Source organism: Barbus barbus (genome assembly GCF_936440315.1).
Source record: "Barbus barbus genome assembly, chromosome: 24".
NCBI classification, from domain to species: Eukaryota; Metazoa; Chordata; class Actinopteri; order Cypriniformes; family Cyprinidae; genus Barbus; species Barbus barbus.
In genome coordinates, this window is record NC_136752.1 from 29,125,371 (window position 1) to 29,250,370 (window position 125,000).

General features: G+C 34.1%; 3 protein-coding genes across 6 annotated transcripts in view; 2 read left to right on the forward strand and 1 right to left on the reverse strand.

The window, feature by feature from the left end:
- The first annotated feature begins 21,881 nt into the window (after positions 1-21,881).
- Positions 21,882-89,588, forward strand: fig4a (FIG4 phosphoinositide 5-phosphatase a). 4 transcript variants are annotated; one of them, XM_079375305.1, is made up of 24 exons: positions 21,882-21,977; positions 23,551-23,655; positions 25,987-26,085; positions 26,958-27,081; positions 30,440-30,596; positions 33,424-33,474; positions 35,029-35,171; positions 36,136-36,264; positions 39,144-39,244; positions 41,991-42,153; positions 48,573-48,670; positions 52,029-52,162; positions 53,012-53,128; positions 54,600-54,645; positions 56,709-56,857; positions 56,932-57,098; positions 65,586-65,724; positions 67,817-67,875; positions 68,520-68,667; positions 68,774-68,857; positions 69,159-69,354; positions 76,227-76,321; positions 79,221-79,298; positions 89,103-89,586. In XM_079375305.1, the coding sequence occupies exons 2-24, from the start codon at positions 23,593-23,595 to the stop codon at positions 89,278-89,280; spliced, it is 2,718 nt and encodes a 905-aa protein (XP_079231431.1). In that variant the 5' UTR covers positions 21,882-21,977; positions 23,551-23,592; the 3' UTR covers positions 89,281-89,586. The 4 variants fall into 4 exon arrangements, with proteins under 4 accessions (XP_079231431.1, XP_079231433.1, XP_079231434.1 ...); XM_079375307.1 differs by having other exon boundaries at positions 21,904-21,977; positions 69,162-69,354; positions 89,103-89,588; XM_079375308.1 differs by having other exon boundaries at positions 21,904-21,977; positions 23,568-23,655; positions 69,162-69,354; positions 89,103-89,588.
- A 9,064-nt stretch (positions 89,589-98,652) lies between these two features.
- Positions 98,653-99,651, forward strand: LOC306843697 (G-protein coupled receptor 6-like; the record flags this gene model as incomplete). Its single annotated transcript, XM_079375321.1, has 1 exon — positions 98,653-99,651. The coding sequence occupies one exon, from the start codon at positions 98,653-98,655 to the stop codon at positions 99,649-99,651; it is 999 nt and encodes a 332-aa protein (XP_079231447.1).
- A 10,473-nt stretch (positions 99,652-110,124) lies between these two features.
- The window catches only part of wasf1 (WASP family member 1), a 61,589-nt gene continuing 46,713 nt past the window's right edge, over positions 110,125-125,000 (reverse strand). Inside the window, exons 6-10 of the mRNA XM_079375851.1 lie at positions 118,334-118,390; positions 116,095-116,252; positions 112,810-112,977; positions 111,303-111,856; positions 110,125-110,877 (exon numbers count right to left, since the gene is read on the reverse strand). Of these exons, the coding sequence (XP_079231977.1) occupies positions 110,720-110,877; positions 111,303-111,856; positions 112,810-112,977; positions 116,095-116,252; positions 118,334-118,390 (1,095 nt within the window). The 3' untranslated portion in view covers positions 110,125-110,719. The remainder of the gene's footprint in view (positions 110,878-111,302; positions 111,857-112,809; positions 112,978-116,094; positions 116,253-118,333; positions 118,391-125,000) is intronic.

The window sequence follows — 125,000 nt, forward strand, 5'->3', positions numbered from 1 at the left end:
TTTTCACAGCCTTCTTTGATCATATTTACCAAGGCTGATATTTTTGGCCATGACTGTATATATGTATGTAATATCTCCAAAGTGCATTCACATCAAGCCAGTATTTGTTGTTATGAATTTAATTTATGCTTGCTTATTTTAAAAAATGCATTAATGAAGTAAAAAATTTACAATTTACAATTATTTGTCCATTTCAAGCGAAAAGAAAAACATTCAGATATAATAAAGATATGTCAGAATGAAAAACAAAAATCCTAAAAAAAGTTCTCAAATAGGAATCCTTTTCCTGAAGAAAAGTAATACATATCTTTATTCAAAAAAGATGAAACATTATAAGAAATTGTAAATATAAAAATTTGATCATGATTCATCCTGAGAGGTGATTCGCTCTGAATCATTACTCTCTCTTGGTTTTTTATTGCCTGCGTTTATTTATACAACACATGAAAAGAGAGAGAGAGAGAGACAGAGAGAGGTGGGCATCCAGAGCCTCACCCTCAGATAAGAGTGGGCTAAAGTCCGACCGCCGAACAAACACTGAACCAGTGGACGAGAGAAACGCTGATAAGATCTGAACACACACACACACACAGCAGGTCTGATTCATGTTGGTTAGATCAGTGTTTCTGCAACTGGCAGTTCATGAGTTGTTGACATGCTATTAATGAATTAAATCTGTACAGTAAAAAAATTTAATTAAATAATACATAATTTATTACTATAATAACTATATATTTGATATATTAAAACATACAATTTAACATTAATATTAAATGTTTATAATTATAATAAATGTATATTAAATTAAATCATTTTTATATAATATAATATTATTATTATTATTATAGAAATCATATTTATAATAAATATTTAATTGATAATAAATAAAATATTTATGCATTAATAATAAATGTTTAAAATATTTATTAAATATAAAATAAAAAATGTTAAATCCTTACTAAAAAAAAGATTGTATTTCACTCAAAAACTTAAAATATGAATATTATGATGATGAAAAAGGCAGAATGAAGAGATTTTTCTGAAGTGTTGTTTACTTGCACAAAACTCACCACTATAAAGCGTTTTGTGGACGGTTCCCAGAGTGTTGCTATGCGGTTGCTAGGGTGTTCTGGTTTTGAGCTCAGATTCCTCCTTCATTGTGCGTCTGTGGGATTTTTCCATTAGTTCAGTGGTGAAAATGTTGTTAGAGGTTTCATTCATCACTATCAGCGCTAGTACTAGTAGCTCTTAATAGTCATTTAGATCGGTGCATTAAATGTAATATGCAATAGGTGTCAGTCTGTGCATTATGTCTGGGCTAATATTAAATAATGTGGTGATAAAAAATGGAAATTGATTTAGTAGGCTCGACTAACCATCAGTACAGAGTTATGGGTGAAGAGAACGAGGTCGAGAAGATATTTATTGCTGTTATTAGTGCTATCGCAGTTGTGACACGTCGTCATAATCAGGTTTTGTGTGGTTTCACTTCAGTGGTTTTGTGCTAATAGCGAGGGCCTCATGACCTCTGACCAGCTCCAGTTATACAAAACCACTAATAAAAACGTCAAAAAAACACTGTATATCCATAAATATGTTCAACTTTATGCTGTATTTTGATCCAGTGGAGCCTAATTCTGGCCTTGATGATGTAATAAAATCATCACATGACTGAAGTTGAGTTCTCAGTCATATTTCCTTCACATATTAATAAATAATAATAAATGAGTCACTGGTTGTCATTCAATAAGACAAAAAATTATATATAAATAATAATAATAATAATAAAAATGACAAACAAACACACCACAAAATAACTAAAAAAAAAAATATGTAATTAAATTAAAGTGAATAAATATTAAATACTAAATATAGTATCAATAATACAAATTATTCAAAATAATTAAACTGAAACAGAAATGAAAAATGAAGAAAACATATATATTTAAAAAAAGACCAAAAAACCCCACTACAAAATTACTAAAACTTAAAATGAAACTGAAAATATAAAAAAACTAACTAATAAATATTAATGCATATATAAATATTACACAGAGATATAAATTAAAGTAATAATAAATGAATAAATATTAAATACTAAATATTTTATTTGAAAATAAAAATGAACAAAAAATAATAAAAAGATTAATAGACATACAGTATTTAAAAAATAAATGAATGAAAATGTCAAAAACACACTACACAATACTAAAACTTAAAATAAAAAAAGTATTAAATAAATATGAATAAATATGAAAAATAAATTCATAGTAAATCCATAAATATATTTAAAAAAAACTATAATAGTATATTATCGATACTAAAATAACATGGTTTATGGACGCACACACAATGAGAGGAAATAATAGCACAGAGGAGTGTCTCAATTCAGCAGGTCATACCTCCTGATAAGTGAGGAAATATTGCTGCTTGTCGAGGATCCATGCGGTTGAAACGCCCACACACGCGCACACACACACACACACACAGACACACACACACACACACCGTCAACAATCATACGTGTCATAATAAGAGGCTTGTGGAGGATCCTCTGAACAATAAGGGTTTCACAGACTGGGCTCTTATCAGTCTGAGCTCTTATCCAGTCTGTCTCTGTTAGTCTAAACCCCCTTGAGCTCCGCCGGACCCCTTATCATCTCAGGTCCGGCTGATGTCAAGCTCCTGCTGATAGAGCCGGGGCCCGCTGAGCTGTGGGACTCGCCAAACGAACCCAAACCAGCGTCCAGATAACTTTTAATATGTATATATGTATTATGTACAGTATATATATTTACTATTACATAATATCTATAATTCTATTGTCTGTGATCATGCTTCTGAATTTCTTGAGTTGCATCCTCCGAATCTCTCTGATTATGTTGTCTCAAGTTTCAATGTTGTTGATTCTGATTTCATTTCTAAACTTGTTTTGTCAATGAACTCAACTATTTGTATACTGGATCCTTTCAAGTCACCTTTATTTATATAGCGCTTTTAACAATACAGATTGTGTCAAAGCACTTAACAGTATCAGATTGGAGGATAGAGTGTCAGTAATGTATAAAAATAAGATTAAACACTCAATTTTCAGTTAAAGGCATTTCATTATTGAATTCCGAGATGTCATTGTCTAGATCAGTTTAGTTTAAACAGTATGTGCGAAATCAAATTGATGATAATCGCTAGAAATCAAGTGTCCCCAACTGAGCGAGCCAGAGACGACAGCGGCAAGGAACCAAAGCTCCCTCTGTGACAGAATGGAGAAACCGGGCTCAGTCGGGGGGCCAGTTCTCCTCTGGACAGGATATTATTGTTTATTTATTGTTTTAATTAAAATTTTAAATGTATTATATTTCTATTTCATATTGTTGCAATTTCTAACAATAATAGTATTATATAGTTAGGTATTTTATTATATTTTTTGTTATTTTGTTTTATTTTTATTGTATTTTTAGTCGAGGTCTTCATATGTCCCGGGGCTCATCCAGGTGTCCGGCCTCTGCCGACGATCAGGGAGACATCATCTTCTGGCACTGATCCACCATCTGATCCGGACACGGACTGAGAAACAGAATAAGAAAGAAACAGACAAATATTAGCGTAGATGCCATTCTTGATGTAACGAGTACATCATGTGTTATGAGGAGTGTTCCCGGTTCAGGTTGATCTAATTAATGCAGCCTAACAATCCTGATGCTGCGCTCCATTTTCCGGGCTGCTCTCTTTAAGGTGCGAGCGTGCTCATTATACCACGGAGTCGGACTGTTTTCTTTGATCTTCCTTAAGCGTAAAGGAGCAACTGTATCTAAAGTGCTAGAAAAGAGAGAGTCCATAGTTTCTGTTACATCATCAAGTTTTTCTGCGCTGTTGGATATGCTGAGGAATTGAGATAAATCAGGAAGCAGTCTTTTGTGGTAGAGGTGATGGTCCTACCATACTTGTAACAAGGAGTATAATTTACAGTTTTAGCTATATGGAGTTTACACAAGACTAGATAATGATCTGAGATATCATCGCTTTGCTGCAGAATTTCAACACCACTGACATCAATTCCATGTGACAGTATTAAATCTAGAGTATGATTTCGACAATGAGTAGGTCCTGAAACGTGTCGTCTAACCCCAATAGAGTTCAGAATGTCTATGAATGCTGATCCTAATGCTTCTTTTTCATTATCGACATGGATATTAAAATCACCAACAATTAAGACTTTATCTGCAGCCAGTACTAACTCAGATAGAAAATCAGCAAATTCTTTAATTCTTTCTGCCCTGGTGGCCTGTATACAGTAACCAGTACAAACATCACAGGGGATTTATCACTAACACGTGTTTCTCTAGATAATGTTATACGCAGCACCATAACTTCAAATGAGTTATACTTAAAGCCTGCCCTCTGAGAAATACTGAGAATATTGCTATAAATTGTAGCAACACCTCCCCCTTTACCTTTTGGACGTGGCTCATTTTTATAGCCGTAATCTTGGGGGGTAGACTCATTTAAAGTAATGTATTCATCTGGTTTTAGCCATGTTTCTGTCAAACAGGGCAGATCTAGGTTATGATCATTGATCAAATCATTTACAAAAAGTGCTTTTGTAGAAAGGGACCTGATATTCAGTAAGCCAAGCTTTATCAATTGTTTCTCTGTATTGTAAACATTTTTTATTTGTTGAACATCAATTAGATTGTTACTCTTAATTTGGTTTGGACGTTTTCTGTATTTTCTAGTTCGGGGAACAGACACCGTCTCTATAGTGTGATATTTGGGTGAAAGAGTCTCTATGTGCTGAGAATTAACTGACTTCTGTGATGTGAGGCGGCTAGCAGACGGTCGGTTTAGCCTTATGAACTCTAAGACTATGTGCCATATTTCTAGAGAGAAGAGCGGCACCACCCCAGGAGGGATGAACACCATCTCTTTTCAACAGGTCAGGTCTGCCCCAAAAACTCGTCCATTTGTCTATAAAGTCTATGTTATTCTGCGGGCACCACTTAGACATCCAGCCATTAAATGACAGCAGTCTGCTATGAATCTCATCACCCCGGTAAACAGGGAGGGGGCCAGAGCATATTACAGTGTCTGACATCGTACTTGCAAGTTCACACACTTCTTTAACATTATTTTTAGTGATCTCCGACTGGCGAAGTCGAACATCATTAGCGCTGATGTGAACAATCTTACTGAGTTTACGTTTAGCATTAGCCAGCAATTTTAAATTTGCCAAGATGTTAGGCGCTCTGGCTCCCGGTAAACATTGGACTATGTTGGCTGGTGTCTCTTATTTTCACGTTCCGTACAATAAAATTGCCAATTACTAGAGCACTTTCATCAGGTTTCTCAATGGGTGCGTCACTGAGTGGGGAGAACCTGTTTGATGTTTTGATCGGGAACGGAAGAACGGTGTTTTGACCCACGACTATGCCGCCTCACAGTCACCCAGTTGCCCTGATGCATGGGCTCTAATGCTGGAACCGAACAATGTACATGACTTGCTGAGCTAGTCGCATCCAAAGCCGTATCTACAGCCCTCACATTCTTACTGTCCTCAGTTAAAGTTTGGATGCACGTCTCTAGTTCTAAAATCTTCTCTGTCAGCCTAACTATATCCCTGCATTTATCACATGTGAATCCCTCATCGCCGACAGAGAGAGATAAACTATACATGTGACATGAAGTGCAAATAACAAGAGAAGGAGAAGCCATTACTCACCGTGATAGAGGAATGATTTACTTACCACTGTTGTTTGATGAACTCGTGAGTTCAAACTGAGTGAGAGAGAGATTAAACGGAGCGAGAAAAAATAAACCAATAATAGGCGCGAATAGAAACGCGAGTGGAAACACGAATGACAAGCTAACTGGCTAACGCGTCGCAGTTTTAGATTAAAAGCGAACGATCCAATTAGTCAGATTAGTAGCGAACGATCCAATTAGTCAGATTAGTTTGATAAATAATATCAGAAAAATGGAGGGAATTAAGTTATATTTTATCACTTTAAACAACAGAGAGTGATAGTAAAATTCAACAGAAAGCGAAGCAACACAGAGCTACAATCGCAAACCTCTCAGCAAACCTCTCAGCAGAACGGCAGACAGGAGCAATCAAGCCATCCTTTCCCTACTACTGTATTGAAAAACTGTTTGTCTGTTATTGTACCCCACATCACTGCCATTGTCAGTGCCTCACTCAGTGAAGAGATAGTTTCTCCTGCTTTAAAAATGGCAGCAGTTACACCGGTTCTAAAAAAGTCTGGGAGTGATATTGCTGAGATGTCCAATAATCGGCCAATTTACCATTCCTGGCAAAAGTCCTTGAGCGTGTGGTTCTTAGCCAACTCCAAACTCATCTTTACATTAATAGCCTACTAGAGACTTTTCAATCTGGGTTTAGGTCTGGACACAGTACGGAGACTCTAGTTAGGGTCTTGATTGACCTTCTCGTTTATAGCCGATTCTAGGACTTGTGGCATTTTGGTTCGGTTAGATCTTAGTGCTGCATTCGATACAATATGTCACAGCATATTACTGGACAGACTACATAGATGGATTGGTCTATCTGGAACTGTGTTGAACTGGTTTAAATCTTATCTTTCAGAATGTTCTCAGTTTGTTTCCCTGGGTACTAATAGATCTCAGACTGTGCCTTTGTGTCAGGGTGTCCCTCAGGGTTCAGTTCTGGGTCCTGTTTTATTTCGCGTTTACATGCTGCCACCTGGGCAGATTATTCAGAAGTATGGCCTGGGCTATCATTCTATGACTTGGTCACTCTTTCCACTCCTTCTCACTCTGCTGGTTGTCTCTCTTTGTATCAGCCTTGTTGTGAATTAAAAACCATAGGGGGAGGGCTTTTTCCTATAACGCGCCTAAGTTATGGAATGCATTACCTGCGTTTATTAGGAATGCTGCTTCCTTGGATTGTTTTAAGAAACCTCTTAAGACGCGTCTTTTCAGTAAAGCTTTTAATTTATGATTTATTACGGTGATTCTATTTTTGATATTATGTAGTTTTGGTGGATTTGTTATTTGTTTGTACATGTTGTAGCGCTCTGAGTTTAAGAAAGGTGCATTACAAATAAAATGTATTATTCTTATTAATAAATACAAAAGTACATTTAAAATAAAAAGTATTAATTCTCTATACATAATTTAGTCACACAATGCATTGCTGAAATGTCTGCAGAATGTGCATTTGAGCTGCATCATGAATTGAGCTCAGACAGAAATCCAGCTTGAGCAGCCAGATACTTCTGGCCATGACCTGTGTGTGAGTGTGTATGTGTGTGTGTGTGTGTGTGTGTGCGTGAGTGTGTGTGTGTGTTGGTTTGCACTAACAGCTGTGAGTTTGTGTGGGCATAACATTATTCCATTGGTTTATGCAGGTGCAAACTTCCCATCACCAACACACACACACACACACACATGTTTGTTTTTGTGAAAAGTGGGGACATCCCATAGGCGTAATGGTTTTTATACTGTACAAACTGTATGCGCTTTTGCCCTACACCTACCTTACACCTAAACTTAGCCCTCACAGGAGACTGTGCATTTCTACTTTCCCCCCAGAAACCTCACTCTTTATGATTTATAAGCAGTTTGAAAAGTGGGGACATGGGGCACTGTCCTCATAAATCACCTTCTTCTTGTAATACCTGTCTGTGTCATTACATACATAATACAAGTTTATGACCTGATTTGTCACAAAAATGCACACACACACACACACACACACACACACACACAGCCTGAATGAATCAAATGCACCCCTCAAATCCACTCTCAGCTAGATCTGCTGTTCTCTGAATCTCAAAGCTCTCGGATGAACCTCTCTCTCTCTCTCTCTCTCTCTCTCAGTCTCTCTCTCTGTCTCTCTCAGCTCCAGGTGTGTTTTGGCCGATAGCGCAGTGATAAGGAGATCTGTAACAGTGTTTCTGCTGGAGGAGGAAACATGGCCTTGAGCGTCAGGCAGAGAGACAGGAAGGGAGGAAGATTTCTCTCTTTTCGTCTTACTCTCTTTGTCAGACACACACTCCCTAAATATCTCTCGCAGCCGCCACGACCTTGCATGTAAATAATTTTTCAAGAAATGAAAAAAGAAAGGATAAAACGGGCAGAAATCCTCTTTATTTTCCTCTAGAGATTTTCCAAACATTGTGGTCACTTCAGATCAAACTACAGTAAATATAATTGTATAATGCTGTTTTCTCTAACTTGGAAAATATGCATTTCTATCTCGCCACTAAGAAAACTGCTACAGAACAACATTTGAAGATATGCTGTCTTGAAAACTTGAAAATTAGTGATAAACATTCACTTTGAAGCTGAAGAGAAATGAATCAGTAAATTAAGGTTTCTACATTAAATGATTTTTGCATCATTAAAACAGTAAATTATATTATAAAAGTAAATATGCAAATATTGCCTTGCATAGCCTTGTAAATTGTCTGCATTTTGGCTGCAGTATGCTAATCAACAGTAAGGAGGTTAACCAATCACATCACATGGAGCTCTACAATGCTTGATTCTGATTGGTCAATTGCTGAATTCCACTTTAAAAAAATTTAAAGTAATAGTAGGCTATGTCAATGATACTACAATAACACTAGAAAATAACCTAATTAAATCAGAAAGATTTTAAATCAATAATTATACATCATAATAATAAATAAAAAATTTTTTTATAATGAGTTAATAATTAATAATTAGTTAGAAAATACAAACAAGCAAAATATTAAACTTACTAACATGAAATATTAAAATATTAAACTTACTAAAATTAAATGTTTTATATATATAATAAGTATATATATATATTATACTTATTATTATTAATTGTTTTAATAGATTGTTTATTTAAAATACTAAAGAAACAATTTGAAAACACAATATAAGATGCCATTACAGCAAGCTTAAGGCACTAATAAAATAAATAAATAAAAAAAATATAGCAAGGCTCGAAATTGCGCATATGCTCCCATAATTTAATCTGTGAGACTTGTGTAAAATGTGTCACTCAAAGTTTGAACTGAGTCAACAAAGTAATTATTAAATGCATCAGCAATTTTGTCAGCTTTATCAATTATACTTCCTTTAAAATCCAATTCTAAACATTTATTACATGATTTAATGTCTTTCTTTATAAATGTATTAATAGTTTGCCATACCCTTTTACTATTGCCTTTAGCCTCATTTAGAATATTAACAAAAAGCTGTGCCTTAGCCTGCCGTAATGTCTTAACTACCTTATTTCTTAAACTATTAAAAAGAAGTCGATCTTGTTGCAAACCAGATTTTATAGCTTTTTTTAAGGCAATATCACGCTTTTTCATAAGCATCCATACCTGTTCATTAATCCATGGTAAATTATTCTTTCTAGACTTATTTCTGACTAGTTTTGTATATTTATTCCTTACATTTTTTAGCTCCTCAATAAATATTCAATGTGCAGTATCCAGGCTTTCAGAAGATAAAAGTGATTGCCAATCAATTTGTCCAAGCTCTTCATATCCTTTTTTGGTATTCTATATGAATAATTCTGGTTACTCTGATTAGTATTATGATATACAAATCTATTCTTATTCAGCTTCCTAGAAACAAGTATTAAATTGTGATCTGATTTTCCAGTTAAAAGATTAAAAGTTTTAGTAATTCTATCTGGTTTATTAGTAAAGATGAGAGTAAAGTTCGAGAAGTAGCTGTAATTCGTGTAGGGCCCTCAACCAATTGTGTAAAATCATGTCATTTAGTTATTTCCTTCAGTTTCTTTTTGGTAATTTTATCAGACCAGTTAAGATTGAAATCCCCCAAAACAATACTTATCTCAATTTCGTTAAAAAGTTTTCTAAAATGATCATAAAATGAAATATCAGATGAAGGGGGCCTATAAACTGCAACAATTTCATATAGTTAATATCACATGAAGAGATAATATCACAGTTTTTTCCTCCAAAAATCAGCATGATTACAAATGTGATATTGATTTTATGCAACAGTTCAATAAACAAGAAGTTAATTATTAAGAGACTTATGTTTTAGACACCATATGTCCTGTTTTTGTTCTATTTTGAGAACAAAAATAATTCTAAACAAAGCCACAGCAGTGTTTTGCTTCTCTGAGCAACATGATGGGGTTTTTCCTGAATGAATCAACTGTTTAAATGATTCGGTTCAGTCGCAGTGAGTCTCTTATTAACAGTGATTGGTGCCACCTGCTGGCGGTTTTAATTTCACATTCAAAGTATCTTTTCATTTTTTATTTTTTTATTATATTTTCAAATATCGGTATTCAACGTTTTATGTTTATAGTATTAAAACATTATATATGCATGTGTAACTGCAGGTTAAATGCATTCATGTCCTGCATTAAGCAGTGTGTAAATGCCTCTTACACACTTATGGTCACTATTTCCACTCCTCCTCGCTCTCTCTGCTCTGCTGATTGTCTCTCCTTTTATCAGTCTCGTTGTAAATTAAAAACCATGGGAGGGAGGGCTTTTTCTTATAAAGGGCCTAAGCTATGGAATGCATTACCTGTATTCATTAGGAATACTGCTTCCTTAGATGCGTTTTAAGTTTCTTAAAACAATCCTTTTAGTAAAGCTTTTAATTTATGATTATTTACTGTGATTCCATTTTGATATTATGTAGTTTTGGTTGATTTGTTATTTTGTTTGTATATGTTGTAGCGCTTTGAGTTTAAGAAAGGCGCATTATAAATAAAATGTATTATTATTATTATCATCTAAATGCAGAAATTCAAAATTCGATGAATTTTGTTGATACTGATTTAATTTGCTTGATAACAGCCCAAATGTCTTACTATTCTAATTGACTGATTAAATGTAAGAATTTGACTCAAATGATGATGCATAATTTTAGAAAAAAATGGCTTTATTGTAAAATTACCATAAAAGGAAAAGATTGATTTCTATCACTGCTGTGAACTGACCACCACACAGAATATGAATAATATCAAAGTGTTCACGGTAGTCATTATGATCAGCACAATAAGACACTCAGCAAAATATTGTCTAATTATCGTTATCGATAAAATCCTAGAAAATATCGAGATATCATTTTTTGTCAATATTGCACACCCCTAGCTGCCAGCTGTTCCAACACCGCATACACCATCCTAACCCTCGTCAAAGAGGAGCTCTCTCTGTGTTTAACCAAACTCAGATTCATTTAGGTGGTTTACGAAAGAAGTCTGTCAGTGTTCTTTTCATTTTCTCTCTTCGTCAGCCCTTTGCATTTCCCGTGGTAGTTAGCTCCCTGTCACCTGACAGCGGAAAGCAGTGACTGGGTGATTGACAGCTAATACTGACCAATCTAAAATCTGCATTAAAGATAAGAATGTAAAGATGAAATCTGTTAATATATCATTTGTAGTTGTGGTGCTCATTCATTTTTGATGGGTGCTCCTAAATTTTTGCCGGAACTTTTTAAAGTTGGGAGCGCCAGTGCAGTTAATTTCAAGCCCTGTATTTAACTTTCCCTAAATTTCTGGGGAAACTTTGAGTAAACATTTTAGGCCAAAGTGGTTCAGCAAACAAAAAAGCTCAGGAATCCCTGCTGTACATAAACGAAAGAAAGTTCCTATAGCAAATGAACAGCTGTTTAAAAATGATCCTGAGACACTGAAACATTGACTGACATTATAAATGCAGAATAGGGCTCCGTCCCACCCAGCGCTTCAAACACTCGCTGGTGGTCACGCCTCTTCCTCGTCTTCTCATCAGAGGAAAACATCATAAGGAGAGTTTGAGAGCGGAGCTGATAAGAGCCCAGCGCTCCATTAGTCACTCTAATTAGTTTGGAATAGTTTGAGAGTTCAGCTTCACATTGGCCAAACTCCACTGCAGAGTAAACTGACAGAACCAAACACTGCACAGACATCACTGAGTGTGTGTGTGTGTGTGTGTGTGTGTGTGTGTTACAGTGCTGCTTGTAATCTAGTGTGCCATTCACATACAGCTGCTCACTAACTAAACCTCATCAGAGATTAATTCAGAATGCTCGACATAGACAGCAAAAATTTCAAATCACAATTAAATGCAAGTTAATAAAGATTCACACTCCAAAACATATTTATGCCCAAGTTTAAGATTCATGTATCTACACTGCATATAAAATTTCCATGCATTTTAGTTACACAGTTTTAACATAAACTAATACACTTAATGATGCATATGTGTCAGTCATGCATAAATTAAAAAGATTTCCAGAATGAAACAATCATTTCTATATGCATCTATTTGATTTTATTTAAATAATCATTTTGAACATACATTTATTGAAATGGCTTAGAATCATGGTTATTATAGAAAACTATAACTAAAACCATAAAACAATTTTTGTTACTTTAAATAAAATGAACTTCAACTGAAATAAAAAAATATTTTAAAATATTTTAATTCATCTAGCTGCCAAGGCACCATTTCTCATTTTCATTCAAATTATATATATATATATGTATATATATATACAGTATACACACACACATACATACATATACAAATAAAACACAAACCGCAGAGAAAATATAAAAATGATACTAAAATAACACTGAGAATCAGCATAAATATGTTCATTGTGAACATTTGTTCTTTAAAAAGTATGAACATGGTAAAAAAAATATGCCTATTAACTACATTCAGTTAGTTCAAATGTATGAGATTGAAACAAATTCTGTTTATTGACAATCAATATATAAATCCTGGTTATTGTGAATTTGAATCAGTCAGTTTATTAGTACTATTACAGAAAACTGACCTGTTTCATTTATGTATGGCCAATATGCATCAGATTAAGTTAGCCCTATGTTTTGCAACACACAAATATTGAATAAAATAGTCAGTTTATAGTTTATATAAATATAGTTTATATAATTAAGCCATTTCGAGTTATTTTAATTAATATTTAAATATATCAGAATTAATTTTAGTTAGATATTAAACATTTGTTCATCATCTTGGATGGATTTTGCCATTGAGTTTATGTTGAGCGATGCATCTTTTCTCTGAAGGATAGTATGCCAGAGGAAAAGATCTTAGAAACAAGATATCCTGAGTGTGTCTACGCTGCCCACGTAGTTTCTGGAGCACGTGTCCAAGTGTGGCCTTCAAAATTAGACTAATAGTTTACTTAAAAAAAGAAAGTAGGGCACTTGAAAGCATCATTGTAGCACAACGTGCATCACTGATATAATGAGGAAGGAGGAGGACTTTCAAGAGGGTCGCCAGTGTTTACCTGGCCGGTTCAAGACCCGAGCGTGAACCCGCTGAGTCCACAGAGGAAAATAACACACACACACACACACACACACACACACACACACCAACACGAAGAGGATTCTGCTCGCCTCATTTAACATTTTCAGTCTTATAATGAAGGATGGGAAATTTGACTCAGATGCACCAACAATAGTCTTTCCACTGGAAACAGAAGTAGCGTATTACCACAAAACAGTCTGTATCTGTATATCAAAAGTTTGGGGGAAAAAAGAATACTTTATTGATCAAGGATGCATTAAATTGTTCAAAAGTGACAGTAAATACATTTATAATGTTACAAATGGTTTCTATTTCAAATAAATGCTGTTCTTTTGAACTTTCTATTCATCTGTGAATCCTGAAAAATAAAATGTATCACAGTTTCCACAAAAATATTGTGCAGCACAATGTTTTCAGCATTGATAATAATCAGAAATGTGTCTTGAGCAGCAAATCATCATATTAGAATATGAATATCAACTGATAATCATTTGGCTCCAATATATATATTTTATTTGATAAATTCCCAGCCCGACTCGTAAGCGCATGTGGATGGTTTTGTGTTATCTGCTGCGATGCAGTGCTGACCTGCGCAGTGGTCACTGGACATCCATCACAGCTTATCGTTCTAAGTAAACAGCATGACTGCAACACAGCAATACACAGACGTGCAGCCAAAGATCAGCCGGGCTTCAGTGTGATCTGAGGCCTTCGCTTCACTTACTCAATTATTTGGAAATACCAGACTTGACCTACGTGTGACTGACTCAACTCTTTATTCAAAAGAAAGGCTTTTGGCGTCTTTAAGCATCGCAGAAAAACTTTAAAACATTGAAGCCAAACACACTCACATCCAGACGACCAGATCAAAATGATTACTTGTGCTATACTGTTTAACCACAAATAAACTAAATCTATAGAAATATCAGGACAACAAGTTTGTTTGCAACATTATTTCAACTTCCTGACTATTTTTGCAATGCAAGCTTTCAGCATAGATTGTGTTAAAATCCTCTTCACTATTTAAAAGACACTTATAGAGAGCCTGAGTGTTTCATATTAGCATATTCAAATTAGTAATGTCACTTAATATATTTTATTTGATGGAATTATTTTGCTAAACTGTTTCTCGGGAGCTACATATATTTATTGGATACTTGTACTTTGATATAATGTTCATGATTCTTTAAAACATATCTTTAAGGGCTGAGTTTGTTTCTATACTTCAGCTGCACTTATGCACCAAAATTTACAGTTGAACCATTTTTGGTTCCACAAAGAACCATCTCTTTCTTACCTTTTTATAATCTGAAGAACCTTCTTTCGCCACAAAGAAGCTTTTGTGAAACAGAAAGGTTCTTCAGATGTTAAAGATTCTTTATGGAGCCATTTAGTCAAAAATGTTCTTCTATGGCATCGTGAAGCACCTTTATTGTACTGTATCCCACAATGCAATGCACACAAACTGACAAACATTTCCAGTGTCATGAATAAACTAGAAGTTTGTCAACATATTTACATTAATTTCCCCTTAAAACATTTAATTTTCTACTTTTGATTTACTTGATATTGTTTGTATTTCTTCTTTTTTCATTATTACTACAGTTTTTATTTTCTTGCAGCTGCTTTCATATGCATGTAGGTAAACATTATACAGCATTCGATTTATGTAAAGCACTGTTGTGCTACTGTATATAAATAAATTCTTTCTTAGATAAAAATGCAAAAATAAAACTATTTTATGTGCAACAATGTGGCATACTACTATATTTAATGTTGCATACTGTATTCATGCAACTACTTGTTTAAAGCAGCAGAATGCTGTATACTGTGCAGTAAACACAATGCTAGTATTTCATTCTTACTAAAACAGAAAGACAGGGAGCGTCTCATTGTGTTGGTGTGAGTTCAGGCCTCTATCAGGCTGTTTACCGTGTTATCATGGTGTTGTGCTGACTGAAGGACACATCTGACCTCAGCGTCCAGATAGAAGAAGGAGTCTCAGCCAGCAGCGCTCGAAAGCTTACGTAAAACTGAACATCTTGAAATAATCAGCACTGTATAAAACAAAAGCCAAATTTCAATTCAAATGAAATCTTGTCATTTTTATTCTAATCATTTACCATCGTCTCTCTTTCTTTAAGTGGTCAGAGGGAGTTCGGGGGTCTCTGACTTCTTCCCGACCCCTGAGGTGTCTCCATCTCTTTAAGACGTCACATATCAGATAGAGAACGGTCGGACCACCAGCGGAGATCGGCAGGCACCCTAAACCCAAGACACCCGACTATCTCCCAGTTCTCTCCTCTTTCATCTTCTGTCACGAGATCTGCCGCACTTCTGGTTACAAACCAAGCTTAGAACAGACTCTGTATTCTTTATCAACTTCTCACACCGTCTCCATCTTTAGAGTCCTCTTCTTATCGCTTCAAGACTACAGGCACAGTGGAAAGAAAATATCCAAAATACAAATTTAAGTGTTTATTTTATTGCTCTTTATCTATTTGCGTCTAGATTTCAGTATCTTTACAAGTTTTTTTTCCTACACTTCAGCAGCACTTACCAAAACTTACAGTTTTCTTCCTGTCTATATTCAGAAGGTTTTTACTGAGGGGTTTGTCCATGTATCATTCGCCTGATTTTATTCTTGCACTTGATCTACTTGCTTCTATAGATTTCAATTACAGCATCTTTAAAATTAGTTTTTTCCTCCACATCAGCAGCACTTACATACACCAAATTTTACCGGTTTTTACTGAGGGGTTTGTTCAAATATCATAGTTTTATTATTGCACTTTATTTATTTGCGTCTGCAGATTTCAATTACAACACATACAGTCATGGCCAAAAATATCGGCACCCTTGGTAAATATGATCAAAGAAGGCTGTGAAAATTAATCTGCATTGTTAATCCTTTTGATCTTTTATTTAAAAGAATTCACTAAAATCTAACCTTTCAGTGGATAATAAGAATTTAAAATGGGGGAAATATCATTATGAAATAAATGTTTTTCTCTAATACACATTGGCCACAATTAACAGCACCCTTTTATTCAATACTTGTTGAAACCTCCATTTGCCAGTTTAACAGCTCTAGATGTTCTCCTATAATGCCTGATGAGGTTAGAGAACACCTGACAAGAGATCAGAGACCATTCCTTCATCCAGAATCACTCCAGATCCTTCAGATTCACAGCTTCTTCTCTTCTGTTCTCACTCATCTTCTACAGGGTTCAGCTCAGAGGACTGGAATGGCCAGCAGAAGCTTGGTTTTGTGCTCAGTGACCCATTTTTGTGTTGTTTTTGAGGTTTGTGTTTGGATTATTGTACGGTTGGAAGATCCAAATATGGCCCATTATAAGATTTCTAACAGAGTCAGTCAATTATTGATTTTTTATGTGTTGGTATTTGATAGAATCCATGATGCCATGTGTCTGAACAAGATGTCCAGGACCTCCAGCAGAAATATAGGCCCACAACATCAAAAATACAGCAGTATATCTCATTGAACACATGGGGTACTTTTTATCCCTGTGTTCACCAAACCCATCTTGAGTGTTTGCTGCTAAAAAGCTCATTGTTTAGTTTCATCTGACCATAGAAGCCAGTCCCATTTGATGAGCTAGGAGAATTTTTCTTGAAACCCTCCCAAACAACATGTGGTGATGTAGATGCTGTTTGACCATTTTTTTAAAGGTTTTCTGACCCCGAGACTCAATTTTCTGCAATTCTCCAGCTGTGGTCCTTGGAGAGTCTTTAGCCACTCAAACTCTCCTCCTCACCGTGCATTAGGACGATACAGACACACGTCCTCTTCCAGGCAGATTCATAACATTTTCTGTTGATTGGAAATTCTTAATTATTGCCCTGATGGAGGAAATGGGAGTTTTCACTGCTCTAGCTCTTTTCTTAAAGCCACTTCACTAATTCGTGAAGCTTAATTATATTTTGCTGCACTTCAGAAATATATTCTTTGGTTTTTCTCATTGTGATGGATGATTATGGATTATGGATGGATCACATACTTATTGCATTTCAAATTTACATTTCAAACATTACGTTACATTTCAAATTTGCACCTAACATACCTGTACATACTGAATTGTCTGTTTTGTATATTGGGTTTGTGCTATTTTGCATATTGTCTGTTTTGTATATTTGTACATTATTATTATTATTTTATTTTATTATTATTTTTTAAATAATTATTATTATCTTTGTCCTGTCGCTGTCATTCAAATTCGTCGTATGTTACCTGGTAATAAAGCTGATTATGATTTTGATTAAGGGAATTTGGGCTTTGTTTCCCTCCTATTTATATTTCTGTGAAACAGGAAGCCATAGCTGGATAATTTCATGTTCATAATCACCCTGGAGTGATATACTTCAGAGATATTTTACTCATAAGAATTTCTAGGGGTGCCAATAATTGTGTCCAACGTGTATTTGAGAAAAACATTTATTTCATAATGATATTTCCTCCCATTTTAAATTCTTATTATCCAATGAAAGGTTAGATTTTTGTGATTTTTTAAAGAAAAGATCAAAAGGATTAACAATCCAGATTAATTTTCACAGCCTTCTTTGATCATATTTACCAAGGCTTGGCCATGACTGTATCTTTAAAAGCCGGTTTTCTCATATTTAAATTTTTTTCTTCACTTCAGCAGCATTTGCATGCACCAAACTTAAGAGTTTTATTCCTATGTTTATTCTGAATTATTATTATTTTTGACTGTTGACGGTATTTTGTGCTTTATGGAGTGATAAAGAGAGAAATCCAAAATCCCTTCTGTAAAAAACATTTCCTAATGTGCCAAAAAAAATCAAACAAGAAATTTGAACTTGGCTTTATCCATATGTTCAGATTGTACGCAGATTCAGAAATGTATGCAAATTAGCAGATATTTAATTAGATAAAGCCTCATTTCCATATTTAAACAGCATTTCAGAAAACTCACAATACAAACAATGTGTGCAATACTTAATATAATCAGTCAACTGGTGAAGTTATGATTAAATCTGTTAGTACTATAGCATGTATCTCTTCCTCATTTGTGTCTCATTGAGAAGTCTGCACGTCTCCTGCAGGTGTTTGTATTTTGTGGCCCTCGTGTACTTGAGATTATCTTTGATTCTAGTCAAAGCTGTGCCTTGTTGACGTTCACATATGACTTTTATCAAAACCGTCTCAAGGTGACGAGCAAAACCCTCGTATCTCATGCAGAGATGCACATCAAGATCTCAGAAAAACAGTGTTAAGACTCGAACTGTGCTTATATTCACTCAAGACACCGAGTCAGAGATCTCAGTATAAACTTCTTGTAAAATCAAATTATTTGAGCTGCTCTACATCTGTTGATTCATATATACAAGATTAGGATGAGTTTGTTTCATCATCAGACTTGGAGAAATGTAGCATTGCATCAGTGTCTCAGCAATGGATGCTCTGCAGTGAATGGGTGCCGTCAGAATGAGAGTCCAAACAGCTGATAAAAACATCACAATAATCCACACCACTCCAGTCCATCAGTTAACATCTGGAGAAGTAAAAAAGTCTTGATGGATTAGTTTCAGCTTTTGTCTTCTCCAGATGTTAACTGATGGACTGGAGTGGTGTGGATTATTGTGATGTTTTTATCAGCTGTTTGGACTCTCATTCTGACGGCACCCATTCACTGCAGAGCATCCATTGCTGAGACACTGATGCAGAGACACATTTGAATCTGATGAAGAAACAAACTCATCCAGAGTAAATTTTCACCAACTTTTCCTTTAAGTACCATCATGAGTTTTGAAAAACAACTTCTGAGCAATAAACATTTCCACTGGTGACAAAAATCTCGGATCTGGAGTCAGTGTAACGGTGCGGGACAGACAAATCTTTCAGGATGTTTCAGGATGACAGAATGTGTTTGTTTAGCGCAGGAAAACTGTAGGATTCGGAAGAAAGTTAGACAAGGAAACGGAAACATAAAGAGTGATTTTGAAAAGCGATGCAAACGGAGGGACCCTAGCAAGGGTGCGCAGGAGTTTTGGGGCTTTCAGTGGTTTAACAGGACACTTCCCAGAACCCTGGGGTGCCGCCAACACAAACCCCGGGATGCCTGTCTGACCGAGGGAGGGACACAGCGGCGCCACGCCGATTCCCAAGACAACTTATCTCTCCTTCAGTGATAATACTGTCAAAATAACAGCCAGGATACAGCAGAGAGGAACTAGTTAAACCTCTAGTGCGTCCAGGGCCTGTCCATGTTAGACTCTCTGAGGGACAATATGTTTGAACGTGTATCTCATTTTCTCATTCATTCAGTCATTCTCTCCGTCTAAATGTCCATTTAATTTCCCAAAATGTATCAAAAAGCAAACATGCACATCATATTATGTCTGTGTCAATTTTTTGTTGTTGTTGTTGTATTGGCATACACTCACAAACAAGTGAAAATAAAAAAAAAGGAAAAAAAATAAAATAAAAAATAAGGCCATAGTCAGTACACTGAAGAAAAAAAAAATGATAAAATTTTTTTTAGGTAAGTGGTTGCAAACTATTCATTTTAGCTACATTTAATAAGCTTAAAAAAAAATATATATATATATATATATATACTGTATATTTGTCGAAAGTTATATATGTTGTTTTTTAAATGTAGCTAAAATAAAATGATTGCAACCACTTAGCTTAACATTTTTTTTAGTAAATTCAATAAATCATTTTTATCAGTGTATTAAAATTAACTAAATTTTTAAATAAAATTGAATTCAACAAGATATTACAGTTTTTTCAAGTTTTTTCAACACACAAAATGCCTCACATCACAAACACATCTCAAAAGCAAACATTTGCAAACACTTCTGCCATAATATTCATTCCTGTTAGATATTTACGTGGAGAATCGTGTGTTGTGTTTATCAAAAAGTGTTTTATGAAATTGAAAACGGAGTCAAAGGCTGAGAATTAGTGTCTGGTTTTGCAGATTTGGTGTGTGCTTCTGCTGTTTGAGTGACAGCTTTCAGAAACTGTGTGACAAGGAAAGAGTTTGTGTGCAAGCAGCTGAAAAACACTGTAATAGGTACTCTATTGTACAGCTGACAGTAGGCTATAATAGACTACAAAACTAATCAACTGTACTTTACAAACTTGTTATATACGAAAACAAGCCACTGAATATTGAATAAAACTTGCCTTTAAGGGTCAAAAGTGAACTGAACCGCAGTAAAACACAATCAGACTCAATATATACAGTATATGCATGAACACACAGCGATATCTACAGGAAGTGAAGAGCATTGCATCTCAGTTACTGCCTACAAGCATGAAGTCCACACCAACTGTCTATAAAGAGTAAAAACCGCTCTAATATAAGATAATCACACCACGACTGTAAATATAATGACACTGAGAAAGGATTTAGATATGGTATTTTTGAAATAGCTAATATAATGCCATATACTGTAATCATAATGCATATATAACATGGCCTTTTTAAATTTAAAATTGAGCATCTCTACTAAATTCTACGCCCTTCCAAATCATAATAATTAATTATGAAATATGAAGAAGTCAAGCAACAGATTAATGAGTTAATCCACATTTGACACACAGCTTATAGATGTGATTATAATATAAGTCAGACACTGAAGTGAGTTGCTGTTTTGGTCTCTTCTGAGCAAGACTCATTCATTTGTTTGCCACACAGAGACATTTTGCTCAGATCTTTTCATTTTCTTCCGATCTCATTTCCTAAGTGACTTTTCTTTCTGTTTTAAAGATGATTTCTTTGGATTGTTTGATTACTTGAAAGAGAATATAGGAAATATAACAATTAATTTGTGTTTCCTGCTAGCTAAATTTCACACAGGCTAAAGTTAAATACACATATCTCTAAATTCACATTATGTGTCTTCTTAAGGTGAAAAAACATGCTTACTATAGTTAAACCATGGTACGCTCAAATTAACTGTGGTTTTGCTACACTAACCGTAGTTTAAACATGGCATTTGTACTTAAAAACCAAAAACAAACAAACCAAAAACATGGTTTAATGTAATAAAATCATAATTAATTTTCTTAAGGGATTTGTATTTGTATTTTTTCTTTTGATTTTATAAAGTTGGTTTTGTCTTGTACTGTTTAACAAAAAAAAAAAGAAAGACAGAAAGAAAAATGCAATATGCGCTCCTAAATCCTAAGTGTTTTTTCTTCAGAAATGTATAATAATAATAATATATATATTTTTAACAGCAAATCAGAATATTAGACTGATTTCTGAAGGATCATGTGACTGGAGTAAATTCACAGGAATACATTACATTTTAAAATATATTCAAATAGAAAGCAGTTTTTTTAAATAGTAAAATATTCACAATATCACTGCTTTTGCTGTACTTTGGATCAAATAAACGCAGACTTCCTGAGCAGAATAAAAATACATTTCTCTCCTAATAAACACTAGTAGCCTATTTCTTTCGAGAAATTAATATGTAGGTCAACTTGGCAAATATACAAGTCGACAAATGCAGCTGTGCCTGTTTTTATTCTCACTTCCTGGCAGCAGTAGCAGCAGCAGGTGTATTCTTTTTTCAAACGCTTTCTCGCTTGTGTTTTTTGTCCCAGCGCAGGCTCCGTCTCAGTCACATGATACAGTGTAGCGTTTGTACACAAGATTTCCGAACATAGGACTCTCCTGCAGGCGCTCGCTGTGAGTGAGTGATACTTATTTGTTTCTTTCTCGAATTGTGTCAAATATCATCAATGTAATGTAGAAACTGTCTGATTTTAAAACGCGAAGGCCGTAAACAGTCCATATACACCAACATCGTCCTCAGTTTGTCATTCGTTATTAACATTAAAAAACTCCTTATTTTCATATTAGATTGTGTCTGATTACTTCATTTTATATCAATATTTATAAGATGCATTTTTGAAGAACCAACTTTAATTTATTTGTTCAAAGAAGCTGACGTCATTTTTACATTTTTATTTTAAATATCTGAGATTATGAATAATTTATGAATAATATTATTATACACTAAAGTTACCAGTCAAAAGTTTTTGGACAGTAATGTTTTTTTTTTTTTTTTTTTAAAGAATTGTCTTCTGCTCACCAAGCCTGCATTTATTTGATCCAAAATACAGCAAAAGCAGTAATATTGTGATATTTTTACTATTTAAAATAACTGTTTTCTATGTGAATATGTGTTAAAGTGTAATTTATTTCTGTGATCTGCAGCTGTATTTTCAGTGTCACATGATCTTCAGAAATCATTCTAATATTTGCTGCTCAAGAAACATTTCTGATTATTATTAATATTATTATTGCTATCAATATTTAAAATAGTTGAGTACCTTTTTTTTCCAGGATTCTTTGATGAATAGAAAAATCCAAAGATCAGCATTTATCTGAAATAAAAAGCTTTTTTAACATTATACACTATACCATTAAAAAGTTTGGAGTCAGATAGATTTTGTATTGAATTTTTTTTTTTTTTTTATTATAGAAATGAATACATTTATTTAGCAAGGATGCTTTAAATTGATCAAAAGTGATGATAAAGAGACTTATAATGTTACAAAAGGTTTCTATTTCAGATAAATGCTGTTCTTCTGAACTTTCTATTCTTCAAAGAAACCTGAAAAAATTATATTCAGCTGTTTTCAACATAATAATAATAATAATATCTAATAATAATAATAAAAAGAAAAAGGCAAATCAGAATATTATAATGATTTCTGAAGGATCATGTGACTGGAGTAATGATGCTGGAAATACAGCTTTGAAATCACAGGAATAAATTACACTTTGAAATGTATTCAAATGCACAACAGTTATTATAAATAGTAACATATTTCACAATATTACTGTTTTTGCTGTGGTTTGGATCAAATGAACGCAGGCTTGGTGAGCAGAAGAGAAGTTTGACTGGTAGTGTGTTTTATGTAATTATATGTTTTGCTGTTAAAGTATAGTTGATACATGCACCTTACAAGGATTCAGGCTGGAAACTGATCTGAACTTTGGGGGGCAACCATTTAAATATCTTGTGTAGCTTCTAAAGAGCAGACTAAATGAAAAATAAGTCAAAGTAAGATTTGTAAACAAAAATGTAATGTCTATTGTGTTGAATCAAGGCAGTACTACATAAAAACAAATACTTTTTTATGCTTCTAAGCATTTTGCTAATCCTGCAATGGTTGTGTAAAGTTGATCTGTAGTTATAATAGAGAAGTTTTGTCAGATGAGAGTTATGTGATCCCAGCATGTGTTGGATGGATCAGTTGTGTCTGTGTCTCAGCTGATGGATGGATTGAAGCGTCGTCATGCCTGTGAACGCCGCTGTGATTAGAGGAGTTCAGAAGCTGGTGCTTTATGAGACCAGAGCCGTAAGTCACATTTCATTCATTATTCATGGAAGGTTTTGAATTTAAAGCTCTTTTAAATGCAGGGAACAGCATCATGTTCATCAGATCAGCAGCTCGTGCATATTCAAATATGAATATATGCATATATTTCTGACTATATGACTGTGCATTCACTTAGCATCATATAATGTTGTCACAGCGATGTTAATGTCTCTCTGAGCTGCTAGATGGCAGTGTTCATCTGTCATCAAACTCTGTCTGAACTGCAGCGATCACATTAAATCTGGTCTATAGTTTGGTGCAATCTAAATATGTCTTAATAAAAATTAAGAATTGATATTTTTGCACAAAGAAAATCAAGGTTTTTTTTAGCATTATGGCATTACTTTCATGACAATTAACAACTAATTTTCCCAGTAAATTCTCATGACTGTAGCACACAGTATGCAATTCAAAATAGAATAATGAGAGAAAAAAAAAAAGAATATCTGGACACAATATAGTAATAATGAATAACTTTTGTAAGTGAACGTGTGCTAAGTAAGTCTAATCATAATATAAGATCAAATATTTGTAGCTGACAATGAACAACTACAAATAAGCTGATTTATTTACAGTAGAGTTTATATGAATGTACACTACTGGTCATGAGGTTGGAATAATGAAATAAAAAAAATATTGTAAAAATTATTGAAAAAAAGTCTCTTTTGCTCACCAAGGCTACATTTATTTGATCTAAATTCATAAAAAAGTCATGTGACTCTGAAGACTGGAGTAATGATGCTTTGATCACAGCAATTAATTACATTTTAACAGATATCCACATAGAAACACTTATTTTAAATTGTAAAAATATTTCACAATTTTTACTGTATTTACAGTTTTTTTCATTAAATAAATGCAGCTTTGGTGAGCATAAGAGACTTCTTTCAAAGACATTTTTTTTTTTTTATCATATTTTTTTCCAAACTTCTGAGCAGGAAATATATTTTAGATGTTGTTACAAGACACTATTTGTTCCCCACTTCTTAGATCATATTTATTTTATTATTCATTCTTTCATTTAAAATGTAATTAATTAATTTGTATTATTTATTTATCAATTAATTGTAATATTTTAAACATTTTTTGTTGATTATTTATAGATTTACGTAGATATTCATTACATTATTTATAGATTTTTTTCAACAGTGTTTTATTTATTTATAGTGAATGTTTTATTATTTATTTATTTATATTTGTTTGTTTATTTAATAGTCCTGTGGTGTGACAAATGCAACTTTATGAATATTGTCAAATCATTCAAATCTGCTCTGTGAATATGGCTTAGGTTCCTCCTTCTGTGATTTTTGATGAGAAAATGATGCATCTGATCACTTAATAAAGTAGTAGCACACTCTCCTTAACAACACATCATATTCTGCTCAATATTGAGTAATAAAACACTGAATAAAGTGCAGTGTACATCATTTACTGTGAGATGCAGACAGACAGACAGTGCAGTCCAGTGTGAGTCCATTGTGTCTCTTTAATTTCATGCTGTATTTTACAGTCTTTTAAAGCACAGGACAGATCGGGCCGTTTATGAGCGCAGCAGAATACAGACTATAATAACAGAGAACAAGACCAGCTGTCTTTATCCTCCGTGTGTCGATTTCACTGGGAGTCTTTAATGTGTCTTACCTGGAAATCTGTCCAAATAAAGAGCAGAATGCCTCGAACCCTGCTGTTTTTCTTCATATTCGCTCAATAACTCTCAGAAAAATTGTCAAAAACTAGTCCGGTTCGTATTTCACTCCAAAATCAAAATACGGAAGTCAAATAGTTTTCTTCCATAAAGAAAATAAAGGCTGTTAATAAAACACATTTGACCAATCTCAAGGCTGGTTGTGATTTTAAATCTTATTTGCTAATTATTATTATTTTTTTTAATCATATCACAGTAATTACTGTAGAAAAAATGTGAATCACAAGAAAACTTAAGTTCAGACACAATATGGTAATGAATAATGACAATGCGTAATTGTTCACTTTTAAATGGCTTCATTTATTTTCCTTATGCAAATATGAATATAATAATGCTCAGACAACATACAGATTTACCAAATTTTGCCATAAGTTAAATATATTAAGGTTCTGCAGTATATAAATATATTGTGGAAACTTAATTTCCTGTAGAGCTGCTTTGCAACGATTTGTGTCGTAAAAAGCACTTTACAAATAAACTTGAATTGAATTGAATAAATATGGATATCATTTAGTTCTTTCAGTATTGGGGTGTAATGTGACACATCTGAGTCTGAGTGGTTGCTTGTAAAAACAAGTATTTATGGTCTGTTTTGTGTTATTCAGAGGTATTTCCTGGTGGGCAGTAATAATGCTCAAACTAAGAACCGCGTCCTGAAGATCGACCGCACTGAACCACGAGATCTGCTCATTATTGATGATAAGGTGAGCTGCTTACAATCTTCAGAAACGAGTCCACATGAAACCATGTTTGCCATCTGTTTCATTCATTGTGGTGGAAATAACTTTTTAAACCTTTCTGGAATAAAACAAACTAAATTGTATTCCTTGCTGAGAATTTATATATTTGTTTATTTTAGTAGTAATTTTGTTATGTGCTTTTGTCATTTTTATTCATGTTTATTTTTTATATTTTATATCTAGAATTAATTTGTTTATTTTAGTTTTAGTGTTAGTAATTTTGGTATGCACTTTTGTTATTTTAATTGTTTTTATTTCATTTATTCTAGTTTTAGTAATTTGATGTGCTTTTGTCTGTTTAGTTGTAGTTTTTTCTATGTATGTATTTTTTCTATTTCTATGTCGCTTTATAGTTTTAGTAATTCTGTTGTACGATTTTGTCAATTTTATTTATTTTTTATATTTCTATTTAACTTTCATTAATTTTTTTGTACTTTAAGTACTTCTATGTTCTTTTTTTTTATAATTTTGGTCTTTTTCTTGTTTTTAGGTTTAATAAATATTTATTTTATATCAGTTAGTTGGCAACATTTTCTATGTTTCTTTTCTTTCTTTTCTAGGTTTCCTTCTAATATTTTATTTTATTATTATTATATATATATATATTTTTACTGTTTACTCTGGTGGAAATAGCATTTTAAACCTTTATGGAATAAAATGTCTAACTTCTTTGCTTTCTTTATATTTAATTCTAATTTAATCTATTGACAACAAAACAGATTTCTCATTTGATCCCTGAATTTCTACATATAAATTCCTTGTGGATATGTAAAGTTTTGCTTCAGTGTAAATGTGTGTGTTTATTGTATCTGTCTAACTGTGTGTGTTTCTGGCAGCATGTTTACAGTCAGCAGGAAGTGCGGGAGCTGCTGGGCCGTCTGGATCTTGGCAATCGCACTAAGATCGGACAGAAGGGATCCTCCGGTCTTTCCAGAGCCGTTTCTGCCCACGGCATTGTGGGTAAGAGCCTTTTTTCCCCCTGGATTGCTCAAAGTTTCATTTCCTTTGTTTATTCATCTCCTCGTCTGCCTCCGTCTGGTCAGTGAGCTGTGCACTAATGCAATTAGCCGTCATTGTAACGGTGCGGTTTTAGCGCAGGCACGTGTGTTTTCTAAAGGTCAGGTGATCGCTTCTGAAGCGGCTGATGCCCACGCGGTTTACCTGAGATGCCTCGTCGCCATGGAAACCATGCACCGCCCACACGCTGGAGATTTACACCTCAACAATAACACAAAATAACAGCGACTGTGTCTGGAGCGGTCAGTTTTATTTTCTGGAATGAGCTCAGGAGCCTCGTTTGAGTAACGAGCACACAACACTGACACATGACAGTCAGCTCCATTATTAACACAAACCCTTCATTATTAAATATGTGTATGCGTAGTGTGTGTTTTTACTGGTCAGTGTTATTTGAGGATTATTTATATTATATTATAGTATTTTTAATATTTTTAATATTCTATAATATTGAATATTGATATTTTAGTTTTAGTTTGTTTTAATAATTTTATGCGGTTTTGTCATTTTTATTAGATTTAGTTTTTTAATATTTCTATTAAACTAAGATTTTTTATTTATTTTTTTACGATTTTAGGTTTAGCTATTTTGTTATGTGCTTTATAATTTTTTTTTTTTTTTAATAAATCTATTTTTTATTTTTATTTTATTTATTTATTTATTTATTTATTTTTTAATTTCTATTCTGTTTTAGTAATTTGTTATTCTTTGGTAATTAAGTCATTTTGTCATATATAGTAGATTTTTTCAAATATTCCTATTTAGCTTTATTTCACATTTATTTAGTTTTGTCATGTTGTGCTTTTGTCACATTTAAAAAAAACAATCTATTTATATTTATTTCAGTTTTAGTAATTTGTTATTCCGTTGTGATTTTTATTTTTTTATATAGTTTTAGTTTTAAATAGTTTTATGCCTTTTTGTCATTTTTAGTCATTTTTTAATAGTTCTGTCTAGCTTTAATTTGTATTTAGTCCTTTTTAGTAATTTTGTTATTTTTATTTTTTTTATATTTCTGCTTGGCTTTAGATTTATTTCAGTTTTAGTAAAAAAAAAAAAAAAATCGTTTTAGTAATTTTATGTTTTTGTAATTTTTTAAATATTTCTATTTAACTTTAATTTATTTTTATTTCCGTTTTAGTAATTTTATTCATTTGTCAGTTTTATTATAATCTAAATTTATTTCAGTTTTAGTAATTCAAATTGCTTTATTTCAGTAAGTTTTTCATCTAATATTTATATTTTACATAAATTCATGCATTTGCAAGATGCTTTTATCCAGAGCCATAAATGCATTCAAGCTATACATTTGATCACTTCATGCACTCCCTGGGAATCAAATGCATTACTGTTTATGCAATGTTTATTTTGTTTCGGCTGTAATAGTTTTAGTTACCAATTACAGCACTTTTCTGTTTCTCTGGGCTTGTGTTTTCCTGTCTGCACACACTCCTGTTCATCTGAAGCTGCTTGGAATCGTGTCAGACTGAACCTGCAGGTCAGAATCAGCGTCTCCTCACACAATCACGGCCGGCGCTGTGAGAAACTGAGTGATGATGGTCTGAAGGTCATGGCCTACTTCTGCTGACACACATCGGGTCACACCTCACTTTTAGTTGTGTTAGTCACTGAAATTGTGTCTTATGCAACCTCCATACATCTCTAATCACCTTCTGCTGAGGGAGCGGCGTCGTGGAAGTAATCAGAAGTGCAAATTTAGTGCACAAACAAGTAGACCAGAACATTGATGTGTGTCATGTGTTTACGACACACCTGATAGATTCTTCATAAACACCCACGGCGACGGCGTGTTGTTGTGTGTCAGCGGTTGATTATACTCTGAATGCACTTTAAACCTGAAAGAGAATGGAAATATTGCTGTTTACTGCACATTTAAAGTAATAGCTCACTCAAAAATGAACATTTACCGAAAATATCCTCCCCCTTAGGCCATCCGAAATTAGAGTGAGTTTGTTTCTTCATCAGATCTGGAGAAATGTGTCACTGCATCACTGTCTCAGCAATAGAAGTGAATGGGTGCCGTCAGAATGAGAGTCTGATAAAAACATCACAATAATCCACACCACTCCATCCATCAGTTAACATCTGGAGAAGATGGAACAAATCCAGCATTAAGACATTTGTAACTAAAATATGAGTCCATAATCCATAATAACGCTTCCTCCAGTGAAAAAGTCCATCATCTGTTGTCTCTCACATCAAAATCCAGCCACATATTTGTTTAGAGCTGTTTTGGCATCTGTGCAGATTTCTCTCCTGATTCAGACCAGAACACTTTTTCACTGGAGGAAACGTTATTATGGACTATGCTGTATTTTCAGCATCATTTCTCCAGTCTTCAGAGTCACACGATCCTTCAGAAATCAGTCTAATATACTGATTTATAATCAATGTTGGAAACCGTTGTGCTGCTTAATATTGTTTTGGGGACCTGTGATATGTGTTTTAGGATTCTCTGATTAATAAAAAGTTAAAAAGAACAGCATTTATTTAAAGAAAAATTGTGTTACAATATTCAATGCTATTCAAAAGTTTGGGGTCTACATTTTTCTTTTCAAAGAAATTAATACTTTTATTCAGGAGGGATGTGTTTAATGAATAAAAAGTCATAGTAAAGACTTATATTGTTAGAAAAGATTTCTATTTTGAACACATGCTGCTCTTTTTAACTTTGCATTCATCAAACAATCAAAGAAAAAAGTATCACATGTTCCAAAAAACAATATGAAGCAGCACAACAGCTTCAACACTCATAAAAAAGTATTAGTTTAACTATAACAATCCTGGTAAGTGTTTAAACTAATTAAACTAAGATTAATAGCTGCTAATAGCCTAATAGATTTTGGTAATAAACTGAATGTGTTTTAAATTCACCATAACCAGATTTATGTTTATCATCAATAAATCAAAAAAGTTTGTTTCGATCTCATACATTAAATGAGAATATTTAATTTGGCTTGTCCCACATATTTATCCATGCTCACTCTTTTCAGCTAAATAAATGTTCTAGTTTTCATAACGAACAGATTTATGCTGATTTTACGCAATCTAAATAAATGCATGTTGAAAAATAATTATTTAAATAAAATTGAATAGATGCAAATAGTTCATAATAAATCCAGGCCAGGTTTTTATTTTTTTTTTTTTATTTCTCACCATCTTATTAGTCATGGAAGCCGATGGCACTAAATCATAAACAAACAAAGTAATGTAGTTAACTAATGAAACCTCACTGTAAAGCGCAAAAAAACCACATGATTCACTGTCTTCTCTCTTTCAGGTTTCGTGCGGTTTCTGGAGGGTTACTATATCGTGTTGATCACGAAACGTCGTAAAATGGCAGATATCGGCGGCCACTCGATTTATAAGATTGAAGACACGAATATGATCTACATTCCTAATGACTCTGTGAGAGTCACACACCCTGATGAGGCCCGGTGAGTCCGTTTATACATATTTGATAAACACATGTTAACTTTACTCTAATTATTGTTTTTAGTGTGTTCTACAGAGAGTGACCAATTAGATCATTCGGATTTGGTCCCATGAGAGTCTGTGTTCAGAAAGGACTGCTAGTGTACTGCTTACTACATACTAAGCAGGCCTCTAAATGATCAACCTGAAAAAGTTGTTGTCTGATTGATAGTTTAAGAGTTTTTTATCCAGTAAAAGCTCTTTTAGTGTAATTGTAGAAATGCTTCTGGTGTCTTTCTGCTGTCAAATCTTGACTGATTTTGATCAAGTAAAGGTCAGAATAACTGCAGTCATATCTCCAGATGAACTCTTACTGGACTGAAGCAGCTCAGCTTTACTTGATTCTCCATCAATCATTCTCTAGAAAAATCAGTGCGTCTCAAATCTGATCATCAGGATCTTTTGAGGAGCGTTTGTTTCCAGAAGCTTTACTTTCTCTGTTTCTCAGCGGAGGAATGATCTTCACAAGCCTCCAAAACATCTCACATCTTCTGAGGAGTGTTTATTTCTTCATCTAATCAGCATTGCATTGCATTATATAGCCTAGTGGTCGACCGATAAATCACCAAAGCCGATATATTGGCATCGGCCGATAAGTTTTTCTGTTTTGCCGATATGTTCAAGGTGGGACTTTTATTTTGACGCGCCTGATCACACAGTGCTCACATTCTCCCTCTTGTTCGCTGCCGTCGTTCAGTTCTGTCTAATACGGATAGAAGTCTGTCTGATAATCAGATAGAGCAGTTAAACAAAAGAATTAAAATGTATACAAAGTATTATAACGATTGCTTTTATATTAGTGATAGAAAGGCAAACATTATAATACTTTCTCGTTTGTCTTCAGCATTCAGCAAATATGCATTTTTTTCATTTAAACAAATCTTTGAATGACTAATGAACATTTAATTTCACAAACTTAGACAGATCCAGCTGTGAGATGTTATGAAGTGCATTTGTATCCTGCATGATCGCGTGTTCTCTGTGTGACTTTCCGTGCGAATTGAATGCTTTAAACTCGTGTTTTCAAATTATGCTGTGCTTTATGCATTTGCCCACTGTCATATTCATGTCATTTTCACTGTGTGCTGTATGTAAAATGAGTGTTACCTTGGCTTTAGTTGAAAAAATATGATTCCCAATGCACACAAACTTCCCAGAATACTGAGTGCCCTGTTGGTTACAGTGTTTACTTCCTTTGTAATTTATATTTTTATTAAATATTTATTTATTTGTGAAAAATACTTTGTCCTCTAAAGTATAAGTATGTTTATTTTACAAATACATTTTTTTATTAATTTCAAATTTCTTAAATATTAATTAAAATAAGTACAATTATATCGGTTTTATATCGGCCACCCTGCTTTCCAAGATATCGGCTGTAAAAAAACAAAACAATATCGGTCGACCACTAGCAATATATCTTTGGATCATTTCAATCTCATCTTACTAAGACATATAATTGGAGATATACAAGAGTGACCACTGAAATTATGATCATTTAATGTCAGATATACTGTTTTAAAGATCTCATTGATTTACATTACAAGCAGCAGATTTTCATCACTTTTGTCCTTATTACTGTCAGCATCTGCACCAAATTGAGTATTGTTGCTCAGTTTGAGTCTCTAAATAAATTGAGCAGTTTTTTCTTCATATTCTCACGTGTCATAAAAAGCCTGATGAATCCCCCCCAAAAAAAACATAAAAACTTTTTTTATTAGTTTATTTAAAAAATAGTTTGTACATGGTTATAACTGTTACATAAAAAAAATAAAAAATTCTGACTGTTATCTTATATGCCAGGCTTTACAGGGTTAAATAGTTAAAATAGTTTTATCCAGTTATAGTATTATTTTGCATCCAATTTTTTAACATTCAGAATAAATAATGAGTCTTTTGAGGCTCTTTGTATACAGATATCTCACACACAGTATTTTTTGAGCATGCATACTGCAGTAGTAGTGATAGATAGTTAGTATGCTAGTATGCTGTTCAGACTGTTTGTTTCTTCAGGTTTTCCTCACACACCTGCTGCGGTCGGTCACTCTGATCTCTGGATGCAATTCACACGTGTGTGTGTGTGTGTGTGTGTGTGTGTGTGTGTGTGTGACGACAGTGAAGTTTGTTATTCATCACTCCTGATGTGTGTTAGAGCTTTACAGTAACACACAGTACTTTCAGAAGTACAGCCTGTAACCGTTGACTCATATGTAACATGAGACACAGTTTACGTCTTTGTGTCCAATTTCAGTCGTGCGCTTCAGTAACATTGCTTTTCCTTATTACATTGTATCTGAAGAATCTGAGTTGTTTCTTGCAAGCCACTTTGTAGTAAAACAAAAACACCCAGCAAAAAGTACATTATTATCTTGGTTTGAATGTTTTTAAAGTCTCTTCTGCTTACCAAGGCAGCATTCATTTGATCCAAAATACATAAACAATTATGAAATATTATTACAATTTGAAATAAGTGGGTTATATGTGAATATCTTTTAAAATGTATCATGTGACACTGAAGACTGGAGTAATGATGCTGAAAATACAGCTTTGATCTCAGAAATAAATTATACTTTAACAGATATTCACATAGAAAACAGTTATTTAAAATTAAAATAATATTTAACAATTTTTTAAGTATTTCCGAGAGACTTATTTCAACAAAAAAAAATCTCAGTCATTCCAGACTTTGTTAGTGTAGGCCCAATTATTTAATGATTATATCATGAACGAATTCAGACTCGAATGTTTTAATTAGCTGTTTTCTTAAACGCTGAGCATGTTTTTCCACAGATACGTGAGAATCTTCCAGAACGTGGATCTGTCCAGTAACTTCTACTTCAGGTGAGTGAGGATTCTTCATCTGTCTGTCTTGTCGTTTATCTCCGAGCCCTTTAGAAAGCGTCTTGCACTCATATTACTGTGAACTCGAATAACTTCCAGATCATTGTAATGGAAATATCATTTGTTGAGCTCCTCAGATACGCCGCTCATGTGGCCTTATTTGTCCTTTACCCCGTTTCTGTCCACCAATCTGGCCGTACCGTCGTCTTCTCCGTCTCTTGGTTTTAGAAAAGAAGTGTATTAAAGCAGCTGAAGTCATTTCAGTCGAATAATAATACAGATAATCAGACAGCAGTCCTAAAAACAGTTTGAACATTATAAATGTCTGAATGTTGTATTATATTACAAAATATATCAGGTGCCGTTAATTGAAGAGAAAGATTTGACAGACATTTGACCAAAAAATCTTGAAAATTGATACACATGCTTTTTAAACTTTTTTTGTGAGAACTTTAATCTCAGACTTTAATGAGACATTCATTTTATTATTTATATATATATATATATATATAACTCTGACTTCTGATATGTGTGTGTGTGTGTGTGTGTGTGTGTGTGTGTATCATTAATATTGCTAATATTTCTATTATAGTTTTCATTATTTAATTGATTTTCTTTCTTCTGTCTTTTTTTACTTTTAAATGTCTATATAGTTTTCTATATTAGTTTTAATTTTAATTCATTAAACGAGAAAGCTAACTGAAAATGAGAAAATGCTTGGTAAATAGCTGAAATAAAATAAGTTTAAGGTTAAAGTTTATTTCAGTTGTCATTTATTTTGTTTACAAATTCTTTTTAAAAAAATGTTTATGGTTGGAGTAAAAAAAAAGTGTGTGTGTGTAGAATAAGGTATAAAATTGTCAAAAATATGAAAAATAAATAAATTGCTGTAATATGCATTGGATTTTTAATGTACTTTTGAATAAATAGGTAGATCTGGGAAAAATATCATATATCAGTCGCAAAAATGATTCACGCTTATCTAAATTTATTGATCTGACTTCATCATCATTACTAATAATGTTTTTTATATATAATTATTTATTTTTTTTAGCCCTGAATTTTCATGTGGTTCTGTATATGATTTATGAGCATTACATACAAACTATTGATCAAATTAACTCGTCAATCTCATTTAATTTCCGTCATGTTAGCTGTACTTTAATCTTCTGGCATAACTTTCACGTTAATACAGTTTGATCTACAAAACAGCAAAGCAAGCAGAAGTTAGTTATTTAGTTTCAGCAGGAAATGTCATTTCTTCAGAAGTTTGTTGTTTTGTGTCCTGCTGGTGAATGAAGAAAACGAGAAGAGCGTTGATAAATTGAACAGGTATTAATTTTGTATGTGGACGATGTCGTCTTGTGGGAAGCTGAAATAATTGCATGTGAGCGCTGATGAACTTATGCGAGTTCATTCGGTGCGCTTCATCTCTAAGCAACATGCTGCCTGTCGCCTAGCAACAATGAAAGCTGCATCCCGCTGCTTGACACACATGAGTAGCGTGATTATTCCTGCCATGAGTTCATGTGAGGTTTGACCTTTGAACTGTAGTTACAGCTACGACCTGAGCTACTCGCTGCAGTATAACATGACGCTGCTGCAGCTGCCGTGTGACGCCGGAGAAACCGAGGAGCTCAACACCAGCAGACAGGACAGCTTTGACATCTTCGAGGAGGAGGGACTCCCCACTCAAGGTTTGCTTTCGTTCTTGGACTTTATATTTTTTATTAAAATCAAATTAAATTAAATTTAAAATAAAATGTATTATTGTTTTATACTTAAATGTGTTTTTGGTATTTATTTGCTTATTTTATATTATTTGTAATTATTTTTTATATTTAATTTTATTTGGTTTGATTATTTTCTTAATTTATATATTTAGATTTGATATGTTTTATTGCATTTTCAGTTGCACTGTATTTTTTTTTTATTGTATTTTTTTCTTATTTTTCATTTCATGTTTAAACTATTTTATTTTCCTTTTATTATATCTTTATTATTATGTGATTATTATATAATCATATCTAAAATAAAAGTTTTTGTTCACATAATATATATGTGTGTACTGTGTATATTTATTATGTATATATAAATACAAACACATGCATGTATATATTTAAGAAAAATATGTAATGTTTGTGTATTAAATATATCTTTTATATAATATAAATTATATGAATTTAAATGTATACATGTAGTAAATATTTTCAAAATAGTGTTATAAAATATACATAATAAATATACACCGTACACATACATATATTATGTAAACCACTTTTATTTTGGATGCGATTAATCACGATTAATTGTTTGACAGCACTAAATGGTTTATGTATTTATTTTTTATGTATATTATGTATCACCCTTGAGTTTTATTTGATATTGTTGTGTATTTATAATTAATAGCACTTAATTTTATTTTAATTTGTTTTTGTTTTTATTTCATATATTTATATTTTATAACACTCTTGGGTTTTGTTTCCTGTTATTTTTTAATATTTTTATTTTATTGTTATTTAAAAAAAAAAAAATTCATTTTGAAGGTCTCAACATTTTTAGCCCTTTTTTGTTTCTTTTCTTGTTATAGAGAAAGGACTTGATTCCAGTTATTTATTCTCTTCTCACTGTGAATTATTAATTGATGTGTTTGTGTTTCAGTTGTGCACAGTTTAATTAACGAGCCGTATGCTAAGTATGTGTGGAATGCTCGTCTGCTGGAGAAGGTCAAAGACATCGTCCATCCTGATTGGCTGCTCTACATCATTCATGGATTCTGCGGCCAATCCAGTATCCTTACATATGATGTTTTTATAGATAATGTTCGGTTGTTGTCTCAGATCCGTCTCCGTCTGTCTGTGGTCTGTAGTGCATACGAATATTTTCATATAGATGAATCTCTGAGCCCAAGGTCAGACAAAACAAAGTCTGTGCCCGTTTCACACTGATGCACATTGATGTGTGTTTGTGTGTGTATGAGATACAACAACAGAAACCGCGTCCACCAAATGAAAGTAACCGCAGCTGATGCGCAGCATTGTTTATTTATCATGGCAGTGATCTAGTTTTATAATTGCTTTCCACATGAAATGCTACCTACTTTGTAATTTTTTTTTTTTTTTGTGTATCCTTTTGCAAAATATTATTAAAACCTATTTGTTTATTTACCCTTATGCAAAATTAAAAACATTATTTTTGTTTTTGTTATTTTGTACCCTTCAGCTAAATACATTTGTATTTTATTTTGTACCCTTCTGCAAAATAGTTAACAATTATATTATTATTTTTATCTTGCGTTGTGCCCTTCTGCTAAATAATACATTTTATTTTTAATTTTATTTACTCCTCTGTAAAATACAATTTTACAAAACCTACTAAATAGAAAACCTTATTTTATTATTTTTGTTTTATTTTGCACCCTACCACAAAATACAGTTTTTATTTTTAATTTGTTTATTTACCCTTCTGCAAAATACAAACTGTTAATTGATTTTTCATTATTTTATTTAGTTTAGTTTTGCACCCTTAGCTAAATACACTATTTTAAATAAATAAAAAAATACATTATTATTTATTGTTTACAATTATTTATAAAAAAAATATTTTTAAATATAATTTATGTTTTACCCTTCTGCAAAATAGTATTTTTTTTATTTTAATTTTATTCTGCAAAATACAGCTAAATCTCCGTTCTGATAGCAACACATGGATTCTAGCTGATCGAAGCTGCTTTTATCATCTCAGCTGTCTGCTGGTGAACCTGATCTTGATCACTTTGAACCAGCAACAAACCATTTACCGTTTTCCAGAAACCAGCTCGACATCAGCTGTTTTTCCCAGCAGAGAGTTCAGGAGGGTCAAAACTGAACAAAAAGGTTCAAAACGAGCTAAAAGAACACAAAGAGAGAGAAAGGATCATCCGGAGAGAGTCTGGAGCTGTTGATTGCTGTGTGGCGTAATGGTTTCTCTCTGTGAGGAGCCTGAAGCAGCGGTGAAGGGGTTCACGGATGTCAACAGTGTTTTCACAGAGCGATGGAGACACTGAATGATCTCAGAGCCTAATGCATTCATACGAGCAAGATAAGAGCTAAGAAGCACACAAAACACTTGAGAAATCATAGGCTGGGGTCAATAAGATTTGTGTTCTATTTAAAGTAAGCTGTTCATTTATTACAGAAAAAATGCAATCAGAGTCTAAAAATATACAAAATGTGGCGAATCAAATTTATTTTTAATTTATTTATTTTTAAGTTTCAATTAATTTTTTTAACTTTATTTTATTTTTGAGTCAGAGCTAAAAAAAAGCCCTAATGTCTGAATGTGTACTTCTCTACCATATAGTATGCAAACAGTAGTATGTCAAATCCCTAGGCTGTCCGAAAACTTAAAGTTAGACTTCGAAGTCAAATGAATTAATGGATGTCCTAGTAATTGCTGTTTGTATGTTAAAGTAGAGAAGTAGGTGTATTTAGACAGCTCTAATTGTAGTACGCACTTGCAATAAGCTCTTCACTTCACAGTACAGATAGTATGCCAACACAGACAGCAGTCTTAAAAAATATACAAATTGCAGAGATTCCTTTTTTATTTAATTTTTAAATAATTTTTCTTATTCTTTATTTCGTACCCTTCTGCAAAATACATTTAAATTATTATTATTATAATTATTTTTTTTATTTTTTATTAATTGTAATTTTATTTTATTTTAAGTTGGACATTTTTTATTATATTTTTTATTATTTATTTATCTTTGACTTTCAAAGATTTTTATTATTTTTAATTTTATTTTATACCCTTCTGTAAAGTTTTTTATTCATATCTTTGATTTCAGAGCTAAAAACATACCCCATGTCTGAATATGTGTACTTCTCTATTGTATAGTAAGCAAGAAGAGTCTTCAAAATATACCAAATACAGAGACTCGAATCCTACTTTATTTAATTTGATTTGATTTTAATAATTGATAATTGTTTTACATTTTTATTAGTGCTGTCAAATGATTAATCGCATCCAAAATAAGTTTTTGTTTACATAATATATGTGTGTATATTGTTTATATTTATGCATATATAAATACAAAAACATATATGTATACATATTAAATATATATATAATATGAAATATAAGAATACAAATGTATATACATGTAAATATTTTCAAAATATATACTGTATGTGTGTGTATTTATATATACATAATAAATATATACAGTACACACATTATGTAAACAAAAACTTTTATTTTGGATGCAATTAATCGCGTTTAATCGTTTGACTAACACTAACTTTTATTTAATTTAAATTAATAAAAAATGTTGTAGCCTTCTGCAAAATACAGTTACAACCTACTTATTTTATTAGTAAGGATATAGTCCAGATTTCTGGTGGAATGGTCATGTGCTGCGTGTTCATATCAGATGCTAGTAAAATAAAAAGCCTTTAATTAACTGGGCTAAGTCATTAAAATAGTGTAGAGCTACGTGCACTTTTAACTATTTTAATGACTTAGCCTAGTTAATTAAAGGCTTTTTATTTTTACTACACGAGTGCATTGGAATATTTCATTTTCTCAGTTTGATATTTACCTCTAAATATCCAAAGAGCAGCATTCTTAGCTCCTGTTGTTTTGATCAGATGCTAGTGTTGTGGTTCTTTAACGCTGGCGCTCAGAGCTGTTGATCTACGGCCGGCCGGTGCATGTCACGCTCATCGCCCGCCGCTCCAGCCGCTTCGCCGGGACGCGATTCCTCAAGCGAGGAGCGAACTGTGAGGTACGGACCATGTGCTCTTTTGTCCAACACGAGCCGTGCTTCTCCTGTATTTATCTCTGTGTGTTCAGGTGTGATTATGTAACGTTTGTTTGCTCTAAAGCTGTCGGCCGTTAAAGCTTCGCTAAGCTCTCTGTGATGCTTTATGATGGGGAAGATACTTCAAAACTGCAGACTGACGTATTTCAGCTGCTCATTTCACAGTTAAACCTCAGTCAAGCTCTCTTTGAGAAAGTATTTCACAACAGGATACTTACAAAAGTCTGTGTAATTGTGTTGAAGCTGTTTAAAGGAATGTATTATTTATAAATCTTTGATTATCAGAGCTGAAAACACCCCATGTCTGAATACAGTAGGGCAAATAAGTATTTGATACACTGCCGATTTTTCAAGTTTTCCCACTTACAAAGAATGGAGAGATCTGACATTTTCATCATAGGTACACCTCAACTGTGAGAGACAGAATATAAAAAAAAATCCAGAAAATCACATTGTATGATTTTTGAATGATTAATTTCCATTTTATTGCATGAAATAAGTATTTGATACAATAGAAAAATAGAACTTAATATTTGGTACAGAAACCTTTGTTTACAACTACAGAGGTCAGACGTTTCCTGTAGTTCTTGAGCAGGTTTGCACACACTGCAGCAGGGATTTTGGCCCACTCCTCCATACAGGTCTTCTCCAGATCTTTCAGGTTTTGGGGCTGTCGCTGGGCAACACGGAGTTTCAGCTCCCTCTATAGATTTTCTATTGGGTTCAGGTCTGGAGACTGGATAGGCCACTCCAGGACCTTGAAATGCTTCTTACGGAGCCACTCCTTAGTTGCCCTTGCTGTGTGTTTGGGGTCATTGTCATGCTGGAAGACCCAGCCACGAGCCATCTTCAATGCTCTTACTGAGGGAAGGAGGCTGTTGCCCAAAATCTCGTGATACATGGCCCCATCCATCCTCCCCTCAATACGGTGCAGTCGTCCTGTCCCCTTTGCAGAAAACCACCCCCAAAGCATGATGTTTCCACCCCCATGCTTCACGGTTGGGATGGTGTTCTTGGGATTGTACTCATTCTTCTTCCTCCAAACACGGCGAGTGGAGTTTACACCTAAAAGTTCTATTTTGGTCTCATCTGACCACATGACCTTCTCCCATGCCTCCTCTGGATCATCCAGATGGTCTTTGGCAAACTTCAGACAGGCCTGGACACGTGCTGGCTTGAACACGGGGACCTTGTGCGCGCTGCAGGATTTTAATCCATGACGGTATAGTGTGTTACTAATGGTAGCCGTTGAGACTGTGGTCCCAGCTCTCTTCAGGTCATTGACCAGGTCCTGCCGTGTAGTTCTAGGCTGATCCCTCACCTTTCTCAGGATCATTGATACTCCACGAGGCGAGATCCTTGCATAGAGCCCCAGTCCGAGGGAGATTGACAGTCATCTTGAATTTCTTCCATTTTCTAATAATTGCACCAACAGTTGTTGCCCTCTCTGTTTGCCTATTGTCCTGTAGCCCATCCCAGCCTTGTGCAGGTCTACAATTCTGTCCCTAGTGTCCTTAGACAGCTCTTTGGTCTTGCCCATAGTGGATAGGTGGGAGTCTGATTGATTGAGTGTGTGAACAGGTGTCTTTTATACAGATAACGAGTTCAAACAGGTGCAATTAATACAGTGGAGGATAGGAGGGCTTCTTAAAGACAAACTAACAGGTCTGTGAGAGCCAGAATTCTTGCTGGTTGGTAGGTGATCAAATACTTATTTCATGCAATAAAATGGAAATTAATTATTTAAAAATCATACAATGTGATTTTCTGGATTTTTTTTATATTCTGTCTCTCACAGTTGAGGTGAACCTACGATGAAAATTACAGATCTCTCCATTCTTTGTAAGTGGGAAAACTTGAAAAATCGGCAGTGTATCAAATACTTATTTGCCCCACTGTATGTGTACTTCTCGACCATAAAATATGCAAAAAGTAGTATGTCAAACCACTAGGCTGCCCAAAAACTAAACTCGGGTTTTATATAATTGATATAATTTTCATTTTATTTTATACCCTTCTGCAAAATATATTTTATTTTATGTATATTAAATGTTTTTTATTTTATTATTTTATTTAATATTAGTTTTTCATTTTATTAAATTTAATTAAATGGTTTTTGTTTTATTTAACTTTATTTTAATAAATATAATTTATTTTTATTTACATTTCTCATTTTTTTTAAATATTTTTTATTAAAAGATACGCATTTTAATTTTCATTATTAAATATTATTTATTATTTAATTTTATTTTTTATGTTTTTTATGTTAAATTAAAAGCTACTTATTTTATTTTATGTTTTATGTCTTTGATTTTCAGAGCTCAAAACATACCCCATGTTTTAATGTTTTTTTTATTTTATTAATTTGTTTTATTTTATCTTTTATTTAATTTTTTACATTTTATAAAATTTAATTCAATGTTTTTATTTTATTTTAATATCTTTTTATTTACGTTTAGAATTTTTTAAATATTTGTTTTTAAATTAAAAGCTACTTATTTTAATTTTCATTATTTTTTTTATTTTTTTTGTACCCTTCTGCAAAATATAAAAACTACTAAAAACTACTTTTTAATTTCATTATTATTATTTTATTTTATTTTATTTTATTTAATCTTTGATATTCAGAGCTGATAATATGTCTGATTATGTGTACTTCTCTATAGCCTGTAAAACGAGTATGTCAGGGGATTTGTGCTCGTATTTTCAGGGTGATGTAGCGAACGAGGTGGAGACGGAGCAGATCATCCACGACGCCTCGGTCATGTCGTTGACGGCGGGCAGTTTCTCCTCCTGTGTTCAGGTCCGAGGCTCGGTTCCTCTGCACTGGTCTCAGGACATCTCCACCATGATGCCCAAACCGCCCATACGCCGTAAGAGCCACTTCCTGTCCATTACCTCACCACTACTTCCTGTTTATCAGCTCAAAACTGAGCCTTCACCCTCCTTCAGGACACGGAGGGATGTTTTACATTTACATTTATGCTTTTATCCAAAGCGACTTACATTGCATTCAAGTTACAGTTTTTACATTTGATCAGCTCTTGCTTTCCCTGGGAATCGAACCCATGACCCTGGCGTTGCAAGCACCATGCTCTACTATTTGAGCTACAGGAAAGCTTTTTCTAGAAGAGAGAGGCTGTATTTAAATGCATTTATCTGCTAAAGGTTTGTTTGGAGCTCAAAGCTACAGACATTAAAAGGTTCTTTAAATGTGCAATGTTAGATTTGAACATAAACTGTGTCCTGTATAAAAACATCCAGTCAGACCCTGAAATGCCATATTTTGCATATGGATGTTTTCATAATCCTGGTTTATATAGATGAACTGTCTCTGACCCCAAAGTCAGACAAAACAAAGTCTGCACCCGATTTTCACTGATGCACATTCATGTGTGTGTGTGTGTGTGTGTGTGCAGGGCTTGCAAAATCGCTAGCCCGAAGTTCTGGGGCTATTGTGTTTTGCAGTCGGGCTACCAAAATGTATCACTGTCCTGCCCGACGGGCCTTAAATACAGGGCTCCCATGCAGTGTTCCTCTAAACTGAGCGCACTCTTCTTCCACCGCGGCCGCGCAGAGGAAATAATGTGCCTTGCGCACACAAAAATTAGTTGGGAAGCCATTTGATTGAATGCCGCAGTAAAAGGGAAAGAATAGCAATGCTCGGGCAAACCGCTCTAGAGCTGATGTCACGACAGAGTTAGAGCCGGTTTCATAGAAAGAGAACGATATGCACCAAACGAGCCGCTGTAGAAACTGAATACTTCAATGGTTGCGGTGCGCTCAACACCAGAGACAACACAAACACAATGACATGAAATAAAACATCCTCATGTATTAAAGATGGAGTGGCTTGATTAAGTGCTGGAAATAGCAGAGGATGGGCAAAGAACGGTAACATGTTCAGTCTCACACAAGAGTATTGCACAAACTGTACTTCATAACCATGTTTAGACAGATATAGAAGAATTCATGTTCACGTTTTTTAATATTTAACTTGCAGATCTCAGCTTAAGTTTTGCTTCAGTTTCTATTCTATTCTATCAGTTTAAATAGTTTGTTTTGATAATATATTATGTTAGGCCTATATTATAGACTCAAAAACAAGGTCAATTATTTATCAGGTTTTTGACTTTGAGTCATTTCAAAAATACAGAAAAAACTGTACTGTATTGGTTTCCTATTTTAATACCTATACTTTAAAATAGCATTTATTCCTGTGATCAAAGCTGTATTTTCAGCATCTTTACTCCAGTCTTCAGTGTCACATGATCTTCAGAAATCATAATAATATACTGATTTATTATCAGTGTTGAAACTGTTCTGCTGCTTCATATTTTTTTTGGAACCTGTTTCTTTTTTCTTTGATTCTTTGATTAATAAAAAGTTTAAAAGAACAGCATTTATTCAAAATATAAATATTTTCTAACAATAGAAGTCTTTACTATCAGTTTGATCCATTTAACACATCCTTGCTGAATAAAGTTTATTTAACTTCCTTTAAACTTTTTTTTAAAGTATCTTTAAAAAAAAAAAAAAAAATCTGACCCCAAACTTTTGAGTAGTTTATATTGTAACACAAAATCTCTATTTTGACTAAACACTGTTCTTTTTAACTTTTGATTTTTTTTCAAATATCACAGGTCCCAAAAAATACAGTATATAAAAGCAGTAAACTGTTTCCAACATTGATTATAAATCAGCGTATTAGAATGATTTCTAAAGGATCATGTGACTCTGAAAATACTGCTTTGCTTCACAGGAGTTAATTACATTTTAAAGTATAGTAAAATAGATAATTATTTTAAATTGCAATAATATTTCACAATATTATTTTGTGAAATAATATTCAGTATTTTTGATCAAATAGATACAGCCTTGATGAGCATAAGAAACTTCTTAAAAAAACTTTATTGATCCAAACTTTTGAACTGCAGTGTATTGCCCAATAGAGAAAAGTTTAGAGAGAGCAGTGCTCCCACGGGTCCTTAAATTTGGTACAACTAAACTGAAGAGTTTTTATGGCCTTAGACAGTTTTAAATATGTTAAATGGTATAAGAAATAATTTTTCAAATTGCCTTAAATAGATTTTTCAGAATTCTGCAGATACCTTGTAAATAGTAAAATAAAACTCTTTCCTTGATATTCGTTGATATTTGTGTATTGAAAATGTTTTTGATTGACATTTATGGTCTTTATTTTATTTGGGCTAGTTAAATTAATTTTCGGGCTACCAAAATCTGAGGAGTACCTGCCCGAAGGGATACCAGGGATTTAGAGATTTTGCGAGCCCTGGTGTGTGTGTGTGTGTGTGTGTGTGTGTGTGAGAGAGAGACTCTGGACTGTTGATTTATCATGGGTGTGATCTAGTTTTACAGTTGCTTAACACATGCCATGCTGCAAAATACAGCTAAAACTTTATTTTATTTATTTTAATACATTTAATTACGTTTTATTTTAATGTTTAAATTTTTTTGTTTTAAATAATTTATATACCCTTCTGCAAAATATTTAAACCTACTGATATATATTTTTCTTTTTAAAATGAGTTACTTTTTTCATCCTGCTGCTAAATATAGTTAATCTACTTTAACTTATTTTGTTTTATTTTATTTTATTTTATTCATGGCAGTGATCAAGTTTCACAGTTGTTTTCCACATACAATGGTGCAAAATACAGTTAAAACCTACTTTTAATTTTAATTTAATTTTCAAAAATGTATCTATGTATTTTATTTTTTACGGTTAAAAATACAGTTAAAACTTATACTTATTTTCATTATTTAATACAGTTAAAACGTATGCTTAATTTTTATTTAGTCTTTGTACCTTCTGCAGAAACCTTTTATTTTTTTCACCCTTCTGCAAGATACTGTTGTATTTTATTTTTATTGTTTTTAATTAAAATTTTAATGTTTTTGTTTTTTGTACCCTTCTGCAGAATAGTTATTTTTATTTTAAAAATTATTTAATATTTTATTGTACCATTCTGCAGAATTTATTTATTTATTTATTTTTTATTGACCAACTTCTGATGGTATCACATGACCTGCTAGATCACCTTGAACCAGCAAAAAACCAGTTACCTTGTTCCAGAAACCAGCTTGATATGAGCTGTTTTTCCCCAGCAGAATCTTCAGGAGGCATTCTGGCCCAGTTTAATGTTATGACGTTTCTTCTTTGAAAGTTTTCTTATGTCCACTTGGATATATATGTCACCATACAGAAGATAAGATCTCTTTCTACTTTTAAGTTCACCTCTACCTGAACATTATTTGTTTCTTCTGGTTTTTAAGCAGATTTTTCTTTGTCGAATGACATCACCCGGGCCGTCTGAGGACCTCTCATCTTCTCTTGCTTTATCTCTATCCTGAACCCATTTCACCGCTTTTCAGCCAAAGCAAGATGACATTTCATATGTACAGCGGCTCACGCTGATCCAGCTGCGCGCTCGCTGCTTATCTTAGATTGGTTACCGCCAGTGTCCTCAACTGTGTGGGTGTTTGCTCGGGTTCGACATGGTCTTTTTGCTTCAAATAGAAAATTCCTGTCCAACACAAATTCTGTCGTGCTTATGATGTATCAGTATCTCATAATTTCAGCTTGATATCATAATTGTCTTTTTATGCCATGATGACTTTTGTCTCTGAAAGATGACTTGGTATCTCTTAATGATTTAATATGTGTCTCAATTTTGACTTAATATCATAATTATGAAATTTTGTCATTATAATGACTTATCTCATAATTCTGACTTAGTATTATAATTGACTTTTTATGTCATAATAATGACTAGGTATCTCATAATTTCAATTTATCATAATTAGGCCTTTTCATGTCATTATGACTATTATTTCAAAATTATGACTTTGTATCTGATAATTTTGTGCCATAATATTGTGCCTTTTATGCCATAATAGTGACTTTTGATCTCATAATGATGATTTAGTATCTCACTTTTGACTTAAAATCATAATTATGTAATTTTGTCATAATCATGACTTATCTCATAGTTATGACTTAGTATTATAATTGACTTTTTATGTCATAATAATGGCTTTTATCTCAATGATGACTAGGTATCTCATAATTTTGACTTATGATAATGATTTTTCATGCCACAATAATGACTTTATCTCATAATAATGACTTTTATCTCATCTTAGTACCTCATGCCTCATTTTATCTCATGTGACTTTATATCTGTAAGTAAATAAGCACAATTACTAGAATAGTAACCTTTAAGACAATTCCATTTACTTTTTTTCTTACTTTTTGTCAAATTAAATTGATCCAGTAACACAAATCCGGACAAAAACAGCATGTTGAGCTCACTTTTTAAGGAACCAGTTTAAGATGAACCAGTTTTCTCCTGTGCATTTTATCAAAAATGACACTTGGATACGACCCGAAGTTCTTAGCCATGATAAATTGTATGTGATTTTCTTCATTTTCAGACTCATCATCCTCTGCACTTACTCCTCTTCCTAATACATTATGCAATTTGCCTGATGCAATGTCCTTCTGTCAGAAGATGATGAGGGTTTATGAAGAATGTTTTCTGTAATTAGGTCAGTTCGATAAAGGTTTAAAACAACACTCACACAAAAGGCTTCCAGGATAACAGATATCAATTTTCTGTTAAACAAAAACAGGAGAGAAGTTGTTACGCAAGGCTCGAGTCTCGGCCATCTTTCGTTGATTGTTTGGGATGCTGCAAGAAGATGAGACACAGTTTTTCTCTTTCATCACTAGCATGTGTCATGCTGCCATCTCCATGAGCTTTGTCTGACCTTCTGAAGGACTTTTCAATGCTCAAGTGTTTGATTATGCCGACTTTGAATACGCTTTGTGTGGTGTTAATGAATCCATGTAAAAGGGAGATTTGTGTATGCGAGAGAACCTCGTTCTCATAACCTACTTCCAGGAGTGTTTTGTGTGTTGTGCTCTAATCTGTTTATAGGTTCGTAACTGCACAGTTAGATTGTAGCCTGCACAGACTTATGACCCACAAAGTGCACATTGGTTTGTCTTGAAATGGGCTTTCAGATGAATATGATATGAACCATTTAAGTAAGAACAAATGATCAAAATTATGACATAAGTCAAAATTATGAGATACTAAGTCATAATTGACAAATTCAAAATTATGAGATACTGGGTCATAATTATGATATAAGTCAAAGATATAAGATGTGAAGTCATAGTTTTGACGTACTGTAAAATTATGAGATACTAAGTCATGATTGAGAGACTAAGTCAAAAATGTAAGATGCCAAGTCATTATGACAAAAAGTAGAAATTATGAGATACAAAGACAGTTATGACACACAATTAAAATTGAGATACCAAGTTATAGTTCTGACTTAAAAATAATTAATTATGACAGAAAATTAAAATTATGAGATACTAAGTCAAAAATGTAAAATGCTGTCATAATTATGATGTAAAAAGTCAATATTATGAGATACTTTGCCGTTGTGCCATAAAAAGCCATATTATGAGATGCTAAGCCATAATTATAACAAAGTCAAAATTATGAAATACTAAGTCAAAATTGTAACATAAATGCCAAAAATGCTAAATTGTAATTATGAATAATCATAATTATGACTAATCTCATAATTTCAATTATTTTATCTAATTATATACTGTCATGTCATTTTGACTTAGTAAATTTTAATTCTGGTGTAAAAAGTCAATTTTGACAGTCATTATTATTAACTAAGTCATAATTGAGATAAAAGATTAAAATTGAGATGCTAGGTGAGGACAAAAAGGTCATAATTATTCTATAAAAAGTCATAATGTCATATAATGACAAAGTAATAAATTATGAGTTACTATTTTTTTACTTTTTATTTAAAAGAACTGATTGAAATATTGTCTATGGCATCAGCTGGTCTTTGAAGGACACATTTAGGACCCAGGAAAACATTTGCAGTTTTTATCACACATAAAACGGAGGAATATTTTCTAGAGTTGTCAAATTGCACAGAATTTAACCTTTTTATCATAATTTTATTAAATGTTTGATTATGATCTGTATCTGCCATGAAATGCATTTAGAAGCTGATATGGGAATAAACTCAAATGCAGACAAATGTAACTGAAATAAAGCTGAAAACAATTTTTTTTTTTTTTTTTTTGGTAATTTGACGCATGATGTAAAATGTGAACTCGTTTGCTTTAAAATGACTCTGAATTCATGTCATCCTGACCATGAATCTAATGGCTGTGAATCACTTCTGTGAAGAGCTGTTCTTATTAAAATGCTCTTTCTCTCTCTAGTGGACCAGGCCGACCCGTACGCTCACATCGCTGCTCTTCACTTCGATCAGATGCTGCAGAGGTTTGGATCGCCCATCATCATCCTCAACCTCGTCAAGGTGAGATCCAGTATTTCCCGTTCCAGAATCTCCACGTCCTCCATTTCACCCCAAAATCAAGAGGAAATTACACTTTGCATAAAGAGAAATCAGCAAAATGTCAATATTGTATCACTGTAATATTGATTGTAAAACATGTTTTTTATACCTTTTGTAAGGACAAACTTTGAAAGACATTTTGTACGATGGACTAAAAAAAGTACAATTTTTAACATGCATACAACTAAAGATTTTTAATAGTTGTATTACATAAAAAGTCAAAATTATGAGATACAAAGCCATAATTATGACATAAGTTTACATTTTGTGATACTAAGTCATAATTATGATAAAAAGGCAAAGTTATGAGATGCTACATCATAATTATGACAAAGTAAAAATTATGAGATAATAAGTAAAAATTATGAGATAAGCCATAATTAGGTTACACTTTATTTCGACATTCTACTAAATATAAGTAACTTTATAACTACGTCAACTAATTCTCATTAATTTGCAACTACATGTCTATGACAAAATGGACTCAATAAAACATTTTTATCAATTTTAATCATAAGAGTTGATAAGAATCGTAAGATAAGAATTGTCCAAACTTTTCCAAATAAGCTGAATTTTATTGAATGTCTGATTAAAAACAATGAAATAGCCTTTAGAAGCTGATATGGCAAAAAACTCAAATAAAAGCAAACAAAATATTTGCATAAAGCAGTTTTTTTTTGCATTATTGCATTATTAATATTAATTACAATTATCACTGCATCATATCACCTTGCATTATTTTACATTAAATATTTTGTTGGACTGTCACATTGTGTTGCGAACACACAATTTTTAGCTCCCTTTTTATGCTTCTTTTCATGTGCATTCAATTTTAAAAGTTAAAAATTAATAGTCTTTTTAGACTGCATTTATTTGATCAAAAATAGTTAAATAGTAAAATATTATTACAATTTAAATGATCTGTTTTCTTTGAGAATATCTGTTAAAATGTAATTTATTGCTGCGTTCAAAGCTGAATTTTCTTCAGCATCACATGATCCTTCAGAAATCATTCTAATATTTTTTTTTTTTTGCGGAAACCGTGATACATTTTAATTTTCAGAATTCTTAAATTAATATAAAGTTCAAAAGAACAGCATTTATTTGAAATAGAAATCTTTTGTAACATTATAAATGTCTTTACTGGCAGTTTTGATCAAAATAATTCTTCCTTGCTGAATAAAAGTATTAATTTCTTTCACAAAATGCTATTGCATGCACTCTTATGTGCTTCACATGAACACTTGTAGCATCTAATGCTCTTGCTATAAATACAACAGACTGCACACCTGAAGAAACCTGCACTCTTCACTGATGTTTTTGAGTAAAAGCTACTTTCCAGATTTCCCATCTCTCACGTTGGCTGCCATGAGATACGACAGAACAAAGACCCAAATCGCAGTTTGAGCCAAAAACACACACACACACAAGCCATGTGATGTCCATGTGAACACCAGGTGCCAAAAAGGGACATCATTTAACACAAAACTGTAGCCTGACATGTTGAAAACACATGTGCATGTGTGTTTGTGGCTTTGTTTTAGTGTGTGATTCAGCATATATTTTCCGTCCAGATAAAAGCATGTGACAAAAGAGCCTTAATGACCCAAGTGAGGTGCATTACATGCTAAGAATGTGGTCTAATTAACTCCACACGCTTGTTTAGCACGCCGGACCATGCAGTCGCAACACGTGTGCGGTTTGTGTGTGAAGTGCATGTGTGTTTGTGAGCGCACTGACCTCCTGCATGAACTCTCTGTGTGTGTTTGTCAGTGGCCTCCAGTGGAGTGTGTGTGTGGGAGGCAGACTCCATTGTGGGCCGCAGGAGGACTCGGATGGCCGCAGAACAATTTCTGTGAATGCTGGAGTCGTCCAGAAGCACGTGCAAATGTGGCAAGGATTGAGTGTGTAAATCACACATCGGTCACGTGTGCTTCTGCCTGCTGGCGTGTGCGACGCTCAGATAATGTCTTACTAGTGTTCATCGTGGATTAGTCATGGCTCACTATAGAGGAGCAGGAGTACGGGTGTTTGAGTCATCATCCACAACATGTCTACATCCACATCTTGCACAATACAGCGTTTCTTATGCATTCTGATTCATTATTTAATTTTAGGTATAGAAATGTGCTTTTGAAAATCTAGCGTCCTGGCAAACCTTTGATGAACATTGCTGGATTTAAATTTTTTTTTAACAATATCTGATGTTCTTCAGAGTAAAAAAGCAGTATTTATTCATTATTTAATTCAGCATTTAAAAAAGGGAGTAAAAGTTGCATTTCCATGATAAAATGCACATGAGTTATGCATTTAAATATATTGTTAGTATAAAAATTTGCTTTTGAAAATGTAGTGGCAAACCTATGATGAACGTTGCTGCATCGTTTCATGTTTTTTCTCACAATATCTAAAGTTCTTAAAAGTAAAAATGCAGTATTTATTAATTGTGTTTCATTATTTAATTTAGCATTTTAGAAAAGAGAGAAATGATTGTCAGAGTTGTGTTAACATTAAAAATGCATAAGATTCAATATGCATTATTGAGAGGAAACAACTCTTAACGTTGTGGTTCATTTTCATGCAATCTCTGATAGTTCATTATTTAATTCTGAATTTTAAAATAAGAGAGCAAATGATTCTCAAAGTTGCATTTATTTGATCAAAAATACAGTAAAAACAGTAATATTGAAATATGAAATATGTAATATGAAATGCATATAATTTGCGCATGTAAAACATGTATTAATTGTTGTTAATTCTGGTTCAATTTAGCATTATATAACAGGGAGTAAAAGTTGTGGTCCTATGATAAAATGCATTCAAACCTATTATTTGTATAGAAATATTATTTTGTTTGTATAGAAATGAGCTTTGTTGTATTGTTTGCCAAATTTTACCAACATAGTTTTTCTAGAATGCTGTATTTTCCACACACACACACACACACACACACACACACACACACACACACACAAATCGATGGTTTACTTTGAAAACTTTTCACTCAGAAATTGCTTGTAATTACAAAGAATCTCTACAAAAATTTTGAAGTAGTAAGACTGAAATAGTATTTTCTTGTGAAACACTCGAATGATCTCGAAACATTTTTTACAGTGTTTTTTACTCCATTTTTGCAAATTGTCCGTTGTTCCCAAAGATTTGCTGTGCTTTTGTTTGCCTCAGATTTACTAAACGTAAGCAGCAAGTTTGTCACCAAGAAATGGCTGTTTCAGGGCTGGAGAGCATCTATTGTTAGAAGTTGAGATTAAATTGTTGGAATCAGTGATGATTGTTAGTTTGGTGGTTTTGATTTTGTCAGAAACGAGAGAAGCGGAAGCATGAGAAGATCCTGAGTGAGGAGTTTTACCCCGCCATCATCAACCTGAACCAGTTCCTCCCGCCGGAGCACGGCATCGAATACATCGCCTGGGACATGGCACGATACACCAAGAGGTGTGTAAAACTGTGTAAAGTGACTAATATTTACAGGTTTGGAGTCAGTGAGATCATATAAGCAGTCTGCATATGTGACCCTGGAGCACAAAACCAGTCATAAGTGTCAATTTTTTCAAAACTGAGATTTATACACCATCTGAAAGCTGAATAAATAATCCTTCCATTGATTTATGGTTTGTTAGGATCGGACAATATTTAGCTGAGATACAACTATTTGAAAATCTGGAATCTGAGGGTGAAAGAAAATCTAAATATTGAGAAAATCTCCTTTAAAGTTGTTCAAATGAAGTTCTTAGCAATGCATATTACTAATAAAAAATTACGTTTTGATATATTTACAGTAGGAAATATACAAAATATCTTCATGGAACATGATCTTAATATCCTAATGATTTTTGGCATAAAAGAAAAATGTATAATTTTGACCCATACAATGTATTGTTGTCTATTGCTACAAATATACCTGTGTTACTGATGACTGCTTTTGTGCTGCAGGGACACATATAGGTATTTAAAAATTGTGAAATATTATTAGAATCCAAAAGAAATGTTTTCTGTGTGAATATGTGTTAAACTGTAATTTATTTCTATGATGCGCAGCTGTATTTTCAGCATCATTACTGCAGTCTTCAGTGTCACATGATCTTCAGAAATCATAATAATATACTGATTTACTGATCAACAAACATTTCTGATTATTATCAATGTTGAACACAGTTGTGCTGCGCAATATTTTTGTGGAAACAGTGATATGTTTTATTTTTTTTCGGATTCACAGATGAATAGAAAGTTCAAAAGAACAGCATTTATTTGGTATAAAAATCTTTTGTGACGTCTCTTCTGCAGTAAACTGTGTAACGTGTTGGATCGTCTCAGTATGATCGCTGAGAGCGTGGTGAAGAGGACGGGATTCTTCGTTAATAGACCTGACTTTTATTGCCACACGTTACGTCCTGATGAAAGGTAGATGCACACATTTAAATGACCTTTACTACAACACATCCGTTTGTTTAATGTGAGCTTTATTATATATAATAGCTTTATTCCACAAAAGCAAAGTCTGTTTCAGCAGCGGTGTCACATGCTAAAGGTGCAAGAAATAAACTAATCAGTCTTAAGCTTGTGTAAATAATGTTGTTTATGTATTTAATAACAAATGTGACTCATTTAAATTCACATTTATGTGATAGAAATGCCCTCAGAAAAAAACTGTTCTGTCAAACATTTGTTTTTATATGCAAATGAGTTTTGTTGCAAATCGTTTGCAGAATATTCTGAAATGTTTGCCGCAGGGGTTTATCAGAGCACTAAATTAAAGGAACAGGTCATCCCAGATGTAGATGGGTTTGTTTCTTCATCAGGTTTGTATAAATGTGTCTCTGCATCAGTGTCTCAGCAATGGATGCTCTGCAGTGAATGGGTGCCGTCAGAATGAGAGTCTGATAAAAACATCACAATAATCCACACCACTCCAGTCCATCAGTTAACATCTGGAGAAGACAAAAGATGAAACACATCCAGCATTAAGACCTTTTTAACATTATTATGGATCATGGACTCGCATTGAAGCAACATTTTGAAGTTAAAAACATCTTAATGCTGATTAGTTTCAGCTTTTGTTTCTTTTGTCAATGAGACAAAGATGAACCTTTATCTAAGTGATGGAAAGGCAAAAATGTGGAGAAAAAAGGGAACTGCAATGATCCCAAGCATACAGCTCATCTGTAAAGCATGGTGGAGGTGGTGTCATGGCATGGGCATGCATGGCTGTCTCTGGAACAGGCGCTCTCAACTTTACTGATGACTTAATGTATGATGACAGTAGCAGAATGAATTTGGAAGGGGACAAAACCATCTTGCCTACCAATAAACAAGAAAATGCCACCAGATTCATTGGGAAGTGCTTCATATTGCATCAGGACAATGACCCAAAACACCCTGCCAGTTCAGTCAAGGAATTTATAAGAGCAAAGAAATGGAAAGTCTTAGAAGTTTTACCTAAAGTTGTTGTTGAGAGTTTTCTGCTTTTTCACTTCTAGAAATGGATTCATGTGAAAGATTTTTATTTCACATGAAGGCAGAATCTGTTTCTGCAAGGCCATGATGCTCCAAACACTGAATGATTGAGGGAGGAATAGCATTATGGATCAGATACCGAGCAAATAGACAACAGCAGTTTCTATTTTGACGTGTTCCTTCCTGATGAGCTGCATATGTGTACAGTGCTGCAAACACTATCGCTGTCCTTCTCATAAGAGCTCAGAAAACCTCCCGTCTGAGTCACAGCTGAAGTACAAGGCAGCACTTTTGTTGTTTTCCAGCTCTTGTTGTTGTAAAGCGCTGATGGTCCACGTGTTTCACTGATTGGTTGTCAAACACTTGAGGTGAAAGTGTGAGGCGAGCAGCAGTTTTAAAGACTCTCTTTGTTGTTCAGGTGGGGAGATCTCGGAGGGAAGGTCACACCGAATGGCAGGTTACAGGTTTGTCTCGACTCTCAGCTTCATAACTGCTGCATGTTGGTCCATTCAGAAATAAATCATCCGTCTGACTGACATCAGCCACACTCTGCCTGAGTTTACATTGCTGTTTAAATGCATTCTGGCAAAGATTCAGTGCTGTTTCTAGGTATTTGAATTACAGATTGTTTGCATAGGTTTTTACATTTATAAAATACACATTTAAAACCCATCTTAAGACGTATCTTCTTAGAGAAGCTTTTGATCAATAGGCGTTGAACAGATTCACATATTTTTTATGAATTTGAATTCATTGTTTAACACACTAAAACTAAAATAAATGTTAACTGAAATAAAATATAAACTGTATATAAAAACTGTATAGACATATATATATAAAACCCCCCTCAAAACTACCAAACAAAACTACAAAATTTAATTAAAATTAAAACTGAGGATAAAAACAGATTCTCTCTCTCTCTCTCTCTCTATATATATATATATATATATATATATATATACACACACACACATTTATTTAAACATTTATTTAAAATATATGAATTTATTTAAAAGTGTGTGCATTTTTTTATCATTTTCTATTTTGATTTTTCTCTTTTTATACTGTTTTATTTTACAATATTGTAATTATTATTTTTTTAAATGCTTTAAAGGTGGTAGGAATATCTATGGAGAGCCAAATTACTCAAAATTAAATAAATGTTGAAATATGTAAATAAATCATTAAATACATAATGAAATAATTAAATACATAAATACCGAAATAAATATTAATTTATGTATTTATTTATTTATTTGTTCATTTATTCATTTATTTATTTATTTCCTCCCTCCACATTTAATTTTCAGGGTTATGGTTGTCGGCGTGTCACTCAGTGGGCGGCATCACCTTTCAAACTCGATTTATTTGGTCTTTCTAATTTAGGCGCCTTTTTCTTGTTTTTTGCATCACGAGCTATGGCTGGGCATGGTGCCGTAAAAGATCTGTTGTTGACTCTTGCAGATCAAGTTGTCAATCAAAACGTTGACTATGACATAATTTTAATTCAAGTAGAAAATATCCGGGAGATGTTGGCTGCACAGAGCGTAAGCAGCGCGTATGTTTTTGTGGCGCCCAGTATTCACACCGCACGCAGAATCTATTTTTGCTGCACCGCTTATGCTGAATTACAGCCACAGTGTATTGTTCTTGATCTAAATTGACCTGATTAGCTTGAAAAATAACACATTTTCATGTAATAAATACACTTGTGATGCACAATCACCATATGAAAAAATAAAATGCACATCACTTGCACGAGGTTTAAATGAATAAAAATAGAGGCATTTGTTACTTGTACTTTTTATCATGTAAGCTACCTATATACAGCATGTTATATTTACATATGTGTGTGGGACAGAGGGTAGGGTGACCATACGTGCCATTTTTCCCGGACATGGCCAGGATTAATTAGTTTTGGCTTTGTTTTCGTGCTTGCTGAAGGCAAGTTATCATTGCTTTTTTCTTTTTTTCTCATATTTCCAAATGAATTACAGTTCAGAAAGCATATATATATATATATATATATATACACACATATATGTAAAACGCATTTAAAACCCATCTTAAGAAATAACTGCTTAGTGAAGCTTTGATCCCTAGGTTTTGAACAGACTTACTACTTTTATGCATTTTTATTTCTCTCTTTTTTTTCTTCTCTATTTTCCATAAATTAATTTGTGCATTTTTAATATATATTTGTAGTTTCTTGTAATTGCATTTTGGTACACTCTGGGGTTTTAAATACATTTGAATTTAAACAATATATATTAAATATTTAATTTCATGCAAAGTGCACTTTTGAGGATGGTAAGATGTTTTAAAGTTTTTGAGTCTCTTCTGCTCACCAAGGTTACATTTATTTAATCAGTATTGATCAGAAATACAGTAAAAATTGTGAAATATTTTTACAATTTAAAATAGCAGTTTTCTATGTGAATATCTGTTAAAGTGTACTTTACTCCTGTGATCATTACTCCAGTCTTCAGTGTCACATGATCCTTCGTTTTTCCTGTTGTTTTGACAGACGGGCGTTTTGAGGACGAACTGCGTGGACTGTCTGGATCGAACCAACACCGCTCAGTTCATGGTGGGTAAATGTGCTCTGGCGTATCAGCTCTACGCCCTCGGGATGATCGACAAACCCAAGCTTCAGTTCGACACGGACTGCGTCAGGTATCTGCGCAAACACGCATTACAGCAGTCAGACACTGTTTCTGTCGACCGATGATGTTTCTGTGTGTGCGCAGGTTATTCGAGGAGCTGTACGAGGATCACGGCGACACGCTGTCTCTACAGTACGGAGGATCTCAGCTGGTCCACCGAGTGAAGACGTACCGTAAGATCGCGCCCTGGACGCAGCACTCCAAAGACATCATGCAGACGCTCTCCCGTTACTATAGCAACGCCTTCTCAGGTAAAGAGCTGAGCACCTGGATGCTGCTTTCATCTGTAGCATGATATTCCAAGATGGTATGCAAGGTTATTATAGTTTTGAATTTTTAAATTAGTTTTATTTTAATATCGTTTTCAAATTTGCTATAAAAGTCTAGTTTTTATTAGTTTCATTAATATTTTTGTTAGTTTTAGTTTAGTTTTTATTTTGTGAACATTTTTATTTTGTTTTTATTATATTTTTATTAGATCTTTTTTGGGCTGTCAAGCAATTAATCGCATCCAAAATAAAAGTTTTTCTTTACAAAATATATGTGTGTATACTGTGTATATTTATTATGCATATATAAATACAAACACATGCATGTATATATTTAAGGAAAAAATTATGTTTATATATTAAATATATTTATATATTATATAAAATATAAGAATATAAATTTATAATGTATTTACATATTTTCAATATATATACAGTATGTGTGTGCCTTTATATATACATAATAAATACAAAGAACACACATATATTATGTAAACAAAAACTTATTTATTTTGTATGAGATTAATCGTTTGACAGCCCTATTATATGTAATTACACACATGCCGGTTACTCACTAGAAGCATCACAATATATTTGTAGGACTGTCAACTCTATATAGAAGAGTGGTAAGGGAAAGCAACGAAAATGCAGCGCGTTGCGTTCTTCTGACCTCGTCTGCTTGCCTGTATATAGTTGGCGTAATCATCAGTAAAGTGTGTTCTGAGATCTGAGGTCTTATATCACTGTATTAGTTCACTGAGGCGCGTTGTTGGGGAATCCTGGCGTGTGACGTATGAGGGGAACCCCAGTGTTACAGCACAGCGTCACACAAGCCATGATACAAAGTAAAGGAACCTAAGCAACCGAAAGCAATATATGTCTTCCTCAGATGTTATGTTAGTTCTGTACTTCAGCGTCGGGTAAAAGAGCATTATATTCTCCTTTGTGCTAGAGAAAGCTGCTTACATATAGGCTACGGGAAACAGCAAAGATGCACACAATCATCATTTCCACGTTTATACTGGCCCCGATAATCAAAACTTATACTTAGCGCTTGCGCCATTTCTGCAAATCAGTTTTTGTAAATGAATGACTAGATCTACATATGGCCTTCATCAACAGCCGCTTCAGATCATCCGCTGGAGATCATGCATCGGTGCTCTACTGCTATTCCTGCGGGTCCCGGATGTGCAACCCTGAATTTCCTGCCAAATTTTAACCAATGAATTTGTGGCAGCGAATTTGGAAAGTTAAATAAAATGACCGAAATTTCCCCCGTTGAATATTATACATCGTATTTTTAAATAGATTGAATATTTTGGAAGTGAATTCTGGAAGGTCAATATGAATTTTTTATTATGAAAATGTGCGTGAAATATTTTGAATTTAAATATTCACAGCTTAAATAAACAAATATGTTAAATTTCAGGACCTAAAAATGGATGTCCTGGAAATACAAGGCATTAAAATGCAAGCACTGTTAATTGCAATGCATCTTTTTTTTCGATTTGTGGAATTCAGCATGCTTTATGTTTCAAAAACTATTGTCATTATTCTGCTTCCATAGCGGATCACTTCCAGAACACAGGCCAAAGAAAGACGTGGGCATAATTTAACCTTAGTGAGGAAAACATCTATAGCGACACAAAATGAACGCATGCTGAGATTGATTAGATGGAGAAAGTATACAAATATACACCAAAATGAAGCAGTCAAGCCTTTTTCAACAACTGTTGTTAGTTTCGTTTCGTTATAGTTTTTCATTTATTTTGACATTTTTATTTTATTTTAGTTTACGAAATAGTTTTTCATCAATCGTTTACATCTTAGTTTTAGTTTTCGTTTACGAATACGTTCCACTGTAAAACCTGTCAGATAAGAAAAATCCAAATAAACAAATAATATAAATTATATGTAATTGTATTTGTTTTACTACACTACAGGTCAAAACTGAGGAATAGTGACATTTTGATTTAGACGTCTCTTCTGCTCATCAAGGCAGCATTTATTTTATCTGTAATATGTGAAAGATTATGCAAAAATGATGTTTTCTGTGATGTGCAGCTGAATTCCAGTCTTCAGAGTCACATGATCCTTCAGAAATCATTCTGATGCTGATTTGCTGCTCAATGTTAAAATGTATTAAATTAAAAACAATAATAATTTATACATTTATTCATCAAAGATCCGTGAAATTGATCAAAAGTGACAGTAAAGACATTTATAATGTTACAAAAGATTTCTATTTCAAATAAATGCTGTTCTTTTGAACTTTCTATTCATCTGTGAATCCTGAAAAATAAAATGCATCACAGTTTCCACAAAAATATTAATGTTTTCAACATTGATAATAATCAGAAATGTTTGTTGAGCAGTAAATCAGTATATTATTATGATTTCTGAAGATCATGTGACACTGAAGACTGGAGTAATGATGCTGAAAATACAGCTTTGATCACAGAAATAAATTACATTTTAACACATATTCACATAGAAAATAGTTATTTTAAATTATAATAATATTTCACAATTTTTGATGTATTATTTATCAAATACATGCAGCCTTTGTGAGCAGAAGAGACGGCTTTCAAAAATATAAAAAATACAATTATTCCAAACTTTTGATCGGTAGCATATATATTTAATTAATTTATTTTATTACTTATTTTTGCATTTCTAATATAATTTTTCTTGATTAAGCACATTTAAACCCCTGATTCTCATTACAGTAATGCAAAAAAAAAAAAAATGATATTCTTAACTAGATTTTGAAAGATTATTCATAATTTTTCCACATCTATAGAAATGTGCGTATTACATAATATGATGTTAATGTGTCACATTTCATAAGTTAATGATGTCTGGAGCTGGAGAGAGAGAGAGAGCGGGCGAGAGACCTGTGTGAGACATTATATCCTCCACCCACATTCTCTCCTTCATGAATTATTCATATCTGGCTTTGTGCTGATGGGCCACTCTGTATGAATTATAATGATTACATTTATAAACGGCCGATCTCACATGTGATTTGCCCCGTGCAGAGCCGAATCGATCAGGAAAGGTGCGTGGTTTATTGTCAGGTTTTGCTGTATAAGAAGTGATTTTCTGAAATCACTTTGCATTTGGATGAGTTTTTCCATGTTTACTGTGTTTCATTTATTGTATTTTCTGACATGATTGGATCTTTTATAGGCCTATGTGTCGGTATAGCAACAACCCAGTTCTAGTCTCCGTGGTTACAGCGTCTCCAAACTCGAATCCCATTGGTCGATGGTGAATAATATGGGGTCTAACGGTTTGTTTTCCCATAATTCTGCGTTTGAACATTGACCGCGTCATTGCTTCCTCGCGGGAGCTCGGTTTGCGCACACAAGCGTTCATATTGTGGTCTAAATAGCTTGATGTTCTCATAATAACGTTATGATTTTAGGATATGAGTGAAATCTAATGTAACCCTGAAATGTGATGTAATTGCCGTTTGGTTAATTGGCGAAGGCGCCGCATTCCAGTCAAGCACTGATTATATTGCACCCGTGTGAATGCTTTCGCCGTCAGCAACTGACTGTGTGTGTGTGCGTGTGTGTGTGTGTGTGTGTGTGTGTGTGTGTGTGTGTGGAAAATAATTAGTGATGCGCCCAAAAATTATAAATCTTGGGCAAAGCTGGACCTGAACACTGAGCTGAAAATGAAAATAATTATTGGAAAAAAAAAATATAGATATTTTCTGAAAATATCATTTGCATCTTAATTTTGCAGTGAAAATGTGAAATCTATCTAAATATATGCATTTTTTAAAAATCCCCTTTAAATATTAAAACTGACTTTTGGCTAATAAATATAAGAAAATCTTTACATTTTTACCCTCTGAAGAGAATTAAACTATTTTGAGATTAATTAAAATATTTAATGTATTTTTTTATTTAATGTTTTAGCTGAATGATTCATAACATGTATGTCTTAACTTATTTTCTATTTTAATTAAATTATTAATTTTTAAATTGTATTTTAAAATTCTAGATTTTAAATTCAAATCGTTTATATTAAATGTTTAATGTTTTTTAGCCCATAAAAGTGTTTAGGAATTAAAATATTAATTTACTTTTTATGATTTTTCCTTCTGAATGATCTAAAACCTTCATGCCTTAATGTTATTTTTAAGAATATATGAATGTATTGTAACAACCCTGTTTTTATATGGTGAATTTTAAATATTCTTACTGTTTTAGTTTTATCCATAGTAGCATACATTTAAATCATGTCAACCACAGTTAAAACCACACATATATAGCACCTCAATACCATAGTAAAAAATGCAACTTTATGGTTTCTATGTATTTGTATGAAAAACAGTAGTCGAAATACATTTAGCATAAATGCACAAATGCTATAACTTAATCACAAAAAATACAGGAATACCATTACCCCTTTAATACATTTAATTCTTGTCTACATTAATAATATAATGAAATTCCATTTGAACATCCCACATGTATTCATCAAGACGCTTGGCCTGTCAGGTTTGATTCGGTGCTCGGAGAGTCCAGAGAGGCTTGTTTTTCTCTGATATGAGCAGAGAGATGAAGTTATTAAAGGAGCGACAGGAATGGATGAGTGACTCGTTTCTCAGCGTCTCCTGTCATGTTAACCTGGACGTCTTCACCTGATCTCCGCATCTCATTTCCACACTAGATGGATGTTAACGAGGTGTTTAATGCGGCCTGTTCGCTGGAGGACACCGCGACATCGTCTGGAGTTATTCGAGGAGTACTCCTCCCAAAAATGAAGATTCAGTCAAATAATTCAGTCCAATATGCCAGATAACGCTCATGCATCGCATCTCAGACACGTCTAAGATTTTCATCTGGAAAATCTATATTTCTGGGCATTTGCTTATCTGAAATATACCTTAAAGGCGGTTCCTGTCTGATCAAACATTATATAATGTTTAATATCTATCTATATCAAAATCTTGTTGCATGTAAAACTGTTTTAAAGATTTAACTTATAACTGGGATATTTTAGTATCATTGAGGTACCATTATAGCTTTTATTAATCGGTTATATTTGTATATTTTCAGTTTTATTTTTAATTTAGGCAAAATTAGTAAATTAAAGTTTTAGTAATTTTTTAGCTTTAATAATAATAATTTAAAAAAATTGCTATTTATATATATTTATATATATATATATATATATATATGTGTATATATATATATATATATATATATATATATATATATATATGTGTATATATATATATATATATATATATATATATATATATATATATATATGTGTATATATGTATTTATTTATTTTCAGTTTTAGTTTATTTTAATATATTTAACATTTTAATATGTCAGGTTAAACGAAATAAAAATTAGACATATTTTTTTCCCATAAATAATAAATTTAATTATTGAATGTTTTAATAAAATATGGTTTTAAATGTTTAATTTTAGTTATTTTATTTCATGTTTTATTCGTTACATTTTGAGTTGTTTTTGTTTGTTTGTTTGTTTTTTCTTTTTTTATGTTTTACAGTTATATTATTTCAGGTAACAATATTTTTGGTTTTGTTTTAGTTAGTTAACTTTAATAACCCTGACTTATACCATGTCTACCATAAAAATAGACATTTATTTATGCATTCATTCATTTTCTTGAGTGAGCTGTTTGTTAATATTAATAAAACATTTTAGTTTCACTGCAAAAAGGGATTTTATTTATTATATATGTTCTTGCTTTAAGCATAAACCTCACTAAAAAAACGACTTCTTATCTCATCTCAGTTTGCATCTTCAGTAAATTAATCTTGATTTAAGAATATTTATATATTTGTACTGGAAAGCGAGATGAAAATGCTGAGAAAGAACATCACTTTTTGCGGCGTGCTGGTTAATTAAAGTAAGGGGTTTGCGGTTTGATTGAATGGCTCATCATTCATGTGTTTTTAGAGCTTCTTCAGACTCTTTTCTTGTTCTCCATGTTGTATTTATAGCCTCGTCTCATTTAACCTCTCCTCAGGTAAATTCTGCTGCAATGAATCATAGTTCAGCGCACATGCTGTTCATCAGGACAGTCTAATAGAGCCCTGCTCTTATATTTCAATATTACACAGGTGAATCTCAAGCATATGATGTTTTTCACTCAAAATCAAAAGAAAGAAATGACTTTGCATTAAAACTGAAGCCCATTTTAGCATCATTAAAACGTTTTTGCATTATGACATTTTCAAGAAGATTGTTGTCATTAAAAATGAACTTTTTTGACTATTTTTAAAGTATAATGTAATGTTTAATTTCTGGGTTTTGGAGTGAGATCTTGGCATATTCTTGAGATTCACCTTTACTCCTCTGAATCTTTTTATTAAAATGTCTGATTGATAAATCTGGTGTAAATAACAATGCATTTAATTAAAATAATATAATAGAAAATTATGAATTAAATTAAATTATAAAATAGAATTCAATAAAAATAATACAATTAAATAAATGACCTTAATCTAATCAAATTAATTATAAATTAAATACTAATAATTAAATAAAGTATTCTTGTAGCTCATAAAGCTTTGGTTAACATGTCTGCCAAAGGGATAAATGTAATTTAATAAAATAAATATAAACTATAAATTAATATAAAATACTCTTATTATATTATTTATTATTCTTTTAACTTTTTTTAAATGTCACATATTGATATATTTAATGTATAATAATAATAATAATAATAATAATAATACATTATAAAATTAAATACAATAAAATTAGTAAAAAAAAACTTATTTAATTTAATTTTTTCATTCATTTTTGAACTATAATAACCCTACCTGTAGCTTATAAATCTTTTGTTAACATGTCTGCCAAATGGAAAAGTTTAACGTAAATGTTAATAAAATAAAATACAATAATAAAACATTTTACTCCTGAATCTTTTGTACAATGTTTCCTGCACTAAAACAATTATAATGTATTATTTCATGAGCATGCAGGAGATTCGCTGGACTGTCAGGCGTTTCCATGTGATGTTTTGTGGATGAACGTGTTTGTGCATTAATGTCGCTCATCTCAGTTCTCATCTCAGCTTTATTTAATTAGAAAGATGCTGAAATGGCCTTGAGGATAACGAGGAACGAGTGTAATTGCGCTCGGTGCTTGTCGATTAACTCTTAATTACGCTGAGCCGCGGCACATGCAGAGGACGATCGCTCTAACACACACTCGTGATTATCGCACCTTTAACCTGTGGATATTCTCAAAAACAAAGACCTGGCAGCTGAAAACAGAGGCAAACCCTGCTGTACGTCTGATTCCGTCATTGTTTGATTGCTCTCACATGCTCTCGCTCTGGTGATCAGGAGATTTTCAGACTCTCTCAGCTTCAGGTTTAGTGGTTTGTTTTTACTGGCATCACAAAAACGGTTCATGTTGCTGAAGTGTTTGAAGTTTGGCTGCATACAGTTAAAATTTAAAGGACAAAAATAAGTACAGTAAATTAAAAAAAAAAAACTTTTTCTAACAAGTAATATTTACAAAAAAAATTATTTATTTATAATGTTTATAACATTTAGCATTTTAAATAATATTATAAACAAATAAAATACAGTTAAAGTAAATAAAAAATATATTTCATTAATGTTAAAATAATTTTAAAAAACTTTAAATAATTTAATAAAATAAAACTATTTGTAGCTAATGAAGTAAAATATGGCACTAGCAATGGTTAAGTTAGGAAATGATAAAATATATCTACCTTGAATATGGTCAAATTCACTTGGGTAAATATAATGAAAAAACTCAAATAAAATTAAACAAAATACAATTAAATAAAAATGAAAAAACAATATAAAATAAATTAAATTAACAAAATATATAATGAATAATTCAATAAAATACAAATATTAATGTAGCTCGTAAAGTAAAGCAACGGCAATGTCATGGGTTCGATTTCTGGTAAAATTAGTATACCTTGAATAAATTTGCTTTGGATAACATGTCTGCTAAATTAATACATTAAATGTAATTAATAAATAAATACAATTAAATAAAATAAATAATAATATAAAATGCAATCACATAAAATAAACAAAATAAAAAAAATTAATATAGATCTATAATAGTACATACAATTAAATAAAATACAAATAAATATAATGCAATAAAATTATTTAATATAAATATAAGTATTGCACTAATAATTAAAATAAAATTCAATAAAATAAAAACAATTATCTTGTTGGTCAAAGTAAAGCATGGCACTAGTAAAGCCAAGAATATGGGCTTGATTTCCAGTGAATGCATGAACTGATAAAATTTATACCTTGAATGTACTAAAATTCAATTTGGATAAATTGTCTGCCAACTAAATGTAACAATGTAAAAAATTAAGAGAATAAAATGCATCCTAATCTAAGAATTGGGCAAACAGGAGTAACTCTCAGAAGTAACACTGATGGTTTGTGTGTCTCAGATGCAGACAGACAGGACTCGATAAACCTGTTCCTGCAGGTCTACCAGCCGTCGGAGTCGAAGCCTCATCTCTGGGAGCTGCCTACAGATTTCTACCTTCACCACAGCGATACCATGATCCTCCCACACCAGCGGCACAGGTGCTGTCCGCTCAATACTGTCTGAATATCAGCCTGTGCTCTTTCTCCAGAGTTTGACAGACGAGCAAAAAAAAGCCTGATACGGATTTACCATGTTTTGCTTAACCCTCATAATGCATTCATTCCTCTCATTTCGTTTTGTGTCTGATAACAGTTCTTTGTCACGTCGACCTGTGTTCATTATGCAAGCGGCATAACAAAGCCACGTGCCAGACGGCTGGAGGAAACTAAAGTGGGTCACGGGCCACATAAACGCTTCTCTAATATCACGGCAATAATAGAATAAACCACACATGGACAGAAACTGGAAGCTGTAGATGCTAGAAATGAAGCGCGGCAGAAAACCCTTTTGATGTTTATACGGGTTAAATGCGATGAAACACCAACCAGTAGACGTGGAAAAAAAGGTTTTTTAACACTAATATAACTTCATAGATAATTTAACATAAAATGTTATTGACACTAATGGTGTTCCATACACACCCGGGTCAAAAAGACCCAAACGCTAAACCTTATTTTAAATGGTTATATCCCCTAAAAGACAATTGCAAAAAATCTGGAAAAAAATAAATGTGTATTTTGAGACTCTGAAAGCATTTGCAAAGTTTCTGTGTATTACAAAAACGGTGTTTTTTAGAAATTCTTATGCATCTCTTCTGGGTCAAAATGGACTGAATGCATTATGAGGGTGATGTGACATGAATGCATGGTGAAAAATGTAAGTAAGATAGTCTATAAGAGTAATAGCACAACTAAGTACAGTATAAGCACTAATACTAGTGATCTTTGCCTTCGTAAACAGCATTATGAACAGCTACTGGTTGGTGTTTCATCGCATTTAACCCGTATAAACATCAAAAGGGTTTTCTGCCGCGCTTCATTTCTAGCATCTACAGCTTCCAGTTTCTGTCCATGTGTGGTTTATTCTATTATTGCCGTGATATTAGAGAAGCGTTTATGTGGCCCGTGACCCACTTTAGTTTCCTCCAGCCGTCCGGCACGTGGCTTTGTTATGCCGCTTGCATAATGAACACAGGTCGACGTGACAAATAACTGTTATCAGACACAAAACGAATGAGGAATCTGACCTGTTTTGGGGAATTGTCACATCAAATAGTCTCTGAAATGACAGTTCATGTTCCAGGACAAATCGGACGTTCGTGTTTGCATGTATTTCTGTTCAGTTCACCGATCGCCGGGACAGTTTGTGCATTCATGTGGGTGAATCTCACAGACACGTCTGAGTCTTTATGAATTATTATATTTTTCAATCAGGATTTTTGCATTGACTTTATATTAATATAAATTAAACACATTTTCCTCTCAAATTTTATGCACGTGTATATTTTGCATGTATATAAAATGTATTTATGCTGTGTTTAAATATTTCATATATTTTAATGAAACCAAATACAGTATTTTATATATGTATGCATGTACAAGATATGATTATATAATATATGTATGTATATGTACAGTGTGTATGCATGTATGTGTATATATATATATATATATATATATATATATATATATATATATATAATATTAAAACTTTTTTATTATATATTTAATATTTATAGTATATGTAATATGTATTTTAATTAATTAATATTTATTTATTTATCTTAAATCATTTGCAAAAATTTGTATACAGTATAATACTTTATTATATAAATTTTATATAGTTGTATAAATTATATAGGTTTTTATTACAAAATCTGAAAAAAAAATTATTTTGAAGGTCTTTTGAAAAGTTTCGTTCCCTTACTAAAATAATAATATAAAATAATAAATATATAATATTATATTGTATATAGATTATATAATGTATTATGTAATATTATAAATTTAATATATAATATTATATGTCAGTTGAAACATCACATTATTATGCACTTATTATTCGCTGGCTGTAATCTTTATTTGTTGTAATAAAATAAAAATTTTCTGGGTTTAATAAAAATTTTGTATATAAATACATATTATATTTGATGCATTATTTAACTAAAATATAACGTTGTGTGTTTATATATATATATCTATCTATATCTGCAGTCCTGTTTGATGCTGATGTATTTGTTTTTCTCTGCAGTTACACACACTGGTGGACTGACGGAGTGCTGACGTTCCTGCCGTTACCGTATGATGAAGGTGATCACTTTATACATCCATAAAGACAGATAAAAGAGATATGAGCTTACATATTAACCACAAACACTGAGCTGAAGCAGCCGTCCTGATCCAGCGGAGCTTCCTGAGACTGAGCGGAAACTGATCCGCATCCGGCTCACGTGAAACACACCGGAGACTCTCATAATCACTGTTTATTTATTTATATGAATGCATATTTAAGTAAATATTAATATAAATATTTAGTTTTTATTTATTTATGTGAATGTTTATTTCAATTATTTATTTAACTTAAATGTTCAATTAAAATCAATTAAAATATTAAAGCCAAAAATATTTAAATATTCAATATTAATGTAATTATTAGTCATAATTGACTCATCAGCTCTGTACGGCACACAAATAACACTTTTTATGTTCAGGCTGTGACTTAATTCATGCAGTGGAATATAATATATAGGATTGACTTTTTCATAAATTATTCATGTGATGCATGTTACAAGCAAAATGTTAATTTATTAATTTAAGAATGAATTAATTTCTCTTTCAGCTTGTTCTTCCAAGTTTTTGTGACATTTAGTTTCTGTTTAGAGCCTCAGACACGCTGTAAGTTATAACTGGACTTCTTCATGTTGAATCGTAAAGCTTTTCTGAATGTGTTTCAGCTCCGTGTGAGAAGAACAGGAGGAAGGTGGAGGTGAAGCGTGTGAACCGATACGACGAGAGCATCGACATCTACACAGAGTTCTTCAAGCCGTATGAACTCACCTCGTTCGACGACACGTTCAGCGTCGCTATGACCAACTCCGCGAGGTCAGCACCGACACTAGGGCTGTCAGAAAAACAATTAGAATTTTCGAATATTCGTCTAATTTAAAATAAAAATCCACATTCGAATGCACAAATTCTCGTCTTTCAGGGAGTTCATGCCGAAGACGGTCGGCCTCGACCCGAGTCCGTTCACCGTACGCAAACCAGAAGAGAGCGCGAAGTCAGTGCTGGGGTGAGTCTGAGAGAGATATATATATATATATATATATATATATAGAAACTGAAGGGGAAAATATATTTTTTTTAAAGTCATTTAAGAAAATGATGTAGTTAATTATTGTTAATATAATTAATGTAAAATTTGTTTGTTATGGTTTTAGTTAATGATATAACCTTGAGTTCAGTAGGTCAGAGTTGATTTGTTTCCATTGATTGCAGTGTGTTTCCTGTTCAGAGTGACTGTCAGTGTTTTATGAGTGTGTGGATGAGGTGCTGATCTGGTTTCTCTGGTCTGGTCTGGTCTGGTCTCTCAGCAGTAAGTCCAGTAAGGAGGAGGCGGTGTTGCAGAGGAAGACTGCGGCCAGCGCTCCTCCTCCTCCCAGCGAGGAGCAGATCTCCAGCAGCTCTGAGGATGACTCTGAGGAAGAGCGCGAGGAAGATGGGACAGTGTCTCAGCGCTCCACGCCGATCAAACTGTCCGAGCCGAGCGACAGCATCCGCGTGCATGAGGTACAGCGGTCGCGCACAACTCTCATTTATAACTTTATCATGCAAAAAAAAAAATCAGTGTAGTGTTCTGGTGTTTGAATGCATGCTGTTTTACATGACATTTTTAAACAAATACTATATAAATAGATATACATAGTAGGGCTGAGCGATTAATTGAAATCGATTGCAATTTGAGACGTTGCAATATTCTAATCGCAAACCCTGCAATGTGGATCTACTCTGGCATGTGTTACACAATTAATCTAGTAGTCATATGACCTCTATAGGTCTGCTGATCATGTGACTTTTGTGGATATATTTGCCTTCCTGTTTTTACAACTGATGAAGGTGTTTGGATAGACACCGAAATGCCTTGTTAAGCTTTTTATAGTCCAGTGATTTTAATAAAAAGTAAATTTTTTGGAAAGTTTTAAAGGCAAATTAACACTAAAGAAAAATGTATATAAAATGAGATCACTTCGGCTTCGAAATGACAACAGAGGTAATTTGCAAGAGCTGTTACAACACATATCAAGAGCTCCCTTATCAGTTCTGCTTTCAGTACTGGAGAATAAAAGATTCTTAGAGGTTTTTATTAGTACATGAACGTTATCTCACACATTTGATCTCCCCAACAGAATTTGAAATAAGTTTATCATGCATGTTCGCTATTCCCAATTCAGAAGACCGCAAACACAGCCCGTCTCTCTGAATGCATCTCATACTCTCTCTTCTCATCTCATACTCTTTACAAATGTAAATTCAGTCTAACTGCTTTGCTAATTTCACTTGCATGAAATGAAACATTCAGCACACTTTCCACTTGTTCTTAAAATCCCAAATACTTAAAAAAATCAATAAATTGTTTTTTTTTTTTTTGCATATGTCACACTTAAAAGATTCAGATCATCAAACTAATTTTAATATTACACAAAGATAATGCAAGTAAATACAAAATGCCGTTTTTAAATGATGATTTCATTTATTATGGGTAAAAAGCTGTCCAAATCTTCCTGGCCCTACGTGAAAAATTAATTGCCCCCTCCTGTTAAATCATGAAAGGACTGTGATTAACCACATTATTTTAGAAAGCTGCATTATATTTCACTAGTCAAACCCAGGCCTGATTACTGCCAGACCTGTTGAATCAAGAAAGAACCTGTCTGACAAAGTGAAGCATGCTTAAAGAGCAGCTAATCATGCCACGAACTAAAGAAATTCAAGAACAGACGAGAAACAAAATAGTTGACATGTATCAGTCTGGAAAGGGATATAAAGCCATTTCTAAGGATTTGGGACTCCAGCAAACCACAGTCAGAGCCATTATCGACAAATGGAGAAAACTCGGAACAGTGGTTAACCTTCCCAGGAGTGGCCGGCCGACCAAAATTACTCCAAGAGCACAACGACGACTCATCCAGGAGGTCATAAAAGAACCCAGAACAACATCTAAAGAACTGCATGACTCACGTGCCTCAGTTAAGGTCAGTGTTCATGATTCAACAATAAGAAAGAGACTGGACAAAAACAGCATCCATGGCAGAACTCCAATGCAAAAGTCATTGCTGACCAAAAAGAACACAAAGGCTCGTCTCACATTTGCCAAAAAATATCTTGATTATACCCAAGACCAACACAGCATTTCATAAAAAGAACAACATACCAGCAGTCAAACATGGTGGTGGTAGTGTGATGGTCTGGGGCTGCTTTGCTGCTTCAGGACCTGGACGACTTGCCATAATTGATGGAACCATGAATTCTGCACTCTATCAGAAAATCCTGAAGGAGAATGTCCGGCTGTCCGTTTGTGACCTCAAGATCAAGCGCGCTTGGGTTATGCAGCAGGACAATGATCCCAAACACACCAGCAAGTCCACCTCTGAATGGCTCAGGAAAAACAAAATTAAGGTTTTGGAGTGGCCAAGTCAAAGTCCGGACTTAAATCCGATTGAGATGCTGTGGCATGACCTTAAACTGTCCGTTCATGCTTGACAACCCTCCAATGTGGCTGAATTAAAACAATTCTGCAAAGAAAAGTGGGCTAGAATTCCTCCACAGCGATGTGAAAGACTCATTGCCAGTTAACACAAACGCTTGATTGCAGTTGTTGCTGCAAAGGGTGGCACAACCAGTTATTAGATTTAGGGGGCAATTACTTTTTCACGTAGTGCCAGGCAGGTTTGGACAGCTTTTTTCCATTAATAAATGAAATTATTATTTCAAAACTGCATTTTTTTATTACTCGGGTTATCTTTGTGTAATATTAAAATTAGTTTGATCTGAATCTTTTAAGTGAGACAAATATGCAAAAAAAAAAAAAAACGAAGGGGGCAAAAACCTTTTCACGGCACTGTATACTATAAAATTAAAAGACATTTCTTTTAAATGTATAGCACAGTAAGGAAGGCAGCAACATATGATAGATAGGATAGAAAAAGAAAGACTATTAATAATCCTTCATTGCGCAAAAGTTTTATAATACGAAAGCCGATACCGATACTGAGTATCGGGTCGATGCATCCCTAGTTTTATTTGTTGTAAAACCATGACTATATTTCATAAGAGCAGTATTGCTTGTGTGTATTATTCCAGTGTTTAAAATAGCTGAATGAATGTGTGCTAACTGCCATAAAGAAATTTAACGATGTTAAACATTTAATTAAATTTAAACCGTAACGTGTTGACTTTGAATATTCATATTTTGGAATTGGAATATTAATATAAATAATAATTCATGCATTTGCTACATTCGTTATATTAACAGTTCATTATTTATTATTAGTTATTTGTTCACATAATTTATTTTTATATTAGGATAAATATAATTTAAAAATGATATAAATGATGATAATTTTCACACACAGACGCAGAAGGCTGTTTTCTGGCTCTGTGTGAGTCTAGATCTGTCTCGCTCAACAATACGCCTGATCCCTGCTTTATTAAGATCTCCGGTGAGATTCAGATAATGCTGTAATGGGGTTTATATTCTGGAGAAACGTTACCTGAGGAAACCCTGTTGCATGCATTGAGTCAGTGAGTCTCATTGATAAAGACTCATTTCACACCTTTATTTCTTTCTAATTTTCAGCGTACAAATAACTTTAACTGACACAATGCTGCTCATAATGCAATGCATAGAGAACAACAAACAGTATTTATCGATTGCAAAATGTCATCAAAGTCGCGTCTTACTGTCGTGAATCTTTTGCTTTAGTCGAACAGATTGCACTAAATATTAATGTTTTTTTTTTTTTGCATGTTTAAGATCATTATATGACTTAAATGAAGAAGCAATAAATTAATGAATTTTGGCATGAATGGATAACCTAAATGCAACATTAATATATATATATATATATAGAGAGAGAGAGGGAGATATTATTGTTTTTTTTATTTCACTTTTTTTATTTTCTTTTTGCATGTTTTACATTTGGTCATTTCTAATGCATTCAGCAGGTAAATGCATAAATGCAACATTAAAAATATGCACGTATTATTTTTTTTTAATGTATATATTTTTTTTATTTACATATTATTATATTTGGCAGTTTCTGATGCATTCATCAGTTGAATAAACTAATGCAACATTGAAAATATAATATTGATTATTTTCATATTTGTGTGTGTGTGTGTGTGTGTGTGTAATTTGTTTGTTTTTCACAGTTTGCAGTTTTCCAATGCGTTTAGTAGCTGAATGATCAATATATTGTAAATGCATATTATTGCATGTTAATTATATATATATTATTTTTTGTTTTATGTGTATACATTTTATTTATATTTTTTTAGATTTATTTTATGTATATTTTTTTATTTCATTTGTGCATGTTTCTCATGGGTTCAGCAGCTCTCTCTCTGTCTCTCGCCCCGCGTGTGTGACTCAAGGTTACTGTCATGTTGCCATGCCGACAAGGCCGTTTGGGTTTATTTACCTTGAGAGACACTGAAGGAGGGATTGAGGGAAGAACGGAGGGATTTTAATAGATGAGAGATGAATGAATGAGCGGACGCTCAGGACTTTAATGAATAACATCAATACAGATTCTTCTGTTCTTTTCTCTTCTCTTCTCTTCTCTTCTCTTCTCTTCTCTTCTCTTCTCTTCTCTTCTCTTCTCTTCTCTTTCTTGCATCAAAAAGGGTCATTTCATTGTAAATTGATTGAACATGTGCTGCTGAAATTGTTCAGGTCAAACTGAAGTGATCAAAAAATGAACTTGAGCTGCTCATTTTGAACATTTTTAGTGCCCTAAAAGTGTTTTATCTTTTCTTTTTTTTTCTGTATTCCTTTTTTTTCTTCATTTTTCAGTTTTATGGATTCTATTTCATGGTTAAATTAAATGTTAGTAATCAAAAAGCATGTCTTATTAATTGCAACAACAAAAAAAACATAATTTTCTTACCTCGTAGACAGATATTTTTCTCGTTTTAAGTGAATGCTCACTTGATTTTACTTAATTTTCCACAGAAAAATGGCTTATTTTGCAACTCAAGTCAGTCTTGATTTAAGAATGATTAGATGTTTGTACTGGGAAAAAAGACAAAAATACTTGGTAATATAATCTTTTTTTCTTTTTTTTCCCTGTATATAGTTTACTTGTGATTTATTCATTAATCATTATTCATGAGCATTAATGTATGAATTTATATGTATATATGATGTTGGTGTTTGCGAGTGGATGAAATGAGGAAGGTCCAAACTGAAGGATGGAGATATTAATGATTCTGAATGGAAGCTTCAGTCCTCTGATTGTTTGTCACAGTCACACTGACCTGTTGCCATGGCAGGACACACACACACACACACACACACACACACGTGTTGATGTGTGAGTGGATGAAGGCAGTGTTGTGTGTGATTTGTCAGGAGAACAGAAGCGAGTATTCAGTCAAGGTTTCCTGCACTGTAGTAAATATCTGGAAACAGCAGTTACAGACACAGCTGTGACACGTGATCATGACATGCAGCCAGCAGAACTGACGGATATCCCTTTTAATAGTTTTTCTTCCCTTTTTTTTTGTTGAGAAAACCAGTTTTTATTCTGTTTTCATTTTTATTTTTTATTAACCAGTTTTTTATATTTTTAAAGCTTTTTTGTTTTTTCCCATTTTTCCTTTTTTACATTTTTAAATGTTGTCCTATTGTTTTTTTTTTTTTAACCCCCCCCCCCTCTCTCTCTTTTATTTATTTGGGACAAAAACAATCCCTTTTCCTTTATATTTGTTTTCTTTTTCATTTGTTTCTTTGTTTTTTTCTTTTTGGAAAAAGATTTATTTTGTTGTTGTTTTTTTTCCCCCTTTTTATCCTTTTTCTTTCTTTTGGCTTTTTCTTTTTTATAAAAATATTTTCTATTTATTTTTTAAATCTTTACCTCTTTCCTTTCCTTTCCTTTCCTTTCCTTTCCTTTCCTTTCCTTTCCTTTCCTTTCCTTTCCTTTGTAAATGTGACCTGGACATGTTTCTGTGAGGTTAACCTGAAGCGTTGACACAAATAGCCACCATTTGCTCATGTTACTATCAAATTACTCTAAAAGTGTTTTCAAAAACCTTTCTATCGCATTGACCGGGACAGTCTTGAGTAAATCATAAAAAAATCTACATTGGCATTTACAAACATGGCAGATATTTGTGACCCTGGAGCACAAAACCAGTCATAAGGGTCATTTTTTTAAAATTGAGATTTCTACATCATCTGAAAGCTGAATAAATAATCTGTCCATTGATGTATGGTTTGTTAGGATCGGACAATATTTGGCTGAGATAAATCTGGAATCTGAGGGTGCAAAAAAATCTAAATATTGAGAAAATCTCCTTTAAAGTTGTTCAAATTAAGTTATTAGCAATGCATATTACTAATCAAAAATGAAGTTTTGTTATATTTACAGTAGGAAACTTACTAAATATCTTGATGGAACATGATCTTTATTTCATATCCTAATGATTTTTGTCATAAAAGAGAAATGTATAATTTTGATCCATACAGTGTATTGTTGGCTATTGCTACAAATATACCCCAGAGACTTAAGACTGCTTTTGTGCTGCAGGGTCACATTTTATCCTGAAGTGACTTGCATTACATTTTAAGTATATATCAATTTGAACTGAAATCAGCAAGTGTGTTTTCCACGACACGAGTCTTCTGGCCTAAAGTCTCCAGTCTGTCTGTTGAGTGTTTTTGTTCCGTCACGGTCATTTTTCACTCATGTTATTCTCGAGCGGAGCTTCATTTCTCATACGGCTCACGTGTAAGGCTTCGCTCGTCACGTGTAAATGCCGGGATAAGCTCAACGACCGCGGCTGATGAAATATTTAAACGTGAAAACCTGCGACACTGTAATTACCCTGGTGCGAGTGAAACGTCGCATTAGTCACGTCTTGAGTTTAATCAGTATGTATACGAGTAAAACAGCAGACGCGGGGCCGCCGGAGGGAAACACCCGTCAAACCGTCAGTCGTTACGTAACAGCGGCTCGTTAGTGAAGGGAGACCCTTCAGTTCACTTCTCAGTGTTTGATGTGTTTGGACGGACTCTTAAACAGCTTTATGCTGCTTTAAAACACATACAGCAAGAACAATAGACTTTCCTTTATACAATAACCTTTAAGATTTTATAATAAGATTGTTGAAGTCTCTTCTGCTCACCAAGGCTGCATTTATTTGATCAAAAATACTGTAAAAATTGTGAAATATTATTATGATTTGAAATACCTGTTTTCTGTGTGAATATGTGTTAAACTGTAATTTATTTCTGTGATCAAAGCTGAATTTTCAGCATCATTACTCCAGTCTTCAATGTCACATGATCCTTCAGAAATCATTCTGATATACTGAACTCTGTCTGCCATCTGTGCGTGACCTTTGACCTCACTGACCCTTTGACCTGTGTGACCTTACAGGATCAGCCTCAGCAGCGTCTGCCGCCCGTGAGAGAGACGTATGGCCTGAATCTGCTGGCCAACCCGCCAGATGAAGACATCCTCATTTACCACAGGTCAGAAAATAAAAAATACAGTAAAAATTTTGAAATATTATTCTAATGTAAAACAGCTGTTTTCTATGTGAATATGTGTTAAACTATAATTTATTTCTGTGATCAAAGCTATATTTTCAGCATCATTCCTCCAGTCTTCAGTGTCACATGATCTTCAGAAATCATAATAATATACTGATTTACTGCTCAACAAACATTTCTGATTATTATCAATGTTGAAAACTGTTGTGCTGCACTATTTTTGTGGAAACTGTGATGCATTTTATTTTTCAGGATTCACAGATGAATAGAAAGTTCAAAAGAACAGCATTTATTTGAAATATAAATCTTTTGTTACATTTATAAATGTCTTTGCTGGCACTTTTGATCAATTTAATGTGCCCTTGATGAATACAAATATATATTTCTGTCAAATTTAAATAGAATTTATCAAACTCAGAGAAGTATCAAGAAAATGAGACTCATATTGCACACACAGCTCATGTCACATGGTTCTTCAGTCATGATGAATGGGAATCATGGGATTTGACCTCAGTGATCAGGAATGTCTTGCACTGACACTTAAGACAGGTTTGAGACGGTCAAGATCTCACGTGTCTTATTCTCTCTGAACAGCCTTTATGTTCCCGTTGCTCATATACATTTTTCAAATTCAGTCGTCTCTCGTGGTCTTTTACTGGAACTGAAAAAAAAAAAATTATATATATATATATATATATATATATATATATATATATATATATATATATACATACACTCACCTAAAGGATTATTAGGAACACCATACTAATACTGTGTTTGACCCCCTTTCGCCTTCAGAACTGCCTTAATTCTACGTGGCATTGATTCAACAAGGTGTCGAAAGCATTCTTTAGAAATGTTGGCCCATATTGATAGGATAGCATCTTGCAGTTGATGGAGATTTGTGGGATGCACATCCGTTCCACCACATCCCAAAAATGCTCTATTGGGTTGAGATCTGGTGACTGTGGGGGCCATTTTAGTACAGTGAACTCATTGTCATGTTCAAGAAACCAATTTGAAATGATTCGAGCTTTGTGACATGGTGCATTATCCTGCTGGAAGTAGCCATCAGAGGATGGGTACATGGTGGTCATAAAGGGATGGACATGGTCAGAAACAATGCTCAGGTAGGCCGTGGCATTTAAACGATGCCCAATTGGCACTAAGGGGCCTAAAGTGTGCCAAGAAAACATCCCCCACACCATTACACCACCACCACCAGCCTGCACAGTGGTAACAAGGCATGATGGAGCCATGTTCTCATTCTGTTTACGCCAAATTCTGACCATCTGAATGTCTCAACAGAAATCGAGACTCATCAGACCAGGCAACATTTTTCCAGTCTTCAACCGTCCAATTTTGGTGAGCTCGTGCAAATTGTAGCCTCTTTTTCCTATTTGTAGTGGAGATGAGTGGTACCCGGTGGGGTCTTCTGCTGTTGTAGCTCATCCGCCTCAAGGTTGTGCGTGTTGTGGCTTCACAAATGCTTTGCTGCATACCTCGGTTGTAACGAGTGGTTATTTCAGTCAAAGTTGCTCTTCTATCAGCTTGAATCAGTCGGCCCATTCTCCTCTGACCTCTAGCATCAACAAGGCATTTTCGCCCACAGGACTGCCGCATACTGGATGTTTTTCCCTTTTCACACCATTCTTTGTAAACCCTAGAAATGGTTGTGCGTGAAAATCCCAGTAACTGAGCAGATTGTGAAATACTCAGACCGGCCCGTCTGGCACCAACAACCATGCCACGCTCAAAATTGCTTAAATCACCTTTCTTTCCCATTCTGACATTCAGTTTGGAGTTCAGGAGATTGTCTTGACCAGGACCACACCCCTAAATGCATTGAAGCAACTGACATGTGATTGGTTAATTAGATAATTGCATTAATGAGAAATTGAACAGGTGTTCCTAATAATCCTTTAGGTGAGTGTGTGTGTATATATATATATATATATATATATATATATATATATATATATATATATATATATATATATATATATATATATATATATATATATATATATATATATATATATATATATAAAATGAAATCATAAAAAATAAAACCAATATTTAAAAATAAAACAAACAAAAAAATGTATTAAAAAAGAGGGGAAAATATCAATATAAATATTAGATGAAAATCTTAAACTACAAATTTAAACTGAAAAACTGAAATAACAATAAATTAAACCCAAATAGTAATATTTTTAGCAAGAAAATATAAAAATTAAGCTAAACCAAAATATTAATAAAAACAGCAATAGTATATAAAACATTTTTTAACAAACTGAAATAAAATAAGTTTTTCATGTTTTATTTGATTTCAGTTAATGTTTAAGTTATTTCAAGTAGCACAAATGTGTTTTGTAGTTTTAATTTGAGTTAATGAGGTGAAATAAAATGTTTAATTTTTAAAAAAAATGTTACAGTTAACATTTAATTTAAGTAACACTGAAAACTTCTGGTTTAGTTGTAGTTACTCTGTGAACTGCTTCTCTCAGTGTTTCTCCATACGCCGGCAGAGCAAATTACTTCCATCAGCACACACACACACACACACTCTCTCTCTCTCACACACACACACACACACTCTCTCTCTCTCACACACACACACACACACACTCTCTCTCTCACACACACACACACCTCCGTAGGTAAAATGCAGAAGGCTCTGTCACCCTTTTATCCGCGTTGTTCAGAAGTTTCAGTATCTGATACCAGTGAAATGTCATGATTCCCTGCTGAGGTTTCTGTTGCAGCTGCTTTGACCTGTGAATTTTGTATTGAAATGATTCGTTGCTGCTGATTGTGTGATTCTTTGTTCATTCCTTCACTGATGCTTTCATCGTTTATCCGTGTGTGTTTATAGATTTGCTCATCTGGGTCAGAACCAGCACAAGGTGGAGAGAAACAATGATACCAAGAAATTAGACGCCGTCATCAGCCTGTGAGTGTGTGAGGGAATAAAAAAAATTATATATATATATATATATATATATATATATATATATATATATATATATATATATATATATATATATATATATATATATATATATATATATATATATATATATATATATATAGTTATATATATAGTTATATAGTTCGTTCGAACTATATATAGTTGTTTATTTTTTACATTTTGTAGCCATAACTAAATAAAATCATTTTACTTTTTTACTCACTATCATTCAAAATTTGGAATAATTAAGTCTCTTTTGCTCAGCAAGGCTGCATTTATTTGACCAAAAATACAGTAGTAACAGTAAAAATTGTGAAATATTATTTAGACTTTAAAAGAGCTGTTTTCTGTGTGAATATATGTTAGAATGTAATTTATTTCTGTGATCAAAGCTGAATTTCCAGCATCATTACTCCAGTCTTCAGTCACTTTTGATTATTTTAATGCATCCTTGCTGAATAAAATTAATTTCTTTAAAAACAAATAACTTTCAGTGTGCATATAAATTGTATAGTTCAATATTTATTCATTTATACATTTTTGTATAATATTTTACTAAATATTTAGCATGTTTGGTAAATCTGTGTGAAGTTTAATGCAGTCATCAAAACTTCTTTATGTATCTATATCCTGTTTTTAAGTTTAAAAAAATAAGGTTTGCTGATTAACAGATTTAATATGTAGATAATATTCTTAGTATTCTGTTGTAGTGTTTTTAAGAGTATGAATTTGAACTACTTTTATAAATATATTAGGTCAAATGTGTTTTTTTAGGTGCTTGTGTTGTACTGTGTGTATGTTCATACTGTGTGCTCTAGTGTGTGTGTGTGTGTGTGTGAGAACATGCGTGCAGCAGGTGTGTGAGTGTTTCCTATCGTTATGTAACGTTGTTTTTCACACTACATTGATGCTGGTATTGAAAACATGCTTTTGTTTTGTTCTTGTTTTGACATTTGCGCTCTTCACTCTGTGTGTTGTGTTCACGCTGACGCCTCATTGGTCCCTGAAGGTGGGACACAGTTGTGGGCGGAGTTTAGTAGAGATCTTGTGTTTAATTGGCTCGTTTGGAGCTCAGCCGGTTTGATAGGTGTCAACTTACACATGATTATAAAGGTCACACCTGAACTGGACATGAGTGAGTGTGTGTGTGTGTTTGTGTAAACATGATCCACTGTGTGTGTCATTTAAAAACGTCAAAAATATGACATTATATTATATTATAACAAAAGTGTAGAATTTAGTAGGGACATGTCCTTACCAATATCCAGAGACTACTAAATTAGTCCCTAGCAATCATTTTTAAATGTATGTGTATGTAACCACTGTTGTTGTAATTTCGGTATATATACTGATAAATTGAACTGAGCTGCAGTGCTCAAACTATTTCAAATATAGTGAATTAAGCTTACGAACATGATCATAATGCACGTAACATGTATTCTGAGCTGCAGCTCGTCATATTAATGGAGTGTTTCACTAGTTAGGAGTAAACCGGTTATCTCACCTGAATATGTTCATTCACAACAACTCACATGAGATTGATTCAATATCAATCTCCAATCAGATCACAGCTCACGAATCATTTGATTTAGATTGCAAGTTCGGAGCACAGATAGGCTACAAATCCCTTAAGATAATTAACTGTTGTTTTACTATAATAATGGTGTACTTACCATGTTTTTTTATGTTGGGTTTATTTTTGTATAACCACAGTTTTACTACAAATTCCATGGTTAAACTATAGTTAGAGTAGCAAAACCATGGTTAATTCGAGGTTATCATAGTTTAACTATCTTAACCATGTTTTTTGGGGGGGGGGTTTACCTTAAGAGGACACATAAGATGAATATAGAGATGCAGTTTGCACTGCTTTAGAATTAGGGATGTAAAGGTATGAAAATTTCTTATCATGATTATCGTGACCAAAATTATCACGGTATTGTTAAAATGTGCTGGAGATGCTCAAAAAGTACTGACACATAAATCACTTCACCAACTTTTATATTTAAAAATCAACAAACAACAAATAAAATGACATTTTGTTTACATAATCACTAAAACAATAACATAAGTTTATGTTTAATAGCATATTCAAATATCTAAAGTAAATAAAGCTTTGAAATGTTTCATAAAAAGGTAAACCTCACATTTCAGCCTTTAAATAAAGAAAAGTTACGTCATAATGATAATTGATTAATAAATGATATGCACGTCATCTGCTCCATAAATAATTCTAGATAACTTATCTGAATTGTTTAAATGTGTAAATTGTTTAAATCCAGATAAGCTTGTTTTTCACCAATCGCTCAATTTACAGCAGGGCATGCAAATTCGGTCCGTTTTTGGCCAGACAGAAACTGCTGCAAACAGGCTGAATGTGAATATAAGTCTCTGTAAATCCACTCTCTGACACTAGGTGGTGCTTTATATGGAAAAGCTGAATTACAGCTGTTTCCCGTAACCTCCGTGAGCAAAGCAGTATTGCGATTAAGAACACCTCCTTTAGGTATTACATGGAGCGAATATGAAAACAAAATGCCATCGAATCGTTTCTGAAGACAGTCAGATCCTTCAGAGGTACATTCATATAATTAATTAATTCATATATTCATTTGTATAATTCCCTCAGCACTCTTTTAAAACCTCCCAGCTTTTCCGCCCTATTTTCACTCAAAACGAAACTACGCTGCGTGCTGTCCGCACGTGAGACTGTTACCTGCACTTTATGCTGGACAGTATTTATTTATCGTGAGTTCAAATCGCGGTAATCTAATACGGTTTTAATGATAATTAAAATATGAAATGGTAATACTAACCGTGGGAAATTTTATCATGATTTATCGTCAAACCGGTAATCGTTACATCCCTTTTTAGGATCAACAGAACTTATTCATATCCATGGATCAAATCTAGATCAACTCTGAATAAAGAAAAGACAGGTTTAGAGCCAGATTTTTGTTTACTAAGCTGGCAGGAGACACAAATTAATTATATTTTCTTATATTCTCTTTAGAGCAGTCAAACAATCCAAAGAAAACATCTTTAAAACAGAAAGAGTCATTTACAAAATGAGATTGAACATTCAAAAATCTGATCAAAATGTCTCTGTGTACAAAAGTCAAGTCATCGTTTTTTTTTATCAACTATGCATTCAGTGAGTTTTCCAAATTGACATGTTTTGAAATTTAGAGCTGAGTATCATCAGCAGAAGAGTAAAATCTAACACCATGTTTCCTAATAATATCTCCCACGGGTAACATGTAAAGCGTGAAAAGTAATGGTCCTAGTACTGAGCCTTGAGGTACTCCATACTGCAGTTGTGATTGGTATGGTACCTCTGCATTCACTGCCACGAATTAATGGCGGTCAGATAATTATGATTTGAACCATGCCAGTGCACTTCCTCTAATTCCAATGTAATTTTCTAGTCTGTTCATAAGAATATTGAATGAATATTCCTCAGAAGAAACAAAAACAACAACTCACTTCAATGTCTGACTTATAATTACATCCATAAGCTTTTTGTGCAATTTGGAGCAATTCATTAATCTGTTGTTTGAGCTCAAGTAAGCCAATGCTTGTGAAACGATGATTTTCAAGGGCGTAGAGTTTAGTAGAAACACTAAGACATGATCAGCCAACTACTAAATTGTCCCTAGCAGTAATGTTGTCTGCCGTTATGGCTCCACCAATGCCAAAATCAAACCTACTCCCTTACATTATGATGAGAAGCAGCTGTTTGAAATGAATCAAATATTAATGAAAGTTTTCTGTGAAGTCTGTTTATATATCATTGTTTTATTTATAATGTATGATTCCTCATAATGGTTGTTTTACAGATGATTTTCAGTGAGAGGTGTTGATGAATGACTCCTGTGGCTTTGGTTTTCACACACAAGGCTTTATGAAGGTTTATAATGCTTTATGAATGTGCTGTATTATATATCCAGGCTTCACAGGGCGTGAGTGAACGTTTAAGATGAACAAATGTTTGGATGTGGCGCCACACACACACGTCTGATTATGTAATGCTTCCTGTCTGAGTGTGTGTGAGAGTCGAATGGACACTCACTGCTGTAACTTCCTCAGGAAGCAGGAAGTGTCACATCTAGATGTGTCTTTCTGTCAGATAATAAGATGAAGGAAACTGAATCAGACAGACGGATGAAATCAAACTCTTCAGCAGCATGAGTGAAAAAACACATATATATATATATATATATATATATATGTACAGTGCCCTCCACTAATATTGGCACCCTTGATAAATATGAGCAAAGGCGGCCAAACTCAATCCTCTCCTCAGAGAAGACACATGAAAACACACTTGGAATTTACAATACAGCACCTAAAGGACCCTCAGACTCTGAGAAACAAGACTCTCTGGTCTGATGATGATGCTCAATTCTAAGCATCATGTTTGAAGGAAACCAGCTCTGCTCATCTCATGCAGAGTAGCATCCCAAAAGTAAAGTGTGCTGGTAGCAGCCTCATGCTGTGGGGTGTTTTTCAGCGGCAGGGACCAGTGGTGGACGAAGTACACAAATCAAGTACTTGAGAAAAAGTACAAATCCATATAATAAAATATTACTCCAGTAAAAGTAAAAGTACTCCGTTTTCAATTTTACTCGAGTGAAAGTACAAACGTAATTTCTTTTTTTGAAAGTACAGTTTTTTTTATGTACTTAAGTAAAAAGTACAAATAGATGAATGTTTATTTTGCAGTTTTATATAGGCTACTTATATAATTAAATTTTATATTAGCATATATTTTTTTATGATCCTACTGCTCAAAATACCTGGGATTTCCCCAAAATAATGAATAAGGAAGTAAGGAATATAATAAGGAAAATATAATTAGATTTTCATAATGATTTTTTTCTTCTCAAACCTGTGGTGTAAAAATACCCCTGGCCAAATGTCCCCAGATGACATCACTTCCCACTTTGATGATTACTGTAGATACCATGTTCTGAACATCACATCCTCAGATGTAATCTATCTTGGGGGTTGAATAAAAATATTTGGACTTTGTACTTAAAAATGACTACTTTCTTACTGTCCACCACTGGCAGGGACTAAGGGAAAGGTCAGGGTTGAGGGAAAGCTGAATGGAGCAAAGCACAGAGATATCCTCAATGAAAACCTGTTCCACAGTGCTCAGGGCTTCAGACTGGGCCGAAGGTTCACTTTTCAACAGGACAATGACCCTAAACACACAGCCAAGGCAGCACAGGAGTAGCTTAGGGACAACTCTGTGAATGTCGTAGAGTGGCCCATCCAGAGCCCTGACTTGGACACCTCTGGAGAGAGCTGAAAATGGCTGTTCACCAACGGTCCCCATCCAACTTGACCGAGCTTGAGAGGATTTGCAAAGAAGAATGGCAGAAAATCCAGGTGTGCAAAGCTTGTTGCGTCATGCCCAAAAAGACTCGAGGCTGTAATTGCTGCCAAAGGTGCTTCAACTAAAGGGTCTGAATACATATGTAAATGTGGTATTTCAGTTTTTTCTTTTAAATAAATTTACAGACATTTCTAAAATTCTGTTTTAACTTTATGATGAGGTACGGAGTGTAGATTAATGAAAAAAAAAGTATTTAAACAATTGTAGTATCAGGCTGCAACATACAATTTAAAAACGTTAAGGGGGTCTTGAGTACTTTTTGAATGCACTGTATATACCTTTTTAATAAACTGTTGGTAACACTTTAGAATAGGGAACACTTATTCACTATTAACTATGACTTTTCCCTCAATAAATGCCAAATTTGCTGCTTATTAATAGTAAGTGCGGTAGTTGTTAAGTTTAGGTATTGGGTAGGATTAATGATGTAGAATAAGGCATTAACATGCGCTTAATTAGTAATATGCATGCTAATAAACAACTAGTTAAGAGACTCTAAAATAAAGTGTTACTGAAATGTTTAGCACCCATATATTTAATTAACATAATGTGTGTCATTGATGGTGTTTCACACTTCCATGTTACTTGTGATTAATTCAGCCATACAAAGAATGCAAATGACTTAAATTTAATTATTTATTGTTATGATTATTATTAATATCACATCATATTAGTGATTTTTTTTAATACTTAAACCAGTTTTTGTTTTGTAATTTTATATATTTATTTATTTCTGTTTAGAATAAATTTAATTAAACATGGTTAGCAGCATTATTTATTATTAACACCCATACAGAGTGCTAGTGATTTAAGCTTTGCTTATTTGTGTATTTATTTGTATTATTATTATTATTATTATTATTTTTGTTGTTAATAATAATAATAATATATCACTTAGTGCTGTGAAACAATTAATTGCAATTAATCACATCCAAAGTAAAAGTTTTTGTTTACATAATATATGTGTACTGCATATTTATATATACAAGTGCTGGTCATAAAATTAGAATATCATGAGAAAGTTGATTTATTTCAGTAATACCATTCAAAAAGTGAAACTTGTATATTAGATTCATTCATTACGCACAGACTGATATATTTCAAATGTTTATTTCCTTTAATTTTGATGATTATAACTGAGAACTAATGAAAGTCCCAAATTCAGTATCTCAGAAAATTAGAATATCAATTAAGACCAATGCAAAAAAAATGATTTTTAGAAATGTTGGCCAACTGAAAAGTATGAACATGAAAAGTATGAGCATGTACAGCACTCAATATTTAGTTGGGGCTCCTTTGGCCTGGATTACTGCAGCAATGCGGCGTGGCATGGAGTCGATCAGTCTGTGGCACTGCTCAGGTGTTATGAGAGCCCATGTTGCTCTGATAGTGGCCTTCAGCTCTTCTGAATTGTTGGGTCTGGCGTATTGCATCTTCCTCTTCACAATACACCATAGGTTTTCTATGGGGTTCAGGTCAGGCGAGTTTGCTGGCCAATCAAGAACAGGGATACCATGGTCCTTAAACCAGGTACTGGTAGCTTTGGCAGTGTGTGCAGGTGCCAAGTCCTGTTGGAAAATGAAATCTGCATCTCCATAAAGTTGGTCAGCAGCAGGAAGCATGAAGTGCTCTAAAACTTCCTGGTAGACGGCTGCGTTGACCTTGGACCTCAGAAAACACAATGGACCAACACCAGCAGATGACATGGCACCCCAAACCATCAATGACTGTGGAAACTTTACACTGGACCTCAAGCAACGTGGATTATGTGCCGCTCCTCTCTTCCTCCAGACTCTGGGACCTTGATTTCCAAAGGAAATGCAAAATGTACTTTCATCAAAGAACATAACTTTGGACCACTCAGCAGCAGTCCAGTCAAGACGCTTCTGACGCTGTCTCTTGTTCAAGAGTGGCTTGACACAAGGAATGCGACAGCTGAAACCCATGTCTTGCATACGTCTGTGCGTGGTGGTTCTTGAAGCACTGACTCCAGCTGCAGTCCACTCTTTATGAATCTCCCCCACATTTTTGAATGGGTTTTTTTTCACAATCCTCTCCAGGGTGCGGTTATCCCTATTGCTTGTACACTTTTTTTCTACCACATCTTGTCCTTCCCTTCGCCTCTCTATTAATGTGCTTGGACACAGAGCTCTGTGAACAGCCAGCCTCTTTAGCAATGACCTTTTGTGTGTTGCCCTCCTTGTGCAAGGTGTCAATGGTCGTCTTTTGGACAACTGTCAAGTCAGCAGTCTTCCCCATGATTGTGTAGCCTACAGAACTAGACTGAGAGACCATTTAAAGGCTTTTACAGGTGATTTGAGTTAATTAGCTGATTAGAGTGTGGCACCAGGGGTCTTCAATATTGAACATTTTCACAATATTCTAATTTTCTGAGATACTGAATTTGGGACTTTCATTAGTTGTCAGTTATAATCATCAAAATGAAAGGAAATAAACATTTGAAATATATCAGTCTGTGTGTAATGAATGAATCTAATATACAAGTTTCACTTTTTGAATGGTATTACTGAAATAAATCAACTTTCTCATGATATTCTAATTTTATGACCAGCACCTGTATACGTATATATATATATATATATATATATATATATGTATATATATAAAAAAATACATTTTTTTTATATATATATAAAAAAAAGCATTTACAACACTAAATGCTTTTCAAATCCAGTTTTTGTTTTCTAATTTTAAATTGTATGTATTTTTTATTTGTATTTTATTTTGTTTAGAATAAATTAAATGTTTTGCACCATTATATTTAAATAACATCCTTGTAAAGAGTGCTAATTAATTAAATCAAGTTTCACAAATTGTATTTTTTTTTTTTTTAATTATCATTGTTATGATATGACCTCATATTAAGTGATAATATAATCCGGTTTTTGTTTTCTATTTTTAAATATACACCCAACCCAACCGAAATTTACATGATTATGGTTTGAAGTTAATTATTAACTTTATAATAATTCCACATTTGTTTCTGTTTGCTGGAGCATTTGATCTCGTACGGCGCATCAGAAAGCAGCTCTGAGTCCGACACAGACGTCATTTTCTTAATTTACCATCACATACGTGCCGGTTCATGTCAGAAGAGTTCATGCATATTTATCTCCAGAAAAACTAACTGTCTACTTGTAATTGCAGTCAATTGTAGGATTTGAGATCCAAAGCATAGCAGTCATGAATAAGCGATGAGATGATCGATCATAATAGCAGCCCCTTGATTAGGCAAGAATTAATTCTAATAGTCGAGCAGCAATAGAAACATCGAATATAGAGCGTGACTAATGTCTGTCTACATGTGCCTTATCTGAATATGTAATATCTGACCTGTCTTGAGAAAAGAAAGAGCGTGAGTCATGATTCATGACTTACTGCTTCATTTACATTCATTTAAGTTTTATTGTCACTGCTCTTGCATTTCACGAGAGAATAAGTCACTTTAAAGTTCATTTAGTGTGAAGGTAGGGCAAGAGATCGAGTTGTTGTTTAAGATGCATATTAAACATTTTTTAAATATTTTTAACATTTTAATTTATTTGTTTATCTATTTATTTATTTTTAAAGAAACAATGTACATTAATAATAATTTAAGTAAATATACCCAAATTTTCCAAAAGCATAATTTTAATCAGCATTTACTTTTGAATGAATTTATTAGAAACAAAACAGAGAGAGTATTTATTGTTAACATGTATTTAAGTAAAGTTATAGATTTAAGAGATTTAAGTAATAGATTTATAATAAAGTATCACTGTAACTTTAAGCTCATTTTGCTCAATACACAACATATTTATAGCACCATTTATATATATTCATGCATATTCTCTTTCAAAAAATATTTAATGCTCAATTATTGTAATTAAATCATTTTATATTGTTATTTTTTATATTTTCAATTTAATTTCATGCATATCTCTTAAAAAATAAAAAAGCTTTATTTAATATTCAATTATTAGTATTAATTTGAGTATTTTGGAAGATTTTTTTATCTAAATGAATACATTCAAAAATAAAAAATATATAGTACTCAATTATAAATTTTTAAATTTCAGACATATTTAAAAAAAATATTAAATTATTAGAATTTGTTTACATGTTTAATTTAAAATATTTTATTTAATATTTCATTAATAGATTTCAATCATTTTAAATAATAGTATGTTTTAATGTAATTTCGTACATGTTTTTTTAAAGTAGCTTTATTTAATAGTCAATTATTAGAATTAAATCATTATAAATTATTCATACATATTTTTTAAATGAAAAAGTTGAATTAAATAGTTTAATATTATAATATTTTTATAATATTTGTAATTTAATCTCTGTGTTTTTTTCTCCTGTGTTTTCCCCGGCAGCGCTCCGGTGTCTCTGTTCCCGTCGGACAGCATCTACGAGGTTTTGGCTCCGGAGGTGGACGTCCAGAGCCGTGGGGTGTTCGAGTGTCACGTTCAGACGGGTCGTGGTTGGGTCAGGACTCTGTGTCAGGAGGACGTGCTCATGTACCGCGAGTACATCAAAAACAGATACATGTGAACAGATTGACTGATGGGAAATGGTTGAATTATTATAGCAGCAGTTTTCCGTACTGCTCGTTTAAAATTAGTCGTTTGACCATCAAAAATATACAACATTTCTTTTCCCCATAAAAGCAATGCAGGAGTGTTTGTTATGAACCTGTAGGTCATGAGGAACAGACGCCGCTGTGACTTATAATAGATTTTGTGGCGTGAAAGTGAAACAAATTGATTCGCAGATGAGCTTCTGATTAAGTTGTGCCTGATGTTAATGTGATGTATGAGGTTACGTATGTACAGAATAGAATAAAAGATCATGAGACTCAGCTGAGTGTTTTTATTTTCATATATTCATGTTGGTTCAGCGTGTGTGTCGTCCTGCAGCGTTTGTGCGTGAATTGTGAGTGTTGTTGAGGACTTTACTGAGGGATCAGATGGAGCATTTCACCTGCTGAAAACTCCCACAGACAAACAATGTAGGAGGAACCTGAGACACTTCTACAGACCAAAAGATCAGAGATGCATTTTACAGCAGACAGGAAGAAAACGCAAAGGAGCTATGCGGAACACTCTAGCAACCACCCAGAACACCTTAGCAACCCCCTGGCATCCACATAGCAACACCCCAGAAAAAACAACCTCCTAGCAACCACCCAGAACAACTTAGCAACCCCCAGGCAACCACATAGCAACACCTCAGAATAAACAACCTTCTGGCAACCACCCAGAACACCCTAGCAACCACATAGCAACACCCCAGAAGAAACAACCTTCTGGCAACCACCCAGAACACATTAGCAACCCCCAGGCAACCACATAGCAACACCCCAGAAGAAACAACCATCTGGCAGCCACCCAGAGCACCTTAGCAACCCTCTGGCAATCACATAGCAACACCCCAGAAGAAACAACCTTCTGGAAACCACCCAGAACACCCTAGCAACCACATAGCAACACCCCAGAAGAAGCAACCTTCTGGCAACCACCCAGAACACCTTAGAAACCTCCTGGCAGCCACCCAGAACACCTTAGCAACCCTCTGGAAACCACATAGCAACACCCCAGAACAAACAACCTTCTGGAAACCACCCAGAACACCTTAGCAACCCCCAGGCAACCACATAGCAACACCCCAGAAGAAACAACCTTTTGGAAACCACCCAGAACACCTTAGCAACCCCCAGGCGACCACATAGCAACACCTCAGAAGAAACAAACTACTGACAGCCACCCAGATCACCTTAGCAACCTCCTGGCAACCACATAGCAACACCCCAGAAGCCACAACCTCCTGGCAACCACTCATAACACCTTAGCAACCTCCTGGCAACCACATAGCAACACCCCAGAAGAAACAACCCCCTGGCAACCACACAGAGCTAGGTTTGCAAAGGGGTGGACATTTCAGAAACTTTCCAGTTTTTTGGAAACGTTTTGATATTTTTGGCAAGTTTTTCTGCAATTACAATTTCTGGAAAAATTTCTGTCCATTTGCAACCCTGCCTAGAACACCGTAGCAACCAGCTAAAAGACCTTAGAAACAACTGGCAACCACCATATCACTCAAGGTCATTTAGGGGGTTGCCAGGAGGTTGCTAAGGTCTTCTAGTTGGTTGCTATGTGGTTTCTAAGGTCTTCTGTGTGGTTGCCATGTGGTTGCTAACAACCTAGAAGACCATATCAACACCCTGGCATTGTGACAGTGACTTTTGCTCAGGCAAGTGCTGTTTTCTTTAAAAATTTTAAAAATAGTGTAATTTTGTCATTTGTTCATTTGATTAATTGTTTGTGAATTGCATATTGGAATTATATTTTATTACTGAATTATTATACGTATATATATGCTCATCTGTCTCTCTCTCTCTCTCTCTCTCTCTCTCTCTCTCTCTCTCTCTCTCTCTCTCTCTGTCTCTGTGCAGCGTCTCGTTTCTCGCTCCGTGTGCCGCGTGACTCTGGATCCAGTGCACAGGCGTCTGCAGAAATCAGTCACATGGCAGCAGGTGGAAACTTATGAACACACACACACACACACACACTCATGCATACCTGCTCGCTCACAAAAGTGCTGCTGCAGGCCTTATTAAAGCTCCATTAGTCTCTGAACAATAATGAAGTGAGATGTGGACAAAAAGAATAAAAAAAAAGTGATTTCTTTTTTTATCTGAGTGTGTGTCACTCGCTGAGGTTATTATAGCATCTTAAGAGTGAAAAATACACTTGAGCTCAAACTGAGTTGTATATACTTAAGGATTTAAGGCAAGACATTTTCATGCACTTCTCAAATTTGCCTTCTTTCAGACTAGTGGGAGAATAAAACATTTAAGTGTTTGTTTTATTGAACTTTATCTATTTGCATCTATACATTTCTAATCTAGTTTTTCTGCCCTTCAGCAGCACTTACATACACCAAAATTTATAGTTTTATTCCTCTATATTCTGAACATATCTATCGAGGGGTTTGTTCATATAATATTCGCCTGGTTTTATTTTTGAATCTGTAAATGTCAATTACAATACCAACACAGTACATATATTTTAAAGGTCGTTTTCTTAAAAATAAGTTTGTTTCTCCACTTCAGCAGCACATACAAACACCAAAACTCACAGAAGGTTTTTACTTAGGGGTTTTTTCATATAATATTTGCCTGGTTTTATTTTTGCACATTCAATTACAATGCAGATCTTTAAAGGTCTTTTTTTCCACTTCAGAAGCACTTACATAAAACCAAAACTTAGTTTTATTCCTCTCTATATTCTGAAGGCTTTTACTGAGGGGTTTGTTTATATAATATTGCTTCCTTTTGGGATTTAGGAGTGATAAATAGAGAAATCCAAAATCTGTTCTGTAAAAACCTTCAACAATGGCAATGAAATCAAGTGAGAATTTTGCACCTCACTTTATTCCATGTTCGGGAAATTTATGCAGATTAGAGCATCTTTCATTAGATAACACATTATTTTCACATTTAAACAACATTTCCCAAAACTTGTAATACACATCAATTGGTAAAGTATGACGACATCTATGTTTTTCTGCATGTCTTGAACTATTATTCTAAAGTGGTTTATTGTTTTTCATATCACATGTATTTTAAGTATGTGAACAAGTGAATATTTTCAAGGTTCTTCTGTGGCATCAGACTGTAAAACCAATGTAAAATCTCACAGTAAAATCTCTTCCGGCTCAGTTGCTTATGTGTGTATGTTTGATCAGACACTCGATCCAGTTAGAAACCACCTAAAGACATTAAATATATGAATTAGTATAATATTGCAAGGCTCTCTGGAATTCTTTTGTATATAATGACACTAAATGACACTATGATTGTGGACCCAGGCTTTTGGTTGATTTATGTCATAGGTATCTGTGTAATAAGCGGGTAAATGCACATGCAGCTTCACATGAGGGTTTATTTTGTGATAATAAGCATTGAAGCTCATGCATTAGAACTGCTGTCATTCACACAGCTCTTCACGCATTACATGACATTTATTTTACTCTTGTTCCTGTTGCATGAGATGTTCGTTCTTTCTTTCTCTCATGCCTTTTTCTTCTTCTTCATTCGGTCTTCCTCTCCCTGCTCTTTCTTTTTCTATGTTTACATTGTTGTAATCATATTTTTCAGCAGTGAGTAAATGCATGTAGCTGCGCTGGTTTCTAGGATACCAGGAGAAAGGAGATGAAGAGATACTGAGAGAGAGATGAGCTTCACTGCAGTCAGATACTGCTGACAGTCATCATGACACACAATCACAGCAGATATACAGATGAAAATTACATGACAATATATAAACAATATATATCAATATAATTCTATTAAACATTTTTAATTTATATATATGTGTGTGTGTGTATATATATATACATACACACATAATATATTGTTTATTTTAATATATTTAGATTTAATATATATTTATATATTTTAATATTTAGATATTTTTATTTTATTTGTTATTTGCATATACAATATTTTAGAAATAAAGTATATTACAAATAAAATGTCATTTTAAATATATATATATATATATAAATATTATGATTTAATATATTACTTTTTATAAATTTTATTATAATATATTTTATTTATATTAGACATTTTTACATTACATATAAAACAGTATATATTGTATATACTATTTATTTATGAAATGTGATATAAAGTAATAAATTTGAGTGGATACCAGCCGTTAATTATAAACCAGACCGACCAAATAATGACGCATAATAATTCATTTTCAGCCAGTCGGTCATTATAGCATAGTATACCTAGACATTAATATTAATATATTAGTATTAATCTACAAATTGCTTTCCTTTCTTGCTCAGTTTTACGTTCTTTGTCCTCCAGGCGTTTTTTCGTTCTTGCTTTAGCTGGACTCTCCTGAGCTTCCAGACATCTGTCAGGTGTTTTATCCTCATTATATTATAATTAACACTGTTCTCTGAGGCCGTTGCATTCACGCATCTGATGCTGACATGATAGTGTTGCCAGGGTGTTGCTATGCAGTTGCTAGGTTGATTGTTATTTTACAGAAACACCTCTCTTATGTTCTTCAGCTCATGCAACTCTAGTTTCAGTCTTAAAGTTGGGCACATTAGAAACTTTCAGATGTCTTTCTGATTAGACTCTGTGGTTATGAGCAACATGTGTGTCATCTGTCTGTCTGTGACTCTGAGTAAATGGAGCTTGAGGAAGGACTCGCGGGTGCAGCGATCGTTTAGATGCTCGCTGTGAATATTTGACTGCTATGTGACGATGTGAACAGAACATTCACCCCATGAGCTCCATTAGAGACCGTTTCTCCATTTCTGCTGACTGCTTCTGCTCTAAATTACCTGTGGAACATGTTCTCTTTGGCTCAAAAGTCATGTGAATTTAATATCTGTGCTTATAAATCCTGTACAGAAATGACTGTGGCTGTACTATGGTACAGTGATGGCATCAGATTGTACTTTAACATGTTCCTAACCATCGCAATTAAGGATTCATATACCATGGTACATGTACCTACAATGAGCTGCAGTGACATTTTTAGATTTTTATTTTGAAATGTGAATCTTTACACTACAAACTAGTATGTAAAACTGCATCTCTATATTCATTCTATGTGTCCTCATAAGGTGTAAATTTATTACTTTTTTGTTAACCTGGCAACACATCCCTTAAAGGGGTCATCGGATGGAAAAAATAACTTTTTTCAAGTTGTTTGAACATAAATGTTTGTTGGAAGTGTGTACACATCCATCCTATAATGATAAAAATCCACCCAGTGTTTTTTTAAAATCCTCTTTCTCAAATCAGGCTGTTCTGAGGTTCCTGTCAGAATGATGTAGTTCTGTACAGGCCCCTCCCACGAGAGTTGATTGACAAGACCGTCTTAGCTTAGCCCCGCCCTGAGTGAGCTGAGAGCTGACTCCGGTGCTGGAGAAGACAAGATGTCTCCAATTAAGCGAATGAAGTGTTTAGTTGTTGGATGTAATAATGAATATAGCAGTCGTCATTAACTCCCGACATCTGAGCCTCTGAAGATGCAGAGGATTAATGTTACTTTTGCTTTGAAGTGAATGCGCCGATGCCCGATCTACATAAATGCATCTATGTTTGCACGAATCATTCGTGATCCAGCCTCACCAACAGAAAAAGTGAGTTTTTCATGAATCTTTGCAAATCGCCTTTCCTAGTAATGTACCAGTTAGCCAGTTTCACGGCTGAAGTAAACAGTACTGCTCCTCACTCCAGGGGCGGGGCGAGCAGAGCTCATTAGCATTTAAAGCAACATGGACTAAAAACAGCGTGCTGAAAACAGAGCTGATTTTGACAGGGTAAAAAAGGTGTTTTTTACACTACCATCGAGGAATTTTAAACAAAGTATGTTATAGACTTTTAATTAAGACCCTAAAGAATCATATCAACTTGTGCAAAATTGGCATCCGATGACCCCTTTAAGAAAATGAACTATGGTTTGGTAAAAAAAAAAACATTGTTAAACCATGGTAACCACAAATTAACCATGGTTTTGCTACACTAACCATAGTTTACCCATGGTATATGTAGTTAAACTGTGGTTATACATATATACTGTAGTTAAACCATGCTTCATTTTCTTAAGGGATTTGTATTTGTGTATACTTTTTTCTTTTTGTTTTTATAACTGTACGGCCTTAAATGTTTTTTTTCTGCTGTTTAATAATTAAAAAAAAAAAAAAAAAAATAAGATTTGCACATTCGCTCCGTCCTGATCTGAATCAAATGATTCGCAATCCATGCTCCAAAGTTCCGATCTAAATCAAATGATTCACGATACGTGATTTGAAGTCCCGAGTCCTGATTCGGGAATTATTAGATGATTTGCAAACCCGTTCCCAAGTTCCGATCTAAATCAAATGATTCACGATATGCACACTTCCAATCAAATGATTTGCGAACCTGCACTGAAGTCCCAATCTGAATCAAATCATTCGTGATACGCGATCCGATAGGAGCACTTCGAAGTGAATCATTTTGTGATGCAATTGTTTTACTGATTCAGTTACACCATCACTATAACTGTTCTTTATAATCATTACAAGTGTTGTCGAAATTCTAAAATGAATGGGTTTTTGGTCTGGTTTTTGCTAGTTAATCTCTTGAACTGAATAATCGAAGTCACGAGTTTGAATCAATCGAAGCGGTTTGAGCATAAATTACTACTCACTCAATTGAATCGGTTTGTCTGTTCGTCCACTTTTCACATTCATTCATGTTTACAGGACACTGTCAGCATTACTTAGACTGGCTTGGCTTGCTAGTTTTATAACATTAACTGAAATGAGCAAAAAAGTTTTTTAAAAATTATTTTTTATTTTTATAAATAAAATATCAATATTTTAATTTCAAAGACCACATATGTACGAACACATTCAGGTGAGGTAGTTTACTGGTAACTAGTCAAACACTCATTAATATGACGACATGCAACTCAAAATACATGTTAGATGGTGTGTTAGTGTGCATTATGAGACGTTATGCATCCATTATGCATGTGTATTTTACAAGGTATTTTACATTGTTGTGAATGAACATTGCACATCCGACAGGCCAAAAGCTCAATGTGGGTGCTCAACCCCAAAAACTATTTCAAACAAGAAAAGCAAAGTTGGCACACCACAGGTGCAAAACTAGAAATATTTATGTTCTAATCACAGATAACGTTTCGAGGATAAAAGCTCTTCATCAGACAAATATTTTCTACTTTTGGAACTTTGCTTTTCTTGTTTGGAATAATGTTAAATGCAAAAATACTATACGTTATAGTGCCATCATCCAAATTTGCCAAACTTAGTTGAATGCAAACAGATTTTGGGGAACACTTTATTTTAAGGTGTCCTTGTTACACATGTTACATTACTATTGTAATAACAATTAATTATGCATGTTTACATGCAAGTAACCCTAAGCCAAACCCTAATCCCAACTCTAACCATATAGTAAGTACATGTGGTTACTTAATATTAAATGTGTTGATTAAATGAATAATTACACTGTAACAAGGACACCTTAAAATAAAGTGTAACCAGATTTTGGATCAAATACAGTGCACCTTTCATTGCACAAATTGTTACAGCATGTGTCACGTGCGCTTAGTATGTCGCATTAGATCAAACATTGATCTCATGCACATGCATCAGCTGCAATCATTCACCTGTAGATCGGTGATGTTATGCGAACGGCTCGGTCGCGCGCAGATGTAGGCGGAGACGTGCTGACGTCATCTGGGTTTATTAGCGCCGCTCGGATCCGCAGGCTCCAGTCAGTCTCTCCGCTCTCGCGCTTGTCGTGCATTAAACCAGATCCAGGACTCATGTCCAGGAATCCAGACCGGAGTAAAGGATTCACCTGAAGAAGCACACGCGAGCGGTCAGCTGAAGAAACTCTCTCCGTCTCTTGTTTTCCTCCATGTGAAGGTATGAAACCGATTTCTTTTACCGATTATGAACTCAAATGAGATGCTGCATTTGAACTGCACGTTTTGAGAGCTTGTGCACGAACAAAATGCGTTATTTGGTCATTTTTCCCGAAGCAAAGTTGGTTTCAGCACCACGGAGAGCGTGGTGCGCAAACACTGCTTTCAATATTTTTCTAGTTTGATCCGTTTTATTTTTAAATATAAGTTTGCATTTTCATTTAAAGTCTTATTTTAAGTGAGATAAAGCCTTCTGTCCACTGTCTATTCGATTTATTTCTATTCAATCGAACGCAAAGACAAAGATTATACTAGAACTTACTCTTCAAGTGTGATTATTTTTTTTTTTTATTTTTTTTTTTTTAAAGACGTTTATGCACAAACAAACATTTTATAATTATAATTTAATTCGTGAGTTAAAGCGAGATTCTCAGAATCATAATTTAAAGCGACGTTGATTACCAATAGTCAAATACCCTAAAGATGAATTTGTGCTTAACACTCCTGTAAACCAAATATTGATTGTAAATTGCTCTTAACATGGTTTTACTTTGTAATTTAAGCATGAAGTCCCATAAAGAGATTCACATCGGCCCACATATCCGTTCATATGAAGGAAAAAGTAGGACAGCAACTGCACAATTTTTGCAGATTGTAATACTGAAGAGTTTGCAACTTTTAAAAGATGTTTATGCACAAACAAACGCTGTAATTTCTTCTTTCGTGAGTGAAAGCGACTTTTGATTTTCAATCATCAAATACCGTAGAGATGGATTTGTGTTCGTTTAGCCAACATAATGTGATTTAAAACAAACTTTTAAAATACATTTTTGCCTCAAAATGCATGTTTTATTCCGTCTTGTTCTGGACACAAAACAACATTTTGAGAATCAGCACCACGGACAGATCCAACTGGCTTTCAATGGCGAGATTTCTTCATGCAAATATTTTATTATTTTTTATTTTTCGTTTAGCAAATGGGCAATTTTTTGCTGATTACATACTGAACTCAGATTTGACAGTTTTAAAAAGTTGTCTATTTTCGAATTAAAAGCTTAATTCCGTCTTGTTCTTGAAACGGTTTGAGATTCAGCACCATGGACAGCTCCAACTGACTCTCAATGGCCAAATGAGATTTCTCATGCAAATCTCATGATTTTTTTTCATGCAAATCATATAATAAAACTTCTTAACGTGGTTTTATATCTTAATTTTAGTGCAATATCCATTCAAAAGACTTCTGTCTTCTGTTTCAATTGTGCAGTTTTCCAGCAGAATCTGGAATTTCAAATTTGAACTTTTAAAAGGCATTTATCAAATGTTTTGTGATTATTTTCTTCATGCAAATGATATAATGAAACGTACTAGTCTCTACATGTCATTTATAGATTTGTTTAATGGGTTCCACTTATCTGACATCATTGTTTTGTGTCCAGGCTGAGCGATGAACGAGAGCGCAGCACTCAACGAGAGCGGCGCAGGTTCGCCAGAGTCCTCATGGCTGGAAGCTGAAGCCTTTGACGCCAACCAGACTCTGGCGCTCTCATCGGCGGCCCTCGAGTTTCACGTCAACCCGTGGGACATCATGCTGTGCCTGTCTGGTACGGTGATCGCCTGTGAGAATGCCATCGTTGTGGCCATCATCTTCTACACACCAACACTTCGCAACCCGATGTTCGTCCTAATTGGCAGCTTGGCCACCGCCGACCTGCTGGCTGGCATGGGATTAATTCTGAACTTCGCTTTCCAGTATCTGGTTTCATCCGAGACCATCAGCCTTATTACAGTTGGATTCCTGGTGGCATCCTTCACAGCGTCCATCAGTAGCTTACTAGCTATTACGGTCGACCGCTACCTGTCGCTCTACAACGCCTTGACGTACTTCTCCGAGAAGACGTTGCATTATGTGCATCTGATGCTGGTGGGAACGTGGGGTGCATCACTGGGATTGGGACTGCTGCCTGTTTTGGGCTGGAACTGCTTGGATGATGCATCCACCTGCAGCATCGTGCGTCCGCTCAATCGCACAAACCTCACCCTCCTCGCCACATCGTTTTTTGTCATCTTCGCACTCATGCTCACCCTGTACTTCAAAATCTGCAAGATAGTGTGTCACCACGCACACCAGATCGCGTTGCAGCAGCATTTCTTCACCACCTCGCACTATGTGGCCACCAAGAAGGGCGTCTCCACACTCGCCATCATCCTGGGCACGTTTGGCGCCAGCTGGCTGCCCTTCGCCATTTACTGTCTGGTCGGGGAGCGCGAGTATCCATCGGTGTACACATACGCCACGCTACTTCCCGCTACCTACAACTCTATGATCAACCCCATTATCTACGCTTACCGCAACACCGAGATCCAGCGCTCCATCTACATGCTTTTCTGCGGCTGCTTTCATACCAGCGGCTCGTACCGATCCAGATCGCCCAGCGAGGTTTAGATCCTCTGTGCTTTGTTTTTAACCCTGTAAAGCCTGACATATGAAATCATAGTCCAGTTTTTGAAAAGTTTTGTACAGTAGTGTTTTTTGGTCTTGGTTCAAATCCCGGACGAGCCCCCAATTGGTAAAGATGTGGCTGTAAATTATGGCTCGTATAGTGAGAATGTAGAGGGAAAATAGCTAAATATTATTCAGAGGACCAAATCTGAGCAAAAATATCCTAGTCGTAATGTAAATCATTGAGATCTTTATAGCTGTATAACAGACAACTATCATAAAATTATAGATATTGATGATAAAAATATAATTCGTCACTCTATATCTCCAATAATATGTCTTAATAAGATGAGATTGAAATGATCCAAACATATAATGCAATGCAATCCAATGCTGATTGAGAGATGAAGAAATAAACGCTCCTCCTCAGAAGTGAAATGTTTTGGAGGCTTGTGAAGATCATTCCTCTGCTGAGGAGCAGTGAAAGTAAAGCTTCTGGAAGAAAACGCTCCTCAAAAGATCCTGATGATCAGATTTGAGACGCACTGATTTTTCTAGAAAATGATTGATGGAGAATCAAGTAAAGCTGAGCTGCTTCAGTCCAGTAAGAGTTCATCTGGAGATATGACTGCAGTTATTCTGACCTTTACTTTGAGTCAAGATTTGACAGCAGAAAGACACTGAAGCTGGATGTTTGTACAATTACACCAAACTGGATAAAAAACTCTAAACTATCAATCAAATGACAGAAGGCATTGTGTTTTGCTCATGCTGGTCACTGAAGTCTTATAAATCTGCGTATCAGTAGGCTTTATAGGGTTAAACTCTTGTTCATGTTGCCTGTATGTGCATAAGTATGAATATGGCGCTCAAAGTGTCTGTTGCGCATTTGCACTTTACTGAGACCCGGGCGTCTCGACACGCTGTGAACAAGCAACGACTCGTATCAAGAATGTATATTTATTTTATTTATAAGCGACATGTTGCACTTTACTGTACAAATCTAGATGCCAAAGCAGTATTGCGTAGGCCTACGTGTTTGACGAGTTACTCCATTCATTTGATGGGTTTTCTATTTTGTAAAGTTGTCCATGACTGTACATTTTATACAAAACAATGAACACAAAATAAAACATGAAAAGCTCAAGTAAAATGGACTGTTTTTCATTTCTGAAAGTGTGTTTGTAAGCGTGAATGTGTATGAGGAAATGAAGAGAATACTGAATCTATTGAGATCTATATTGTGGTTGCCTTGATGTCATCTATTTAAAGGGACAGTACACCAAAAATTGATCCTCTGCAGTGAATGGGTGCTGTCACAATGAGAGTCCAAACAGCTGATAAAAACACCACAATAATCCACACCACTCCAGTCCATCAGTTAACATCTTGAGAAGTTAAAATAAATAAATCCAAAATGATGTTTTTAACTTTAAGCCATTGCTTTCGGCTAAAATAGTCCTCTATCCATAATATTGCTTCCTTCAGAGAAAAGGTCCATCTCCTGTTGTCTCTCACATCAAAATCCAGCCACATATTTGTTTAGAGCTGTTTTGGCTTGTAAACTGTGCTTGATCTGTTCAGATTTCTCTCCTGATTCGGACCAGACAACTTTTTCACTGGAGGAAGCATTATTATGGATTTTGGACGCATAATATTTAAAAACATCTTGATGATGGATTTATTTTTTTTAGCTTCTCAAGCTGTTATAACTGAAAAAAAAAGTCATACTCACCCGAAGACACTGAGAATCTCTTGGTTTGTGTCGTCACTCTCAGCACCTGCTGTTTCCGCTGAGTAATGAAGCTCATCTGACAGTCATGAATTTTTCCTCCTTCAGCACTAATTAAGTTCAAGAGTGAACAAGGTGCTCATACAGATTCATTCATTCAGTTCCATCATCAGTGAAGCAGGTGGAGCAGGAACATCCCGGGAACATCTCAGCACTGCTAATTGCATCCTTCCTTCAGGGTTTTAAGGTTTCTCTAAGTTCACTGTATCCAGACTAATGGATTTAGAAGTGCTCCAGCCATGCTGTATTGCTGGGTCAATTTGATCCACATTAATTGCTTCAAAATTGGTTCCGCTATTTGGTGAACTGGTCCGCTATTTCTTCTCATTTAAGGTCATGAATGTGCATGCAAGTTTATAGATGTGTTTCGAAAAGGCAGTACACATTTTGAACTTTTGATCCCCATTGTTTGTTATTTGCCAAAAATCAACACTAAAAAGCAGAAAAACTTTATTGTAACTTGTCAAAGACTAATATATGAAATACATGAGAACTTACAAAATGTAAAAAATTGACTCATCTTCTGAATCCAATATTGCAAATATTGCATTATTATAGTTTTTTTAGTGTTTGATTCTCATCTGAAGACTCTTAAAAATGTGAAATATATGTTATTTTATATTGATCCTTCTGATTTCCGAGACTCTGTTTGTGTCGATGACTTTGCTTCCATAATAATAATTAACATAGCAATAATAATAATAATAAAACGTTAAATACTATGAAAAACCCAGTTATGAGATTTTGTTTAAAATATACCAGGTCAAAAAATAATAAAATAAAATAAAATGTGCATTATTCACAATACATGCATTAGAAAATCAAATAAGGCAAATTTTTATTTCATGCAATATTTAAACATAAGAACAAAATGTTTCTTCTGTGATTTAATGTGATTTAATTTTTAATTTTATTTGTAAATAAAACAACAAGAAAATACTGTTTCAGTCTTTCCACTTTAATGTTATTTGCCATTTCATTTGTGAAATTTACCACCAATTTCTGAGTGAAAATTGTTTCAAAGTAAATGTTCTTGAGTTTCTCTCCTTGTATCCTGATGGTAAGTAGATTCTGATGTAATTTCTGACTCTCTTGCCCTTGCGTTGACATTAATAGACCGTCACTGACACAAGACGGACTATATTTAAACATGCGGTTTCTGAATAATAATTAGTCTAGTCATGGAAAATTATATGATGGTCTTGTAAAAAAGGCTTTTTTTGTGTTGTTTGTGACTGAAATAGATGCTGAGCTTTTGCCTGTATTGTGTTTTTGATATAAAACCTTAAAGCAGAGCCTCTGTTAGAGTCCAGACTGAGGTGACGGTGTGTTATCTGTCTGTGTTTGAACAGCCGCTCAGTGATCCTCCTCCTGCGCTCTGAGCTTCACAGGTTGAATCACAGCGTTATTCTGATGGATGTGGGTGCAGCAGACGGGCTTCATCACCATCTGTGGGATGGTGGGTGTCTGCTGGCCGCTCGATGACGTGCCGTCCTCAAGAGTTTGGAGCTGGATGGAGTAAGTGAACGAGATGTTTTCTCATGTTCCTGTAGTTCAGACAAGAGGTCATGGGTTCGATGCAAGTCACTTTGGATAGAAGCATGTGCAAAATGCACCAGTGTAAATATAATGTGTCACATGCACAGTCACACTTTATACTATGTACTTACATCAAAAAATAAGTACAGTGGACATATTGTATTGCAAAATGCTTTTGCTGCTATGAGGTGGGATATAGGGACAGGTTTGGTGGTATGGGTTAATTTAAGTGTGGGTTAATGTGTAAGGGATGGGTCAACAGTGTAATTATAAATCTAATTACAGATGTAATTACATAGGTATTTTTAAAGTAAAGTAAAATGTAAAAACATGTATGTACACAATACATACATTGCATGCATTGTATCAAATGATTAATTTAAATGTAGGTACATAATAGTTAAGGCCACCTAATATAAAGTGGGACCCAAAAAACAAACAAGCAAACAAAAACTGGTCCGGAAATAATTTTCAATAAGAAATTGTTGGTAAATTTCATAAATATTTACAAAGAAATGGCAAAATTTTATTTCTTGTAAAATAATTTTTACAGTGTATATATGTCAGCAACTAGCTAATATGTAGCATAGCTTTAAGGCGCAGATTTAAATTAAAAACCAAAAATGCTAGTGTGCATGAATGCTGAAAAATTTCTCATAATGATTAGTTTATAATGAGTTAACAACAACACAACAATATTGACTTTCATTTACAGTTTTATTAACTAGCTAGAAGCAAATGCATGAGCATTTTGGTTCATATAATTGTGTGTGTGTGTGTACATTAAAAAAGTTGTTTTTATATAATTTTAATAAGATTTTTGACATTTTTTAAATATAATTTTAGGTCTCAATTTATTTGGGGGAGGTGAAATATTACCTTTTAGATAGTTTTATATCATCATACATTAAATAGTTAAAAATAATTTGCTAATTTTTATACACTTGTCACATTTCTGCTTTTTAAAAACATTATCAAATTATTAAAAATAAATATATAAATTCTGACTTTTAAAGGTTATTTTTACCAGCATTTCAATAACTAGCTAATATTCAGCGCTTTTTCTTTTTAGTTTGTTTAAAGGTTTATGTATAATGTAATCTCATTGATAAAATAGCGGTTGAAAAATTGGGCTTGCAAAGAGCACATTTCTTTATATATATATAAAGAGTTCAGATGCAAAAGCCTCTTAAGTGCCACCTGGAATTTTTTTCTAAAATTAATATTTTTCTCAGGCTCCTAAATTTATGTTCAGTTATTTCACTTTATTGAAACAGCGAAATTACTAAACCTGCACATAAGAAGCCTGAGAAAAACGCTTATTTTAAAAGAAAATTTCAGGTGGCATTTAAAGGCTTTTGCATCTGAACTCTTCACATGTAATATATAATTGTATAATTTATTGTTCTTTACTTTCCTAAAAGCCATTCTACAAATAAAAAGGGCATCAAATACACATATTTCTATCATAAACGGGCTTCTAAATGCTTCCAAAATAATCTCGATGAAGTACAGCGATAAAACAAATGCAAAATTGTTTCTTTTTCCACAGAATTCACAAAATGAACATTTCGTTTCAGCGCGCGTGACGTCACCGAGGCCTGAGCGTGCGCGTGACGTAATGCGGTGCGGTCTCAGTTGGTCTTTAAGGGGCCGATGTTGTTTAAATATGTTTTATTGACCTCTATTAGAGCGGCATCATCTCTGATCTGGACTTTAGGCTACGGTCGGTTTGAGGTCTCCGAGAGTGAGAATCAGCATCACAGACATTTATTCCTGTTCTGATGCAGGTTTCTCTATATTTCTGCAGTGATTCCCGCGGTGTTTTGTCTGCGCGCTCTCCATGTTTTATTCATGCAAGCCCACGCGAACCATATGAGTCTCTAAAGCGGCTCGAGTCATCTTAGCAACACACCCACTGAACGACACTAACCTTCATCATCATCATCTTCATCAGCGTCATCAGCATCTTCCTCTTCACAAACAAATACAATAACAAAATGCATGTTAAACATTCAAGTGTTTTCAGTCATCCAGCAAATTAGTCTAATGTTTGAAAACAATATGCTTTCAGGGGGAAAAAATGCAATTAGTTTAATCAAACAATTGTAATAATACAAACATCTCGGTATAGCCTATTAAGTAATGCATTTCAAAAACGACACATAAACTCTCACGCACATTTATAGTAATGGAAATAGATAACAGGCCATGTTTAATTTCCAGGAAAATACTCACACACACACACTAGTGTACTAGGTGAAAGTGCAGACTGTAGTAAATACTTGAGTCTCTGTGCACCAGCAGCTCTGCGCTCCTAATAAATGCATAAATGAGAGACATTTCCGTACACGCCGTTATATTTTTGGACTCAAAGCAAGCTTCATTGTCACATTCTTGCAGTATTAAAGGTGTCATGAACTGAGAAGCCAAAATTCCATTGATCTTTTGACATAAGAGGTCATTGTACTAAAACATCCTGTAATTTTCAGAACTTAAAACTTTGTCTTTAGTCTAAAAACAGCTTATATTGAAGGCAGTCTGCGGAATGTTCTACTCTATGATGTAATAGTGTGGATAAGCACCGCCTCCACAAGACATCACTGCCTGTTTAGTCCCGCCCACAGATTCAATAGCACTGCCTGTTTAACCCCGCCCACCGAATGCAAGTCTACACAGAAACCAAACTATAAAGATGCTCTGAAGACAACAAGACGCTGTGCAGTGCCAAGCTGTTGAAAACAGTATTTATGTTGCCTTCCTTCTCATCCCAGCATTAAGAAAGAGTGGATGAACTTTTTTAATGAAGATCCAGACCGCAGGATTTTCAGAAAGATTGAAACTAAAAGATGACGCTTTGCCAGTTATATTGGATTGGACAGTAATGTCGCAACACAAGTCAAGTTGAGCTTTATTGTCATTCTGCAACATATGTGGACATATAGTGGAACGAAATGTCGTGTCTCGCAGGACCACGGTGCTACATACTAGTTAAACATAAGATAAACATACAACAATGGCAAGTATAAGAGAAAAACAATAGAGCATCTGACTATACATATACTATAAATACTATAACTACTATACCTAGTTGCCTAGACATACACAAACTGAGACTGTACAAGAACTTTACATAAATACTGTACATTAAATTATGCAAAAGAGATATTTGTACATTAAATTGTTGTGCAGATTAAAGAGAGATTTTGTGGGAAGCAGCGCATAGTGCAAAAAGATTTGTAGTGCAATGCTCAAGTAAACATTGTTTATAGAAAGTGTCCAGTGTGCATATAGTGGGATGAGTGCGTTACTACAGGTGGTTATAGCCCACTCAGAATTGCACTTAGGAAAAATTGTTAACAGTATTAATGAGTTGGGTGGGTGGGGGGTCAGAGGGGGACAGGGAGATTGGAGTTGAGAGCTCTCACAGCCTGGGGAAAAAAGCTGTTGAGCAATCTGACAGAGCAAGCTTTGATACTCCAGTACCTTCTACCTGATGGTAGGAGCTGGAAGAGGTTGTGGGAGGGGTGGGTGGGGTCTTTGACGATGCTGTTGGTTTTGCTGGAGCATCGTGTAAGGAAAATATCCAGGATGGAGGGGAGAGGGGCACCGATGATCTTTGCGGCAGTGCTCACGGTCCGTTGTAGGGTCTTGCGGTCAGCAGCACTGCAGTTCCCGTACCAGACAGTGATGCAGCTGGTCAGCACACACTCAATGGTGCCTCTGTAGAATGTGGTGAGGATGGGTGGCGAGAATTGCCCTTTTCAGCCGGCGGAGAAAGTGTAGGCGCTGTTGTCCCTTCTTGTTGAGTGACGTGATGTTGGTGGTCCAGGTGAGATCCTCTGTGATGTGCACCCCCACGGTTGAGCCGTCGATGGTCAGTGGGGGGTGGTCAACAGAGTTTCTCCTGAAGTCCATCACAACCTCTTTTGTCTTACTCACATTGAGGGACAGATTGTTAGCACCACACCATTTCGCCAAAGCCCAGGATCCAATTACAGAGGGAGGTGTTAAGGCCTAGCAAGTTTAGTTTGTGGATGAGCTGTTGTGGGATTATAGTGTTGAATGCTGAGCTGAAGTCGATGAACAGCATTCTAACATAGGAGTCTTTCTGTTCCAGGTGAGTAAGAGCTAGGTGGAGAGTGGTGGATATTGCCTCGTCCGTGGAGCGGTTTGGACGGTATGCAAACTGGAGCGGGTCCAGTGTGTTTGGGAGACTGGATTTGATGTGATGCATGACTAACCTCTCAAAGCACTTCATCATGATTGGGGTCAGTGCTATGGGACGATAGTCATTCAGACAGGACACGGGTGACTTCTTTGGTACTGGGATTATGTAGGTGGATTTGAGACACGTTGGGATGACTGCCTGGCTCAGCGAGGTGTTGAAGATATCTGTTAGGACATCTGTCAGCTGTGCAGCACAGTCTCTCAGAACACGTCCAGGTATGTTGTCAGGACCCGCAGCCTTTCGTGGGTTAATCCAGGACAGGGTCTTCCTTACGTCGGCTGGAGAGAGACACAGTACCTGGTCGTTTGGAGATGTGAGTAGTTTCTATGCAGGTGTGTCGTTCTGTATCTCAAATCGTGAGTAGAAGTGGTTGAGTGCATCTGAGTAACTGTTTTTATTACGTGATCACCATTGCTTTGTCTCTTCTTGTTTGACATTTGCTGAGTATTTATGCGTTTTTAACCTAAAACTCCATCTATGAGGAATGAATGTAGGCTGTCAAACATACACATCTATTAGCCGATCAGAGCAGTGGGCGTTTACTAACTTCCTAGTCTACAATCTGCCCCCCTATTGAAACAGAGCGTTCTGATGAGGGGGGTTAAAAACAGGACAGAAAATAGCCTATTACTTCTAAATTATGATGTTTTTTTAATGTAAAAATCTTGATAACATTATAAGTGGACCTCAGAGAACAGTACAAATAAAATAAAACAAAAGCAGTTCATGACTCCTTTAAAATCCTGGTCAGATTTTCTGAAATTGCCTTAAGTGTCTAGGATTTGTGTTTGTTTACCTACTGATTACATACTTGCTGAAGGTAATGACTGAAAACTAGTTTGACCAATAGCGTGCAGGGACTGTACATAATTGACCAATCGTGGCGTGCGAGAAGGCGGGATCTACAGAGAACGGTTGAAAACGCCTACAAACAATATTATTATTGTTATTATTTTAATTTTAAGTAATTTTCATTGTTTAGTCCGGGAAAAAGAGCACGTATGGTCAACATTAAAGTAATTAGAAATGGTGTTTAGTTAAATAAGACCTTTGCAGTAAGTGTGAGTCGGTCTGTGACAGCAGCCGCTTCCTCTTGTTTGTCTCTTCTTCTGTGATTTTTACTTCAGATGACTTTCTATTTTCATGCATTTTTCTCAGGGATTGATTATTGATGCTGTAGCGCCATCTAAAGGTCACAGCAGCTCATTTTTTTAATTTTTTAAAAATAATGTGTTAAATGTTTTGAAAAAGCACAAAAAGCTTTTGTATAATAATGGCCAATTCATCTAGGATGGTAGTTCAGACTAAACTAATATAAGATGATTGATTACTGTTTAAAAGGGTAAATCTCTGAAAACTGGTCAAAAACATGTGCAGTTTATATTTCACCCCAAAATGAAAATAAAATAAAAAATGACAATTATATAAACTGATAAATTATGTATCAGTACTTTTATAACATTGTGTTTTTATCACTTTTTTTTGTTTGTAGTTCGTTCCAAAATGTTTATGCATAATTTAATATCATTTATGCAATGTTTTTAAAATATCTCCGAAAACTTTGTCTAGGTCATATTTCTCACAAAAAAAAAAAAAAAAAAAAAAAATAGATAATAAAAAAAAGTCATAAATCATCTTAAGATAATATAAAAATAAATTTCTTAATTTCTAAAATAACTTTTATTTTCTATTGAATTTATGACCTGTGAATATATTAGTTCTTTTGAGAGTCACTAAATCAGTATTATTGATTTTTGGCATCTAGTTTCAATCTTGTTTTCTGTCAGCATTGCAGGAGAATCCACAACTTCGAGCTTGTGATGCATTATTTCCTGCGATTATGACTCTTGTGTATATTTATGCCTTCATTTTACATTTAAAAGTTTGTGTAAATGCACATAAATGTATAAATATTTCTGTTTCCGTCACCAAATTCCTCTTATGAATGGATGACCCCATAATTCAGTATCCTGTCAGAACCTTGGACATTAGTTTTTATTAATTCAAGCAAACTGTTACAGTAAACAGTTACATACGTTACACGGTATACAGTATTTTAAATCATGTTTAATCTTTGTTTCTGAATCTCTTTTTTTCCTTTTGGAACATAGAAACAGCGAATGCTGGAGAAATGCAGGCAAATGTAGTAACAGCACAATACATTCAACTCATCAACATTTATACAAACCATAAGGCCTAAGAAAGAGAAACCAGCGTTCAGTCCCAACAGCGTTTACTTTCATCTCTTGTTCACTCACAAAGTCTGCTTTGAAATATGACTAGGTCTGTTCTCACGTTTTGGCAAACAATTACTACAATTTTATTTTGTTCATAAATTGAGAAATGCAGTAAATTACAATTTATAGACCTCAGAAAAAGGCCACAATGTTTTTTATATGATCTTTATGTCAACATTTCAATGTATGAATCTCATGAAAACGTCACATTTCACCCCAAAATCAAAGAAATAATTTAGAAAAAAATATCATTAAAAAAAAAGAAAGAAAAAGATAATTAAGCCCATTTTAGAGCTAAATGCCCATTTTAGAATTAATGATTATATCTAAAAAAAAATGTATTTAGTAATCAGGAGGAAAAATTATTTGAAATATTTAAAAAATTATTTATACAATTTTAAAAAAATTATATTTATAGAATATAACCTATATATTTGTGTTTGTGTTTATATATTATAGAATATTTAATATATATTTTAATATATTATTTCAGCACATTTTTTCCTCTAAATTAATTAATAAATTATATACACACAAACACACACATATATATATATATATATATATATATATATATATATATGTACAACAAAATGCAAGATCACAATGCAAAAAAATTCTAATAAAATAAAATAAATTTTCTTAATGGGAAATTACGTTTTTTTGTTTTTTTTTGTACATTTTTCATTGTGAGGTGAAATATAACCTGGACAAGAGATTAATCATGTATTTTAAGTCGTCTTGACAAGCTAATAAAAGCGTTCCTTCATTTTTTTCCTTTGACGTTGTCCATCACAAGCACAAAATGACATCACACATCACATCTCTGAAATGGAAGAACGGTTTAGATGATATAGAAAGTTTAATAGTCATCCGTCACATTCTGATATGACACTTTTGATCTGCCGCATTGAGACGCTCCTGTCGTGACCAGAAGAGGCTGTTGTCGTCTCTCGCACCGAACTATAACAACAAACCAACCGCTTTTGTTGTTCCTATTGAGAATAAACGATGGACCAATTCAAATGAAAGAAATATGACCGATAAAAAACCCAACATGGTTATTTTCATTCATTAATTGCACAACAAGTGGTTAAAAAACATTAAAGCAAAGCATTCTGGGAACATGGAATACAGTCGGCTGCAGTCCTGATGTTTCCTGAATTGGACTGCGACTGATCGGAGAGTGTTTGTGGGAAAACTCTTATTGGGAAGGAGGCCTTCATCCTTCCTAGAAACTCTTGATCCCGTGATGTTCATCTCGTCTTTCTCTCATTCCATCCAGTCGACCTCGTCGAACTCAGATTCGTCTTCGGAGTCGCTGTACTCCACGGCGATTCTGCGCGAGAGGATGGTGGCCACGTCGTTCCCCACGCGCTCGTGTTTGGCCTCTTGCTCCCGCTGCTCCTCCACCTTCCTCAGCTGGATCCCTGAGACACCGAGGTAAAGCTTGTTATGCTCATGTTTGCATTTATGCATTTTATAGACAGTGCATTCAAGCTGCACATTTGTATGTTATCACTTCTTGCATTTCCTAGGAATCGAACTCATGACCTTGGCGTTGCAAGCGCTGTGATTTACTGTTCATATAAGATCAAGCAAATGAAATATTTAATTTGCTGCCTGTTCTAGAACTCACAATCTGAAGTTATGATGCATCTACATTTTTAATTATATATTTTAAATTATACTGATTTAATATTTTCATTTATTTAACATATTTGTATTATTTTATTAATGCCATTTAAAGTATATTAATTTGTTACTTTATTGCTGTGCAACTATTTTTAGTGTAGATTTTGGACTGATACCTAATTTGCATATATTAAGTGAACTTGAGCAAAACTCCGCCTACCTTTACGGATGGCCTCCAATAGAACGCTGCGGGCGTCGCTGATTGGCGGCAGGTTGGATGGATACCTCTTGACATCGTGACCCGAGTGAGTGGGCGGTGACGAAACCGCTCCTGATGGGAAGGAAGGCATGGTGGGCGGGCCTGAGGATGAGCAGGGGGAGGAGCTTCTGTTTCCTGGGAGGGGCAGAGGAGGAGGAGGGGGAGGCGGCGGCAAAACCATTCCGTCTCCGGCTGTGGGCGGAGTCTTGTCCAGCTGTCCGCGGGCAGGAGAGGAGTGAAGTGGCGGCGCCACCGGAGGGGGGGCGAGGTGCAGGACGCCCGGGGCGATCTGGAGGGGGGCGGGGGGAGGGGGGATGGCCGGGGGCTGCTGGGAAGGTAAGGGAGGGATCGGAGGCGGAGCTGAACTGCGCATTCTTGAACCTGATATGCTGGCTGACAGGGGAGGAGGGGGCGGGGGTAAAGGGGGAGGGGCCGGGGGCGGGGCATGGGAGTTGAGGAAGACAGGTGTGCGATCTGGAGACTGCGTGATGCTGTCCGAGAAACCTGAGCTGGAGCTGCGAGACAGAAATACGGAAAAAATTGTCACAATGCAAATATTACTTAACTTTTTCTGTTTCTTTTGATTTTGGTGTGAAATGTGACCTGGACAGGTTTTCACAGGATTCACCCTTAAACTCAGTACTAAAAAGTAGTGATAAAATAATTCAGTCCAATTCAAAATTGGATAATGTAATCTAATTAAAACTAGGCATTTTATTAAAGCCTCAGTAAGATTATTGAGTGAATCTGAAGCTTCAGCAGATCCGTCCTGTAGTACAGACTATAAACACACTAACTCACACTCACTAACGCTCACAGTACACAACAAATGATGAGCTGAGCTGATCATTATAATGATAATTCTAATTATTATGATACACTTTTTAGTTGCAATAATAAAATACTATCTTAATGTATTTTCACAAATATTAAAGCAACAGTAAACACTTTATTGTAGAAAATATTCTAATGAAATAAAATAATAATAATTTTGATTACATTTTTAATAAATTTGTATATGAGTGTGTGCGCACGCGTGTGTGTGAGTGTGTGTGTTTGTGCGATTGTGTGTGAGTGAGAGTGTGTGTTTGTGTGTGCGTGTGCGTGTGTATGAGTGTGTGTGTGTGCGTGCATGAGTGTGTGCATGAGTGTGTGTGTGTGTGCGTGCATGAGTGTGTGTGTGTGTGTGTGTGTGTGTGTGTGCATGTACGCGTGAGTGTGCGCGGGTGCATGTGTGTGTGTGAGTGCATGTGTGTGCATGAGTGTGTGTGTGCGTGCATGAGTGTGTGTGTGTGTGTGCGCGGGTGCATGTGTGTGTGTGTGAGTGTGTGTGTGTGTGTGTGCGTGCATGCGAGTGTGTTTGTGTGCATGCGTGTGTGTGTGTGTGTGTGAGTGCGTGTATGTGCGCGAGTGTGTGAGTGCGTGTGTGTGTGTGAGTGCATGTGTGTGTGTGCGTGTGTGTGTGTACCTGATAACGGAGGCTGGTTTGGTGTCGGGGGGGTAGGTTGGTGGTGGTGGTGGAGGCTCATGCGGGCGGCCGTAGTTTCTCTCTCCCGTACGGTTCAGGAGTTCGTTCATCTGAGAGTACGGCAGCGCGGCCAGAGAGAACGGCCCGTCCAGATTATCGATGCACTGCCTGCAGAGAGACAGAGAGAGAGAGTTTGATTTTTACAATCGCTTTATTAAAAACAGTTATTTTAACAATTAACACAAACCATTATATTACTATCTTAACTCGTGTTTAATACAACTCCTCATTAAGTACATAACACAACCCAACATCACAACACCATTCAAACCTAAAAACATTAATTGCATTCATCAATTTGCAATAATTAAAATCAACAATAATTCTTGATTTAAACATTTTTAAAAACTGATACAATGTGCTGTCCATTTCTCTGTTCTATTTTATTTTTCCTAGAAATATAAATTGCTAAATTAGCTTGACCAACAATAAAATTCATTAATTGACATTTATATTTCTGTAATCTACTAGAGAGAGAGAGAGACGCTTGTCAAACAGAACATACAGAAAACACATCCTCAAACTAGGGCTGCAACGATTCCTCAATTCTGTTGAAGTATTCGATTTAAAAAAATCCTCGATTGCATTTTGCCCGTGTTGAATAATCAGTGACGCATTCCACGTATTAAACCCATTTAAAAATCATAATAAAGCATAATGCTATTAAGAATTCACAAACACTACGATTCAATGAAATATATGCGATGCAGGTTTAATATGTGTGCTTTAATAATTTACATGTGTGTAGGCTATGTGCGTGCGTGTCAGAGCGGCTCCGTTCACAGTTAATGCTGTTCCTCACAAACTGTAGATAATTTACATGTGGAGCGTCTCAAACTCCATCTCTGCATGTTGTTGTGTGTTTGAGTTTATTATAACATTCATCTGGGAACTGGGAACTAACATGAATAAACAACGAACAACTGTATTTTCATTAACTAACATTAACAAAGATGAATAAATAGTGTAATAAATGCAGTTCATTGTTGGTTCATGTTAGTTAATACATTAGTTAATATTAATAAATGACACCTCATGTAAAGTGTTACTCATGAACCATTTTTGAGGATTTTATTATATTTTTTTTATTTTATTATCTTTTTGTAAAATAGTTTTCTTTCAATTAGCACAAATATTGCATTTCTTTTTGGAACTGGCCTCATTGATTTCAGCCCATGCACCTCAGTTTTTGAGTGAACAAAGTATTATTTGTAGGTAATTTTGACAGCTCAAAAACTGATATAAATGAGACCCATGATCAAACAGTTCCAAAACAAACAAACAAACAAACAAAAAAGACCAGTCTTTTAAAAATTACTTGTAAATCTCTCATTATGCGACTTTTGACATTTCATAGCCTTTTGCAAAAATGAAAAATATACAGACTTTTATGTGTGCACGAGAAACCATTAATCTTTGCATAAAGGACGAATTTTGAGCAAGTAGATTTCTATTAATTCATGTGCATCCATGCTGTCGCTTTATTCATAGCAAGATGGCAGTGATGCACAAAGGAAGTAGGTTAAATAAAACTAGGAATTGTAATGCGTAAGCATGCAAAAAATGCATGTGCATGTGAATAGTTTCTCGAGGGCACAAAAAAGTTTTCTGTGTGCATGCAAAATCAGTTTTTATTATTATTATTATTATTATTTAATTAGGGGCTCTGCCGGTTGTCACTTCGAGAAAATCAATGAAAAAAAAAGTACTATATATCTAAAATAAAGTTGTATATACCTTTTATGTTAAATATGCTCTGAATATCTACTAAGAGGTTTGGAAATTTGAGTCTGGACTTATGAAATGGAAAATGTGTAGGAACCCAGGATTTGAGCTCAAAGTAGAGTCCTGCATTTCGGCCCGGGCCCGACGGGCCCCGACTTTTTTACGCCTCTAGGGCCGGGCTTCAGGCCAATTTTCACGTCATAGTTCAGACGCGGGCCGGGCCTCGGGCCTGTTTTGGGTTTCTCCTTATTTTTATATTGTAGACATCCATCGATTAGTGATGAAAAACATTGCCGCGCTGGTGGAAACAACAGGAGACCGTGCCGCGACTGAGAGCAGCTCGATGGTGTTTAGTGTCCCGCAGCAGCAGCAGCTGAATACTTCTGCGTTCAAATGCACGCAATATATTTATATATTTATATTTATATTTAAAACAATGCAAAACAATAGACTAAAGCTTGCTGCAAAACCCCAGCAAACACAACCATGAATGTGTCTGCAGGAAATAGTAAGGAGATATTTGAACTATTTACTAATAAACTAATGTTTTCTGAGTCTGTGTCTCAAGGATGAAGCTTCTGATCCTGACTCGCCGTCTCCTCATTAGACGCGCCTTTAGAGAGAAATGCATCTTTATTGATTATGATTAAATTATAATAAAAGAGTTTTTGTTTTCGATTGTTTTATTTCGTTAAGTGATAATTTAAAGCTTTCTATAGATATATGTATCATGTCTGTGAGGCATGTATTCTCTGCTGAAGCTCCTGTTCAAGACGAGACGGCAGAAAGCACATCAGGTTTGTTTTCTTTGTTTTATAAAAGAACTACCTTTTGTTGGTATTGTGAGTGCACACAAATACAAGTAGACCCTTTACAGGTCCCAATGATGTATTACTCTTACCTTTATCAAAAAAAAAAAAAAGACGGCGTAGGCTATTTTAATTTGTTTCCACTGAAGACAATGCAAGTGTTTGCTGGTGCCTCCATGTCCTGCAGAGCGCGCTGCGCACATTATTATATTAGCGCAGGTTTAACGTTTAAACATTGTTATATACTTGAACTGTTTTAGTATATCTATAGATGTTATTTTAGGCAAGTCGTGATGATATGAGAAGGCTAAATTGATCAAACATAGGCTATGATCAGCTCATGCCGCTGGCCGCTTGGTCGTTACTTTAAAAAAACTAAAACTTATAGGCTATTTAACGAACAAAAATGCTCCAAACGTTTTTCTAAATTAACTTAATAAAAAAACGAAACAAAATATAATAAGTTTGCCATTACACACAAAACTGAACTATTTTAATAGCCGAAACAGTAGTATAAACTGTTTTAGGAGAAGAGGGAAAACAGACGGGCTCGGGTCGGTAATTCTGATAAGCTGTCGGACGTGGGCCGGGCTAGGCCTGAGCGTATCGGGCCTGGGCCGGCCCTAAATTTGAGGCCCGTGCAGGGCTCTAGCCCAAAGCATTATTTGAGGATTGGTCTCCAGAAACTGGCCTGTGCTCGTGGTAGGCTGCCGATCCGTTGGCATCTCTGTGTTTGTCCTCGTCGCCGGCGAGCTCCGCTCCCAGAGCCATCTTCTCCCACTCCTTCCTTCGGTTGTGAGGCGCTCGCGGGATCTTCTCCGGATCTTGAGGACGGTCGATGTTCTTCTGCTGGAGGAACACACACAGACGGAGCATTAGTCTGGTCTCCAGCAGCTCAATCGCTCAGTTTGTCTCTACTGTGAAGCAGAAGCAGGTTTAGCAGCACGAGGAGAAACACAGCCAGAGAAGAAACCAGGTCTGTTCATATTTCACTCATAAGATCTGACATATCAGGAGAAATATGAACAAAATCACACAAACACACACTCAAGACATGAGTGTGCACATTTTTTTTTTTTTTTTTTTCTGTTTAGTTATATAGCTGTTTTTGCCATAAATTTTTTATTTTTAGATCTTCCATTTTCATTTAATTTTTTTTAATTTTTTCATGTGATGTATTTGAACTCCAAATTTAATTACGGTAATTATTATAATTTGTGCATTTTTAGATTTCCATTTTACTTTTCCATTTGAATTTTTGTTATATTTATAATATTAAATAATATTTTTAATTAACTAGATTTTTTCTGATGTATTTTACCTCCAAATTTAATTAATTATTATAATTTGTGCATTTTTACATTACAGCATCCACAACACATAGAAGACTGAAAATTGAATCTAATGATCTGGAGAGAAATGCCATGATATTTTACACCAAATTTGTCATTGCATATAGGTTTATTTTAGTAATTTCTATATATATATATTATCTATATTATTTATTTATTAAGTTTTTCCCCCTTATCATTCAATTATGAAATTATTCATATACCGTACATGGAATAAATAACTAAATAAATTTGGGGATAAAATAAATGTATAAATGTATAAAATCAACCAAAAATATATAATTATTCATTGCATTATTATTGTTATATATTAATATATAATATATATCATTATTGTATGTATAAATTATTATATATATATATATATATATATATATATATATATATATGTATAAAATGTTGTGTTCATTTTAGTGTTGAAATATGAGTGGATTCAGAGGCTAGAGGAGGTTCTGCTGTATCAGATTTTAAAGTATGAAAGCAAATCATTTCCACACTCAGTCCTGATTCACACTGAACGTCTGATTCAGAGCGAAAATTATCAATCAAAGCAGAGCAACACACACACGTGGAAAAGCTGGACAGGTCAGAAAGACAGGAAACAAACAAATCTGGATGGCTTGAGTTTCTGCGTTTGACTTAAACCAAATCAAGAAGAGAATTTGTGAAAGAAAACAGCCAAACCAAATGCACACACGTCGCTGAGATCTCTGATGAATCATCTGGAAAACACTGAGTTTCATTTTAACCTTCTGTGTGAATAAATATCTGATAGGGAATATTTTATTACAGACACTGAATTATTGTGCATTAAATTTATATATATTCAATTCAATAATTCAAAGATCACTGACTGCATAAAACCATAAAAAATTGTGTTACTTGAAATAAAATAAATTGTAAAATAACTGCATTAAAATAACTACAACTGAAATAAAAATTTATGAAAATTATATAGAAACAATAATTAAAATGACAATAAAATTACTCAAACGAAGTAAAAGTAAAATGGAAAATATGTAACAAAATTACTAAAACTTGAAAATGTAAAAACAAAATATATTAAAACCGCAAAATCAATTAAATTACTACAATTTTAACAAAAATGAAAATAGAAAATAGAAAAAAAAATGTAAAAACAACTAAATTGCTAAAACTTTAAAATGAAAAAAAAACTAAATTGTTAAAAATATAACTAAAATTCAAATGGAAATGGAAAATATAAAAACTAAAATGGCAAAAATACACAACTAAAATACTAAAATAAAATACTGAAACTAATTAAAATGAAAATGGAAAATCTCAAAATTAAAACAGCAAACAAACTAAACTAAATTAAAACTTTAAATAAAATGAAAATGGAAAATCAAAAAAAAATTTGCTAAAAAAAATTTAAAGGAAATATTTTAAATTGAAAACTAATTCAAATTATTAATAAAATCTACAATAGTATCATATATCCTAGAATCATGGTTTTCCAGATGAAGCATCAGCGCCTGAGCGCCTGCGTGCCGTACGGTGATTGATTGTTTGGTTCCCGGTGCAGGTCAGAATGAAGCGGCTCTGATGTTCACATACCTGCACTGGAAGGTCTAGATATTTATAGACCTGATCATACATGTGGGGATCCTGCAACTACAAAACAAAATGACAAAAGAAGAACCAAGGGCACAATTTAACACAGCGTAACACAATAGAACTGCACCAGAGAAATATCTACCAAACACACATGAAAAATAACAAATAAAAAAACAAACAGAGATGCACAATATAGCGTTGACCATACTGGTATCGGCTGATTGCTAGCATTCTTAAAAAGTAATATATACCTGACCCATAAAATTATTGAAAAATTGATTAATATTGGAAGCAGAAAAAAGCAAAAACATTTTTTGGAAACAAAAGTAAAAAAAATTTTGTTGGGGGAATTATAATAGATAGATAGATGGATGGATGGATGGATAGATAGAGTTGAATAACAGACAAAAGTATATACATTTGGAGAAAAACATCTTTGACTCTTTCTATTTATAAATATTGTAAAATATCCCTTTAAGGTGATACAGATGTTCTCTCAATGTTCTGAAGTGAAGTGAAGTGAAGTGACATACAGCCAAGTTTGGTGACCCATACTCGGAATTTGTGCTCTGCATTTAACCCATCCAACATACACACACACAGCAGTGAACACACACACACACACACCCGAAGCAGTGAACACACACACACCGTGAACACACACCCGGAGCAGCGGCGCCCGTAGCATTTATGCTGCAGCGCCCGGGGAGCAGTTGGGGGTTCGGTGCCTTGCTCAAGGGCACCTCAGTCGTGGTATTGAGGGTGGAGAGAGCGCTGGACATTCACTCCCCCCCACCTACAATCCCTGCCGGCCCGAGACTCGAACCCACAACCTTTGGATTACGAGTCCAACTCTCTAACCATTAGGCCACGACTTCTGAGTGCAACGTTAAAAGAACGTTCTGGTAAATGTGGAAGAAACGTTCATATCATGTAGACAGTGAAGCCTAGATAGAGTATTTTACACATTCAACACAATGTTCCTAAAATGTTACATTTGTAACATACAAATTGAGAGCATTGTTACAGGAACGTTGTGTGAACGTTTAAATAACGTTCTTATAACGTTAAGAATCAAACATCAAGGACAAAATGATTTTTCAAAGTTATAAATTAAAAAACTATGATTATTGGAGTATTTTGTACAAGAAAATACAACGCAGGTTTTCTATGTGATAATTTTGTTTAATTAAATGTATTGCCATTTCTTTGGAATTAATTGGGAAATTTACAAATTTAGCAATTTCTGAGTGAAAATTGTTGCAAAGTAAATCCTGACCATTTATTCTGTATTTATTCTTCACACAGAATTACGTTTTTTGAAAATGTGAAAATGCACAGTCTCCTGTGAGGGCTAAGTTTAGGTGTAGGGCAATAGAATATACGGTCTGTACAGTAGAAAACCATTACGCCTATGAGAGTCCCCACAAGGATAGTGAAACGTCTGTGTGTGTGCGTGTGTGTGTGTGTGTGTGTGTGCGTGCGTGTGTGTGTGTGTGTGTGTGTGTGTGCATGTGTGTGCATGTGTGTGTGTGTGTGTGTGTGTGTGTGTGTGTGTAAAAACCATATGATTGGTAAGTCATGGCAACATATGTTTTTCCCAAAGTTTACACAGCTGTGCAATACCTGACCATTAATGCTTTTCTTTTCTAAATCTATAAATATTTATAAATTTGATTATATGTCAATTTAAGGCAGTTTTTAAGTTAAGTTGTTTTTATTATGATTTTTATTAATAAAAATATTAAACTAAATAAGAAACATTTTTTATGGTTAATCATAACTACTGTAATATTAATATTTTAATATTTCTTAATATTTTACAGTTAAAAATACAATTAAATAATTAAAGAAAATGAATTAGTGCTGTCAAACGATTAATCGTATCCAAAATAAAAGTTTGTTTATATAATATATATATGTGTGTGCTGTGTATATTTATTATGTATATATAAATACAAACACATGCATGTATATATTTTGAAAATATTTACATGTATATACATTTATATTCTTATTTTTATATAACATATTTTTCTTAAATATATACATTCATGTGTTTGTATTTATATATTCATAATAAATATACACAGCACACACACATGTTATGTAAACAAAAACTTTTATTCTGGATTAATTCGAGATTAATCATTTGACAGCACTAAAGTTAATTAAAGAAAAGTCTAATAATAATAATAACTAATAGTTTTATTTTACAGTACCACTGTGAAATTACAATACTAATATTTATTTAAAAATTTCAAACGTTAAATCAACACTATTTTATTTTGACGATAAACCACAGGAAACCAAAACCTGACCCATTAATATTTATTTATTTTATTATACTTACAAATTTAAGGCAGTTGTTTTATTATGATTATTATTTATAAAAATATTAAACAAACCAAGAAACATTACAGTAGTAATATTTCTTATTATGATTTTTTTAGCAATAATAGTAATATCACTACTGTAAAAATTAATATTTAAGAAAAATATAATAATAACAATTTTAAGTTGTTTTTATTATAATTATCATTAATAAAAAATCTAGAACATTACAGTAGTAGTATTTCTTAATATGATTAATAATTTTAGCAATAATAATCACATCACTACTGTAGAAAAACAAATATTTAAGAGAATAAATAATGAAATAATGTTTTATTCCTAATTGCAGGTTAAAGTGACTTTGTAAACACAGACGGATCATGAGCTGCTCCTGTGTAAATGAACATAGTGCTGCGTTTCTCTCTGAAACACACAGTGCATGTATTTATTTAATTAAATCGCAGCCTTTGCCACTTGATAATCGCACAAAGCCATATTGCATTTTTGTTTTATTTTGAGTGATCATGTCCGTGTAGTCGACTCTCTCCTGACAGGCAGCTGTCTGAATATCAATGCATCTATTATTGTCCTTGCACTCAGTTCTGAGTGTGTTAAAGATGGCATCACCATGGTAACGGAGTGGGAAACTGGCATCATCACTGGTACTGGATGCTACAAACTGGCCGACTTCATGGTGCATTTCATGTATTTGTCTCAGATGATTCTCCTAAAATTTCTTGAGAAATAGTGCCTTATTGTCATATAGCTTTACAATTATTAGCTTGAAAGAATTCAGTGAGAACTGTTTTGAGTTCATACTGAGATCTCTGACTTTTTATTTCTGACTTTGGTATCTTCAGCTAATCTGAGCTCAGTTTGAGACATAGTTGAGATCTCTTCTGAAACTCTAGAGGAGACTCGTACGAGATTACTGGGCTTTTTTCTCAGAAGTCAATTTGTCTGAAAGAAAAAATTGAATTGCGAGATATACACGTAGAATTGCGAGATATAAACTCAAACTCAGAATTACAAGAAAAAAAAATTAGAATTGCAAAATATAAACGTTGAATAGTGAGATTTAAACTCGAACTCAGAATTACAAGAAAAAATAGAATTATGTGGTGTAAATGTAGAATTGCTAAATATAAACTCAAATTTAGAATAGCGAGATTTAAAATCAAACTTAAGAATTACAAGAAAAAAATAGAATTGTGAGGTATAAATGTAGAATTGCTAGATATAAACTAAAATTTAGAATAGCGAGATTTAAAATCAAACTTAAGAATTACAAGAAAAAAAAATTAAATTGGGAGATATAAAAAGTTACAATTGTGAGATATAAGCAAACTCAGAATTTCTAGAAAAAATCATAGAATTGCAAGATATAAAGTCAAACTCAGAATTACAAGAACAAATAGAATTGCGAGATGTAAATGCGTAATTGCGGGATATAAACTCAAAATTAGAATTGCGAGATTTAAACTCAAACTCAAAATTACAAGAAAAAAATTATAATTGTAAGATATAAATTATAATTGTAAGATATAAATTTCCAGTTATAAACTCAAACTCAGAATTACAAGAAAAAAATAGAATTGTGAGGTATAAATGTAGAATTGCTAGATATAAATTAAAATTTAGAATAGCGAGATTTAAAATCAAACTTAAGAATTACAAGAAAAAAAAATTAAATTGGGAGATATAAAAAGTTACAATTGCGAGATATAAGCAAACTTAGAATTGCAAGATATAAACGTAGAATTGCGAGATATAAAGTCAAACTCAAAATTACAAGAAAAAAATTATAATTGTAAGATATAAATTTAAAATTGCCAGTTATGAACTCAAACTCAGAATTACTAGAAAAAATCATAGAATTGCAAGATATAAAGTCAAACTCAGAATTACAAGAACAAATAGAATTGCGAGATGTAAATGCGTAATTGCGGGATATAAACTCAAAATTAGAATTGCGAGATTTAAACTCAAACTCAAAATTACAAGAAAAAAATTATAATTGTAAGATATAAATTATAATTGTAAGATATAAATTTCCAGTTATAAACTCAAACTCAGAATTACTAGAAAAAAAATAGAATTTGGGAAATAAAAACATAGAATTGCGAGATATAAACTCAGAATTGTGAGATTTAAATTCAGACTCAGAATTACAAGAAAGAAATTTGAATTGCGAGATATAAACTCAAAGTCAAAATTACAAGAATAAACTTATAATTGTCAGAAAAAACAGCAGAATATATTATATTTCACAGTTCTCTTTATATTTTGCAATTCTGACTTTTTTCACAGAGAAACCAGAAGTCCAACTTGTGAGATAAAAGTCTCATTTACCCTTTTTAATTATTTTATTCTGTGGTGGAATCGGGCTTTTATAATAATGCCGTACTTCTGATGCATTTAAATGAAAGTGAGCTCAGTGTTGTGTTTGAGTGTCGTCTGTGTTTGTATCATGGCTTTCAAAGCCGCACACCATGATCTCTGCGGGAGACAAACTCCTGCTGCTCTGAGCGCTTCACCAGCAACCAGAGCGATACGAACATCAAACACACACACACACACACACTGTCAGCAGCCATCAGCTTGAAGCGCAGTCAGAAACAACCAGAAATAACTCGAATCGTGCTGCTGATCAGAGTTCAGGCCAGGAGACACACACACACACTCTCAAATGCTCTCACATGCTCTCTCTCTCACACACACATACACACACACACACACACACACACACTCACACACGCTCTCTCTCTCACACACACACACTCACACACGCTCTCTCTCTCACACACACATACACACACACACACACACACACACACACACACTCACACACACACGCTCTCTCTCTCACACACACACACTCACACACGCTCTCTCTCTCTCACATACACACACACACACACGCACATGCACACACACACACTCACACACGCTCTCTCTCTCACACACACATACACACACACACACACACACACACTCACACACGCTCTCTCTCTCACACACACACACACACACACACACGCACACGCACATGCACACACACACACTCACACACGCTCTCTCTCTCACACACACATACACACACACACACACACACTCACACACGCTCTCTCTCTCACACACACATACACACACACACACACACACTCACACACGCTCTCTCTCACACACACACACTCACACATACACACACTCTCTCAAACGCTCTCACACGCTCTCTCTCTCTCTCTCACACACACACACACACACACACACGCACGTGCACACACACTCACACACGCTCTCTCTCACACACACACACACACACACACACGCACATGCACACACACACACTCACACACGCTCTCTCTCACACACACACACTCACACATACACACACTCTCTCAAACGCTCTCACACGCTCTCTCTCTCTCTCTCACACACACACACACACAAACACACACAACTTCTCAGTGAGAGACACAGAGGGCATCTGAAGAGAAGTTATTTCGGGAAAACTTGTGTATGCTCAGTCTGACTTTAGTTTTGAGTTTAGGAAGCGACTAGTACAGTAAAGCACTGCAGTATTGAGCCAGTTTAATTTATACCCTGGTACTGATTGATTACAAAATGCATGATATGATGTAGAATTGCGATATTTAAACTCAAACTCTGTAATTACAGAATTACATTCAATTGTGAAATACACTATATTGCCAAAAGTATTGGTTCACCCCCTTCTAATGAACAGGTTTGACTACTTTAGTAATTTCTATGAGTAGAAATCTTAATGTTGAAGCATATAATGATATTTTAGGGAATTGTGTGCTTCTAATTTTATAGCAACAGTTTGGACAGAACCCTTCTATTCTAACATGACAGTGTCTCTGTGTATAAGACACGGTTCAAAAAGACATGATTGATTGAGTCAGTGTGGAAGAACTGGACTGGTCTGCAGAAAGACAAGTCCTGATCCCAGCTGAACACTGAACACTGACTTTATATGCAGACCTTGAGCCTAAAACTTAAACATTAAGATTTGTACTCATAGAAATGACTAAAGTAGTCAAACATGTTCATTAGAAGGGGGTGCCAATACTTTTGGCAATATAGTGTATAAACAAACTCAGAATTGCGAGATTTAAACTCAAACAGAATTACAAGAAAAAACAGTAGAACTGCAAGATATAAACATAGAATTGCAAGATTTAAACTCAAACTCAGAATTACAAGACTATAAAAAAGAAAAAATAATAATTTTGGGTTACACTGTATTTTAAGGTGTCCGTGTTACAGTGTAATTATTACGGAGCCCCTAAGAGCTCATGGTGGTGGA

What these genes read in the sequence shown, in the direction of transcription:
- fig4a (XM_079375305.1), top strand. Translation starts at nt 23,593, where the DNA reads ATGCCTGTGAACGCCGCTGTGATTAGAGGAGTTCAGAAGCTGGTGCTT. An exon ending in TGCTCATTATTGATGATAAG is followed by an intron (nt 26,086 to 26,957) that starts GTGAGCTGCTTA and finishes TGTTTCTGGCAG; the next exon opens with CATGTTTACAGTCAGCAGGA. An exon ending in TCCAGTAACTTCTACTTCAG is followed by an intron (nt 33,475 to 35,028) that starts GTGAGTGAGGAT and finishes TTTGAACTGTAG; the next exon opens with TTACAGCTACGACCTGAGCT.